Source organism: Zosterops lateralis (assembly GCF_965231275.1).
Source record: "Zosterops lateralis genome assembly, chromosome: 29".
Lineage (NCBI taxonomy): Eukaryota > Metazoa > Chordata > Aves > Passeriformes > Zosteropidae > Zosterops > Zosterops lateralis.
The window spans coordinates 4,959,755-5,095,239 of record NC_139789.1 but is presented as its reverse complement, the minus strand read 5'-3'; the positions used below and the strand labels follow the sequence as shown (position 1 = coordinate 5,095,239).

General features: G+C 54.3%; 11 protein-coding genes and 1 long non-coding RNA gene across 17 annotated transcripts; 5 read left to right on the top strand and 7 right to left on the bottom strand.

Annotated features, from left to right (window-relative positions):
* Positions 1 to 15,323: 15,323 nt before the first annotated feature.
* On the top strand, positions 15,324 to 22,452 carry DUS3L (dihydrouridine synthase 3 like; the record flags this gene model as incomplete). 3 transcript variants are annotated; one of them, XR_014591921.1, is made up of 14 exons in its annotated part: positions 15,324 to 15,367; positions 15,923 to 16,229; positions 16,873 to 17,733; positions 18,061 to 18,102; positions 18,940 to 19,092; positions 19,178 to 19,294; positions 19,607 to 19,672; positions 19,744 to 19,854; positions 20,562 to 20,658; positions 21,092 to 21,167; positions 21,463 to 21,651; positions 21,742 to 21,870; positions 22,124 to 22,288; positions 22,364 to 22,452. XR_014591921.1 is itself a non-coding variant. In XM_083880065.1 (14 exons), the coding sequence occupies 14 exons, from the start codon at positions 15,324 to 15,326 to the stop codon at positions 22,194 to 22,196; spliced, it is 2,229 nt and encodes a 742-aa protein (XP_083736191.1). In that variant the 3' UTR covers positions 22,197 to 22,446. The 3 variants fall into 3 exon arrangements, 2 of the variants coding, with proteins under 2 accessions (XP_083736191.1, XP_083736190.1); XM_083880065.1 differs by having other exon boundaries at positions 16,873 to 17,485; positions 17,522 to 17,733; positions 22,124 to 22,446; XM_083880064.1 differs by having other exon boundaries at positions 22,124 to 22,446.
* Positions 22,453 to 23,115: 663 nt separating this feature from the next.
* On the top strand, positions 23,116 to 30,384 carry MPV17L2 (MPV17 mitochondrial inner membrane protein like 2). 2 transcript variants are annotated; one of them, XM_083879750.1, is made up of 7 exons: positions 23,116 to 23,185; positions 24,193 to 24,373; positions 25,312 to 25,482; positions 26,242 to 26,318; positions 27,695 to 27,823; positions 28,372 to 28,883; positions 29,144 to 30,384. In XM_083879750.1, exons 2-6 carry the CDS (start codon positions 24,217 to 24,219, stop codon positions 28,423 to 28,425), a joined length of 588 nt encoding a protein of 195 aa, XP_083735876.1. In that variant the 5' UTR covers positions 23,116 to 23,185; positions 24,193 to 24,216; the 3' UTR covers positions 28,426 to 28,883; positions 29,144 to 30,384. The 2 variants fall into 2 exon arrangements, with proteins under 2 accessions (XP_083735876.1, XP_083735877.1); XM_083879751.1 differs by having other exon boundaries at positions 23,137 to 23,185; positions 24,216 to 24,373.
* RAB3A (RAB3A, member RAS oncogene family) lies at positions 30,077 to 34,886 on the bottom strand. The gene is made up of 5 exons (XM_083879749.1): positions 34,816 to 34,886; positions 33,054 to 33,281; positions 32,258 to 32,376; positions 32,057 to 32,181; positions 30,077 to 31,690 (listed from the first exon to the last, which is right to left on the bottom strand). Exons 2-5 carry the CDS (start codon positions 33,279 to 33,281, stop codon positions 31,500 to 31,502), a joined length of 663 nt encoding a protein of 220 aa, XP_083735875.1. The 5' UTR covers positions 34,816 to 34,886; the 3' UTR covers positions 30,077 to 31,499.
* Positions 34,887 to 36,585: 1,699 nt separating this feature from the next.
* Positions 36,586 to 44,161, bottom strand: PDE4C (phosphodiesterase 4C). The gene is given in 17 exon segments (XM_083879726.1): positions 36,586 to 37,821; positions 37,901 to 38,083; positions 38,232 to 38,354; positions 38,439 to 38,593; positions 38,670 to 38,769; positions 38,854 to 39,018; positions 39,094 to 39,207; positions 39,209 to 39,238; positions 39,241 to 39,276; positions 39,278 to 39,465; positions 39,912 to 40,005; positions 40,113 to 40,225; positions 40,778 to 40,827; positions 40,936 to 41,000; positions 41,104 to 41,140; positions 41,223 to 41,411; positions 43,684 to 44,161. Coding segments are annotated over 17 exon segments (2,280 nt in total). The 5' UTR covers positions 43,821 to 44,161; the 3' UTR covers positions 36,586 to 37,320.
* Positions 44,162 to 53,611: 9,450 nt separating this feature from the next.
* On the bottom strand, positions 53,612 to 54,751 carry JUND (JunD proto-oncogene, AP-1 transcription factor subunit). The gene has a single exon (XM_083879991.1). It carries the CDS (start codon positions 54,664 to 54,666, stop codon positions 53,689 to 53,691), a length of 978 nt encoding a protein of 325 aa, XP_083736117.1. The 5' UTR covers positions 54,667 to 54,751; the 3' UTR covers positions 53,612 to 53,688.
* A 5,793-nt stretch (positions 54,752 to 60,544) lies between these two features.
* Positions 60,545 to 69,740, bottom strand: LSM4 (LSM4 homolog, U6 small nuclear RNA and mRNA degradation associated). The gene is made up of 5 exons (XM_083880267.1): positions 69,676 to 69,740; positions 69,428 to 69,469; positions 69,213 to 69,311; positions 64,018 to 64,201; positions 60,545 to 62,084 (listed from the first exon to the last, which is right to left on the bottom strand). The coding sequence occupies exons 1-5, from the start codon at positions 69,676 to 69,678 to the stop codon at positions 61,996 to 61,998; spliced, it is 417 nt and encodes a 138-aa protein (XP_083736393.1). The 5' UTR covers positions 69,679 to 69,740; the 3' UTR covers positions 60,545 to 61,995.
* A 503-nt stretch (positions 69,741 to 70,243) lies between these two features.
* PGPEP1 (pyroglutamyl-peptidase I) lies at positions 70,244 to 87,467 on the top strand. 2 transcript variants are annotated; one of them, XR_014591966.1, is made up of 6 exons: positions 70,244 to 70,313; positions 73,955 to 74,007; positions 80,708 to 80,824; positions 81,905 to 82,137; positions 83,306 to 87,152; positions 87,244 to 87,467. XR_014591966.1 is itself a non-coding variant. In XM_083880165.1 (5 exons), exons 1-5 carry the CDS (start codon positions 70,280 to 70,282, stop codon positions 83,496 to 83,498), a joined length of 630 nt encoding a protein of 209 aa, XP_083736291.1. In that variant the 5' UTR covers positions 70,244 to 70,279; the 3' UTR covers positions 83,499 to 87,467. The 2 variants fall into 2 exon arrangements, 1 of the variants encoding a protein (XP_083736291.1); XM_083880165.1 differs by having other exon boundaries at positions 83,306 to 87,467.
* On the bottom strand, positions 85,870 to 90,530 carry LOC310920290. The gene is made up of 2 exons (XR_014591967.1): positions 88,180 to 90,530; positions 85,870 to 88,018 (listed from the first exon to the last, which is right to left on the bottom strand). It is a non-coding gene; the product is annotated as an uncharacterized lncRNA (long non-coding RNA).
* A 12,304-nt stretch (positions 90,531 to 102,834) lies between these two features.
* GDF15 (growth differentiation factor 15) lies at positions 102,835 to 105,163 on the top strand (the record flags this gene model as incomplete). Its single annotated transcript, XM_083880201.1, has 2 exons — positions 102,835 to 103,375; positions 104,240 to 105,163. 2 exons carry the CDS (start codon positions 102,835 to 102,837, stop codon positions 105,055 to 105,057), a joined length of 1,359 nt encoding a protein of 452 aa, XP_083736327.1. The 3' UTR covers positions 105,058 to 105,163.
* A 2,073-nt stretch (positions 105,164 to 107,236) lies between these two features.
* On the bottom strand, positions 107,237 to 109,407 carry LRRC25 (leucine rich repeat containing 25). Its single transcript, XM_083880072.1, has 2 exons — positions 108,543 to 109,407; positions 107,237 to 107,951 (listed from the first exon to the last, which is right to left on the bottom strand). The coding sequence occupies exons 1-2, from the start codon at positions 109,385 to 109,387 to the stop codon at positions 107,828 to 107,830; spliced, it is 969 nt and encodes a 322-aa protein (XP_083736198.1). The 5' UTR covers positions 109,388 to 109,407; the 3' UTR covers positions 107,237 to 107,827.
* A 1,887-nt stretch (positions 109,408 to 111,294) lies between these two features.
* Positions 111,295 to 123,711, top strand: SSBP4 (single stranded DNA binding protein 4). The gene is made up of 17 exons (XM_083879976.1): positions 111,295 to 111,363; positions 112,821 to 112,893; positions 113,250 to 113,311; positions 114,084 to 114,168; positions 117,333 to 117,422; positions 118,147 to 118,206; positions 118,311 to 118,380; positions 118,495 to 118,565; positions 119,366 to 119,433; positions 119,531 to 119,576; positions 119,681 to 119,716; positions 119,821 to 119,875; positions 120,277 to 120,347; positions 120,429 to 120,507; positions 121,045 to 121,073; positions 122,454 to 122,555; positions 123,020 to 123,711. The coding sequence occupies exons 1-17, from the start codon at positions 111,308 to 111,310 to the stop codon at positions 123,047 to 123,049; spliced, it is 1,083 nt and encodes a 360-aa protein (XP_083736102.1). The 5' UTR covers positions 111,295 to 111,307; the 3' UTR covers positions 123,050 to 123,711.
* Positions 123,712 to 125,818: 2,107 nt separating this feature from the next.
* On the bottom strand, positions 125,819 to 131,615 carry ISYNA1 (inositol-3-phosphate synthase 1). 2 transcript variants are annotated; one of them, XM_083880206.1, is made up of 11 exons: positions 131,583 to 131,615; positions 130,648 to 130,772; positions 130,389 to 130,550; positions 129,179 to 129,308; positions 128,908 to 129,101; positions 128,634 to 128,783; positions 128,006 to 128,221; positions 127,763 to 127,927; positions 127,569 to 127,682; positions 127,269 to 127,486; positions 125,819 to 126,185 (listed from the first exon to the last, which is right to left on the bottom strand). In XM_083880206.1, exons 2-11 carry the CDS (start codon positions 130,759 to 130,761, stop codon positions 125,972 to 125,974), a joined length of 1,677 nt encoding a protein of 558 aa, XP_083736332.1. In that variant the 5' UTR covers positions 130,762 to 130,772; positions 131,583 to 131,615; the 3' UTR covers positions 125,819 to 125,971. The 2 variants fall into 2 exon arrangements, with proteins under 2 accessions (XP_083736332.1, XP_083736331.1); XM_083880205.1 differs by lacking the exon at positions 131,583 to 131,615 and adding an exon at positions 130,986 to 131,111.
* Positions 131,616 to 135,485: the final 3,870 nt, after the last annotated feature.

The window sequence follows — 135,485 nt, the reverse complement described above, 5'->3', positions numbered from 1 at the left end:
CTGTGGGAATTCCAGGCCCAGGAAATGTTTTAAATTTTGTGTATGCAGGCTTAAATATGTTTAAAAAAAATAAAAAATAAAATAAAATAAAATAAAATAAAATAAAATAAAATAAAAATTAAAAAAAAATTGAAAAAAGTTCAACCTGAGACCTTGGAAAAAGCTTACAAGTTTAGAGGCCGTAAATAAAAATATGAGTTTGTAGTTGAGGTAGAAACATCTTAAGTTAAAATAATGGAAAGTTTTAGAGTTTAAGGTATAGAAATAGTTATAAAGGTAATAAGAAGTTTTAAGGTGCAGCAATGGAAGTTTTGTGTCATTAAATGGTCAAGAGAATCTCCACTGCAGCAGAGAAATAAAAGACAAATTAATTAGGGGATTGGTGTGAAAGTAAAAACACTCTTTGTGGCAGTAATTTAGTGGCTAATTAACCTTTTAGAGACCTTTAACCTGCGATCTGGAAACCACTGACCACAGGCTTTGGGTGTGCAGTGAGGATGTTCTCACCCTTCAACGAGACTGCAGCAATAAATAATGTTTTAAAACGTCTTGTAAAATGTCTTAAAGTCCCAACACTGGATTTGGTGGCTCTGGAGGACAGGAGAAGGGACAGGAGAAGGGACAGGAGAAGGGACAGAGCTGTTCCCTTGCAGGGGAGGGCACTGGGGGCAGAGAATGGGCTGTGATGTCTTTGGGAATATTTCCAACTGGTGAACACCACAGGCAAATGTGGAGCTCCAGGATCCCATTGGAATGACTTTGAGTGGTGCAGAGTCCTGTGCTCCATCTGCAGAATTATTTCAGTTCAGATTGCTTTGCCTGGGGAAGGGGAACAAGAGGAGGAGGAGGAGGAGGACTGAGCCACGGGCAGGAAAAGTGCCCATGAGAAAATTCCAGAGTGCGGTGAGAAAATTCCAGCTCAGGAAAATGAAACTCTGGGTGTTGTTCCTCTCCAGAGGGTCTGAGCTCACCCTGCCCACACTCGGCTCAGGGGCAGAGCTGTTCTCATCCAGAGCTCTGGGTCTGTCCCCACAGCACCTCTCCTGGGCTCTGAGCAAAGCCTGGCTGTAAATGATCCCAGAAATTCTCTTTTCCTTTGCTGTGACATCAAAAAACCCACATTTCTCCTGCTGGGTCATCAAGGCAGATCCTCGTACAGAAAACTTGGAAAAATTGTTGTATTTCAGCTCAAACTCAGACTGGGAATGGAGAGACCTGGAGTTTTTTTCTGCTTTATGTGTTTCTCTCTGTTGATTTCTTTCATTATTTTGCAGCCCATGTGCAAAGACTGAAATGCTCAAGGAAAGGCTTGGATGTTCCAATATCCTCCTGTGTGGAATATTCCTACAAAATTTTCTCAGCCCAAAACTTCCCACATCCTCATCCCCCTTGTTTTCTGCTCACTCTTTCTGTCCCAACTTTTTCAGTCCCTGCTGACACACAAACATCGTCATCGCTTCTCTTGCTGGGGCTTAAAACGCGACTCGAAAAATTCAGCTCAGTTAAAAAAAAAAACCAACCAAAAGAAAATTCTATCCCAAGCCCCACCCTGGTCCAGGAGCTCCTGGAGGGGAACAGAGCTGGGATGCAGCCAGCACTTGTTGCTCCTCACCACGCCCCTGGCGAGATGGGAATCGGGGCATTTGTGCTTTAAACCTATTTTAGGAAGAACCAAAGGGAAACCGTGACCGAGGCTGATATGGGAGAAGTGGACCTGAATCAAGCTGATGGCATTTGCTCAGTGCCAGGGAGATAAAAACCCAGGAAGTGCCGGCCAGAGCTCCCAGAGCAGGTGGGGACACTCTGGAATTGCCCACAGCAGGAATATCCTGGGAATTTTGCAGGTGACAAGGACAACATCAAGCTTGGGAGGCTCATGAGAGGAGCTGACTCCAGGGAAAAGAATTTGGAAGGGATGAGAAAAAAGGAGAAAGATTTGAGACTGAGGCACTGCAGTGTCTGGGAACAGGATTCCTGGGATATGGGAACTGTGCAGGCAGCCAGCTGGGGACAGGGACTGTGATTCATCCTGGATACTCTGGAAGCAGGGAAAGGGCACAGGGAGCCAAGGCAGCTAAGCAGGGATATGAGAAGGAGAATAAGCAATGGGCCCAAGGCTTTATGAACTGTAAACACTGCGATGGAGGAGCTTTGTATTCAAAATAAGCAAAGGCAAATTAAAGGAGGGAATTAGGGGGAGGGAAAGACAGAAGTGAAGAGAGAGAGAATGAGCAGGGAGATCTGTGCCCGGTGCCAGGTGAAGAGAAAATTCTTCCAGGGTTTTTACTGGGAAGGAGAAGCCTGAGAAAATGAGTGAAGGATGGCAGAGGGGGTGTCAGGAAAGAGGGATCCCCAGGAGAGTCCTGGGTGCTCTGCAGAGCTGCCAGGCAGAAGGGGAAGAACTGGATTAAAGGAAAACCGGGACCAAGGAGCCAACTTGGAGAAGCTGCATCTTCACTGTTGGCTGGAAGAGAGAGCAGCCACATGAAATTACTCAGTGTCCACACACAGCAGGGCCCTCACCAGGGTCAATTCCCAAAATCAACAGGGACACTTTCTCCTCATCCCCAGCAAGACAAGGAGATCACCTCTGAGCAGTTGTCTCATGAAATTACTCAGTGTCCACACGCAGCAGAGCCCTCACCAGGCTCATCCCAGCAGGCTGGAAGGAAATTCCCTCGCCCCAGGAGTCCAGGCAAAGCAAGACAAGGAGCAGCCCTGCAAGGGAAAGACCCTCCTGCTCTGGAGGATGAACCAATTTTGTGTCAATGCCTGTGCCATGCCCAATCTGCTGCAAGGAAATCCCCAAAACCACAGTGTCCTGGGTTGTGGTGTAGGATGTGCACAAAGTATTTATTTTATCACCATCTCCAGGAGTTTTGAAAGTGTCCTGGGTTGTGGTGTGGGATGTGCACAAAGAATTTATTACATCACCATCTCCATGAGTTTTGGGGATTTGAAAGCGTCCTGGGTTTAGTGTAGGATGTGCACACAGTATTTATCCCATCCCCATCCCCATGAGCTGTTGGAACCAGGTGGGGCAGTGTTTTCCCAGGCCCCTCCTTTGGGCTCTTCTGCTCATGGCCCATCAATGCCTTGCCCAGGACTCACAGGGAACTCCCTCCAGGAGCTCTCTCTGTTTAATGGGCCATCAAGGAGCCACTGCACGACTCCTCATCCCATTGGGAGATGCTCCCAATGCCCAGGGGGAGGAGCCAAGCATTCCCACCTGGAGAGAATCTGGGATTTGGGACAGGACAAGCAGCCCTGAGCCACTGGATTCCCAGAGGAGCAGAGCTCCCAGACCTTTCTGTGGGATCACTGCTTCAGGAAGAGCCCCTCACCTGGACTGCTCCCACCACCCTGCTCAGGGTGTGTTCTGACTCTGTCACTGCTCCTTTGTGTTATTGCATTGATTTTATTTTATTTTACCTTTTTCCCTTTCTTCTTATAAATTGTATTTCTGACTTGGAGCCTCTCACTTGTTTTTCTTTCAAACCACGACACACAGCAAGTGTCAGTGGATGGTTCTGTGCCCAACAGGGACATTTTCTCCTCACCCCCAGGATGACAAGGAGGTCACCCCTGAGCACATCCTCCCCTTCTGCCCACGAGGATCAATAAAATAAAATAAAAGGAGGATGCAGCAGGGGTTGGCAGCATCCAGGGAAAAGGTCACTGCCCTGGGATTGCTCCAGGTGCAGACAAACCTGCTCCCACAAACCTGTTCTCCACTCCCTTGGGAACCTCGGGCGTTACAGGGCTTGGAGAACTTTCCAGACTTTGCATCGTGATTCCCAAACCAAACACCAGCAGCTCATTCCCCTCTTTCCTGCAGCTCCATCCTGAGCTCTCAGACAGTGACCAGCACATCCCACACATCCCAGCTCCCCTCAGGGAAAGGGAGAGCATCTTTTGGATGCAGAGACACTTTGGGAAGCCTGGGAAAGTTTCATCCAGACGAGATATTCATCGGCATCAGGGTAAAGAAGCTGAGTCAGAACAAGTGTTTGGAGTGTCAGATGGCTCCGTGTGTGCTCCACTTCAGCCCAACAGGTTCCAGGACACATTCCTGTGTCCCTGAGCTCCATTCCAGGGCAGCCTCCTTCCCCCCAGGCCGGGCTCCATCCCATCACTCATCCCTGATGGATCTGTATTGATCCACCCCAGCTCTTGCCTTTCCAGCTCCCTTTTTATCAGCCCTGCACGTCCCTTAATCCCCCATCTCAGCCCTCCCCGAAGTAATGAGATAAGAGGCAGGCTGGAAAGGCTGATAAAATGGAACTGAACAAATCCATTAATGCTGTTTTCTGTGCCAGGAATTACAAATCCCAGCCCTTGGTAATTAGGGCTCTGCCAGCCAGAGTTCCAGCACAGCAAAGCCAAGGAGGGAGGTCAGGCTCACTAAAATTAAAATAAAATAAAAATAAAATAAAATAAAATAAAATAAAAAATAAAAATAAAAATAAAAAAAAATTAAAATAAAAAATAAAAATAAAATAAAATAAAAATAAAAATAAAATAAAATAAAATAAAATAAAATAAAATAAAATAAAATAAAGTAAAAGCAATACCTGGAGCACCAGGACATTTTGGATCATTTGCCACCATTGAGGGGCTGTTTGAGGACAGGGGTGGGACAAAGTGCTCAAATCAATCCAAGCACAGAATAAACCAGTGTGACCAGTGGCTGTCCCTGTTCTCTGTCAGTGAGAACCATTCCCTGTGTCCTGTCCCTCCATCCCTCATCCCAAATCCCTCTCCAGCTCTCCTGGAGCCCCTTTAGGTGCTCTGAGCTCTCCCTGGAGCCCCTTTAGGTGCTCTGAGCTCACCCTGGAGCCCCTTTAGGTGCTCTGAGCTCTCCCTGGAGCCCCTTTAGGTGCTCTGAGCTCTCCTGGAGCCCCTTTAGGTGCTCTGAGCTCACCCTGGAGCTCCTTTAGGTGCTCTGAGCTCACCCTGGAGCCCCTTTAGGTGCTCTGAGCTCTCCCTGGAGCTTCTCCTCTCCAGGTGAGCACCCCTGGGTGTCTCCAGAGGGGCTCCAGGGGCTCCTCTGGGCTCTCTCCAGCAGCTCCAGGTGCTGCTGGTGTTGGGGCAGAGCTGGAGGCAGCTCTGCAGGTGGGATCTCACCTGAAAAAGGCAGAATTTCCCCCTTTTCCTGCTGTGGGATCAGCCCAGGTCATCACTGGCTTCCCCAGATCTCTCAAATAAAACCCCAAACCAACCCAGGAAACCTCAAATCACAGGAAAAAGTAAAATCCAGGATATTTTGTCAGAGAGTGAGGAACAACTGACCAGGATAACTGGGACACATTTTGATTGTGACCTCTGGAAAAAACTTCCCTCGTCTAAATGGAGATTAATGGACATTTCAAAAGACAGTTGCTTTAGCTTAACCCCCTCCCCTCCATGTTTTCCTTGGGATGGGACCTAAGGGATGCACCCACAACGTAAAAACTAACAAATACCAATAAAACAAATAAATCTAGACACTCATCCAACCAACACCCTCCCTGGAGCGGATTCAGATTCTATTTCAATGGACATCTCCTAAAAAACAAAGCCTTTTCTTCAGGAAAAAATAAACCACGGCCACTTCAGAGGAAAAAAAAACACGGGAAGAACTGCCCAGGATCTCCCAGAGGCAGGAAAACAGAGCAGGGAGCAAATTATCAGTGGGTACCTGGTTTCCTCATAAATCTAGAGGATTTTCTGCTTTTTGAGCAGATTTTTTTTTTTTTTTTTTTGATTCCTGATGTTTGTCAGGGTTTTCCAGCCCACCCTGGAGCCCTGGCAGGAGGTTTGTTGGTGATTCTCCCTCCTGGAAGTGATGACAAGGTGCCCAAAGGCTCGTTAGGAAATGGCCCTAATTAATTTTGATGGATGGGGACTGGGGATTATTCCTAATCTCCCTGCAGCAGCCAGACCAGAGAGGAGATTTCACACAAGAATTCGAGTGAAAAAAAAAAAAATAAAATAAAATAAAAAAATGCTGCAACAGCACAGCATGTGAGTGGTCTGACTCCACAGAGGCAAAACCTGTTCCCAAGGTTTCAAATCCAGAGGAAAAAGACACAAAATGAAGGAGAACTGGATTTGGAGCCCATGGATAGTCCCTTCCTTGGAGTCAGCCTTGCTGTAAATTGGATAAAAAATAATTTGGTTTACACATAACAGGTTTCAATCACAAAACTAAATTCAAAATTTTAAAGTCCAGTGAATGTTAAAGATTTTTTCCCCTGTAAAAAAATAATAAGATGAAGTTTTGCTTTTCTGTATTTCCTTCTCTGATGTGGGAGGGAATATTCCACATCAGGGAATATTGGAACATCCAAACCTTTCCTTGAGCATTTCAGTCTTTGCACATGGGCTGCAAAATAATGGAAGAAATCAACTGAGAAAACACATAAAGCAGAAAAAAACCCCTGATCTCTCCATTCCCAGCCTGAATTCAAGCTGAAATCAAATAATTTCTCCAAATTTTCTGTACAAGGCTCTGCCTTGATCACCCAGCAGGAGAAAAGTGGGTTTTTTGATGTCACAGCAAAGGAAAAGAGAATTTCTGGGATCATTTACAAGACAGGCTTTGCTCAGACCCCGGGACACAACAAGCTCAAGCAACACCTGGGAAAGAAATGTTCCTGACCTGGAAAAAGGGGGGGTGAAAAAAAAAAAATAAAATTAAGATGAGCCAGATCAGCTCCTCAAACCGGTTTTCTGCAATCACAAACTGTTGCATCAATGCAAAGGGGAGAATAATCCAGGGCAGAAAAAACACAGAGACACGCAGAAAACACAGAGAGATCAAAGAAAATTATGTTTTTTAACTGCAGAGGAGTGTGGAGGGAAGTGTGTGCTCAACATTCCCTGCCCAGATTGCAGCCAGGACTGCAATAAATCTGTTTTAAATAAATAAATAAAGCTGTTTTAGTTTATCCAGGAGCAAATTCTCTGTGGGTTGAGCTCCTCCCTTGCCCAGGTGAGCTCCTGAGGCATCCCTGGGAAATGGGGATGGATTTTTGGCACCCTGAGCCACCCCAGCAGGCAGTGCCTGCCCTCTGCGGGCTCATACCCCCCTCTCGTGGCAAAGCACTGGCCTCCCTGACCCCACAGGAAAGGATTTTTCTGGATTCTCAGAGCTCTTTCCAGAGGCTCTGCTGATGATGATGGAGTACAATGAATATTGATGATCTGCAGAAGATGCTGCAGCTGGAGGGAGAAACTCTCTGAGTTGTGTCTTGGTGCAGAAAACTCTGGGGAAGGGAAAAGGAGAAAAAACAGGGAGATTTTTGTGGGGTGGAAAACAGGGTCAGGCTGTTCAATCATGGTTAGAGCAGGATTTGAGCAGGAAAAGGCATCAAGACCAGAATTTAATCAGGAAAAAGTATCGAGACCAGAATTTAAGCAGGAAAAGGCACCAAGACCAGAATTTAAGCAGGAAAAAGTATCGAGACCAGGATTTAAGCAGGAAAAGGCATCAAGACCAGGATTTAGGCAGGAAAAGGCATCGGGACCAGGATTTGAGCAGGAAAAGGTGTCAAGACCAGAATTTAAGCAGGAAAAGGCATCAAGACCAGAATTTAAGCAGGAAAAGGCATCAAGACCAAGATTTAAGCAGGAAAAAGCATCAAGACCAGGATTTGAGCAGGAAAAGGCATCGAGACCAGGATTTAAGCAGGAAAAGGCATCCCAGTCCTGAAATAAAAGCTTTTGGGAAAGCTGTCACCTTTTTTTATTTAGGTTCCGTGGAGCAGCAGTTTTGCAGCCCTGCATGGATCCATCAGGGAATATCCTGAGTGGGAAAGGATCCACAGGGATCAGAGTCCAGCACAGACCCCAATAATCCCCCCCTGTGCCTGGAGTGTTGTCCAAAGGCTCCTGGAGCTCTGGCAGGGCTCTGTTGCCATCCCTGCAGATGAAAAGGAGCACAGACGGCTCTGGCTGCCCTTCCCTGACCCAGTTTAGGGTGTTTTTTGGGGACAGGGACGTGTTGGAGCGAGTCCAGAAGAGGATTTAGAGGGATGGAGCACCTCTGGGACAAGGGAAAGGTGGGAGAGTTGGGATTGCTCAGCCTGGAGAAATTCTAGGATGAGTGACCTCATTGTGGCCTTCCAGCACCTGAAGGGAACGACAAAAAAAACCATGAAAATAGACATTGGACAAAGGCCTGGAGTGGCAGGAAAATTTGGGATGTGGAATCTGTCCTCTAGTCTTAAATAAATTTAAAAAAACCACTACAGGATGATGACCTACAGCTCCCACATCCTAATTCCTTCCAAGAACCCCCTCAGAGGGGACAAAACTCTGAGCCCTCAATCAAATCAGCATCCCCATGAATTCTGGAGGAATTCAGGGGGATTGAGACATTTCCTCTTCTGTCAGAGGCTGCCGGGCTGAGCTGGGATTCAGCAGGGGGAGGGAGCTCGTGTACCCACACACACACAGAGATGTAATCTCATGTCAGAGTTAAGCCAGCCTGGAGAGCAAGTGCATTAATTAGACCCTGCTGAGAAGGGATCTGGGGACAGAGGGGGAGAAATGACTGGGGGAAGGAGTTTTCCAGCTGAGGAAAGGGAGTGACAGCATCACTGCAGCCTCCTCACTCCCCTCCAGGACACAGAGTCCTCACATCCAGGCTCTGGAGGCTCAGCCAAAGCCTCTTTGCTTCCCCTGCACTTCCCACAGCCAAGGTCTGCTTGGAAAAAGCTGCTCCTTCACCCTCCGAGAGCCCCAGCAGAGCTGCCAGAGCTGTGTGAGGGGACAGCTTGTCCTGCCTAAAGATCCTCAATTAACACCCTGGTTCCTTGATTAACACCCTAAAGATCCCACAGGATCTTTATCAGGGCTGACAAACCTGAGCTGGGTCAATCCCTCCCTTGTGCCAAGCGACACCTTCCCATCCCCTCCAAACATGATTTTCCAGGGTGGATTTTCCACCTCCCATTTCCTTGCCTCCTGTAGGGATTTTTTTTTTTTTTGTGGATGGCAGGGACAAGGAACTCTGCAGAGCTGAGATGTTCTAGAAACACGGGGGTTTATTATTCCAAGGGTGGTGGGTAAAGAGGGCTTTGCCTTCAGCCACCAGCCTGGGCTGGAGCAAAGCCCTAAAGAGAGAATGGGGAGAGAGAGAGAGAAGAGAGCTCAGGGGGAAAAACGGGGCAGGAGCAGGGGAAAAACGTGGGGAGAAAACAGGAGCAAGTGAGGTGAGAGAGAGGAGAGGGGATGGGCCAAGAGAGGTGAGGGAAGAGGAGAGGACAAGAGCAGGGAGGAGAGGACAAGAGAGGATAAGAGGACAAGAGAGGAGAAGAGGGCGATCCTCTTGTGACAATCCAATATATCCTTTTTTCTGTTGAATATTCTAATTCACATTGACCAGCCGGCGTGAGATACAAAACCTACAGACTTTGCCTGCAGCCTGTGAGAACTGCTACATCACCATGTCATTTTATATTCTAAACTCTATAGACTCCTTTCTTATGCCCTTGTTCCTGGATGTCTTTGCCACGGTGGAAAGGCAACATTCTTGTCTTTTTGTTTTCCTGTCTTCAGCTCATCCTCGTCTTCCTGCCTGCCACAATCACATCTCCAAACTGGCTTTCATTCCTATTTCACTCAGGTTTTACATCTGCAGTATTTCTTGCCATGCAGTCGTATTCATAAGTCCTTCCTGTCTCGTCTTTCCCAACAGCCTCCCTTCCCACTGATGTGCACGGAATCATGTCCACAGGACAGGGACAGCTGCCTTTTTTGCCAGGAGAGGGTTGATTGAGGCTCCAAGTGAACAGATCCTGGCCGAGCTGATGCTCTGCAGAGCTGCTGAATGCAGGTCAGTGCACAGCACAGTCCCCTGAGGCAGCCTGCAGTGGCACAGCCACACTGGACACAAATTAAACCACCTGGATATGAATCCCTAAGGAAAAGGAGGCACCTCCCCTCCACCAGCAAGGTCACAGCTCCAGGAGTGTCTCTCTCACTCAAGGCAAATCTTCAAGATCCATTTTTAAGGCAAGGGTGAGTCTTCCAGAACAAAGACAGGATGGAAAACTGGCCCGGCTTCATCCAGGAAAAAAAAAAAAATACTGGGGATGGTTCTGGTTTTGCAAAACCTCCTCAGCTGCTGCAGCACGGGCTGCTCCAAGTTTGGATGACATTGCATCAGTCCCCTTCACCTCTTAGTCAGGAGGAGGAAGAAAAAAAGACATCTACCCTTAGTCTGCAAAAATCCAGCGGTAGGGAGAGCTCTGGATAAAAATAACCCAGTGGTTTTTTGTTGTTGTTGTTGTTTTGGTTTTTTTTTTATTCCAGAGCTAAATTAAAATGTGGGGAGGTTTATTTCTTGTGATTCTGCTCAGGTGAGGCCTCACCTGCAGAGCTGCCTCAGCACAGGAAGGACGTGGAGAGAGTGGAGAGGAGGCACCAGGATGAGCAGAGGGATGGGAGGAAAGGCTGGGAAAATTGTGATTGTCCAGCCTGGAAAAGCTCCAGAATCACCTAATTGTGACTTTCCAGCGCCTGAAGGAGCCACAAGAGTCACAGAGAGAGACTTTGGACATGGGATGGAGGACACAGGGAATGGTTTCCCACTGCAGAGGGCAGGGTTGGGATATTGGGGAGGAATTCCTCCCTCTGAGGGTGGGGACAGGCTGGGATGGAATTCCCAGAGCAGCTTTGGCTGCCCCTGGATCCCTGGAAGTGCCCAAAGCCAGGCTGGAGCCACCTGGGATGGTGGAAGGTGGCACCAAAAGGGTGACACTGAGGCTCCATCCACCTGTAAGTCACCCCAGAAAACACCTGGAATGAACAGGAACACAGGGATCAAACTTATCCATCAATAACAGGGAAAAAAAAAATGCCCCAAATAGCAGTTTTGGAAGGTTCCAAAGCTACTTGGGAAGCCAGGCCAGATTTGACAAACAGCTCCAGCCAAAAATGGAGAAAATAATTAGAAAAACATTGAAACGTGTCATTTTTAGTTGTTGTTCTTATTTTACTTTTTTTTTTTTTTTTTTTTTTTTTTTAAACACTGAAACGTTTTACTTCGGAAATGATGAAACATTTTTTTTAGTCCCAGCAGGATCTTGGAGCCTTTGTCCCAGCGAAACAGGAATGTTTATTCGGTTTGTCACTGACTGACTGAGTTAAATGTCAGGAGGAAACTTCAGCACCGCTTTCTAGCCTAAAAAATAAAAATTAAAAAACGCACACCAAGATTTTTATCTTGGTGGCACAGCAAGGCATTAGAAGAGGCCAGAGAAAGGGTTGAAGGAAAGCACCTTTCCTGCCCAGATCCTCAACTCTCCTAATTCCCAGCAGGTTGAGCCATGAGGGATTAGGGAACAGGGTGACCTCAGGTGACAGCAAAGGCCACAAGAGAATGTTCTTTTTGGGAGTCTCCCATGGAACCGCCCCAAAACAACCCTGGGAACAGCAAAGTTGAGGGTGATGAAGGCTGAGAAGGACAAAAGCTGGTGAGAGATGCCCCCCAGAGCCACCAGAATGGAGAATTGGGACCTTCCCTCCCGCTCCCATGCCCAGGGAAAAAGCCACATCCTGCCTCTTCCATCAGCACTGCAGCCTCTGCCAAGGAATCCGCCTCTCCCAGGACTGGGGCCTTGGGTTGCCTCTAATTTTAGGGTCTGATGAAAAGGTTTGGGGTCTCCTCCAAGCTTTCCCAACAAAGGGCTGAGTGCCACGAGCCAAGAGCCCCCGGGATCCCACAGCGCTCCCGGCACTCCCACGTGAGCCCAGATGTCCTGTGCCTTTCCTTGCTCCATTTCTTTCCCTGCTCTGTGCCTTTCCCTGTTCTGTGCCTTTCCCTGTTCTGTGCCTTTCCCTGTTCTGTGCTTTTCCCTGCCCACACACCAATCCAAGGCCTCATCACCACGGATAATTATCCCAACCTCATCACCAAGGATAATTATCCCAGCTCCGGGTGCCGGTGATCCGATACCCACAACAGGCCCCGAGCTCCAGCCTGCTGAGAGCTCATCCCAAATCCACCAGCCTTGCCCAGATAATGACCTTTAACTCCTCCAAGTGCTAAGTCAGCTCTTAAAGCAGCCAGGAGGGACCTGCAGCAGGAGGAGCTTTTCCAAAATTCCGTGACACAAAGCCTGGAGTGGCCGTTCCCATCCCAGCAAATCCCAAATTGTCCCAGCACAGGTTTTTTTGGAGCAGACAGAGCTTGGTGTGAGGCACAGAGAGACCCCGGTGTGTCCAGATGGAGGGGATGGAGCTGGTGATTACAGCAGGGAGGGAATTGGGAGCTGGGACGTGAAACCAGAGAGGGGAAACGTTTAAAGCTTTAATCTTGGAAACAGCTTCCTGATAGGAGATTTATGAGCACTGGGAATAGCCTTCCTTTGCAGAAGGCTGGAAGCTGTGCTGCTGAAACCAGAGAGGATAAAAGGGGGGGACTGAGGCATGAGGAATGGATTTGGTTTGAGCACAAGACAGGACCCGGAGGTTCCCTCCCAGCTCCAGCCACCTTCCCACACACCCGACCCCACAGCTGGGACGTTCACCCCCCCTGGAACCAGCAGAGCTTGTCACAACATCCAGCACAGCTCCAGATGAGTGTGAGCAGCCCAAATCTCTCTCTCCCCATGGCAGCTGCTCTTGGGGCTGCTGCAGAGCCTCATTTTTTGGCTAATTCCTGGCGTGGCAGCCAGACCCCGGGGCTCGACACATCCGACTTTTGTGTGGGAGCCTGTGGAAGGGGCAGGTTCATTAATACGTGTTTAACTTGGACCTTTTGAAGGAGCTGAACTTTTCCTGACTTTAGCTCTCCCTGTATCTATATCCCACTTTCCTGTAATCAACCTTTCCTTTTTTTCCTGCCTTGGCCTTTCCCAGTGAGTTCGTGGGTATTGGTTTTCTCTGGAGCTGCTTTAGTGCTGCTGGAGGATGTGGGAGTGACGGCTCTTGGCCTTCCAAGATCCGTATTCACCCCACATTTATCCAGCTCCTCTTTCCCTGGCTCCTCTTCCAACCCCAGCATGACCTTGAAGGGGTGAAAAGATGAAGGAGACAAGAGCCAGCACCTCTCTAAACTGAGCGGAGTGTCATGGAATGATTTGGGTTGGAAGAGACTTCAAAGCTCATCCAGTCCCAGCCCTGAATGGACAAGGACATCATCCACTAGACCAGGTTTGCTCCAAGCAAACCACATTTATCCAGCTCCTCGTTCCCCTGGCTCCTCTTCCAACCCCAGCATGACCTTGAAGGGGTGAAAAGATGAAGGAGACAAGAGCTAGAACCTCTCCAAACTCAGCAGAGAGTCGTGGAATGGTTTGGGTTGGAAAAGACTTCAAAGCTCATCCAGTCCCAGCCCTGAATGGACAAGGACATCATCCACTAGACCAGGTTTGCTCCAAGCCCTGTCCAGCTTGGGAAAGGCTTTGTTGGGAAGCTCATCCAAGGCTCAGCCTCGTAAAGCTGCCGAGCCAGAGCCCCGAGCAGGGATTAGATGCGGAATTCTGACCTCAGCCGGGTGCAGCCAGCCCAAAGCGCTCTGACTTCAGGCTTATTGCCCCACAAAAAACAGCAGTGAAATCATTTCATTAATCCCCAGAGCCTCGTTTCCTTCCTTTCTTCCTTCCTTCCCCCTTCCCAGCCAAGCTGAAGCTTAAAATAGTATTTTGCATTCCTCATATATCACTCCAGAACTAATTAACACCCAATCAGCCCAAAGCTCTTCCCCTTGTAGTGCAACCTGCCCATCCTTGGCAGCAGCAGGAGCACCCACGGGGCTCCCAGCTCTGCCCAAAAGCCATTTCTGATGGAATTCTGGAAAAAAACGAGCTGAAAGAGGAAAAACACCAGATTTTGTGTGTTTTTACCTCCACACACACAACTCTGCAGTGCCCATAAACAATCTCAACGCCGTGGTAATCCCACAACGCCACCAGAACCTTCCAGAGGTTCCAGCAGCTCCTAAATTTGGAAAAAAAAACATGAATTAAGCTGTCTCCTCACTGGTACCCCCAAGGAGTAGGGCTGGACCTCATTGACAATTTTAACCCAGATAAAAAAAAAAACTCTTTGGATTCACTGCAGGGCGTGGGATGGGAAAGATGGAACCCAGATCTTGCTTTACTTGGATTTTGAAGCCTTTTCTCACCCCAGGCCAAGTGTGAGTCAAAAAGGGGCTGTGGAGATGACGGAGCTGGAAAGGAAACGTCATCCAGGAGGGCTCCAAAACACGTCACCCATGAGACATCAGCCCCCTCACTGCAGCATCTCTCTGCTCACACACGTCAGGCTCGGAGGCTCACGGAGGGGTTGAGGACCAGGAGAAGGTGTAAAAAGTGGCACAAAACCAGGGAAGCTACAGGGGAGGGGAAGAAAGGTCAAATGTGCCGTGTTTGATGTGTTTATTTGGTTTTCAGCCCGAATTCCCACCCACGGAGCAAAGGCAAGGGGAGATTGAACACTCCAGGCAGCTCATGAACAAGAGTTGGTTCATCCCTTCAGTATTGTGCAGACAGTCCTTGCATTTATTGATTAAAAATACAAAAAAAACCCCATATTAAGTATCCCACATCTCTGTAGAGCTCCATCTTCTCCCCTGAGAGCTGTGAGGAGAGTCAGAAACTCCCCAAAACAGGGAAATTATGAAGGAAAGACATAGTGGCACTGTGTGTGTCTGTTTGATATGTTTTTCAGTTATTAAATTGAATTCAGTGATCTCAGGGATCCTTCCAGCCATGTCCACCCTCAGGACCCCCCTCACACTCAGGTGTCTGCATTGTGTAGATTTTAAGCACATTTACTGCTTAAAATTATATTTAAAAAAAAACCATATAAGTATCCCACATCTCTGTAGAGCTCCATCCTCTCTCATCTCCTCTCCTCATCCTCTCTGAGAGCTGTGAGGAGAGCCAGAAACCCCCAAAACCAGGGAAATTATGACGAAGTGGCACTGTGTGTGTCTGTTTCAGTCATTAAATTAAACTCGGTGATCTCAGGGGTCCTTCCAGCCTTGCCCACCCTCATGGGCCAGGCCTGTGACCCCCTCACACTGCGGTGTCCCCTCAGAGAAGCCTTAAGGAGCTACCACAAGGGGATGACACCTCTCTCTGGTAAAAGGGCTGCACAACGGCCTTCTTTCCTTGTTTGGGCAACCCTGACACCCATGAGAGGCTGTGTTTAACCGGCCACGGAGAGTGTAAAACCTCATAAAACAACAAAAAACGCTCGGCCGCCGCTCCGGCCGTTCTGAGGGAGCCGCGCTCCCGCCCCGCCCCTTTTATAGCGCCCGCCGCGCGCGCGCATGGTGACGTAGCCTCCGCCCCGCCGCTGACGTCATCGCGGCGCGCGGCAGCATGGCGGCGGCGGTGGCGCCCGGCGTGGCGCCGGTTCGAGCCCGGTGAGTGCGGGATCGGGGCCTCGGTGCTGCCCGGCCCCTGCTGAACCCTCCCGGGATGTGTCTGACCCCTCTATAGCCCCCTCAGAACGGGCTCGAGTCCTTCATAACTTTATTCGGTGTATGCACAATCCTTTCGTACCTCCCCCAGTATATTAGCGACCCCTCCGTGACCCCCCCCCCCCCCAGTACCTGCTCGATCTCGTCATAAACCTCCCGGTACATTCCTGATCTCTCGTTATTAATTTCCCAGTACATTCCCAACTCCTCTATAATCTCCCAGTACGTGCCTGGTCCCTCCATAATCCTCCCATGATATTCCTGACCCCTCCATATCCCCTTCCACTACATTCCCAGTCTCTCCATATCCCTTTCCCAGTACATTCCCAACTCCTCCATAATCCCCCAGTACATGCCTGGTCCCTCCATAATCCTCCCAGGACATTCCCAACCTCTCCTTAACCCCCCCAGTCCATGCCCAGCCCCTCCTGCCCCCGGTACCCCACCAGAAAACCCCCTCCTGACCCCCTTTTCCACCAACACCCCCTTTCCCTGCAGATTCATCACCTCCAAGGAGCAGTTCCACGCCTACCTGCGGGCAGGGGGTGAGGAGGAGGAGAAGGAGGAGAAGGAAAAGGAAAAGGAGGAGAAGGAGGAAGAGGAGCAGCTCAGCAGTGAACCCCCAGCCAAGAGGGTGAAGGCAGAGGAGCTCAGCCAGGATGGGGAAAGCCAAGGAAATGCTGGAGAGGAGGAGGAGGAGGAGAAGCAGCAGGAGAAGAAGAGAGCCCGGGGGCAGAACAAGAGCCGGCCCTGCATGAAACCCAACTCCTATGAGCAGAGCAGGCTGTGCCCCTCGGTGACACAGGTGGGACACAGGGCCCTGCTCTGCCTGGCTCAGCTGGGATTTTGGGAAGGAATTCCTGCCTGGGAGGGCGGGGAGGGGCTGGGATGGATTTCCCAGAGCAGCTGGGGCTGCCCCTGGATCCCTGGCAGTGCCCAAGGCCAGGCTGGACGGGGCTTGGAGCACCCTGGGACAGTGGAAGGTGTCCCTGCAGGTGGGGCTGGATGGGATTTATGATCCTTTCCACCCTAAACCAGCCTGGAACTCCATAAAAACCAGCTGGGAGAGGTTGACATGGGTTGACAAGTGTCAACTTCACTGAAGTGTGTCCAGTCCATCCCTGGGGCCATTCACACCCTCACCTGGGAAATCTCAGGTGCTCAGAGCACTCCTGGGTTTGTGTTGTCCCCAGGGCTGTGGGGGACAGTGGAAGGTGTCCCTGTAGGTGGGACTGGATAGGATTTATCTGGCACTAAACCAGTTTGGAACTCATAAAAACCACCTGGGAGAGGATGGGATGGGATGAGCTGAGTCTCACAAGCCTCACCTTCCCTGAAGTGTGTCCAGTCCATCCCTGGGACCATTCCCACCCTCACCTGGGGGATCTGGGGTGCTCAGATCACTCCTGTCTCCATCCCCACCTCTCTCTTCTCCCTGTCACCCCCAGGGCCGTGCCGGGCTGTGCCATTTCGGGCCGCGCTGTCGCTTCCTCCACGACGTGTCCGAGTACCTGGCGGCCAAACCTGCCGACCTTGGCCGGAGCTGTGTCCTCTTTGACACCTTCGGCCGCTGTCCCTACGGTGTCACCTGTCGTTTTGGCCAGGCCCACCTCGGGGACGGCCACCAGAACCTGGTCAACGCCCCCCTGGCCCGGCAGTGGGAAGGGAAGGTGCTGGTGAGGAATGGCCTCTCCAAGGAGCTCCAGCAGCAGCTGCGCAAGAGGAAGTTCAGCTTCCAGAAGGCCGAGGAGTTTCTCCGTGGGTTACGTGGTGGGAAGGGTGGGAAAGCCTCTGGGGGGTCCATGGAGGTGTCCAACTGCTCTGCAGCTCAGGGAGAAGATCCCAAACCTGAGGCCTTGCAGAATTCCCATGGGGCTGAGGATGCTCCTAAACCTGAAGCTCTGCAGAACTCCCAAGGGACTGAGGGTACTCCTAAACCTGAGGCTCTGCAGAACTCTGAAGGAGCTGATGGTGCTCCTAAACCTGAAGCCCTGCAGAACTCCCAAGAGGCTGAGAGTGTTCCCAAAACTGAGGCCCTGCAGAATTCCCAAGTGGCTGAGGGTGGTCCCAAACCTGAGGCCCTGCAGAACTCTGAAGGTGCTCCTAAACCTGAGGCCTTGCAGAACTCCCAACTGGCTGAGGATGCCCCCAAATCTGAGACCCTACAGAATTCCCATGGGACTGATGTTGGTCCCAAACCAGAGGCCCTGCAGAACTCCCGAGGGGCTGAGGATGCTCCCTCCATCCCAACCCTGGGCCCACTGACAGATGAAGATGTCACGAAGCTGCGGCCGTGTGAGAAGAAGAAGGTGAGAGTCCCTTGTGTCCTGATCCCATGGTGGAGACTGTGCATGGAAAGGTGGAGGAGAAACCCCTTGGAGAGCATTTCTTATATGTGGAAGGAATTCTTTCCCTGTGAGGGCAGAGAGGGGCTGGGATAGAATTCCCAGAGCAGCTGTGGCTGCCTGGAAGTGTCCAAGGCCAGGCTGGACAGGGCTTGAAGCACCCTGGGATAATGGGAGGTGTCACTGCCCGTGACCAGGGCATGGAATTGGATGATCCTTAAGGTCCTTTCCAAGCCAAATCATTCTGTGATTACAGCTCTGCTAACCTGCTCCTCCATCCCTGTTTTCCAGCTGGAGATCCAAGGCAAGCTCTACCTGGCTCCACTGACCACGGTAGGTTGATAATTCCTTCCTTGTGCCAAAGTTTGCTGTGGGCATGGCTGGTCTCGGGTTTTATGGTTTCTCTCACCCAAGATTCCAGGGCTGGTGGTTTCTGTGGGTCTGAGGGAGTGTTTTTCCCTCCTGACCCTCTGAAGGATTTGAGTCTGATTCTGTGTCTCTGTGTGAGAAGGATGAGGAGTCTCAAGGTCTTGATTTTCTTGGTTTCTTGGGTTGTTTGTTAATTTTTATCTTACAATTCTCTGTGTCCCCCAAGGTGTTCACAGCAGCTCGGACACGATGTGACTGTCCTGTGATGGGAGGTCACTCTGCCTTTATACAGATAATTCTGTGTCTATTATTTACCATTCCATACCAATTTCATACCCAGAGAAGAGTCATTTCCATTCTGCCCCAATCCCCTCAAACCACCTTGTGCCCACGTCACTGCAGAAAATGCCAAGGGAGAACAAGAAGAACTCAGGGTTCCACCCTAAATCCTCAGTCTTGTCCCTTTGCACCTCCATTCTAAAAACCCAAAACTACAAAACTTTCTACACAGTGATAAACCACACCACTGTCTGTCACACATTTGTGACTTGTAATTCTTCCCTGCTTGGAAGTTTTTCTCATGGACCAAAATCAAAGCCTGTGTCTTCCTGTGCTCTGTGCCAGGGTCTCAAACCCCCTTGGACAGACCCCAGACCCCCCTGCACAGACCCCAGACCCTCTTTTTAGGGTCCCAGGCCTCTCTACCGAGGTCTGTGACTTTCCAGGGCGCCCAGAGGGATGCCCTGGACTCCCAACAGGCTGGAACAGAGCAGATCTCCTGACAATCCCTGTCCCTGGCAGTGTGGAAACCTCCCTTTCCGACGGATCTGCAAACGTTTTGGGGCAGATGTCACCTGTGGGGAGATGGCTGTGTGCACCAACCTGCTCCAGGGCCAGTCCTCCGAGTGGGCTCTGCTCAAACGCCACCACACCGAGGACATCTTCGGGGTGCAGGTCAGTGTTTTACCACCCCACAACCCACCAATAACTCACTTCCCAGGGGAAAAGCTGCCTCTGGAGCTCAGTTTCCCTTTGGCAGCTTGAGGGAGCCTTTCCAGACACCATGACCAGGTGTGCAGAGCTCCTGAACAGGACAATCGATGTGGATTTTGTCGACATCAACGTCGGGTGTCCCATTGACCTGGTCTACAAGAAGGTGAGGAGTTCTGTGTTGTCTTGTCTTGTCTTCTCCCTCATCCTCTGCTGCCTGATTGCTCTTTCCATTCTGATCCAGAGCTCCCAGTCCATTTATGGGCAGTAGATCTCAGTGAGAAGGGGAATAAGCTGCTCAAGGAGCAGGGAATGACCATCTCTACCTACCAGGATTTGGGAGGGAAAATAGGGAATTTTTTTAGGTTGAAAGATCCACTTCCTCCAAACTTTGAGATGCTCCAAGCCTTACCTGGGCAGCTCCAAGGACTCTCCACTCTGTGAGGAAAGTCCTGACTGTCCCTGTTCTGTCCCTCAGGGAGGAGGCTGTGCTCTGATGACTCGCTCCAATAAATTCGAGCAGATCGTCCGCGGGATGAACTCGGTGAGTGGCAGCACCTGGAGCTGAGCTGGGGGAGCCCAGCCCGGCCTGGCCTCATCTTCCCACCTCTGCAGGTGCTGGATGTCCCACTGACAGTGAAGATCAGGACTGGGGTGCAGGAGAAGGTGAACGTGGCTCACAAAATCATCCCCAGGATCCGGGAGTGGGGAGCGTCCATGGTCACGGTACGGGGACGGGTGTGTGGGGTTGGTGTCTGGGGAATTATCAGATGAAAATGACCTTCCCCTGCCTTTTAGTGTCCTCTGCTAATAAAAGAGGAAGATTCAGGTGCAGAGGGTGTTTTTCGTGATTGTGGAATGCCAAAATGGTTGGGGAAGGCACCTTAAAGCTGATCCCATCCCACCCCATGCCATGGGCAGGGACATTTTCCACTATCCCAGGGTGCTCCCAACCTATCCTTGGATACTTCCAGGGATGGGAGAACCACAGATGGTTCCTGCAACGCTCTGGGAGCAGAATTTTCTCCCAGTCATGGGCAGGGAATGTGAGATCAGCACTTTGTGTGGGGATTAATTCCATCCCACGGCGCGTTCCGTGGGGAGAGCCGCTCACAAAAAACCCAGACACCACCCCAAAAGCCTTTCAGCACAGCCCTTCCTGCTGTGCTCAGCCCACTGTCAGCACACAGAGGTAAATCCAGAGGTAAATCCTGAGGGATCCCTCACCCAGCTCTGCTCACCCTGCTCTGTCACCACCCATAAATCCCAAAGACGATTCTGATGCCGATCCCGATGTTGATCCCGATATTGATCCCGATGTTGATCCCGATGCCAATCCCGAGCCTCCCTTCCCCATCCCGCTGTCCCCCTGTCCTCTATCCCCCCTGTCCCTCCCTGCCTGGTCACTGAGGTGTCCCTGGATGTCTCCACAGCTGCACGGGAGGTCCCGGGAGCAGAGGTACACCCGGAGTGCAGACTGGGATTACATCGCCGAGTGCGCCCGCGTCGCCAGCCCCATGCCTCTCTTTGGTACGTGAAGGGCTTCCTTGACCACTCCTGTCACTTCAAATCCCTTCAAAAATGGGAAAGAAAACATGTTCTCAAGGATGGTTAGCATAGGGAAAAAGTTGGAGCATTCCTGATGTTGTTGGTGTGGTGCTAGAAAGAAGGGACACGAATAATTTGAGTTTTAAAGGTGTTTTCTTGCCCCCTGTGGTACAAAATCTTTAAGGGAAATGAGCTGAGAGGGAAAGAAAAAAGAGGAGAAAGCTCCTTTTTTTTTCCTTGTAAGGGAACATCCATCAGAAACATCCCTGGGAATCCAAACCAGGAGCCTCTTTGGACCATCTGGCTCTTGGACATTGTGTCCATTTTGAATTTTTATCCCATGCCTGGATTAGCTCACTTTGACTTGTCCTCACGGATCACTTTGACCTCTGGCTTCTCCCTCCTTTCCGGGCAGGAAACGGGGATATTTTGTCCTATGAAGATGCAAATCGAGCCATGCAGATGGGAGTTTCTGGAATCATGATTGCAAGGCAAGTGCTTGTGTTTCCTTTCACTCCTGAGCTCTGGCGGTTCAAGAGGAAAATAATAATAATAAAAAAAATAAAAAATAACCCCTAAACAAATGCAAAACATGGAATTTCCTCTCAGTGAAGCCACTCTGAAAATTGGTAAAATTTGTATCAATTGTAATTTCTTGTTGGAATAGAAAAGGAGATTTAAAGCAGAATTGGCTGGAAAATCAATGCTGGAAAATGTCTCAAATCTTCAGGAGCATCAATGATGGGAATAACAATCCATTTTTTTTTTTTTTTTGTTTGGCTGCAGAGGGGCACTGATCAAACCCTGGCTTTTCACGGAAATCAAGGAGCAGAGGCACTGGGACATCTCCTCCAGGGAGAGGTTTGACATCCTCAAGGATTTCACCAACTACGGCCTCGAGCACTGGGGGTCAGACACTCAGGGAGTGGAGAAAACCAGGAAATTCCTGCTGGAATGGCTCTCCTTCTTGTGCAGGTAATGCTGCCCAGCCAGGAGCATCTTTAAACAATAATTAATTAATGAATCCCCACTCCCTCACTGCTGTTTTATTTTGTTTTATTCCAGGTACATTCCAGTTGGATTATTGGAACATCTACCTCAGAAAATCAACGAGCGGCCTCCTTATTACCTGGGGAGGGATTACCTGGAGACCCTCATGGCCAGCCAAAACGTGGATGATTGGATCAAAATAAGGTAATGGAGCATCAAAATTTGTTTAAATTGCTAAAAAAGGGACGTGGCAAAGCCACAGGGCCTTGTGACAGCTGGGGACTGAACACTGACCCCTCCTTGGGTTTGGTTTTGTTGTTTTTTATTCTGTGGAAATGTCCAAAGCCAGGCTGGACGAAGCTTGGAACAACCTGGAGTAGTGGGAGGTGGAGCAGAGATGGAACAGGATGAGCTTTGAGATCTCTGGATTAATTCTATAATTGATTTTTTCTCCCAGTGAGCTGCTCCTGGGCCCTGTCCCGCCCAGCTTCACCTTCCTGCCAAAACACAAGGCCAATTCCTACAGGTAGGGCTGGGCCAGCCCTGCCCCGCGGCCTCAGAGGAGTCTGGATGGGCTCTGAGGAGGAGGAGCAGGGAATAAAGCTGATGTTTTTAGAGGCTGGTGAGTTTTTTTTTTTGCCTTCCTGCCTCGCATGAATCCTGGCAGACAAACAGTGAGGGGGATTTTTGCCTCCAGTTCACAGCCAGAGTGAGAAAAAAGCCTAATTTTCCACTGGGATGTTCTTGGGAGTGACAAACTCCCAGGACAAGGAGCAACAACGTCCCCCCAGCCCTTCTGCTGTCCCCCACAACCAAAGTGACACAGAGTTGATGTTCAAGCTCCAAAGAGAAGCTTCTCAAAGAATTCTGAAGGCTCTGGAGGGTCTCAGAGTGTCCCCACACCTGAGGGACCCCAGGGGCACCAGCAGAGTGGGGAGAACGCTGCTGACATCCATCACGGCCACTTCCACAGGGATGTCCCAGGGCAAGGACAGCTCCCCAGCGACTCTGCTGCCACAAAAGCGAGGTGTCAGCGCCGGGACAGGGCTGGGGCATCGCGGGGACCCCCGAAATCACCCCGATCTCTCCCCGGCACGAAGCCCTGTGGACGTGGTGCTACCTCGGTAGGTGTCATGGCGGCCTCCTATGCCTCCTTAGCTGTCATGGCGGCGCCCTATGCCTCGGTAGGTGTCATGGCGGCGCCCTATGCCTTGATAGGTGTCATGGCGGCCTCCTATGCCTCCTTAGCTGTCATGGCGGCGCCCTATGCCTCGGTAGGTGTCATGGCGGCGCCCTATGCCTTGATAGGTGTCATGGCGGCCTCCCGTGCCTCCTTAGCTGTCATGGCGGAGGCCGGAAGCGGAAGTCGCTGTCATGTGACACGCCCCGGTCCCCGTGAGGGTGGCGGTAACGCCCGGTAGTGGCGGGGGGTGGGGGGGGAACTGGGGTGAACTGGGCGGAACCGGAGGCACCGGGAGCCGGGGTGGTGTCCAGGAAAGGGCGCTGGAGACCCAGCGGGGTGAGTGGAGGGGTGCAGAGAGAGCGGGGGGCACTGGGGTCACTAGGGGAGGCACTGGGGGCACTGGGGGGGCACAGCAGGAGCACTGGGGGAACTGGGAGCACTGGGAGGGTGTGGCAGGAGTAACCAGGACACGCAGAGGGGATAAGTGGGAGAACTGGGGGCACAGGGGAACTGGAAAGATACCCAGGCACTAACTGGGATCACTGGGGGGGGCACTGGGAGCACTGAGGCGATGGCAGATGGGTTGGTGAGGTGCTGCAGAGGGCACAGCACTGGGAGGGTGCAGCAGGGGGAACTGGGACACACAGAGGGTAGAACTGGAGGGAGAACTGGGGGACACAGGGGAACTGGGAGGGTACCCAGGCACTAACTGGGATCACTGGGGGGGCACTGGGATGATGGCAGAGGGGTCGATGAGGGGCTGGGGGAGGCACAGCACGAGCACTGGGATCACTGGGGGGAGCACTGGGATCACTGGGGGGGCACTGGGAGAACTGGGGGGGCACTGGGAGCACTGGGAGGGTGCAGCAGGGGGAACTGGGACACACAAAGGGGATAACTGGGGGAACTGGAACTGAGAGGGCACTGAGGCCCTAACTGGGCTCACTGGGGCAATGGCAGAGGTGTCAGTGAGGGGCTGTGGGAGGCACAGCAGGAGAACTGGGGGCACTGGGACACACAGAGGGGATAACTGGGGGAACTGGGAGGGCACCCAAGCCCTAACTGGGATCACTGGGGCGATGGCAGAGGGGTCTGTGGGGAGCACAGCAGCACTGGGAGGAACAGGGGGGCACTGGGACACACAGAGGGAATAACTGGGGGAACTGGGAGGGCACCTAGGCCCTAACTGGGATCACTGGGGCAATAGCAGAGGGGTCGTTGAGGGGCTGCAGGGGGCACAGCAGGAGAACTGGGGGCACTGGGACACACAGAGGGGATAACTGGGGGAACTGGGAGGGCACCCAGGCCCTGACTGGGCTCACTGACCCTGATGTCCCGGGCAGCCCCGGGCTGTGTGTGCCCTCAGGATGCTCCTGCGCTCCTGGAAGTCTCTGTTCAGGGGGCGCCTGCTGCTCCTCACCAACACCCTGAGCTGTGGGGGGCTCCTGGCAGCCGGGGACCTCCTGCAGCAGGAATGGCACCGCCGCAAACACCCCCAGAGCCAGCTCCAACTGGGACGGACTGGTGAGCACTGGGACGGGCACTGGGAGTGGGGTGGGCTCTTCAGATCCTGGTGACACGGGGCAGGGATGGCTGGAAACCTTCCAGAGTGGTTTAGGGTGGAAAGATCATAAATCCCATCCAGTCCCACCTGCAGGGACACCTCCCACTGTCCCCCACAGCCCTGGGGACAACAGGGAGCAGAGAGAGGTGGGGATGGAGCCAGAAGTGCTCTGAGCACCCCAGATCCCCCAGGTGAGGGTGGGAATGGTCCCAGGGATGGACTGGACACACTTCAGGGAAGGTGACGCTTGTGAGACTCAGCTCATCCCATGTCAACCTCTCCCAGCTGGTTTTTATGGAGTCTCAGACTGATTTAGGGTGGAATGGATTATAAATCCCATCCAGTCCCACATGCAGGGACACCTTCCACTGTCCCCCACAGCCCTGGGGACAACACAGACCCAGGAGTGCTCTGTGCACCTGAGATCACCCAGGTGAGGGTGGGAATGGCCCCAGGGATGGACTGGACACACTTCAGGGAAAGTAACACTTGTCAACCCATGTCAACGTCTCTTGGCTGGTTTTTATGGAGTTCCAGAGTGGTTTAGGGTGGAAAGGATCATAAATCCCATCCAGCCTCGCCTGTGAGGGCACCTTTCACTGTCCCCCACAGCCCTGGGGACAACAGGGAGCAGAGGGAGATGAGGATGGAGACAGAAGTGCTCTGAGCACCCCAGATCCCCCAGGTGAGGGTGGGAATGTTCCCAGGGATGGACTGGACACACTTCATCCTCCTCCTCTTCCTCACCCCCTTCTCCTTGGAGGTGAAGAAGCTGCAGGAAAAGGAGGTGTTGATGGAAAAGGGGGTCAGGAGAGGGTTTTCTGGGGGGATACCAGGGGCTGGAGATGGACTGAGGGAATAAACCCAATTCTGACAGAGGTTTTTGTGTTGTTTTCAGCCAGGATGTTCGTGGTGGGCTGCAGCCTGGGGCCCGTGATGCATTACTGGTACCTGTGGCTGGACTCTGCCTTCCCTGCCCGGGGCGTGAGGAGCCTCAGGACGGTCCTGAAGAAAGTCCTGATTGATCAGGTGGTGGCATCGCCCAGCATGGGAGTCTGGTACTTCATGGGTACGTGGGGCCCTGGGGGATTGCTGGTCTGAGCTCCTGTTCCTGCACAGACACCCCAAAATACCACCCCAAAATCTGGGAGGGGCTGGAGCTCTGGAAGATTTGGGGCTGTGCCTGTTCCCTGGGGGAGTTCAGTGCCCCAGAACCCTCTGGGGGAAGAACCTTTACCTGATATCCATCCCAAATCTCCTAAACCTTTCCCTGATTTCTGTCCCAAATCTCCTGAATTTTTTCCCTGATCTCCATCCCAAATCCCCTGAAGTTTTCCCTGATTTCTATCCCAAATCTTCTGAACCTTTCTTTGATTTCTATCCCAAATCCCTGAACTTTTCCCTGATTTCTATCCCAAATCCCCCGAATGTTTCCCTGATCTCTCTCCCAAATCCCCTGAACCTTTCCCTGAGCTCCATTCTAGATCCCTGAAGTTTTCCCTGATCTCCATCCCAACACCCTTGAACCTTTCCCTGATCCCCATCCCCAATTCCTGAACCTTTTCCCTGATCTCCATCCCAAATCCCCTGTTTTCTATCCCAAATCTCCTGAACCTTTCCCTGATGTCCATCCCAAATCCCCTGAACCTTTCCCTGATTCCCATCCCAAATCCCTTTAACAGCTCCAGACAAACCACTGCCCTTCCCTTTCACTTTTCCTTTCCATTTCCCTGCTCTGCCTCCCCGCCCATCCTGGGAGGGGTTTGGGGCATTTCCCGGCCATTCCCAGCCCTATTCTGTCCCCTCTGACCCCTCCTTGTCCCCACAGCCATCGGGACCCTGGAGGGCCAGTCCCTGCAGGAGAGCTGGGACGAGCTGAAGGAGAAATTCTGGGAATTGTACAAGGTAAAAAAAAAAAAAAAAAAAAAATCTCAGGTTTGGTTTTCTCTCTCTGACCCGAGATTGGTTCTGGTGGGTCATTTTTTGCCCTCTGAAGGTTTTGAGTCTGTGCTTGGCACAAGAATGAATTGGAGGCTCAAGGTTTTGTTTTTTCTCTGGTTTCTCACGTTGTTTATTATTTATTTTACATTTTTTTGTGCCCAGCCAAGGTGTTCACAGCAGCTCGGACAGGATGTGACTCCCCCTGTGATGGGAGGTCACTCTGCCTTTATACAGATAATTACAAATCTATTATTTACCATTTCATACCAATGTCTATCACCTTTACTAGGAGGGTCATTTTTACTTTGCCCCAATCCCCTCAAACCACCTTGTGCCCACGTCACTGCAGAAAACAGATGCCAAAGGAGAGCAAGAACAACTCAGGATTCCACCCTAATTCCTCCACCTTGTCCCCTTTGCACCTTCATTCTAAAAACCCCAAAAACTACAAAACTTTCCACCCCCTGATTAACCACACTGTTATCTTTCACACATTTGTGACTTGTAACTCTTCCCTGTGTTGGAAGTTCTTTTTTCTCATGGACTGAAATCAAAGCCTGTGTCCTCCTGGGCTCTGGGGCAGGGTCTGCAACCCCCTGGAGAGACCCCAGACCCCCCTGGGCAGACCCCAGACCCCCCTGGGCAGGATCCAAACCCCCTGGGCAGACCCCAGACCCCCCCTGGGCAGGATTCAAACCCCCTGCACAGACCCCAGACCCTCCTGGGGAGGATCCAAACCCCTTTGGACAGACCCCAGACCCCCTGGACAGACCCCAGACCCCCCTGGGCAGACCCCAGACCCTCCTGGGCAGGATTCAAACCCCCCTGGACCAACCCCAGACCCTCCTGGGCAGGACTAAAACCCCCTGGACAGACCCCAGACCCCCTGGACAGACCCCAGACCCTCCTGGGCAGGATTCAAACCCCTGGACAGACCCCAGACCCTCCTGGACAGACCCCAGACCCTCCTGGGCAGGATTCAAACCCCTGGACAGACCCCAGACCCTCCTGGACAGACCCCAGACCCTCCTGGGCAGGATTCAAACCCCTGGACAGACCCCAGACCCTCCTGGACAGACCCCAGACCCTCCTGAGCAGGATTCAAACCCCTGGGCAGACCCCAGACCCTCCTGGGCAGGATTCAAACCCCCTGGACAGACCCCAAACCCTCTTTCTCGGGTCCCAGACCTCTCTACCGAGATCTGTGACTTTCCAGGGAAACCAAAGCAATACCCAGGACTCGGACAGTAAAATCCCCCTCCCCAGACTCTCCCTTTTCCCCCTCCCTGTGCTCCTGGGATCCCTGGGGAAGCTCCCAGCTGCTCCTGGCTCTTTTCCAGGCTGACTGGTGCGTGTGGCCGGCGGCGCAGATCCTCAACTTCCTCTTCGTGCCGCCCGCGTTCCGCGTGGTTTATGTCAACGTGGTGACCCTGGGCTGGGACACCTACCTGTCCTACCTCAAGCACAGGGTGAGCCTCATTCCTCAGCCCCTTCCCAGCCCTGGGAATGCTCAGATCATTCCTGTTTTATCCCTGATTTCTCCCTGTTTGTTTTCTCCCTGATATCTCAAATTTCTCCCTTATTTCTCCATTTTTTTCCCTGTTTGTTTTCTCCCTGATTTCTCCTTGTTTTCTCCCTGATTTCTCCCCATTTTCTCCCCGTTTTCTCCCTCTGATTTCTCCTCATTTTCTCTCTGAATTCTCCCTGTTTTCTCTGTTTGTTTTCTCCCTGATTTCTCCCTGATTTCCCCCTGTTTGTTTTCTCCATTTGTTTTTCTCCCTGATTTCTCCCTGTTTGTTTTCTCCCTGACTTCTCCCTGTTCTCTCCTTGATTTCTCCCTGATTTCTCCGTTTGTTTTCTCCATTTGTTTTCTCCCTGTTTGTTTTCTGTTTCCTCCCTGTTTCCTCCCCGTTTTCTCCCTGTTTTCTCCCCATTTCCTCCCTGATTTCTCCCCAATTTCTCCCCATTTCCTCCCTAATTTCTCCCCATTTCTCCCTGATTTCTCCCCATTTTCCAGCCCCGCAGCTCCCCACAGGACCATCAGCAGAGCCAGCACAGCACCAAACCATAAGACAAGAGGGACACGAGACCATTCCAGAGGCTCCTGCCTGCACCAAATGGAATTTCTGGCCACTGTGGATTTCTGGCCACTGTGGATTTCTGGCCATTCTGGATTTCTGGCCCCAGCTGAAGGAGTTGGATGTGCCAGAACCAGCCCTCCCCCACCTGCCTTGCTGCTGATTAATTAATCTACTAATTACAGCCATGGGTTGGGGGTTTGTAACAATCTCTTGTTGCAGGATAAACCTGTAAAAGTGATTTTCTTCTGGGATTTTTGCCCCTGGAGGAGCTGCTGGGAAAGATCCTGGCTGGTTTTTTTTTTTCCCTCTGCAGACCAAACCAGCTCCTTGCTGCTCCTCCAGCACCTTCCAACCACCTGGATCCTCACTAAGTAGAAAAATGGGAAGGAATTCTTCCCTCTGAGAGTGGAATAGAATTCCCTGGATCCCTGGAAGTGTCCAAAGCCAGGCTTGGAGCACCTTGAGATGGTGGAATGTTCCCCTGCCCGTGGCAGGGATGAGATTTAAGATCATTCCAACCCAAACCCAACTCTGCAATTCATTCCTGCAGCTCCTCACTCCTTCCCCTCCTGCTTTTTTGGTTTTTTTTCTCTTCCAGCTCAAGGATAAAATCCCCACTAAGTAGAAAATGGGAAGGAATTCTTCCCTCTGAGAGTGGATAGACCATGAAATAGAATTCCCTGGATCCCTGGAAGTGTCCAAAGCCAGGCTTGTCCCCACTAAATAGAAAATGGGAAGGAATTCTTCCCTCTGAGAGTGGGAAGGCCATGGAATTGAATTCCCTGGATCCCTGGAAGTGTCCAAAGCCAGGCTTGGAGCACCTTGAGATGGTGGAATGTTCCCCTGCCCGTGGCAGGGATGAGATTTAAGGTCATTCCAATCCAAACCAAACTCTGCAATTCATTCCTGCAGCTCCTCACTCCTTCCCCTCCTGCTTTTTTTGTTTTTTTTTTTTTTTCTCTTCCAGCTCAAGGATAAAATCCCTCAGCTGCCTCAGCTCCCATTTTTTCCCCCCCTCCCTGAAGCTCCGGGGGCTGCAGCCACCTGGATCCTCTATAAATAGGGATGTGATTGCAGCGCTGGGGAGGTGGAGGGGGGGAGCCTTGGAGCCAAATTTTTTTGGCATTTTTTGGCAGAGTTTGGGCCATCACATCCCTCAGCTCCCAGCCCTGGGCAAGCTGGATGCTCCCTGCATAAGCCAAAAGCTGATTTTTAATTTTTTTTTTTCAATGAAAAGTGCCTGAATGTGATTTTTTTTTCTTTTTTTTTCTTTTTTTTTCTTTTTTTTTCCCTTTTCTTTCTTTTTTTTTCCCTTTTTTCTTTTTTTTTCCCCTTTTTTCTTTCGTTTTTCCCTTATTTTCTTTTTTTTTCTTTCTTTTTTTCCTCTTTCTTTTTTTTTTTCTTTTTTTTTCCCTTTTTTTCTTTTTTTTTTTCTTTTTTTTTTTTTTTCCTTTTTTTTCTTTTTTTTTTTTTTCCCTGATTTTTAAAGCTGTGCCTTAATATTCTGCCCTGGTTGGTCCCTGCTGTCCAACTCCTCCCTCAGCAGCAGCAGGAGCCATTTGGGGGAAATGATAATTTAAAAAAAAAAAAAAAATAATCAAATTATGCTCCTCTGTGGCAACTCAGGGATCCCCGAGGAACTTCTGATCAGCATCGTTTTTATTTCTTCACAACATTTCTTTTAATACAGTGATTTTTAGGAAATTGTACTCTTTTTGACACTTTTGACATTTGTACAGTACAGTGTAACTCTTCCATAAGTAAACTTCACAAAAAAGAGGGAAAGGGAAGAGGGGGGAAAAGAGGGAAAGAGATGGAATCATGATGAGAGGAGAGAGGGGGAAAATAGAGGGGGAAATCTGTAAAATAAAGACACAGCGCTCCAGGAAAAAAAAAAATAAAATAAAATAAATAAAGGGCAGCTCTGTCATGGCTACGGGAATATTCACTTATTCACAGTCTCCACAGAAAGCACAGAACTACAGGAACACAAGATCCCAAATCCCTGGAGCAAACCAGCCACAGTCCCAACCCTTCCTGGGGCCAATTCACTCCAGTCGATTGGAATTGAAATTCATTTTTTTCCTTTTTTTTTAAACCTGATTTAAATAATAATAAGAATTTTGCTGTCGATCGGTTTGGGGGTTTTGTTTGATTTTTTTTTTACTGATGGGATTTTTTTTTGTGTTGTTTTAAAAGTGATATTCACAAGCAAGGTTACCACACTGAGAGAAAGAAAAAAAAAAAAAGAAAAATAAATGAGAATATATATATATATATATATATAAATGCACCACCACGGCCACAGCACAGCAGGTCACGCGCACAGCGTCACTTCCTACGCCTATTTACAAGGAATTTCTGTATGTACAAGGAGGAAGACGGCGGGAGCATAAATTAGCATCTATTTATACAAATAAACAAGAGTCAGGAAATATCCATCCAGCTGGAGGGGCAGGAAAAAGCCGGGGCAGGGCACAAAGAGCCCCCTCCACCAGGAGCTCTTGGGGTTAAAAGGGGAGGGGGAACAAGGGGAGGAATTTTGAGGGGGGGTCCTGTCACAGCACCCACACGCTGGGAAATGGGGGGTCCCAGGGTAGGGGGATCCCCAGGACAGGGGGGTCTAGAGCAGGGAGGACCCTCCAGAGCAGAGAAATACCCAGAACAGGGGGGTCCCAGAGCAGGAAAAAAGGGCAGGGGGTCCCAGGACAGCAAAAGGAGGGGGGTCTCCAGAGCAAGGGGGTGCCAGGACAGGGTTGGGGTCCACCAGGGGAGATGGATCTAGGGGGGAGTGATGGTTTCTTGACAGTGATTAAAAGCAGAATGAGGGGTGGAGGTTTTTCTACCAGCCCAGGCTTAAAAATAAATTAAGGGGTTGGGGTTTGGGGGGCATAGCCTAAGGAATTGGGGTGGGGGGCTCCTAGAGGGGCCGCAGCCCTTTCGGAGGAATCAGCAGCAAAAACCCCCCCGCAGGACCCCCAAGAGGAGGAGCTGGGGAGGGGGGGATTGGGGTGCACTGACCGTTTTTTTGGGGGGGATTTTGGGGGGAACGTGGGGCTGGCCCCTAGCAGGCACAGTCCTGGTGAGGGGGAGCCTGCTGGTCCGTGAGCTGGGGGCCCTGCTTGGCGCCGGTGACCGCGGGGTCGGCCGTGTCCAGCGACTCCGACATCTTCTCGCAGATGATGTCCACCAGCCTCTCGAAGGTTTGCTTCACGTTGATGTTGTCCTTGGCGCTGGCCTCGAAAAATTCAAAGCCTGAAATGTAGGGGACAATATGGAGAGAGGAGGGAGGGGACAAAAGGACAAGAGGCATCAAAGCTCCAGCTTCACGTCCAGCCTCGCGCAGCTGCTCCTCCTCTCGTTCAATATTTAATATCAATCTGCCCCCACCACCCATAAAATCCTGGTTTTTCCCCCCCACACACAAAGGTCATCCCCTAAATCCTCGCCCCAGAATCTCTCCGAGAGTTTAAGGTGTACAATGACTCTGTGGTTTTTCGCTGGGTGCCAAGTCACCGCCGACGTCGGAGCGGAGCGATTACACGGAGGCAATTAAGCCCTTAATTAAATTAATTGTGGGCTGGCAGCCTTGGCAAGGGGGGTCCCCTCTGCACAACTCACCCAGGTGCTCGGCGAGCTGGCGACCCTTCTCCGAGGAGACCACACGTTCATCCTCCATGTCACACTTGTTCCCCACCAGCAGCACCTGGGCGTTGTCCCAGGAGTAGGTCTTGATCTGGGTGGACCTTGGGGAAAGCAGAGAGGGATCAGAGGTGTGGCTGAGGAAATTTGGGATGCTCAGAGCCCTTTGCTGGCGCTCACCAGTCCTGCACGGCGTTGAAGGATTCCTCGTTGGTGATGTCGTACATGAGGATGAAGCCCATGGCCCCGCGGTAGTAGGCGGTGGTGATGGTGCGGTACCGCTCCTGCCCGGCCGTGTCCTGGAGGGCACAGGGGACAGCAAGATGTCACCCCCAGGGGTGCAGGGACAGCGCTCCAGGGCCACCAAGTTAATGGGGGTAGATGCATCCCCATCCTGGTATGGCTCTGGTGGGGCAGCTCCATGCTGATCATCGCCCAGCTGGGCATTTTCACACAGTGACCATCACCCCAGAGTGATCATTACCCAATTGACCATCACCCCAGAGTGGCCATCACTCCCCACACCACCAATCCATCACCCAACAGTGACTATCACCCCTCATACCACCAATCCATCACCCCCACACCACCATCCCTCACTGACCATCACCCCACACTCACCATCATCCTCTCGCCACCACCCCACACTGACCATCACCCCATACTGACCATCACCCCCCACACCACCAATCCATCACCCCCACACCATCACCCCACACTGACCATCACCCCACACTCACCATCGCCCCCTCACCACCAACCCACACTGACCATCACCCCCTCACCAACCACCACCTTCACCGTCCATCTCCCCACACCAACCACCACCCCCTCCCCACCACCCCACACTGACCACCGCCCCTCACTGACCATCACCCCACACCAACCACCACCCTCTCCCCACCACCCCACCCCACCCCAAGGATCTGGGGACACCCCAAGGACCTGGGGACACCCCGATGCTCTCTCCCCTCACCCAGATCTGCAGCTTGATGCGTTTGTCGTTCCTGTAGATGGTTTTGACCTTGAAGTCGATGCCGACGGTGCTGACGAAGGCGGGCGTGAAGGAGTCGTCGGCGTACCGGAACAGGAAGGAGGTTTTCCCCACGCTGCTGTTGCCGATGATCAGGATCTTGAACATGTAATCGAAGTTCTGGTCCGAGGATTCCTTCTGCCCATAGCGGGAGTCGGTAGCCGACGCCATCTGCAAGGTGGGGCAGAGGCCGTGACGGGGCTGCTTTGGAGCTTTTTTCCCAGCAAGGATTGGGAATATTTTGGTTCAGAATGAGCCATCAATGGGTCACTCAGCCCCAAAAGGGCTTGGAGAGGTCACCTCTTGTCACCCCCCCAGAGCAGGGACACCCCAAGACATGTCCATAATAAATGTGGGGCACGTGGCCCTCGGGGTTTGCCAAGGCTCCAGAGATTTGTTGTGGCTTCCAGGGGTTGTTGTGGCTCTCGGGATTTGCCAGAGCTGTGAGGAATTATCACAGCTCCCAGGATTTGCCAGATTTGCCAGGAATTGCCACAGCTCCCAGGGTTTGCCAGATTTGCCAGGAATTGCCATGATTCCCAGGGTTTACCATGGTTCCTGGGATTTGCCAGATCTGCCAGGAATTACCACCAGCCCCCAGGATCTGCCGTGGCTCCCTGGATCTGTGGCTCCCTGGATCTGCCGTGGCGCTGGGGGTGCGGCCGAGGCGCCGCAGCCTCTTCCCCGCATCCTTTCCCGGTGACAAAATGGCACCGGGCGGCGGTGCCCCCGCACACCGTGACCTGGGCTGTCACACGGAGCCCTGGGGTGTCACACGGAGCCCTGGGCTGTCACACGAAGGTGACACCAAGCAGGGGGGGCACAGAGGTGGGTGCTGGCCGAGGGTGGAGCAGGGGGATGCGGGATGGAGCACAGGGATGCTCGGGGAGGGGGGTGCAAGGTGCTGATGGGGCATTTTGGGGTGCTGATGGATGGGGGGGGGTTTAATAGGGGGGCTCATGGGAGGGGTGCAGGGTGATGCAGGGAGGGGGTGCAAGGTGCTGATGGGGGGGTCCAGGGTGCTGGTGGGGGGGTTCAGGGTGCTGATGTTTTTTTTTTTGGGGGGTGCAGTTGCAAGGAAGGGGGTCGGGATGTTGATGGGGGTTCCAGGGTGCTGATGGGGGGGTCCAAGGTGCTGATGGGGAGGTTTAGGGAGGTGATGGGGGGGTGCACAGGGTGCTGATTGCGGGGTAGGAGGGGTCCAGGGTGCTGATATGGGGGTCCAGGGTGCTGATGGGGGGGTCAAGGTGCTGATGGGGGGATTTAGGGGGGTGATAGGGGGGTGCGCAGGATGCTGATTGCGGGGTGGGAGGTCCAGGGTGCTGATATGGGGGATCAAGGTGCTGATGGGGGGGTTTAGGGGGGGTTTAGGGGGGGTTTACGGGGGATGCGCACAGGTTAATAGGGAGGGGGTCACCCCCTGCTCCCCCCATCAGGCCCAACCCCTCTGCACCCACTCGATCGCCACCGCACCCAGACCCCCCCAGGCCCTGCGCAGCCCCCCCTGCACTGCATCCACCATCATCATCATCATCATCATCCCCCCCCCTCCCCCGCCTCCTCCGCCGCAGCCGCCCCTCCCCTCCCGGTACCGGGGGGGGGTCACAGGGGGGTCTCGGAGGGGGTCCCTATGGGGGTGTCGCTGTGGGGGGGTCCCTATGGGGGGGAGAATGGGGGGGGGGGAATGGGGGGGGGGGGGTCTCACCTCTGCCGCGCTCGCGCCGCCGCCTCCTCCCCGCAGCGACTGCAGCAGATGCGGAGCCCGGGTGACGTCGGCTAAAGGGGCGGGGTTCTCTATGCAAATGAGCCCCTACGTCACGGGCGCGCCCCTGAGGACGGCGCTGATTGGCTGCGCGGCGCGCTCTGATGGACAGCGGGCGGATTGCGGGGGGAGGAGACTCCCCCTGACGGCGCGGTGGTGGGCGCCGCCCCCTCCTCCGGCCCAGGGCAGTGGTGCGGTCCAGCCTATCTGTGCACGGCGCGGGATGAACCACCTTTACACCTGCGGGGGGTGCAGAGCGAACCATTCCCGCTCTAAAGGGGGAGAGCGAGGTTTGACAGCCACCCTATCGCGACATGGCGCGTTATATCGCGACGCCTTCCCCAGGCCTGCAGTGGCGGGCGGTGTGATCCTTCCTGTGGCGGGGCGGCTGGCGCTGAGGCGGGGCTGCTGCGCAGGTGGGCGGCCATGTCCTCCCTCGCCCTGAGGCTCCAGCGGGGATTAGGGCCGGGAGCATATGGCGGCCTGAGGGAACGGCACCGCCCTGCCCGGGCCTGCCCTGCCCTGCCCTGCCCTGCCCGGGGGGCTCTGTGGCCTCTCTCCCCACAAAGCAGCTCTTTGATCCTGATCCAGGCTCATCCCAGCCCCACAGACCCGGGAGGACCCAGCCAGGCACTGTGTGGGCAGTGGGGATACTGACCACAGCCCTCAGGGACCCTCAGGGACCCTCAGTGGGGGGGCACGGACAGGCCAGAGGGGGATGGATGACCAGGAGGTGGGGATGGACACGGCCGTGGGGATGGACAAGGCCATGGGGATGGATCCACACGTAGGGAGGGATCAAAATTAGGGAGTGATCCAGGTTCAGGCAGGGATCCAGTTGTAGGTTGGATCCAGGCTCAGGGATGGATCCAGAATTAGGGATGGATCAAGAATTAGGGGTGGACCAGGCCTAGGGATGGATCCACACTTAGGGATGGATCCAGGCTGAGAAATGGAACCAGTTGTAGGATGGATCCAGAATTAGGAATGGATCCAAGCTCAGGGATGGGTCCACACTTAGGGATGGAACCAGTTGTAGGATGGATCCAGGCTCAGGGATGGACCCAGGCTCAGGGATGGATCCAGAATTAGGGATGGACCCAGGCTCAGGGATGGACCTGGCTGCCTTGGGCATTTTCCATCACCTTCCCCAGGCAACAGCTCCACCACCCTCCTCATACTACAGCCCCTCAGCCAAAAACGGAGGGGAAAAAAGGACTTTTTCCACCTGCTCCACCCTGGAAAAATCTGGTCTGGATCTGTATTCAGGGAGTTTCAGAGCACAGAGTCTCACCCTGTAGAGACAAGGGGACATGCAGCACCCACCAGGGATGGCACAAACCCACCACTCCCGGCCAAACCTTGGAAAATATTTAGGCTGGTAAAAAAAAAAAAAAACATCAACCCCCGAGGCCTCTCTGCTTTAGGGCGGGCAAAGGGGGTGAGAACAGGGCAGTGCCCACGGGTGGGGACGTGTTTGTGGAGATAAATCACCGTGGGGAGCAATGCGGAAGAGCCGGGAGCGAGTCTCTGCCACCGCGCCAAGCCGGCGATTAAATATTTACCTTAGCAGGTCGTGTTTGCCAGTGATGGATCGGCGTTTCCAAGGGAGGAGCTGGTTTTTGTTCCAGCACACGGCCAGGCCTTGCCCGGTGCCCGGCAGGAGACAGGGCCACCAACCTCGCCAGTCCCTGGGGACATTGGCTGCGGCTCCGGTGACACAAAAGTACCAGGCTCATGTTTAGGGTGGAACAAACCTGGGTTTAATCTCTGGAAGGTGAAGGAAGAATCCCAAAGGAGCCTACCCCAGGAGATGGAGGGGGAGGGAAGGGTGACAGTGCCCGCCTGAGTCAAAAATGTGAAATATAAATGGTATTTTGAGTGATGGCAGAGCTGAAATGTATTTTTTCCCTCCCTCAAAAACGCGTCTTTCCACCCCCCCCTCAAAAAATGTGTGTGAGCCTCGGAGAGAGGCTCGTAGTAAAAAGTGAGCTACAAAAGGCTTTTAAAAAGTGAACCTATCCCCAAATAAATAAACAAACAAACCACTGAGTCGTGCCCGTGCCGTGCACTGGTGCCTGGGGGTGCTTTGTGCTGGGGGTGACACCAAGCACCCTTTGCCCACCTCATCCCACCCTGGGGCTGCTGTCCTGCAAGGGGACACTTGGAAAAGTGCTGGAAATGCTCCTTCCTGCAGCCCTGTGGGGTGTGATGTCCCCAGGGCTGGGCTGTGATGTCCCCACGCCCTGTCTGAAGAGGACAAAGACCTTTCCCATCAGCTGGGAGTAAGGAGAAGGCCACAACCTCCTCATACCTGTCAGGACCTGCCCAGCTCCCAAACTGGGACACAACCTGGGTGTCTCTGAGTCCTGCCAGTGCCAGCTCCCCACTGTCCCCGGCACTGCCCAGTGCCATGTCCCCCCCAGCATTGAGGGGACCCACGGGCCGCTACGTGCCCAGGGACAGGAATGTGACATTGCCCTCTGTGTCCAGGCACAGCCCCTGGCTGTCCCCAGGCCCCAGCACGGAGCACCCGCTGCCACCGTCCTGCAGCACCCGCCGGTTGTCCACGTCCCTGGGGCGAGGCACGGGCGAGTCCCGGTCCCCGGGGACAGGGGACAGGCCCTTGGTGTCAGCACACTCTGAATCATCCGTCCCCGGCGTTTTGGAGCCGCTGTTGTCCTCATCCAAGGGGCTTTCAGCTCCTTCCAGCTCCGTGTCCGATTCGCCCTCCTCTTCCTCCTCCAGCGTCAGCTCGAACTGGAATTTGTCGGTGGTGGCGGGGGACACGGCGGGTGCCTCTGGTGGAGGGGAGGGACTGCGGGGGATCATGCTCTGGTACCATTCCCGGTTGTCTTCCAGCGTGTCCAGCAGCTCCTGGGCATCAGGGTGCACCAGGTCGGCCCACGTCTCCCACAGAGGGTGGGCAATGAAGTCGATGAATCCCACCTGGGAGGAGGAAGAGTTGAGCTGCCTCGCCCAGCCCTACGTCCCTCCTGCCCTGTCCCCAAGCTGCCCTGTCCCCAACCTGGGATTTCTCCACGGAGGCGGTGTGTTTGTCACACATGGGGCTGATCTCCATGCCCTTCTCCCTCTCCCGGTCTCCTTGGTGGAAGAACTCCACCATGATGCGGTCGGTCCACTGCCGGTACAGCTCCAGGGGCTTGGTGGGGTTGCTGAGGTCGGCGCAGTGCACCATGTTCTGCAGGACCTGAGGGCGTGGACACCGTGTCGTCTGTCCCCCAGGGCCACCCACACTGTGCCCTCACCAGTTGGTGGCACCGAATGGGACACCCCGGCAGGTCAAAGGCAGGATGGACACCTGCAGGATTTCCCCCTCCCCAGGTGTGTGTCCCCACCTGGATCCTGTCAGAGTAGTTGTCCAGCAGCAGCACCCCCAGGCTGGTCACCTTCTTGGTCTCCACCATGGTCTTCAGATCCGCCAGCAGGTTCATGTGCTTGGACATGTCTGTGGCCAACACCTGGGCAGGGGAGAGGTGGGAATGGGTTTCAGGCTGATCCCCCAGCCCAGACCCCACCCCAGGGTGGCCCAGCCCATCCCATACCATGTCGATGACCATTTTACGGAGCGTCTGCCTCTGCTTCCTGCTCAGGTTCTGGAAGATGTCGCAGTTCTCCTCCTGGAGGAGCTTGAAGCCCACAGCCAGGTGGTGATTCTCCAGCACCGAGGCGTCGTTGTACATCAGGGCCAGCTCTGAGTCTGAGAGATGGCACTGGTCACCCCGGGGTGACTCCTGGGGTGTCCCAATATCCCCCAGCTCCATCCCTGAGCTCACTGGTGTTGATGAGGAACTGGTTGGAGACCCCGGGGTGGTCAACGTCGTGGATGGCGCTGGCAAAGATGGCAGCCATGATCTCCAGGTCCGTGAAGACAGCCTGGAAACGGTGGGAAAAATCATTGGGGACAGGTTACAACCCCACCAGGGCACACCTGGATGGCCTTAGATAACCAGGAATCACCTCCAGAGCTGGCGTGGAGAGGAGGACGTGCGTGGACTGCGCCACGTCGGCGGCGTGCAGGTTGTTGTGGTAGGCCACATCAGCATGGTAGTGATCCTCCAGCGTCAGCATGTAGGTGATGAAGGTGTTGACGGGGATGCGGAAGGTCTTCATCAGGTCCCGCTCCTGAGGGGAGGCAGGAGGTGGCTCGTCCCCATCCGGGCACAGGGACAGGGACATCCCTGCCTCAGGGACACTCACCTGGAAGATGCTGTACATGATGACGGTCAGCGGGCGGTTCCCCGAGTATTCAGCGACTTTAAACACATCCAGCCCCCACTTGTTGGTGTCCTCCAGCTCCTGTGGGGGGGGGGGGACCAGAGGGACAGAGATTTATGAGGGGCTGGTGGTGGGGTCACCACAATCAGGGGGGTCACCCCTCGCCAGGGCCCACCTTGGCCAGCAGCGCCTCGCGGTCCGTGCGCACCCCGAAGCGCGGGATGCCGGCGGCGGCCAGGCTGGAGCTGTGCTTGAGCTTCCTGACGCCGCTGATCTGGGACATGGGGCGCTTCCTCCTCTCCTTCTCCTTGTCCTTTGTCAGCGCTGAGGGGATCTCCACCTCGTGCTGCTTGTCTGGGGTGACACGGGAGGGTGTGAGCGGGGTAGGAGCACAGATTTCACTGCCAGCTCCCACCCTTGGGTCACCCTGAGGACAGGCACAGGTCACACTGTGATGATTTGGGGGGCTGCAGTGCTTTACCTCACCCCCAGATCCACAAATCTGCCTGGACACTCCTTCAGGCACACAAGGATGGGCCTCAACTGCCCCAGTATACACCAGTATACACCAGTATGAGCCACCACTCCCAACCAGGACAAACACTGTGACACCTCCAAGGCAGAAAATCCCACTAGAACACCTGGAAACCCCCCTGGTCCCCCCATTCCATTCCCCCACAAGCAGCAAACGGGGACCCTCCCACTGCCATCATCCCTGTGGGCACCCCGAGCTCTCTGGGGACACCAAGGCCACTCTGCTGCCAGCAGGGAGGTCACCCTGGGGCCAGGGGGTTCCTCACCCAGGAAGGTGCTGGAGATGTACTCAGAGACCTGGTTCCCGGAGCGACTGGTCTCCGACAGGTGCGACAGCTCCCGGTTCAGCATCCGCTTGAACTGTGGGTGTTTGGTGGGTCAGAGGCGTGGGGGGCTGCCAGAACAATCCTGGGGGTGTCTCTGGAGTCCCCCACACCCACCAGGGCGACCGTGACAAAATCCCTTACCTTGTTGGAGGCCATCTCGCTGACCGAGTGCCTGGTCTGCAGCGTCTCCAGCTGGTCCAAGCACCAATCCAGCTCCTCCAGCGTCTCCCGCGAGAGCTTCTGGTGGGCATCTTCTGCTGGGGGCACCGGCCGGCTTGGCAAGGGACCTGCCACCCGCCACAGGGGCGCTGGGGCCGCCCCAAACCCGGGGGGTCACCGCAATCAGGGGTCACAGCATCCCCCGAGCGGGGCAGGGAGGGATAAAGGGGGATGCAGGGGTCGAGGTCAAGCATCCCTGGGCAGTGTTGACGCTGTCCCCATGGTGTGGCAGCCCCGGCACGCGGCGTGTCACGCTGTCCCCGTGGGGTGACAGCCAGCCCTGGGGGCAGCCGGGCTCCCGCGGGGCCCCGCTCACCGCCGGGGTTTTGTTGGTTGGTTTTTTTTTTTTTTTTTTTTATTAATGGAAGGTTTGACGTCAACGGGAGCTTTTCCACCGCCGCGCCAAAGGGCGGCCAGGCGGGAGGAGCTGCCGAAAAACCAGACATGGATCCCGAAGGGCAAAAACGCAGCTTTGACTTGCCTTGGGGGGGAAAGGAATTGCTGCACCCCCAGGGCACGGCGAGACACAGCCTGGGGACACAGCGACAGCCAGCTCGCCCCAAAATCTCCCCACTAGCATCACTCACCCGAGAGGCTGGCCTTGCTCCCCGAGGGCAGGCTGCTGCTGGATCCTCGCCTGGGAAAAACAGGGGGGTGAGAAGCTGGGACCACCACAGGGGTGCCCCCTCCTTGCTGTGGGTTGGGGTCCTCACTCAAGTGACATCTTCACCCTCTGAGGACTCACTTGATGCCAGCGCGGTCCTGGAGGTGGGTCAGGTTGCTGCGGACGGTGCGGAGACTGGCCAGGACCTGGTGGGGGAAAAGGGGTTTGGGGTCATCCCCTGGGACCCCCACCCTGGTGCTGGACACAGCCCGTGTCCCCTCCCGGGCAGGACACAGCGGTGGCACCTACCTGGGCAAAGGGCGTGACGATCATGTCTTCTCCATGCCTGCGGGAGCACAGGGGGAGAGAGTGAGTGAGGGGAGGCTCGGGGGGTCCCAGGGATGTGCCTGGGCTGGGGGGACACTCACAGGTCGCTGGCGATGGAGGAGTTGCGGGACATGGCCTTTGGGGACAGGTCGTAGTCGCTGTCGGAGCGGTAGAGGAAGGACTCGCGGCGCTGGCCGTGGGAGAAGGTGCCCTGCAGGACCAGCCCCGCGCCCGGGCTGGCCTGGGGGTCCAGTGCCCCCCGCCCGGGGGGGCCATTCTCCAGGTCAAAGCTGTGAGGAGAGAGAGGACAGGGCTGGCAATGGGTGTGTGACAACCCAGGTGATGCTGTGGGGTTCTCTGTGCCACCATCGCTCTGCCCAGCACGCTCTGGCCTGGTGACACTGTGGTGACACCGTGGTGACACTGGTGGCCGGTCTGGCCTTCCTGGCTCCTCCACCTGTGGCTGAGAAAAGGCACAGCTCGGGGCACAGGGATCTTCTCTGCTGGGACAGCGGGGTCTGGGATTTGGGACACTGACAGGCCAAGCCAGGCTGTCCCATGTCACCCACAGCGGGGTCTGGGATTTGGGACACTGACGAGCAGGGCCAGGCTGTCCCATGTCACCCACAGCGGGGTCTGGGATTTGGGACACTGATGAGCCAAACCAGGCTGTCCCATGTCACCCACAGTGGGGTCTGGGATTTGGGACACTGACGAGCAGGGCCAGGCTGTCCCATGTCACCCACAGCGGGGTCTGGGATTTGGGACACTGACGAGCAGGGCCAGGCTGTCCCATGTCACCCACAGTGGGGTCTGGGATTTGGGACACTGACGAGCAGGGCCAGGCTGTCCCATGTCACCCACAGCGGGGTCTGGGATTTGGGACACTGACGAGCAGGGCCAGGCTGTCCCATGTCACCCACAGCGGGGTCTGGGATTTGGGACACTGACAGGCCAAGCCAGGCTGTCCCATGTCACCCACAGCGGGGTCTGGGATTTGGGACACTGATGAGCCAAACCAGGCTGTCCCATGTCACCCACAGCGGGGTCTGGGATTTGGGACACTGACGAGCCGAGCCAGGCTGTCCCATGTCACCCACAGTGGGGTCTGGGATTTGGGACACTGACGAGCAGGGCCAGGCTGTCCCATGTCACCCACAGCGGGGTCTGGGATTTGGGACACTGACGAGCAGGGCCAGGCTGTCCCATGTCACCCACAGCGGGGTCTGGGATTTGGGACACTGACAGGCCAAGCCAGGCTGTCCCATGTCACCCAGGTGGGACAGCACCTGCTGCTCTGAAGCTCCCAACTCCAGAGACCCCAGGAAGGGCTGGCTCCTGCCTGTCCCTCCCCTATTTCTGTCACCAGCACCACAGTCCCAAATCCTCCAAAACCCCAAACCTCCACCAGCTCTGTCTCGAGGTGCCGTGTCCCATGGAGGGGAATTATCCCAGGCACGGCACAGAGCCAGGGGACATCGAAGGACAGAAACAGAGGCAGAAGCCAAGCCCTGGCCCTTGGGGACACGCTGGCAGCAGCCCAGGACACCCCAACCACAGTCACCGGGCAGCCTTGTGCATCCAGGGGGGGACACAGGGGACAGAAATGGTCACCCTGCTGTGTCCCCAAACTGACCACGGCCTCCTCACCCACCCTGCTGGCCCAGGGGTCATGGGGCACTGCTGGCCCTGGGGTCATGGGAAAAGCTGCATGAAACAGGGACACAAAACGAGCTCCTGTCCCCTGGGGACAAGCGACGAGCCACCCTTAGAGCACTGAGAAAACTCAGATGCCACCGTGTCCCCAACACTTACCCGATACAGGAGTGTCTCCGGGACGGGCACCGGCTGCCCGGCAGCATTGTCCCTCTCCGGTGGCCCCGGTGGCTGTGGCAGGGCTGTCCCCCTGGGGCAATGGCAGTGCCAGCCGGCACCGCGTCATGTCATCCCCATCCCGCAGCCCCCTTGTTTTCCTGCCTCGCCTTCCCATCCCCGATGGTACCGGCGGCACAAAGCGGCATTGTCCCCTCCCCTCCCGCGGGGTGATGCCACCAAGCCCTGACCCCGCAGGGGACAACAACAGCCCCTGCCATGGCCTTGGTGCTTCATTAACCCCCCTGGTTTGGGCGTTAATGACCTTCCGAGCGGTGTGTCCGTGGCGGGGAGGGAGGGGAGGGAGGGGAGGGGGGATAGAGCCGCTATAAATAGATGTTGTCGCTGCTGGGGAGGGAAGGGATGTGCTGAGCCCGCACCCCCCAAAAAACCAACCCCGCCGAGGTGGGGAGGGCAGGGAGGGTGGGTTGGTGCCGTGATTTGGAGGACAAACCCCCCATCTCTGTCCCCACCGGGCCATCACTGCCATGAGTGTGTCCATGCTCAGCCCCGCTCCTCCAGCAGCTCCCCCTGCCCCAGCTCAGCCCCCTGACCATGTGGGGACAACCCGCTGTCCCCTCCTTGTCCCAGGACGTGCCACAGCTCTGGGGGGAGGCTCTGCCCCCATCCCGGGCACCACAACCTGGTGCCAGCCCCCCCTTTGGGGACCCTCCAGCGTCCCCCCCTTACCAGAGGGGATGCGCCACGGTGAAGCGCCGCTGCAGGCGGATGCTCTGGCTCATCAGGATCTTCCTGAAGAAAACGGGGGAACCGCGGGGGGATGTAGGCGGAGAAGCCCCCGGCGAGCAGTGAGTGGTGGGCAGCATCGCCCCCCTCCCCTCCCCAGAGCTCAGGGACCCCCGGAGCGGCGGCGAGGCCGCTTTGCCCCCGGTGCGGAGCAGGAAACGTGCGGCCGCCCCGGGAAAGTTTCCATCCCCCTCCCGCCCTGCGCCTGGGAAATTAAACAAGTGTCTGGCTCCGGCGGCGGCGCAGGGAGCGGGTCCCCCCCCGGTGTGCCCGGAGGGCCGCGCACGTGGCCCCTCGCTGGCCCGGAGCCACCGGCCACCCTCCGGGACCCGCCGGCAGCTGCCGCTCAAAGGGCAGCCAAAGGGGGCTGTGCATGGACAGCTCGGGAAAGGGAGCCGTGAGGAGCTCAGGGATGTAGGTGGATGGAGGGGATGTGTCGTGGTGGCACTGGGGGATGGAGCGGAGCGTGGAGGAGCCTGGACAGAGTGTGGCTGTGACAGGGTGACACCAAAGGTCACAGCTGAGTGTGGGAGCAGCCTGGACAGGCAGGACCAAAGGACACCAAAGTGCCACCAAAGGTCACAGCTGAGTGTGGAGCAGCCACTGAGGGACAGAGCTGAGTGTGGAAGAGCCTGGACAGAGTGTGGCTGTGCCATGGTGCCACCAAAGGACACAGCTGAGTGTGGAGCAGCCTGAACTTGCAGTGTGGCTGTGCCATGGTGCCACCAAAGGACACAGCTGAGTGTGGAGCAGCCTGGACAGAGTGTGGCTGTGACATGGTGCCACTGAGAGACAGAGCTGAGTGTGGAGCCACCCCAGACACACAGTGTGGCTGTGCCATGGTGACACCAAAGGACACAGCTGAGCTTGGAGCAGTCTGGACACACAATGTGGCTGTGCCATGGTGCCACCAAAGGCCACAGCTGAGCACAGAGCACCCCAGACACGTGGTGGGGACATCCCATGGCACCACCGAGGGACCTGTGAGAGCCAAACTCACCCCACACCGCGCCCCAGCCCCTCCCTGGTGCTGGTGCTGTCCCCTCCTGGAGCCAGTCCCCAGCACAACAGGGAGCAGCTGGTGACAGTGACCACTGGCCTGGTCATAGGAGCCTGGGCATAGGGACGTGGCTACCTGCCATTCCTGATGGCCACAAAAATATCCAGCAGCTGGCAGGGAGCCAGAAAGGACAACAGAACCCCCCCTGCCACGACAACACCAATGGAGACCCCAAAACCCACCGGGGGGGGTCCTGGAGGGGTCACCTTTGCTTTCAAGGGACTGCAAGCACGACCACGGGGACATCAGGACAGAGGGACATCAGGACAGAGGGAAGAGCCCCCTGAGCTGGCTGGCAGCCCTGGGCAGGCCTCAGGAGAGCTATTCCCAGCCCCCAGGACAGCCAGTCCTTATCGGAGTGTCACTGTCCCCACGTGTCTGTGCAGGGCTGGAGGACAAGTGACACCAGAGCCACGTCCCTGGGCCGTGCCAGCTCCTCGCTGTCCCCACCAGCCTGGCCTGGGAGAGGCACGGGACAGGGGGAACGGCCCAAAAATAGCCCTGCAGGAGCACGGCTGGGCCAGAGCCACCGCGGGGGGGACTGAGGTCACCCTGGGCAGGGCAGGACAGCCCTGGGGTGGGGACAAGGAGGGGGGGGGGACAGAGAATGGGGACAGGGATGAGTGGTGGGGACAGTGAATGGGGACAGGGATCGGGGTGGGGAAAAAGGGGGATGGGGGTGACAGAGACAGTGAGGTGGGGACACTGGGGGACAGGAGTGTTTGATGGGGGTGACAGGGATGGGGGTGACAGGGACACTGGGGGACAGGAGTGTTTGAGGGGGGTGACAGGGACAATGAGATGGGGACAGGAGGGGACACGAGTGTTGAAGGGGGTGACAAGGACAGACAGTGACCAGAACCGACATTCCCAGGGCTGGAACAGCAAGGGCAGTGACAGAGGGGTTTGTCCCCAGCCCCCGGGTGCTCTCCCCGCTGCCGCTGTCCGGCCGCCGGTGCTGAACCCGCATTGTCCCCCCCAGCCGAGCCCTGCCCGGTGCCCCATTCCCGGTGCCACCCCCGGGGCATCATCCCCTCCCCACCCCGCCCTTACCGGGGGGGCTCGGACTCATCCCCGCTGCTCGGGCCGCTCTCCTCGATGGTGAAAACCACCCGGGCGGGCTCGGCCTCGGGGGCTCGGGCCGCCTCGGCCAAGCGGCAACCGAGGGGCGGCAACAACGGGGTCCCGGAGAAGCGGCGGCGCACGGCGCCCGAGGGGGCGGCCTCGACGGGATCGCGGCAGCGCTGCCGGGAAATGGAGCGGCGGTGAGGGGACCTGCCCCAGGGGAGGGAGGGGAGAGAGGGGAGGGGGGTCCCTGTTTATCCCATCCCATCCCGGGGCTCCCCCTGGGCAGCGCCCCCCGCCGGTAGCGCGCTGGCGCCCCCTGCTGGACACGGGCGGTACTGCAGGCCGGGGTTACCTGGGGGTTACCTGGGGGTTACCTGGGCCACGGGGGGCACCGGGAAAGGCACCGGGGAAACGGGGAACGCTCCGCCACCAGGAATCCCCCCCCTCATTCTCCTCCTCCTCCTCCCGCCGTTACCGGACAGGACCCCCCTGATTTCCCTCCCCCCCCCCCCCCGCAGGACCCCACCGGAAAAACCCCCGCAATTACGCAGAGGTGAATAATAATTAACCGCCCATTAAGGGGATAATTAACTCCATCTCAGCGCCGCCAGTCCGGGTTATTGCTGCCCTGGGGGGGCTCGGGCTGGGACGTTCATACCGGGGACACCCCTGGGCCCCTCCCCGGGGACACCCCTGGCCCCCCCGGGGACACCCCTGGCCTCCATCCCCCCCTCCCCCCCGGTAGCCCCCGGTGCCGGTCTCACCTCCGCCCCCAGGAAAGGCAGCGCTGTCCGGCTCCTTCTCATCGCCGGCCCTGCGGGGGGAGCTGCGGGAGGGGTTTGCCGGTGGGGACCCCCCTCCTGAGGTTGGGGACCCCCCACGGGGCCGGGACACCCGGGGTTTCCCCACCGGGATTTATGGCACAGATGGGCTCAGCCTTTACCTGGGGTTTTGGGGCTCCCCCCCCGCCCCATTCCCGGTGCTCCGGGGGGCTGGATGGGGACAGGGAGGTGGATTTGAGCAGCCCCCAGCCCGCAGCGCCCACCGAGCTTCAAACCCACTTTAATGATCCACCGAGCCCCGAACCCACCGGTGGCACCTCAATGACCCCCCCACCGCCCCCAATAACCGGGGCACAGCGGGGCTGCAGGGCAGAGCCCCCTCCCCAGCATTTCCCAGCCTCATCCCCACCCCAGCGATGCTCAGAGCGGGGGGTCCCCACCTCGGCAGCCCCTCCCCCGGTGCTCTCAGCGGTGCCCGGTGCTGGCGGCGGCCTCGGCCGAGTGCAGCGGAGCAGAAGGAAGGCGATGTGCGTGCCTGGCCGCTCGCTCCCTCCCTCCCCATCCCTCCCCAGCCCACCTCACCTCGCCCGGGGGGGCTGCTCGGGCTCTCCCCCCATCCCCAGCACCACCCACCCATCCAGGAACACCCCAGGACAGCCAGCCCCACCCAGGGGACCCCCAGTGTGGTTGGGGCCTCCCCCATGGGAACAGGGGTTTTCCCCGGGCAGGCTGCAGAGAGCACATGGGAAAGCAGATTTGGGGCACAGCAGATTGTTTATTCAGCAGCAATGGGGAGCCTGGGGGGGCTGTTGTAACTGGGGAGGGTCAGCTGGGGGTGGGAGGGGCAGAAGACCCCTCCATCACTTTGCTCTGGGGAAAGATGAGAAAGAGAACAGGGTGAGAGCTCACACCACAAACCTGCTGCCCTCCCCAAATTCCCCCCAGTGCCCCCCACTCACCATGGGCACCTCGTCCAGGTGCTGGAACCGGGGGGTCGCACGTCTGGACCACCGGACCAGCAGCACGGCCCCCCCGGCCAGCAGCAGGCACACGGCCAGGGAGATGATGGCCACCCCAGCAGGGCTCAGCTCAGAGGGGGGCTGCGCTGTGGGGGGGAGATGGGCACCCTGTTATTCCCTCTGGGACCCCATTATTCCCATTGGGACCCTGTTATTCCCCCTGGGACCCCATTATTCCCATTGGCACCCTGTTATTCCCCCTGGGACCCCATTATTCCCATTGGCACCCTGTTATTCCCCCTGGGACCCCATTATTCCCATTGGGACCCCATAATTCCCACTGGAAACCCATTATTCCCACTGGCAACCCATTATTCCCCCCCGGCACCCTGTTATTCCACTGGGACCTCGTTATTCCTCCTGACACCCCATTATTCCCATTGGGACCCCATAATTCCCCCAGGCACCCTGTTATTCCCACTGGGACCCCGTTATTCCCCCTGGGACCCCATTATTCCCTCGGCACCCCGTTATTCCCCCCACTGGGACCCCATTATTCCTCCTGGTACCCCGTTATTCCCATTAGGACCCCATTATTCCCACTGGGACCCTGTTATTCCCATTGGGACCCTGTTATTCCCCCCCCATTATTCCCATTGGGACCCCATTATTCCCCCCACTGAGATTCATGTCCAGCCTTCAAGCATCATGGAAAAAGAGGCGGCTCAAGCCTGGCTCCAGTCACCCTGACTGCCACCACCCCACCCGTCACAGACCCAGCTCAGTGTCACCTCCACCCGTGGGGAGGCCTCCAACCCCTCGACAGAGACTGGGGGAGAAAAGGGAGCCCTCAACAACCCCCCAAATAAAGGGGAGCAGCCAGGGGGGCTCTGAGCTCACCTTGGGGCTGCACCCCTGAGCCCTGCTGTGAGTGCAGCCCCAAGTGGGGGATCTAGGGGGGGAGCCATGGCCACATCCAGGTCCCCCACCTGCCCAGAGCCCCCCAGCCTGGCTCTCACCAGAGTTACCAGCTGTGCTGCCAGTGCCTGCTGTCGTTCTGGAGCTGGTGGTGACACTGTTGTGACCTGTGGGTGACACGGTGGGCGTGGAGGAGCTGGGAGAAGCAGACCCCGAGGGCCTGGCTGAGGACGGGGCTGGCGTTGCTGTCGAGCTGGATGGATGCTCTGTGGATCTGGACACGCCCGTGTGGGATGTTGTTGATGCTGTGATGGTGTTGGAGGAGAACGTTGAAGGTGTTGTTGATCCCGGTGTGTTGGTTGAGGATGGTGGTGGGGCGGTGTTGGATGGAGTTGGTGATGGTGCTGTGATGGTGTTGGATGAAGATGATGGAGTTGTTGTGGTGTTGGATGGAGATGATGAAGATGTTATCGATGCCGTGGTACTGGATGCAGTTGATGGAGTTGATGTTGTGGTGGTGGTGGATGGAGATGCTGAAGATCCTCTGGTTCTGGATAGAGTTGGCATTGTGGTGGATGCAGGTGATGGAGTTGATGTTGCTTCTGAGGTTCTGGATGGAGTTGATGTCGTGGTTGAGACGGATGAAAATGCTGAAGATGCTGTTGATGCTGTGGGAGTTGATGGAGTTGGTGTTGTGCTGGTGCTGGATGGAGATGATGGAGTTGTGGTGGTGCTGGATGGAGATGCTGAAGATGCAGATGGAGTTGATGTCATGTTTGAGTTGGATGGAGCTGCTCTGACTCTTTCAGGCACGGATGGAGTCCCCTGGCTGGTGGTCGTGGCCCCACGGGATGGAGATGGTGACAGAGCTGTCCCTGAGCCATTCACAGACCCTGTGGGGACAGGATCAATGCCAAGCCCTGGCCCTTAGAGGAGAGATCTGATCAGCAACAACACAGCAAAACCCTGGCACGGTCCTGTCAGGACAACACCTGCCCCACCTCCCGTCCTCACAGGTGCTTTTTATCACACAGAAAACTGGGATTTAGCCAGTATCAACTCCCAGAAATCCACAATCTGAAGCTGTGACAGCACGGGCACAGCAGAGCAGCAGTGCCACCTCCCAGGGACACGGGGACACGTGCCACTCACCGGACACCCTCAGGGCCAGGCGTGGTGGGGACTGTCCCCTGGCCACGTGGGATGGAGCAGCTTTGCCGGGCAGTGCCCCTTATCTGCTCAAATCGTGTTTGCACAAGAGGAGGAGCAAAATCCGGACTGGCCCCAGGGCAGGGGGGGGGACAAGGCACAGAAATGTCCCCGTGGCAGAGGCAGCGCCCAGCGCGGCTCAGGGGACCCTCCAATGCCGGGAGGGGCTGTCCCCACCCGGCTGCCACCCTTTTTGTGCCAGGATGGGTGAGCCGGGACGCCTTGGGGTGCAGGGAGGGTGCGGGGGGCCCTTTGCCCCGGGAGTGCCGAGGTGGTGCCAGGATAACCGTGCCAGGACCGGTTTGGCAGCACCGGCACCGCATGGCCTGGGAGGGGCAGGTGAAGCCCCCCCGGTGACCCCCCAACTCCAGGAGGGACACAAGACCCCCCCCCCCCCCCCCAGTCCCCCACTAAACCCCCTTGGGAGGAATTTTAGGGGGCGATGCAACATGTGGTCACCTCCCCAAACTTTCCTGGTAGCCCAGAGCACCTGGACGCTCCTCCCGATTCCCGTAACCGGGCAGGGGGAGGCCACAAACGCGCCCACCGGTGGCACCGGGAATCCCCCATCCCCCGGTGGGGCAGAGCCCGGGACCCCCGGGACCCCCGGAGCCCTCCCGGGGCCGGTACCTGCGGTGAGGAGCAGGGCAGCGGTGCAGCAGAGCAGGCGGAGCGCGGGCCGGGCCATCCCGCCCGGTGCCGGTCCCGGTGCCACCACCTTTACCCGCCCCGGGGGAGGCGGCGGCGCCCCCTGGCGGTACCGGGGGGAACTGCAGCGGTGGGATCCTGCAGACCCCCCCAAAAAAAACTCCCACCAAAATTCCCTCCCAAAAGGGTCCTATTTTCCCCCTGAACCCGTGAAAGGCCCTCCCCAGCCCCGGTACCGGGAGCCAGCCCCGCCTGCGGCATCCCGGGATCACCGGGGACCTTTACCCGCCCCGGGGAGGCGGGGGCGCCCCCTGCTTGTTGCGCCCCCTGGCGGTACCGGGGGGAACTGCAGTGCCGGGACCCTGCGGACCCCCCTAAAAAAACTCCCCCCAACCCTATAGGGGGAAATAGAGGACCCTATTCCGCCCCCTGCAATCCTGAGAGACCCTCCCCAGCGCCGGTACCGGGAGCCAGCCCTGCCTGGAGCATCCCGGGATCACCGGGGACGAGTGGGGACACCGGGAAGTGAACACAAAGGGATGGGGGAATGTGGGGACATGGAGATTTGGGGACTTGAGGACAAATGGAGCTGGGAAAGTGGGAAACACTGGGATCCAGGGACAGGGGGAGTTTGGGGACAGAGGGAGCTGGGAGACACTGGGATACAGGGACAAGGAAAGTTTGGGAATAAAGGGAAAGTGGGAAACACTGGGATATAAGGACAGTGGAAATTTGGGAACAAAGGGAGCTGGGAAAGTGGGGACATTGAGATTTGGGGATTTGGGGACAGAGGGAGCTGGGAAAATAGAGACACCGGGATACAGGGACAGAGTAAGTTTGGGGGAAAAGGGAACTGGGAAAGTGAGAAACACTGGGATACAAGGACAGTGGGAATTTGGGAATAAAGGGAGCTGGGAAAGTGCAGACACCGGGATCCAGGGACAATGGGAGTTTGGGAATAAAGGGGGCTATGCTCATGGGGATGTGGGGATTCGGTGACACAGGGCCACAGGTGGTGACACAGGGGGTGACACTGCCTGCCCCATCCCTCTCTCAGAGCCGGCTCTGCACATCCGGGCCCGCAGCACAAACCCCGCCGGGCCGGCGCCGCTTCCCCCGGCACAAACCGCAGCCGGCTGGTCCCCAACCCCCGGGGGAGCCACCCACGGCCCGGCCCCGCCTGGGGAACCCCCAAAATCCCCCCCAGGCCTCCCTACAGCCGCCTCTCCTCGGGAAAAGGGGCTGGAGGCGGCTCCAGGGCTGTCCCCACACGCCCCCGGGGATTTGGGGTGGGGTCTCCTCCCCCGGGGATTTGGGGTGGGGTCTCCTCCCCCCGGGATTTGGGGTGGGGTCTCCTCCCCGGGGATTTGGGGTGGGGTCTCCTCCCCCGGGGATTTGGGGTGAGGTCTCCTCCCCCGGGATTTGGGGTGGGGTCTCCTCCCCCGGGGATTTGGGGTGGGGTCTCCTCCCCCGGGGATTTGGGGTGGGGGCTCCTCCCCCCGGGGATTTGGGGTGGGGTCTCCTCTCCCGGGATTTGGGGTGGGGGCTCCTCCCCCGGGGATTTGGGGTGGGGGCTCCTCCCCGGGCTGGGGAACAGGAGGAGGAGCTCTGGAGGTGCCGGGAAAGGCCGAGGATGTTGTTGAAATGTGGGAGGAGCGATGGAGGGCTGGGTGTCCCCGGGTGAGCCCCGGGGGCCAGGACAGGGGGGTTTCTCGGTGAAAATCCCCCTCCCCAAATACAGAGAGAGGGTTTGGGAGGGCAGAGCCACAGCAGGAGCAGCAGTGGGGTCTGCTCTGACAGGGGGGGCCAAATATACCCAAATATTCCCCCCAAATAACCGCGCAGCATCCCAGCCTTTCACCACCCCCTCCCCAAAACATCCTCCAACTTTTCCCGGCTACCCCAAAACAACCCCCCCCCAAAAAAATAAAAAAAAAAATTTTAAAAAATTTAAAAAAAAAAAAAAAAATAAATAAAAATAATTTAAAAAAAATTAAAAATAAATAAAAAATATGTTAAAATAAATAAATAATTTTTAAAAATTAAAAAAATAAATAAAAAATAATTTTAAAAAATTTAAAAAAAAATAAAAAATAATTAAAAAAAAAAAATTTTAAAAAATAAATTTAAAAAATCCCACGGATTCCCTTCTCCCTCCAGCCATACCCAAAGCCTCTTTGCCACTCCTGGAGGGGCTTTATTCGCCTCCATCCCCCCAAAAAACCCCCCAAATCCCCGGCAGGCCAAGATGGCTCCGGCCGCGCCACTTCCTGCCCGCGCCGCCCCTTCCCTTCCCTTCTTCTTCTTCTTTTTCTTCTTCTTCTTCCCTTCCCGTCCCATCCCGGCCCCTGGCGGCGCAGCAAACAGCCACAGCACAATTCTCCGTGTCCTGGGCTTTTACTGGGACCTCACTGGAATGTGTGGGGGCGAGAAAACCCCCCCTGAGCCCCTTTTTTCAGTCCAAACCCTTTTTTTCTCCTTTTCCCCCGCGGGGAGCGGGGCCGGGGCTGCTCCGAGCCCTGGGGGGATGGAGGAGGGGGCGAGCAGCGCTTTTTTCCTCCTCTCAGGACCCCTTTAAGTCCGTGCCTGGGGCAAGGCGGGGAAGAGAAGCTCCAAATCCCAATCCGTGCCCGGGATCTCTCTGTCCGGTCCATTCCTGGGACAAGGCGGGTGTTTCTCAATCCGTGCCCAAGACCCCTCGGTTCGGTCCGGTCCGGTCCATTCCTGGGGCTGGGCGGGCTCTCCCCTGGCTCTTTCCTGGCTCCTTGCCCGGGGGACCCCCTGGTTCGGTCCTTGCCCGGGAAACCCCCTCGGTTTTTTCCCCGGGGGACCCCCCCGGTTCGGTCCGTTCCCGGGACGGGACAGGACAGGCGTTTCCTCCCCTCGCTGTCCTCAATCCGTGCCCGGGACCCCCCGGTCCTTTCCCCGGGGACCCCCTGGGTCCTTGCCCCGGGGCAGGGCAGGCGATCCCCCCAGTCCTTATCCCGGGGACCCCTCGGGCCTTTCCGGGAGACCCCCCTCGGTTCGGTCCTTGGCCCGGGATCCCCCCGGTCCGTGCCCGGGACCCCCCGGGACCCCCTCGGGCCTTTCCGGGGACCCCCCTCGGTTCGGTCCTTGCCCGGGGGCAGGGCAGGCGCTCCCCTCGGTCCTTGGCCCGGGACCCCCCCGGGAACCCCCTCGGTCTTTGCCCGGGGAATCCCCCGGTCCTTTCCCCGGGAATCCCCGGCCCGGTCCGTTCCCGGGAGCCCCCTGGGTCCTTTCCGGGACTCCCCGGCCCGGTGGGTTCCCGGGCTGCCCCCCGGGCTCAGTAGGCCGGCACCTGGTGCTGGTGCTGTGGCAGGAGTTGGCAGCCGCTGTTGACGTGGCTCAGCACCTTCTGCTTGAGCTGCGCCACCTGCTCCCGGAGCAGGCTGGCGGTGGAGGCCAGCTCCGTGTTCTGGCTCTTGAGGCTCTTCACCTTCTCCTCCAGCCGGGAGATGCGCTCCAGTTTCCTCTTGCGGCACTTGGAGGCGGCGATGCGATTCCTCAGCCGTTTCCTCTCGGCCTTGATGCGCTCCTGGGTGTCCATATCGATGGGGGACAGCGGGGGGCTCTCCCCGAAGCTGGGCACCTCCGGGACGATCTGCGGCTCGTCCTTTAACGGGGGAGGGGGCGGCGGCGGGGGGAGCCGGGGCGGGGGCGCCGCGAAGGGACCGGGATCCGCGGCGTAGCTGACGGCGGGGTAAGTGCTGAGATTGGCGTAAACCGGAGCCTCCGGGGCCATCCCGGCCGTGGGTAACTCTCCGGCAGGGCCGTTTCCTCCTCCTCCTCCTCCTCCTCCGCCGTTTCCCCCGCCGTTTCCTCCCCCGCCGCCGTTTCCTCCCAGCTGGTTCTGCTTGTGCAAATCCTCCAGCGCCTTGACGAACCCTTCGGCGAACTCCTGCTCCTCGGAGGCGGCCGATTTGGAGTAGAGGAACTGGCCGCTGGTGGGGGTGGTGGTGACCAGCCCGTTGGATTGGATGATGAGCCGCTCCAGCTCTGGCGAGGCCAGTTTGAGCAGCCCCAAATCCGGGGAGCCCATCAGCCCCGCCGCCTCCCCGCTGCCCGAGCCGGGCCCTTTCAGAGCCGCCGCCACCTGTTCCGGTAAGGCCATGCCGAGAGCGTCCTTCTTCATCATGTTCCCGCCGGGGAAAGGCAGGAGGAGCCCGCTGCTGGTGCTGTTACCGCTGCCGGTACCGGAGGACGGTGCGAAGCCGCTGCCGAGGCCGCTCAACACATCATCATGGTAGAAGGGTGTTTCCATCCTCCTCCCCCGCCCGGCTGCGGGGGAAAACGGCGCCGGGGCGGGGGGGAAGGACCGGGAATAGGAGGGGAGGGGTTGGGGTGAGGGGAGGGGGTTTGGGGGGTGCCCGGTGAGCACCGGCCGCGGCCCCGCTTCCTGCGCGCGCGCACACGCGTCTGCCGCGCCCGCGCCTCCCGCGCCCCCTTAAATAGCCGGGCGACGCCGGGGTGACCTCACCGCGCCGCGCTCCCATTGGCTGCAGATGACGTCCTCCTCCGCCGTCGTTTGCATAGAAGGGGGCGTGGCGACGCCTCCGCGGGCGGCGGGGGACACGCCCCCTCGTTTTACCAGGCCACGCCCCCTCCCCGTTGCCGCGGAGACCGGCGGGTAAACGGGACAACAGCGCGCGGGGCCCTGGGATGACGTCAGCGCGCGGGGGGGGGAGGGGAGGGGAGGGGTCACGTGGCCCCCGCGGCGCGCGCCCCCGCCGGATGGGGCACAAAGGGAGGGGGAGCGGGAACCGGGAACGGGACCGGGACCGGGGCATTGGGACCGGGCACACGGCATTGGGAACCGGCTATGGGGCACCGGGAACTGGGCATGGGAACCGGGCACGGGAGCGGTGCCGGGAGCTGGGCGCAGGACACCGGGCATAGGGCACCGGGGACCGGGCATAGGGTACCGGGCACAGGACAGCGGGTACCGGGCACGGGGCAGCGGGAACCGGACACGGGAATGGAGCCGGGAACCGGCTATAGGGCACCAGGAACTGAGCACAGGGCACCGGGAACCGGGCATAGGGCACCGGGAATTGGGCATGGGAACCGGGCACAGGGCAGCGGGAACAGGACATTGGGACCGGGCACAGGGAATCGGGAGCCGGGCACGGGAGCGGCACCGGGTACAGGGCACGGGGAACCGGCATAGAGTACCGGGAACCGGGCACAAGGCACCGGGACTGTGCATGGGAACCAGGCACCGGGAATGGGAACCGGGTATGGGAATTCGCTACTGGGAACCGGGACCGGGCACAGGAACCGGTTCCTGGCACTGGACTCCAGGTACCGGCACCGGGCACCGGCCACCAGCGCTGGGCACCGGTTCTCCTATGGCCACTGGGCACCGGTACCGGCCCCCGGCTGTAGAATGAGCACAACAAACAAATAAATAAACAATCACACCTTGCCAGGCCCCGCCACACGTGGGGATTACAGGGGAACCTCTGGGGACAGCCAGGCCACCACCCGTGTGACACAGACCACCGACTGTGCCCCCATAGCAGGGTCTGTGTGCCTTGTCCCCTTGTCACAGCCTGTCCTGTGTCACCAGGATGGGGATGGGGTGGGGTGGGGATGGGGATGGGATGGGGATGGGATGGGATGGGGATGGGGTGGGATGGGGATGGGGATGGGATGGGATGGGATGGGGATGGGATGGGATGGGATGGGGATGGGATGGGGATGGGATGGGATGGGGATGGGGTGGGATGGGATGGGATGGGGATGGGATGGGATGGGATGGGGATGGGATGGGGATGGGATGGGATGGGGATGGGATGGGGATGGGATGGGATGGGGATGGGATGGGATGGGATGGGATGGGATGGGGATGGGATGGATGGGGTGGGATGGGGATGGGGATGGGATGGGGATGGGATGGGATGGGATGGGATGGGATGGGGATGGGATGGGATGGGATGGGGATGGGGATGATGGGATGGGGATGGGATGGGATGGGGGTGTCACACGGTGACTCCAGGCGGTCCCAACACACCGCGGGCACAACGCGCCCGGTGCAGGCGGTACCGGGTAAGGAGTTAACGGCGGTGGCGGTGACAGACGTCACGACCGGCCAAACCCGCGGGCGGATTGAGGGGGCGGATCGGCGTCAGCGCTTGACGTCACCGGGAGTGGAGAGGGGGGAAAAAACACCGGTGGCCACCGGTATCCCCCCCCCAAAACCCCATCACCGGGCAGGATGCGGCCCCCGCTCCGCCAAACCCCCCCCGACCGGGGACACCGGGGACACCGGGTGACGCTCATTAAACCGCCCCTAATTGCGGCCAGATGTTTCCCAGGGGTCTGAGATAAGGAGAGAGATAAATCAGCGGTGTCAGCGCCCCCGGGGAGGGGTAGGGGGGATACTCAGGGGCGGCACACCCGGTGCTGCCGGTGGTTTGGAGCTCCTGGTTTGGTGTGGTGGTTTTGTTTGATGCTCACGGTCGGTGGGGACAGTGTGGGGACAGCAGGGGGCTTGGGGACAGCATGGCACAGGGGACACCCAGGATGACACCCAGGACAGGGCTAGGACAGCACCGGGGAAACTGAGGCACGAGGGAACAACCAGGATTTACCCCCCCCCCCAAAAACAAACAAACAAAACAAAACACAACAAAACAAACAAACAAAACAAAACAAAAAAAACCAAAACCCCCCCCAAAAAAACCTAAAAACAAAAAAACAACAACAAAAAAAAACCAATCCAAAACAACAAACCAAAACAAAAAAAACCAAAACAAAACAAAACAAAACAAAAAAAAACACAAAAAAAAAAACCACCAAAAAAAACCACAACAAAACAAAACAAAACAAAACAAAAAAAAAAAACCCAAACCAGCTGCTGTTAATTAAATCCCAAATAAACGCAGTTTATTAAATCTCAGCTAAAGCAGAGCGGATTCATCTCTGTGTCCCCGTTGTCACCGGTGTCCTGAGCCAGGGCCGGTGTCCCGGGGCTCACCAGGGCCGGTATCGGTGTCCTGGGCCTGTCCCGGTGTCCCGGGGGCTCAGCAGGGCCGGTCCCGGTGTCCGGGGTGAGCAGCAGCTCCCAGGTAAATCCCCGTCCCCGTTTCCTCTCCAAACCCCTCATTACGGGCACAGCCGGCCCGGCAGGTTCAGACTTTCCATCCTGACCAAACCCGGCCAGGGAGGGACAAGAGACCAGGGCAGGAGGTTAAAAAAAACCAAACCTCCCCTTTCCTTCTGCCCCAACCCCTCTTGGGGACCCCAAACCTGGGGACACACACCTTGGCCACATCAAAACCAGGGGGAGCAGACCCAGCTTTGGCCTGCGGTGCTTTCAGCAGCTCCATGGAGGAACCAGCCTGTCCTGGGGCCTCCCAGGGGTCAGGGATGTGAACCATGAGCAGCCCCACAAGCACAAAAGTCTCAGCATCCCCAGGGGGTTTGTCCTGCTGTGTCCCCTCCCAGCCTGTCACCGTGCTGTGTGTCCCCAAAGAAGAGAGAACCCAACGCCTGCAGCGAGCTGGAGGCTTCATTTTCTTAATGAGCGTTTAATGAGGGACGTGAATCAGTGTCCCCTTCCGCAGAGCCGTGGGGAGGTCCCTGTGCAGGCAGCTCTGGTGGCAGTGCCGCTGTCCCCACGGCGGGGTGGCTGAAGATGCTGTTCCTGGAGGTGTCAGCAATCACTGAGTCACACACAGGGTGTCCTGCCACCTGCCAGCCGGGCTGTGTTTAGCCTGGGTAAGGATTTGGGGTGAGCCCAGTGCCACTACTGGGCCTTGAAGTGAGGCTTGAGCAAGGCCATGGTCACCAGAGTATCCTCATGGCTTCTGTTGTCCTCCAACAGTGCCACCAGGGCCATTGTGTGCCACCAGGGTCATTGTGTGCCACCAGGGCCATTGTGTGCCACCAGGGTCATTGTGTGCCACCAGGGCCATTGTGTGCCACCAGGGCCATTCCCTGAGTGCCACCAGGGCCATTGTGTGCCACCAGGGCCATTGTGTGCCACCAGGGCCATTCCCTGAGTGCCACCAGGGTCACTCCCTGAGTGTCACCAGGGCCATTGTGTGCCACCAGGGCCATTCCCTGGGTGCCACCAGGGCCTTTCCCTGAGTGCCACAAGCTCCATTCACTTTGTGCCACCAGGGTCATTCCCCGTGTGCCACCAGCTCCATTCCCTGTGTGCCACCAGGACCTTTCCCTTTGTGCCACCAGGGCCATTGTGTGCCCCTAGGGCCATTCCCTGAGTGCCACCAGGACTGTTCCCTGTGTGCCACCAGCTCCCTTCCCTTTGTGCCACCAGCTCCCTTCCCTGTGTGCCACCAGCTCCATTCCCTGTCTGTCACCAGCTCCATTCCCTGAGTGCCACCAGTGCCTTTCCCTGAGTGCCACAAGCTCCATTCCCTGGTGCCACCAGGGCCATTCCCTGAGTGTCACCAGGACCATTAGCTTTGAGCCACCAGCTCCATTCCCTGTGTCCCACCAGGACCTTTTCCCATGTGCCACCAGCTCCACGACACCAGAAGTGCCTGATCCTCCTCCAGACAAAGCACTTGGACAATGAGAACACGGGCTGGACACGAGGTGCCCGTGGGTTACCAGGGGGTGCAATCCAGATTTCCTGGAAAAGGGAAGGAGCAGGGTTTGCAGCCCAGGATTTGCACGGCAGGCACTGCTGGGCACGCAGGGGAGAAGCTGCCTCTTAGTCATTGCCACAGGCAGGGAGAGAGGAACCGAGCCGGGAAAACAAGAAGTCACAGCTGTCAGTGCCTGTCCCCAAACCTGCCCTGTCCCCAAGGAACCCCCGGGGGCCTCTGAGAATCAAAACCAAAAATTAAAAAAAAAAAAAAAAAAAAAAAAAAAAAAAAAAAAGAGAGAGAGAGAAAAAAAATTTAAAAAAAAAAGAAAGAGAGAAACAGATTTAAAAAGGAAAAAGGAGGAGGAGGAGGAGGGTTTGACGTGTATTTTTAGTTGCTTAGCACAGCCCTGAAATATTTCGGCGGCCACTCCCTCCGCGTCGCTGGTGTGTAACTATTCCTGTGCTGCCTCCTCTGTGAGGCTCAGAAGTTCTGAGTCACCGTGGGCCGGTCAGAGAGAGACACAGACACAAAAAACCTGCGTCTGTCGGGGCTGCCACCAGCTCCAGAGCCACCAAAATAATCCTGGGAAGAGTTTCCAGGGTGGCCTTTGCTGGGTATTTTCCATGCCAGGCTCTGCACCCACACACACCAAGCTCAAATATTTTATTTTTTTTTCCCTCTCTCTTCTCTGGTTGTTGCTTTTATCTCGCTCCTCCCTGTTTTAAATAATATTTTTTGTTTGTTTTTTTAATCTCCCTGCGCTGCCAAAGGGAAGGGACGGCCCCCAGACATTTGTTTTTTGGGGCAGAAATTTGTTTTTTGGCCCAAAAAGTGACGGGCTGAGAGTGTCACATCAGTGTCCTTCCAACAGAACCATCTGCCACCCAGCTGCCCCTTTGGGGACAAAAAAAAATATTCCTGCAGAGGTGGAAAATGGAAAAAAAGGGGGAAGCAGGCAGGGAATGCTGTTAAATGGTGTAATAAAACCAAACCTGACTTGCAGAGCTCAGCCCAGGAGATAAGGAACACTTGGAGGACTCTACCCCTGAGCTGGAGCCAAAGGTCCCATTGTTGCAGTCAGGAATTTCTCCTGCCAGAAAAAAAAAAAATAAAAATAAATAAAATAAAAAGAGCTTAAATCCCAGCAGGGCTGGAGCTGTTTTCCCTTCCCAGCACACGGAGCCTCTGTGGCTGCAGGGATGATCCAAAGGGAGGGAACAGGTCGGGAAAGGGAAAGTCTGACACAGCCTGGCCTTTGTTAAAATGCCACAAGGAGTTTTCCAGGAGAAGGGAGGAGGACACATCACCCCATCCCAATTCCCCTGGAATTGGCTCCCTGGGATGAGCACGGAGTAAGGAACAGCTCCACGGGGAATACGTGGCTGGGGTGTTGGAAATAGAATATTTTGGGGATTTATCCCCCAGTTCCAGGGCTCAGGGAAGGGTTTTGAGCTCCACGGGGAATATGTGGCTGGGGTGTTGGAAATAGAATATTTTGGGGGTTTATCCTCCAATTCCAGGGCTCAGGGAAGGGTTTTGAGCTCAGCAGCATCACAGAAACACAAAGGGAAGCAGCTGGAAGAGGCTGGAGGTTTATTCTCACTCACCACTGCGCTCAATTTTACAAACATTTAAAAAAATAAGTCTATAAAAGCAAGTTCTTCACTCCTTTTCCAGCACAGCAGCGACGGCAGAGGCTCCAAGGTGAGAACCAATTGTACAAACCCCCAAAACCTGCTCAAAAACAGTTTTTTCCCCCCAAAATTCATCCATCCATCCATCCAGGGAGGTCGAGGCGCACCCAGAGCTGTTTCTTCCCCCCTTTTCCTCGGTGCAGGAGCTCAAATTGGGATCAACCAGGATATTTTTGTATTTTGGGGTGGAAGACTTTTGGAACAACCTGACCTGGGAATTCCCAGGAGTTTCCTGGACCTGCAGGTTCACACTCTGTGTCCCCAAGGGAAAATAATTGGTGGTTGGGAAGGAAGTGACAGGTGAGGTCAATCACCAAGGACTGGAAAAAAATTAAGTTGAAAAAATATCAAAATATCATCAAGAGTTCAGGATTTGTTGTCACAGCAGAAGGGAGTTTTCAGAGCAAGGATGGAGGGGGGAAAATAAATCAGTGGAAATATCAACTCAAGTTGATTTTCAAAAAAATAATAATAATAATTAAAAAAAGAAAATTAAAATCTCCCCCATGAGGAATAAGGGGAGCACCAGCCTCGTGCAAAAAAAAAAAAAAAAATACACAATAACTAAACCCACAGAAAAAAAAAAGAAAAAAATGTTAATTTGAAGGAAACTTCTAATCTGAAGTCAAATTAGCAATGAATTAATTGGGAAACACTCATTTGTCACAAAACTCTCTTGGGAACAAGCCTTGAAGGCCAATGTTCATTCCCTCCTTTAAATCAATGGAGAAAACAGAATTCACTGGCCAGGAGAAGAAAAAAAAAAAAACAGCTTAAAAGTTTGTTGGTTTAAAAAAAAAAATAAACCCCAAACTTTTAGGATTATTCACGTACAGACACAACATCCTCAACAAGTTCAGTGTTTTTAAACCAAAACAAAACTGTTACAAACAAAACGAGTTTCCCCAGTTTCAAGTATTAAAAAAAAAAAAAAAAAAAAAAAAAAAAGAGAAAAAAAAAATTCCAAACAATCCAGAAAGTGTTTGCCTTCCTTCTGGTACCTCTGAACAGGAAAAAAATATTTTAAATTAAAAAAAAGAAAAAAAAAAAAAATCACTCTCAGGAGAAAGCAGAACCTCGATCCTTAACCACAAATAAAATTAAAAATAAAATAAAAAAAAAACACATTTCCAATGATTTATCAAATACAAGGAGTGGAAACTCCACCAAATCAAACCATGAGGAGCTTCCAAAAAAAAAAAAAAAATTTGGGCTCTGATTCTGATGGAAAAACAGAAGGAGAGAGGGAAATTTTTTTTTTTTTTTTTTTTTTTTTTGGACACCCTGAGAGGTGACAAAACCCAAAATTTGTCCCCTGGTTCAGGTACAGACATTTCACTGCTTGGCTGATTGTCTGCCCGGCTTTTTCTCCTGCTGGCCTCTTCCACTGCCTGGGATTCCTCTGCCACGGCCACCAAACACACCTGGGGAGCAGAAAAGACGAGGTGAAAAATGTTCCCTGTAAGACAGAAATTAATTAGAGTTCAGTTGTTTGTGTTTTATCCAAAAAAAATCGCTTGTTTTACCCATAAAACTTGGGGGTTTTACCCAAAAACTTGCCTTTTTTTACCCAAAAATTTGTGCTTTTTTAACACAAAAAACTCGCTAGTTTTACCCCAAAAAACTTGCCTGTTTTACCCCAAAAACCTTGCTTATTTTACCACAAAAACTTATCTATTTTACCCCAAAAACTTGCTTATTTTACCCCCAAAAACTTGCCTATTTTATCCCAAAAAACTCGCTTGTTTTACCCAAAAAATTTGCTTGTTTTACCCCCAAAAACTTGCCTGTTTTACTCAAAAAACTTGCCTGTTTTACCCCAAAAATTTGCGCTTTTTTACCCAAAAACCTTGCCTGTTTTACCCCAAAAAACTTGCTTGTTTTACCCCAAAACCTTGCTTGTTTTACCCCAAAAAACTTGCTTGTTTTACCCCAAAAAACTTGCTTGTTTTACCAATAAAAACTTGCTTGTTTTACCCCAAAAACTTGCTTGTTTTACCAATAAAAACTTATTTCACCCCCAAAAAAACTTGGTTGTTTTACCCCTCCCTGTCCCCATCTCCAAAGCTCCTTTTACAATTTAATTCAGGATTTTTAAGCTCCCACTGCCGAGAGCAGCCCCAGGGTTTTGGGGTGACCACAAACCCCAAAAATGAAAAGAAACATTTCCCAGGTTTCCTGCAGGATAATTAAGGGGGGAAAAAGGAGCAGAATTTCCCCATCTGAAATGCCCTGGGATCATTTAACCCCATAAAATGGGAAGGGTTGTTGTTGTCCTGACCTATTTTTTCCAAAGTGGAAACCTCCTCTTTTATCAGAAATATGAATTATTCATCTTTCAGGAGGAACTCAAAACTCTCAGATAGTTTTGCCTTTTTTTTTTTTTAATTTTTTTTTTTTTTTTACTATAAATACATCAACAAATCAGGAAATCCAAAGCTCCATTTTAAGGGGAGGAGGAGATGATTTTTTTTCTCTCACTTCCATTGGCAGAACTTGGTTTATTTTCCCTTTTTTCACCCAGAACAGCTTTTTTTTTTTTTTCTGGTTTTGTTTAAACTACAATTCTGCAGGGCCAGGTTCCCAAAGGAGGCAGGAGGAGCTGAAATAGTCAAGTTTAGACTCTCTCAAGCTCCTGCCCAAGGCCAGGAAGGAGAGAGGCCCATCCCTGGCAGGAATCCTCCTGGGCCTTGGCTGGGGCTGCTTTAGGCACTGGCTCGACTGGATCCGGCTCAGGAGCAGCTCCAGCTCCTCCCAGACACAGCCCGTGGGGTTTTAAATACAGGAGTTGTTGGTTTGTACAAAAAAATGGGAAGTTTAAAAGGTAGGGATGTTATTCTCCTTCCTCTCTATGAGCTGGGGAAAATAATAAAATAAAAATAATAAAAAAAAATTTAAAACATTTAAAAAATTTTAAAAATATTAAAATATAATAAAATAATATAATAAAATAATAAAATAATAAAAAATTAGAAATAATTTTAAAAAATAATAATAAAATTAAATTAAAAAATAAAATAATACTAATCAAATAATAAACTAAAAATAATTTTAAAAAATTAAAAATAAAATAAAAAATAAAATAAAATAATAATAAAATAAAAATAATAAATTAATTAAAATAATTAAAATAATTTTTAAAAAATTATGAAATTTTAAAATAAAAAAATAAAAATAAAATAATAATTGAAATTAAAAATAATTTAAAAATTTAAAATAAAATAAAAGTAAAATAAAATAAAATAATAATAAAATAATAATAAAAATTAAAAATAAAATAAAAATAAAGATAAAATAAAAATAAAAATAAAATAAAAATTAAAAATAAAAATAAAATAAAATAAAATGGATTTTTACCTCTGCCAGCTCCTCCAACCCCACGGCCTTTCTGCTGCTTCTGCTGCTGCATCCCACCACGGCCTCTGCCCTTGGACACCACCTCCTCCTTCACCATGTCGATGATTTCATCGGGGATCCGCAGGTATTTGATGGTGCTGCCCCGGATGTAACACTCCGGCATCCTCCAGAACTTGTCCCCATCCTGTCAGGGAGCAAAACGTGAGGCCACCAGCAAAAAATTGGTGGGTTTGGGGTCATTTTTAGGGTATTTTTGAGCCATTTATGGAGAGAAGAGCTCTGGGAGGATTATCTGTAAGCAGGTGTGAAAAGGGAGGGGTTTAACTCCCCAAAATACAGAAAAAGGGGGTTTAATTCCCCAAAATACAGAAAAAGGGGGGGTTTAACTCCCCAAAATACAGAAAAAGGGGGGGTTTAACTCCCCAAAATACAGAAAAAGGGGGTTTAATTCCCCAAAATACAGAAAAAGGGGGGGTTTAACTCCCCAAAATACAGAAAAAGGGGGGGGTTAACTCCCCAAAATACAGAAAAAGGGGGGGTTTAACTCCCCAAAATACAAACCAACTCTAGTTTCAATTTGTTCCCCAGCTCCCTCAAACTGTGGCAGAAAAATGTCAGAAAAAGAGGGTGAGGAAACAAGGGATCCTCCAGAACTTGTCCCCATCCTGCCAGGGAGCAACATGTGAGGCCACCAGCAAAAAATTGGTGGGTTTGGGTCATTTTTAGGGTATTTTTGAGACATTTATGGAGGGGGGAGAGCTCCAGTAGCTTTTGCTGGGAGGATTATCTGTAAGCAGGTGTGAAAAAGGGGGTTTAACTCCCCAAAATACAGAAAAAAGGGGGTTTAACTCTCCAAAATACAGAAAAAGGGGGGGTTTAACTCTCCAAAATACAGAAAAAAGGGGGTTTAACTCCCCAAAATACAGAAAAAGGGGGGGTTTAACTCCCCAAAATACAGAAAAAGGGGGGGTTTAACTCTCCAAAATACAGAAAAAAGGGGGTTTAACTCTCCAAAATACAGAAAAAAGGGGGTTTAACTCCCCAAAATACAGAAAAAGGGGGGGTTTAACTCCCCAAAATACAGAAAAAGGGGGGGTTTAACTCCCCAAAATACAAACAATTGTAGTTTCAATTTGTTCCCCAGCTCCCTCAAACTGTGGCAGAAAAATGTCAGAAAAAGAGGGTGAGGAAACAAGGGATCCTCCAGAATTTGTCCCCATCCTGTCAGGGAGCAAAACATGAGGCCACCAGCAAAAAATTGGTGGGTTTGGGGTCATTTTTAGGGTATTTTTGAGCCATTTATGGAGAGAAGAGCTCTGGGAGGATTATCTGTAAGCAGGTGTGAAAAAGGGGGGGTTTAACTCCCCAAAATACAGAAAAAGGGGGGGGTTTAACTCTCCAAAATACAGAAAAAGGGGGTTTATCTCCCAAAATACAGAAAAAGGGGAGGTTTAACTCCCCAAAATACAGAAAAAGGGGGGGTTTAACTCCCCAAAATACAGAAAAAGGGGAGTTTAACTCCTCAAAATACAGAAAAAGGGGGGGTTTAACTCCCCAAAATACAGAAAAAGGGGGGGGTTTAACTCTCCAAAATACAGAAAAAGGGGGTTTATCTCCCAAAATACAGAAAAAGGGGAGGTTTAACTCCCCAAAATACAGAAAAAGGGGGGGTTTAACTCCCCAAAATACAGAAAAAGGGGAGTTTAACTCCTCAAAATACAGAAAAAGGGGGGGTTTAACTCCCCAAAATACAGACAATTGTAGTTTCAATTTGTTCCCCAGCTCCCTCAAACTGTGGCAGAAAAATGTCAGAAGAAGAGGATAAGGAAACAAAGCCCTTCTTCCCTTCTTTTCGCACGAGAGGGGAATTGAAAGTGAGCACAAGAGACATGAGTTAAAAATGGTGAAGAACCCAAATCTGCAAAGAAAAAAAAAAGGCAGCTGTGGATTCAAGAGACATGAGTTAAAAATGGTGAAGAACCCAAATCTGTAAAGGAAAAAAAAGGCAGCTGTGGCTGGGATTTTTCTGCAGCTGGGAGTCACCTCAGTCCTTCACTCCTCTGGGGTGTGGAGGGAGCAGTGAGAGCTCTGGAGCCAGCTGGCTGTGGGATCTGATCCTCCAGAGCAGCTGAGGGAAAGAAGGAGCTCACATATTATATATATTTATATTTAAAAAAATAAATTAAAATAAATTTTCAGGTGATTATTTTTGTAGCAACATCCCCTGCGTCGCTTTCAGTTTTTTTTTTCCTGGGCTTCTCTAGGATTTAAGCCAGCAGATTTTCAGGAGGAATAAAAAAACCCCAAAGCCTCAAACAACAACTCCCTGACCATGATGTAACCATGGGAGGAGGAGATTGAGACCCGCCTGGTCCTGGCTCCAGCAGGGCCTGTCTGCAGCTGGGATGGCTCCAACCCAACCATCCTGATGTGGATAAAACTCCTGTGAGCGTCCCAGGAGAGGAGGTGAAACCAGTTCCTGCTCTCCTGGGACGGCACAGCAGCTTCATCCTCCACCCCACACTGAAAACACACCCCGAGAGTTATTTGGGGCAGCTCTGCCTGCACGGGCAAGCCCAGGACGAGGCAGAGGAGCAACAATTCCCTTTCCAAAAGAGAGAGAGAGAGAAAAAGACACCCCGCCCTGCCTTGGATGTGCCTGGCTGCTCCTTTGGCTCGGGATGCAGGAAGGGATGGAGCTCCAGGGTTTGTGGTTTCCTCGTTCCGGGCTCTCTGCTCTTGGTATAAACAGTTCCAGGCTCGTTGTCCCCGTGCCATCTAGTGGCCAGTGTCACCAGTCCCACCAGATTCCACCTTCACCAGGGATTTGGGGGGGTTTGAGGTGGTTCTGCTGTTTGCGGCAGGTTGTAAAATCAAGGAATGGTGGAATGGTTTGGGTTGGAAGGGGTTAAAAATACTAATCTAATTCTACACTTTTTACTGTGTCAGGTTGTTCCAAGCTCTGTCCAATCTGGTCTTGGACACTCCCAGGGATGGGATTTTCATCCCAAACCCTCACCACCTTCAGAGGGAGGAATTCTTTCCCAAAAAATCCCATCTAACCCAGCCCTCTCTGTCAGTCTGAAGCCACTCCCCGTGTCCTGTCACTCCACCCCCTTTGTCCAAAGTTTCTCTCCATGTTTTTGTCGGCCCCTTCAGGCACTGGGAAGTCACAATTAGGTGACCCCAAAGCTTTTCTTTTCCAGGATGAGCAATCCCAATTCTCCCAGCCTTTTCCCACAGGAGAGTTGCTCCATCCCTCTCTGATCATCTTGGACTCGCTCCAACGTCTCCGTGTCCTTCTGGGTGATCCTTCCAGATCATAAATAATAATAAAATAAATAATAAAACCCGAGCTGCTGCTCAGGCATTGCACTGAGCCTTTGGAAACAAATTTCCAAGGAAAAAGGAATTATCATTTGTGTCCTGGGCATGGGTAAGGCTTTGCTGTCACATCCTCTGAGTCCTCCCCCTAAATTCAACAGCAATTCCTTGTCCCACCACGACCTCGAGATTCAGCCACAAATTCCAAAATTCCACCCCAAAATTCCCTCCCAAGCCTCGCTGGGGGCGTCTCCTCTGTCACAACGATGTGCCCCAGCACTCCAAACTCCTTTTGTGGAGACAACAGGGACCTGGAGGGGACTGCAGGGGGATTTTTGGGAGAACAAGGATCCCTGCCAGCCTCTCCCGTGGAGCTCTGGCATTCCAGGGCTGGGAAAACACAACAACAGCTGGATTTTCATCCATCTGTGCTTCCCACAGGGGACAAGACCAGACATTTCTGATGGAGGTCAAAGCTCAAAACACAGATCCCAATCTCCTGGAGCAACTTTGGCCAAGGGCAAAGGTCCCAGACAGGCTCAGTGGGTGAACTCAGAGGAGAGAGACAGGGAATAAATGAGATTGTGGTGTTTGAGGCTGCCTGGGAGAGGTAAAGGCTCTGGATTTTGGGAAACCTGGATCAGCATCACAGCACGAGGCCTCCAGCTCCTCACCCAGGGGGATGAGGGACTCCCTGTGATGTGCAGAAAGTCACTGCACACACACACACAAGGCTGCTCCTTCCTTATGGCATCATCAATAATTAATTACATGGACATTGTTAACAGTTATATTAAATCTGCATTTCAGACAGAGGCTTCCAACAGGAGCCACAGCAGAGCCAGCCTGGCTACAGGGACAGAGGAACCTTTGGGGACAGTAACTGGGGTGACCCCTGTCTGGTCCTGGGTGTTCCCTGTGGACGCAACGCGTGGTGACCACTGCCCTGGGTGACCACTGCCCGGTGGCTGTGGACAATGCCATGAGTGACCCCTGCCCAGTGCTGGGTGTTTCCTGTAAGTGACCACTGCCCAGTGCCCATTGTCCCCATGGGTGACCCCTGCCCAGTGCTGTTGACACTGCCCTGGGTGACCCCTGGCCAGGGCTGTGGACATTGCCGTGGGTGACCACTGCCCAGTGCTGGGTGTTCCCTGTAAGTGACCACTGCCCAGTGCTGGGTGTCCCCATGGATGACCACTGCCTAGTGCCCAGTGTTCCCCCTGAGTAACCCCTGCCCGGTGCCCGTTGTCCCCATGAGTGACCCTTGCCCGGTGCTGGGTGTCCCCATGGGCGACCACTGCCCAGGGCTGGGTGTTCTCTGTGAGTGACCATTGCCCAGAGCTGGGTGTCCCCTGTAAGTGACCACTGCCCGGTGCCAGGGGCTCCTCATGAGTGACCACTGCCCAGTGCCTGTTGTCCCCGTGGGTGACCACTGCCCAGTGCTGTGGACACTGCCCTGGGTGACCAATACCCAGGGCTGGGTGTTCCCTGTAAATGACCACTGCCTGGTGCTGGGTGTCCCCTGTAAGTGACCACTGCCCGGTGCCAGGGGCTCCCCATAGGTGACCACTGCCTAGTGCCCAGTGTTCCCCATGAGTGACCACTGCCCAGGGCTGGATGTCCCCTGTGAGTGACCACTGCCCGGTGCCAGGGGCTCCCCATGGGTGACCACTGCCCGGTGGCCATGGACACCGCCCTGGGTGACCAATGGCCAGTGCTGTGGACATTGCTGTAAGTGACCCCTGCCTGGTGCCCCGTTGTCCCCATGTGTGACCCCTGCCCGGTGCCCGGTGTCCCCATGAGTGACCCCTGCCCGGTGCCCGGTGTTCCCATGGGTGACCCCTGCCCGGTACCCGGTGCTCCGCCCTTACCCGCGATGTACAGATGACCTCCCGCAGGTTGATGTTCATCCAGTTGTCGCAGCTCACCAGGTGCCCGTTGTACGTCTCCCCGTTCTTCAGCTCCACCAGCTACGAGAGAGAACCGGTCAAGAGGCGCCGGCCCAGCGCCGGCACCGGGACCTGCCCGGTGTCACCGCACGGCACCGGGGAGGGCAGCGGGGCTGGGCCGCGAGGCCTGTACTCACCATGGGATGGTTTTGCGCCGTCTTCAGCAAAGACAGGGGCAACTATGGGGGGAAAGAAAGGAGAAAGGCCTCAGGCACCGGCCGACAACGGGACACCGGCCTCGGTACACCGAGCCGAGCATGGAGCGCGGCACAGGAAAAGCCATCCCTAGTGGGGGGGGTGGTTAGAGCTGATCCAGGCCCTCCCCTCCGCTCTATCCACCTCCCCAGCCCCGTTCCCGGTTCCCCGTTCCCGGTTCCCCGCTCACCATCGTGCCGGACCCGGGAGCCGCCGCCGCGCCGGGCGCTGCCGCTCAAACCGCCCCCGGCTCCGCGCGGGGCCAATCAGAACGCGGCGTCGTCGCGCCGCAGCCAATCGGAGCGCGGCGCGGTCCCGCCGCAGCCAATCAGAGCGCGGATGGCGGCCCGGCCGCACCGCGCCGCTCGGTCCGCGCCTTTACGGCGGCACCGCCCGGGACGGGACGCGCCGGGAATGGACGAGACGCTCTCCGGACCTCCCGGTACCGCGGCCTCACTTCTCACTCCCTCACAGACAACCAGGAAACCCCCGGGAATCTCAAGGTGAGCGTTTTATTTAACCAACCCCCCCCCAACTCCCACGCTGAGGCGGACCAGCGGAACCCCTTTATGCTGCGCGGCGCACGGAACCTCCCGGTGCTCGGTAAAACGGGTGAAAAGCTCCAGGCCGTCTCGCTACGGGGAACTTCCGCCGCGGCGGCGGAAGCGGCGGGTCCGGGCGGCGCGGGGCGGGGCGGAAGCGGCGCGGGGCGGGGCCGCGCTCAGTGCGGGGCGGCGGCGGCGGCGGCGGCGGGACGGGACGGGACGGGACGGGACGGAGGGGACGGAGCCGCGATGGAGAAGCCGCGGCGAGCGGTGGTGGTGACGGGTATGGAGCGGCTTTGAGGGGGGCGGTGGTGAGAGGGGGGATGAGGTGAGGGAGCCCCTTCTTCCCTGAGGGAGGATCGGAGGGGACAGTCTGAGGGAGGCTGAGGTGAGAGGAGGGAAGGGAAGGGTGTCTGAGGTGAGGGAGGGGTGTCTGAGGGAGTCTGAGGTGAGGGAAGGGTGTCTGAGGGAGCCCGAAGTGAGGGAAGGGTATCTGAGGGAGTCTGAGGTGAAGGAAGGGTGTCTGAGGGAGCCCGAAGTGAGGGAAGGGTATCTGAGGGAGTCTGAGGTGAAGGAAGGGTGTCTGAGGGAGCCCGAAGTGAGGGAAGGGTATCTGAGGGAGTCTGAGGTGAAGGAAGGGTGTCTGAGGGAGCCCGAAGTGAGGGGAGGGTGTCTGAGGGAGGCTGAGGTGAGGGAAGGGTGTCTGAGGGAGTCTGAGGTGAGGGAAGGGTGTCTGAGGGGTCCTGAAGTGAGGGAAGGGTGTCTGAGGGGTCCTGAAGTGAGGGAAGGGTGTCTGAGGGAGGCTGAGGTGAGGGAAGAGTGGATCTGGGGTTGAAGGGGTCTGGGGGTGTTGGTGAGAGACCCCCCTGCTCTGCCGTGAGGAGTTTAGTGGGGAAAACAGATCTAGGGAGCTGAAAGGAGCCGGGGGTAGGTGTAACACCCCTCCCTGAGGTGATGAAGGGTTTGGAGGGTGCTTTTTCTCTATGAGGAGGAATCTGAGGGAGACAAGGAGTAATTTTGGGGACCCTTTCCTTGAGGTGAGAGAAGGGGGTCTGCTGTCCCATCCGAGCGTGCCTGAGGGAATTGGGGAGCAGGGATTGTCCCCTCAGGGGGCTGTTTTGGGGGACTGTCCCCTCGGGGGGCTGTTTTGGGGGATTGTCCCCTCAGGGGGCTGTTTTGGGGGGCTGTTTTGGGGGACTGTCCCCTCGGGGACTGTTTTGGGGGACTGTCCCCTCGGGGGGCTGTTTTGGGGGATTGTCCCCTCGGGGGGCTGTTTTGGGGGGCTGTTTTTGGGGGATTATCCCCTCAGGGGGCTGTTTTGGGGGATTGTCCCCTCGGGGGGCTGTTTTGGGGGGCTGTTTTTGGGGGACTGTCCCCTCGGGGGGCTGTTTTGGGGGGCTGTTTTGGGGGACTGTCCCCTCGGGGGGCTGTTTTGGGGGATTGTCCCCTCAGGGGGCTGTTTTGGGGGATTGTCCCCTCGGGGGGCTGTTTTGGGGGGCTGTTTTGGGGGACTGTCCCCTCGGGGGGCTGTTTTGGGGGGCTGTTTTGGGGGATTGTCCCCTCAGGGGGCTGTTTTGGGGGGCTGTTTTGGGGACTGTCCCCTGTGTGAGGTGACAAATAGGGTGAAGAACAGACTCTGAGGGGGCTTTGAGGCCAGACCTCCCTCAGGGGTATCAGCCCTTGGAGAGGCTTTACAGCCCTAAGGGGCTCATCCAGCCAGTGAACACTTGACTCCTCTTTTCCCAAAAGATCACCAAAAGAAGATCAAACCTAAACAAGCAGAAAAAACCAAACTGAAGCTCAAGAAAAGGAGGAATTACCCAGTGAGCACCCCACACCCTGAGGTGCTCCCACTCCCCAGAGCAGCCCCCAGAAGCTCTGAAGAGGAAGAAAAAGCAGAGGCAGGAGGCCCCCGGCGTTGTCAGGGCTCATCCCGGGGGTACAAAGGCTGCTCGGGGTGATTTGTGGGTGAGGCCATCCTGTGACAAATGGGGAACTCGCCCAAACTATTCAGATTCTTTCTCTCTCTCCCCCTCCCTCCCTTCCCCAACCCCGAGCAGCTGAAGTTGAGGCCGTTTCTGAATGGCTGGGTATACGGCCGAAAAAAAAAAAAAAAAAAAAAAAAAGAAAAAAAAGTGTTGTTGTTTTTTTTTTTTTCCAGGGAACAGTTGTGGGGAGCCAAGGAGCAGGTGGCAAAATCTTGCCTTTCCCAACCCCAAATCCGGCACCGAGCGGCGGTGACTAAACAGAAAACTTGCGTCAGGAAATGTTCTGCTGCTCGGGAGGCTCCTCCACACTCTTTTTTTTTTTTTTTTTTTTTCTTCCCCCTTTTTTTTTTTTATTTTATTTTTTTTTTTCGAGGGAAGTCTGCTTGCAAAATTCAGTGGTTTGCCTCGTCAGCTCTGCCTCTGTTTGATAAAAATATTACCGATGTCACTCTTGAATTCACCCGGTGGGTTCTCCCAGCCCGTGCTGGCCGAGGATAAAGCGTTTATTTATTTGTGCACGATTTCTTTTTTAGAAACTCCTTAAGGAGATAATCCCATCACCATCCCTGCAGCTGGTTTAGTGCTAATGAGCCTTGCAGGACCCCGGGGTGGATGAGATGTGGCTCCTGTGGGGTCGGATGCTGCTCACAAAATTCCTGATGTCCCCAGGAAGGAAATAAGTGAAGGATCTGGACAGGGGATGAGTCACAACAACGTGTTTGTGCCACTTTGCCTTGGGATTTAGAGCAAGGGAATCCTGCCCCGTGCCTGGAGCACCTGTAGAATTCCAGCCTTTCCCCGGCTGAGCTGTTAAAAAACGCGGATTTTGTTTCTTTTGTGGGATTATCACGCTTTATTTAGGATTTAAACTTAGCAAGGCTCAATGTTTGCTTGCGGAGAGCCGTGTGGGACTTGCAGAAACAGCTGGGAAGGCATTAATTTGCCTCGTTCCCCCCCTCTTGTCACAGTCTGTCTCACACCCCTGCAGTTCTGCTGGCAGGAAAAAAACACCCCCAGCATTTTTATTTTTTTTATTATTTTTGTGGGAATATTTATTTTGGCGAGCCGGGGGTTGAAATCCACGAGCGTGGATGAGGGAAATTCCTCAATTCCTCATCACCTCAAGCCTGGCTGGAGAGGGCAAATCCAACATTTCCATTAAGGTGTCATCTGATATTTGTGGTCCTTTTTTTTTCAAAGGGGGGCTGGGCAGAATTTATACCTCCTAATTGCACCAGGCTGGGAGGGCAACGCTGACATTTTAAATTAAAGCATATCGACGTTACGCCCAGATAAATTGCCCAACCTTTGTGTGCTTTGCTCAGGAGAAAGAAAAAAAAAAAAAATGTTATGGATTACCAGTTAACTCCAAAGTTATTCATTAGGAATTTAGAGGTGCTGAAGGAGGTTTTTTTTTTATTTTTTTTTTTTTTTTTATAGCCTTTGCTGTGGTGTAGGTGGGTTGTCAACAGCTCTGTTTATTTCCTTGGGAGGTGTAATTAATGCTGCTTGGAGAAGACCCTGAGTGGAGAAGGAACATTTGAAGCTTGTGGAAGAAGCATCTGCTGTGGGCTGGAGCAATCAGGAATAGAAAATCCAATCGTGATTCTAATTCCGTGGCGTTGGGGAAGTTAGCTGGGAATGACAAGTTTTTCTAACCTGGGCAAGGAAGGAAAATTCTTCTCCCACAAGAAAAAAAAAGAAGAAGTTTCTTTTTAAGTTATTCTTTCCCTTCACTGTACAAGGCTGCAGTTGAAATAATGTCTTGTTTGATACTCAGATGTAAAAAAATAAGGATTGAATGGTAGAAGTGGAGTTTTTTTTGGTTTGGGTTTTTTTTTTTTTTTTCAGGAGAATTAAACGAGGAAAGCCCAAACTTCTTTGCAACTTCAATTGAGTCAAATCTGTGATTTATTTTTTTTTTCTTCTCTTGCAGGGTTTGGGCCATTTGGAGAACACGCTGTGAACGCCAGCTGGATTGCAGTTCAGGTAAAAAAAAAAAATCTAAATTTTCCTCTTAGGAAACCAAAAATAGAGGACAGATCCCAACAAATTTGGGGTTTGAGCTCTTTTTTTATCACTTAGAGCTTCTTCCCAGTTTGTTAAGGGAGCTCAGTGCAGATCTCCAGATGGTCAGCCTGGATAATGTTTGATTCCCTGCTCAGGAAACAATCCCTGAGCTGGTGGAGTTTAATGAGATTGAGTTAATGGAGCTGAGGCAAGGAAGGAATTCCCAGCTTTGGGTGGTTTTAAATGGGGCAGGGAGCTCGGAATCTTCCCCTGCCCTGGAGAATTCAAAACAAACAAACCAACCCAGAGGAATCTGGGATGTTTTTTCTCTCTCAGTTTTGATTTGAAGCTGGGCCGGTTTTTGGTTCACCTTTAAATCTCATCCCTGAGATTTTGTGATTTTGTGGAGTTATCAGAGTGTCAGGAAATCTGATTCTGAGGCAGAGCTGCTTCTTTTCTCTCCCCTGGATCATCCCTTGGCTGTTGGGACAAGAAAGTTTCTGGGGAAATGTTTTTCCTGCTCAAACAAATCAAGTTTGTGTCACTTGTAGCTCTGTATCTGCCTGGGCACGTTCCTAAAATCCTGGAATATCCTGGAAGGGAATCATCCACAAAAGGACACCCCAAAAACCCCACCCTGTGCCCAGGAGTTCATCTCTGTCGGGCTGACATCCCACTAATGAGGCAAAAAAAAGGAATTAAGCCTTTTTTCAACAGAATTAAGGTTTTTTTTTCTGTAAAACCACTTTTGACAGGGATGCTGCTGCCACATTTTCCCACTTCTCCCTTCTTTGTCACTTCTGGGTTTGTGGCAAAGCCCCTGGGAATTCCATGGTACCTTTTAGTAGAGTTGCCCAGGGAATTAAATCTATTTTTCTCCCCCACCACATCTCTCTCTCTCTCCCCTTCAGACCTCTGAGATTAATATCTTCTTCCAAATGCTTTTAAATTAAATCACAAACTCTAATCAATTCCAGCCAACTAATGTCCAGCTGCCTAATGTGTTGGCTGGTAGGAGAAGACACAAAACCTTTGCCTCCAAAGAGCTTTTTTGGGAATGGAAATATTTAAATTTGGGTCAGTTTAGAAAGGAATATGCAGGTTTTGGATGGAGGAAAAAATACAGGATATTCCTAAAAAATCAGACTCACTGGTTTGGTTTGCTCTTGCTGGTGTCGTGTCAGCTATTCTAAAGAGCTGATTTTATTTTATTTTATTTTATTTTTATTTTATTTTATTTTATTTTATTTTTATTTTAGAGGAGACAGACAAAAGGGTGTTTTTTTGGAGCAGGAGGAGTGGTGGGTGTTGTGATGTTGCTTAAAAAAAAAACCAAAACCCAAACAAACCTAAAGAGAAGCAGCTCAAGGAATTGGATGAAGTCATCCCCCTCCATTTAAAATCTGTTTTTTTGAGGGGCTTAGGGAGTGTTTTGAGTGGGTAAATCTCAGAGTTGGGATGTTTTGAGTGGGTTAAACTCAGGATTGGGGTGTTTTGAATGGATAAAACAGATTTCGGATGTCTCAAGTGGATAAAACTCAGAGTTGGGGATGTTTTGAGAGGATAAATCTCAGGATTGGGGTGTTTTGAATGGATAAAACAGAGGTGGGATGTTTTGAGAGGATAAATCTCAGAGTAGGAGATGTTTTGAGTGGGCAAATACCAGAGTTGGGGATATTTTGAGTGGGTAAAACAGAGTTGGGGGTGTTCTGGGTGGATAAAACTCAGAGTTGGGGGATCTTTGGGTGTTTCGAGGGGTAAATCTCAGAGTTGAGGGTGTTTTGGGTGAGTAAAACTCAAAGTTGGAGTGTTTGGGGTGGATAAAACAGATTTGGAATGTCTCGAGTGGATAAAACTCAGAGTTGGGGATGTTTTGAGTGGGTGAAACAGAGTTGGGGGTGTTTTGAGTGGCCAAATCTCAGAATTGGGACAGTTTGAGTGGACAAATCTCAGAACTGGGACGTTTTGAGTGGATAAACTCAGAGTAGGGGGTGTTTTGAGTGGATAAACTCAGAACTGGGATGTTTTGAGTGGATGAAACAGATTTGGGATGTCTCGAGGGGCTAAAACTCAGAGTAGGGGATGTTTTGAGTGGGTAAAACAGAGCTGGGGGTGTTTTGAGTGGGTTAAACTCAGGATTTGGATATTTTGAGTGGACAAACTCAGAACTGGGACGTTTTGAGTGGATAAACTCAGAGTTGGGGATGTTTTGAGTGGATAAACTCAGAGTAGGGGGTGTTTTGTGTGGGTTAAACTCAGGATTTGGATGTTTTGAGTGGCCAAATCTCAGAACTGGGATGTTTTGAGTGGACAAAACTCAGAACTGGGATGTTTTGAGTGGACAAAACTCAGAACTGGGATGTTTTGAGTGGCCAAATCTCAGAACTGGGATGTTTTGAGTGGATAAACTCAGAACTGGGACATTTTGAGTGGCCAAATCTCAGAACTGGGATGTTTTGAGTGGACAAATCTCAGAACTGGGATATTTTGAGTGGCCAAATCTCAGAACTGGGATGTTTTGGGTGGATAAACTCAGAACTGGGACATTTTGGGTGGATAAACTCAGAACTGGGATGTTTTCAGTGGATAAACTCAGAGTTGGGGATGTTTTGAGTGGCCAAATCTCAGAACTGGGATATTTTGAGTGGCCAAATCTCAGAACTGGGACATTTTGAGTGGACAAATCTCAGAGTTGGGGATGTTTTGAGTGGACAAATCTCAGAACTGGGATATTTTGAGCAGATAAACTCAGAACTGGGACGTTTTGAGTGGACAAATCTCAGAACTGAGATGTTTTCAGTGGATAAACTCAGAGTTGGGGATGTTTTGAGTGGATAAACTCAGAGTTGGGGACGTTTTCAGTGGATAAACTCAGAGTTGGGGATGTTTTGAGTGGATAATCTCAGAACTGGGATGTTTTGAGTACAAACCGAAGCCGCGCCGGAGGCTCCAGGTCCCGTTTCCATCGCCGGCGGATTATTGTGACTGAAAACATCAGCTCGGAGGCAGCAGCGGGGAGGATTTGCCTTTTCCTTCCCCTGTCTCAGCCCCCAGAGGCCCAGACAAAAAAGGAACAGCATGTCTTTGAGCCCAGGCGAGGTGGGCATTGTGCAACTTTCAGACGGGGACTTCATGGAGCGGAGTGGACACAAAGGCGTGTCTGAGTTTCCCGAATCCCAGACGGTGTGATCTGCATTTTAATAGAAGAAAAAATCAATTAAACAATCTTTGGAAATCCTTCCTTAGCTCTAGGGCTGAGCTAGTTCTGGTTTATTACGTTCTTTTCTTGTGCTGCATCCCGAGGATAAAATTTGCTTCCTTTTTTTTATTTTTTTATTTATTTTTTTATTTATTTTTTTTCTTTCCCCTGCCTGGTTTGATTTGGTTCCTGGGCACGGTGTGAGTTTTCCCTGGAAGTGCAGTGAGTTTCTGTCTGGTTTTGCAAGCTGACTGATTTTTACACATGGGCACCTTAAATAGCAGCAACAACATCAATCTAACAATGCTGCTGAAATGAAAAGTTTTGAAATTTCACCCCCCCAAAAAAAAAAAAAAATCTGATTAAATGTTTGGGTTCTCACTCACTGGGGGAAAGAGCTTTCCTATAAAACCAGCAGGAAGAAAAACTCCTTTCTGTTTTATTTTAAGCAAAAACACTCAGTCTTAATTTGGATTTGCTGTTTCGAGTTGTCATCATTTTAATGTTTCAGTTGTCATCATTTTAATGTTTCAGTTCAGGATTTTTTTTTTTCTTTTTACTTAATAGACGCAACTTCTGCTGGGGAGGGATTTCCAAGAAGAAATAATTAAAATTATCTTTTCTCAGGGTGTTTCCTGCCCTCCCTGCCCTGACTTAGGTGTGGACACAGGTGTGACCTGTGGACTGTGAAGCTTCTGGGCTTTTTTTATCCCCCCTCCCTCCCCAAAAATGCTTCAGCCCGAGGAGGAGGAGGAGAGGTCAGAGTGCATTTTGACATTAGGAAGGACAATTGCTGTCAGGGTGTCTAGACAGACCTGATAAGGATATTAGAGGCTCACAAAGAGCAGCATTGTGGAGGGGTCAGGGAATCGGTCACACATGTTCAGCCTGCTCTGGTTGTCAGGTGGACAGGGCTGGGGAAGGGGGGACAGCTTGTTTGGGGAGGGGAGGGGAGAGGAAGGTTACAAACATCTTCATTATGGAGCCCCGGGGTTGGTTAAAAGGAAAGTGGTGGCTTGGTAAAGTTAAGGTTTAAGTGGCTGGAGGACCATGGGGAGGATTCTCTTCTCTTTTCACCATCAAATCCATCCTTAGGAGCTGTTTCCTTCCTAATTCTGCATTTTCAGGAGCATCACTTCTCATTAGTATTAACACTCCTAAAAAGAGTTGTTTATTCTCCTTCTAAAGAACTGTTTGGTGTTTGGATCCTCTTCATTTGTAAACTCCTTTACTCTCTTTATTCTCCTCCTAAAGGGGCTGGTTGGTGTTTATACTCTCATTTTTAAACTCCTTTACTCTCTATTCTCCTCCTAAAAAGCCTGGTTAGTATTTGGATATTCTCATTTTTAAACTCCTTTACTCTCTCTATTCTCCTTCTAAAGATCTGGTTGGTGTTTTGATACTCTAATTTTTAAACTCCTTTACTCTCTCTTTTCTCCTAAATAGCTGCTTGGTGTTTGGATATCTTATTTTTAAACTCCTTTACTCTCTATTCTCCTCCTAAAAAGCCTGGTTGGTGTTTGGATACTCTTATTTGTAAACTCCTTTACTCTCTATTCTCCTCCTAAAGAGCTGGTTGGTGTTTGGATATCTTATTTTTAAACTCCTTTACTCTCTATTCTCCTCCTAAAAAGGCTGGTTGGTATTTGGACACTCTTATTTGTAAACTCCTTTACTCTCTCTATTCTCCTCCTAAAGAGCTGGTTGATGTTTGGATATTTTTATTTGTAAACTCCTTTACTCTCTCGAGGCTCCAGGTAAAGCAGGAGAAGTTTTTTTTTGAAGGCAAATTTGTACAAAAAAAAAGGATCTGTGATGAGCCACCCCTCACCATCCATCTGTGGTAACGAATGTCTGAATGTGCCAGACACTAATCAATACAGCAAGGCTTTAATATCAGCCTTGCCCTGGGAGCCAGAGCTGCTCATTTATCATCCTTGCTCTCTGAAAAGTGCCACTTTGGCCTTTCTGGGGCTGTTTTAGTTGTCTTAAATCTTGTTACATCGCAGTGGTTTGGTCTTACAAGTGTAAAAAAGGTGTTTTTTTAAAAAAATCCTCAGTGGAAAACCATTCAGGCTGATAAAAACACAGAAAAACGATGTCACCTTTAAATAGGGGAGGCCTCAAACCTCAACTTGTCTCCTCCTTTCAAGTGTCTTTAATTTTTAATTTTTAACCTGAGGGGAATACGAGGCTGGAGAGTGAAAACAGCTGATCTCTGCACTCCTTGGCCTGAAGCTTTTCCAAGGAGGGAAAAAAAATCAAACCTGAGAAATGCTTCAAACAGCAGCTCTGGTCACTGAATTCAAACCTGGAATAGAAATAAATTCAGGAGTATTTTGAAATGTCCTTTGATGGCTTTTATCTGTTTTTACTCAGATCAGTAAAAATTTTGGATGTTTGGTGACAAGAGGAGAGCTTGATCCAGGTTAGATGCTGCAAAAAAATTCCTTAAATTCTCATTCCAAACATCTCTTCTCCCACTGAAAAAAAAAAAAAAAAATCCTGGTGTTACCTGGCTCCAAAATTTAAGATCAGGTGATGGTTTTGTTTAAAAAACTTTTTTTATTATTATTTTTTTTTATTATTTTATTTTATTTTATTTTTTCAAGAGGCTTCAGGCCATGTGGGTGTTTCCTTGAGTTCTGGCAAGTTTGGGGTTGATGGCTGTGAGAGATACCAGAGGAACAAAACTCCAACTGGTGAGACTGGAGAGAAACATCCAGAACTTGTGTGTAGGGAAAATTCCAAATTTTACGATCAGCCAGTGCTTTCCAGTCAGAAATACTGGGGAGAAAAAAAAAAAAATACAACACTCTTTCCTCTGATTTAAAAGCCTTTTCAAGGTGTTTAACTGACACTTTGTGTTTTAAAAGGTTTAAAGGAAATTGGCTCTGTTTATTGCCAGGATATTTGGGATGTTTTCACCTTAGAGAGGGAGAAATAATTCACTGGGTTAGTTGAATCACCAGCCCTGAGAGCTCTTTACCTGGAAATAAATGTGAATTTACTCTCCAGACCAGCAACCCCTGGATGATAAATAAAACCCTCCCAGTCCCACCTTCTCTGCCTTGTCACTCCTTGAAAAAAATTCAGAGATTGTGACTCTCTTCCCTCTATAAATAACAGAGCCCAAGATTTCCCTGGGAAATTTCCGTGGGTGTTGCTGATAACTATTGTCAGTTAAATGTTGATTTCTTTGTCACACACACATCAGAGCCAGACAAACGGTTCTGTGGGTGAAACTCTTCACACAGGTGTTGAGATATCTTTGTTGTTCCCATTTTTTGGGGTTTTTTGGTGGGTTTTTTTGCACAGTAGTTGCTATAAACCCACTCCAGGTGCTGTTTATGAGGTTATACAACCTGGTGTAAACTGATATTAGCCCCTCACTCTGCCAATTAAACCTCCCAGGAGTAAAATCCTCTGCTCATCTCGTGTCTGATCATTTGTTGGTGTTTTGTTTTTTTTCTTTTTTAGGAGCTGGAGAAGCTGGGGCTGAGGGATGATGTGGATCTGCACGTCTACGAGGTCCCTGTTGAATATCAGACAGTGCAGAGACTCATCCCTGCCTTGTGGAAGAAACACAGTCCCCAAGTGAGTGAGTAAAAGGAAGAGAAAAATTAAAAAAAAAAAAAAAAAATTCCATCCAGCAAAATGGTTGGAATCTGCAGTGTGAAATCACCTTTTTTTTTTTTTTTTTAATGTATTCCTTCAGCCTGGTAGTCCCTGGCTGGATCTTTTTTTCCTCCTTTTTTTTTTGTGGTGAGAACATGTGAATTTGTGGGATTTTTACAGTTCCCAGGAGCAGTGGGTGTGAAGGGGCCACTGCACAGGGCTGTCTAGACAGCTCGTGGTGAGTCTGTGCCACCTGGGCTCCTCCTGCAGCTGTGGAGGTGCCAAGGCTCCTTTTTTTACCCTGATTAAATCACAATTTAGGTTAGGGAGGGGAGTGAAATGAAAATAATTGTGCCATGCTGATCCCGTGATAAAAATGTGAGTTTATCCCTCTGGTACTCAGGGAATAATCCCTGGAACTGGGATTCTCTTCACTGGGAACAGAACCATGGAACCCCAGAGGGGTTTGAGGTGGGAAGGACCTAAAAATCAAACCCACAGAATCCATTTAGGCTGGAAAATGATCAAAAATCATCGAGTGCCACATCCAGAACCCAAACGACTCAGTGGAATCAAGGCAGTGTTAAGATGTCACCAGGCTCTCAATCCCTAAAGTGGCTCCAAGCTGGATTGGGAATTTGGACAAGTATTTCAGAGTTTAGCAGTGCAAATTTGCCAGTCACTCAACCAAAACAGACATCTGGGTGGCTTTAGCCAATGCATCAGATTTAAATATTTCCTATAAAATCTTAGAAAAGTCATTTTCCACTTGTCCAGTTGGTGTGCCAGGGAGGAATTCCAGAAGGAGTGGACAGAACCATTCAAGGCACACTCACAGGGTCATCCACATGGGATCTTTGATGGGGCTGGTGAGTTCCTCACCTTCCCAAGGCATCTTTTGAACCTTTTGAACAATCAGACATCCTTAATCCTCATCCCTTAGCTGGATGAGGGAATGGAGTGGCAAGGCACAGATATCAGAGCTGGAAAAACCCCACAAAAATCAAGATTTTCCACAATCCAACCCTTTCCCCTATTTTTTTTTCCCCTTTTTGACAGCTGGTGGTCCACGTGGGAGTGTCAGGCATGGCCACCACTGTCACATTGGAGAAATGTGGCCACAACGTGGGCTACAAAGGGCTGGACAACTGTCGTTTCTGCCCGGGCTCCCAGTGCTGTGTGGAGGGAGGCCCCGAGTGCATCGACTCCATCATCGACATGGACGCCGTCTGCAGGAGGGTCTCGGCCCTGGGGCTGGATGTCACCGTCACCATCTCCAAGGATGCTGGCAGGTGACCCCCGTGGGGCTGTGGGAATGGTTTAGAGGGGTCCTGGAATGGATCTTGGAGGATGGGAGGAACCTGAAGGTGGTTTTTTTTGTGGTTGTGTGTCAGGGTGGTGCAAGACTCAATGTCTGACTTTCAGGGATGGAGCAGCCCAGCCTCTCCTCACCCTCACAGCCCAATGTCCCACCCAGATTCCCCTTTTCACAGTTTAAATCCATTCCCTTTGTCCTGTCCCTTCATCCCAAGTCCCTCTCCAGCTCTCCTGGAGCAGCTCCAGGGTTTCTCTGGAGCTTCACTTTTCCAGCCTTGGGCACTTCCGGGGCAGCCACAGCTGCTCTGGGAATTCCAGCCCAGCTCCTGTTCACCCCCACAGCCCAATATCCCACCCAGATCCCCCTTTTCACAGTTTAAATCAATTCCCTGTGTCATATCCCTCCATCTCTCATACCAAATCCCTCTCCAGCTCTCCTGGAGCCCCTCTAGGGACTGGAAGCAGCTCCAAGGTTTCTCTGGAGCTTCATTTTTCCAGCCTTGGGCATTTCCAGGGGCAGCCACAGCTTCTCTGGGAATTCCATCCCAGCTCCTCCTCACCCTCACAGCCCAATATCCCACCCAGATTCCCCTTTTCACAGTTTAAATCCATTCCCTATGTCCTGTCCCTCCATCCCTCATCCCAAGTCCCTCTCCAGCTCTCCTGGAGCAGCTCCAGGGTTTCTCTGGAACTTTGCTTTTCCAGCCTTGGGCACTTCCAGGGGCAGCCACAGCTGCTCTGGGAATTCCAGACCAGCCCCTCCCCATCCTCACAGCCAGGAATTCCTTCCCAATATCCCACCCAGATCCCCTTTTCCCAGTTTGGAGCCATTCCCTGTGTCCTGGAATTCCAGTTTTTGTCCCCAAATCCCTCTCCAGCTCTCCTGGAGCCCCTCAGGGACTGGAGGTCTGGTTGACACCTAGTTCTCAATGGTCAGGGGGAAAAAAAATAAAAAATAGAGATCTTCCCTTTTTTTTTTGTCCTAAATTTAATCAGAACAATCCTTGACTCACAATTCCTGCCTTAAATTCCACATCCCACCCCTAAATCCCATGATGCTGAACATACAGCTCATTTTATCTGGTTTTATCTCTTTTATTTTGTTTTTTTTTTGCTGAATGATCTTTGTTTTTTATGTCCCAGGTACTTGTGTGACTTCACCTACTACACCTCCTTGTACCAGAGCCGTGGGAGGTCAGCATTTGTCCATGTGCCACCTCTGGGAAAACCTTATTCTGCAGAACAGCTGGGCAGGGCCCTGCAGGCCATCATCGAGGAGATGCTGGAGCTTTTGGAGCACTCTGAAGACAAAATCAATTGTCAGCATGAACATTGAGCCTGCCCAGGAGCTCTCCTAGTATTGCACTTCCAGATTTTTTATTTTTTTTTTTTTCCCTGCTGCAGAAATATTGAGGGGAAAAAAAAATCACACACACACAAAAAAAAAAAAAAAAAAAGGTTCTGGACTCAGAATTGAAGACTTCAAAAAAGAGAAAAACAAAAAAGGAAAATTCAGTGAATTCAGCTTCTAGAAATTGACTTTTTTGTTTTGTTTTGTTTTGTTTGGTCAGATCTGTGACTTTCAACCTGAAGCAACAAAAAGGATTCAAAAATCTCTTCTCTAAAAACCACCTGCAGCTCCTGATTTCCTGAAGCTGGAGCTTCCAGGGAATGAATCCTCACCTGGACTGAGCCTTCAGGTGCAGGGAACTGCTCTCCCCATCTCATTCTTGAGTTGAAACTTTTACTTTCAGTCACTTTTGGGTTTAATTTCCCCCCTCTCTCTTCACCCAAATTCAAGGTGATAACACGGAAGGACAACTGGAGTTGGGATTGTCTTGGAAAGCAGAATTTGGTGGCCACGAGGAGCCCAAAATTGCTTTTCTGGAAGAATGAAAAATGATTTTAGGCACTGATTCCTCACTCCACACCCTCCAAACACCCACAGGCTCTGTAGCTGCAGTAGAAGGGATTTGCTTTGGGGTTCCTTTTGGAACTGGATTTTTTGTTGGGTTTTTTTTGACTCCTAAATCTTTCCAAATATATTTTTCCTGCCTCTCTCTTTACCACTTCCCTCCCTCCTTCCAGGACTTTGTGTCCCAAACCCCTCAGTTCTAAATGTGTCTAAAACCAGTCAGAGGTGGGTGAAAAACTTTGCTGAGAGCCATTTTTCCCACAAAAATTTTTATAACTTTTATCCTGGGCTCTCAGTCCTGGATGCTGTTTTTAAGGTGAAGGTTTGATTAATTTATAACTCTTTTACCTGCAAATTTTCCCTTTTTGTTCCAGATTATGAGAGTAATTTTTTAACTGAGATCCCAATTTCACCTCGATGGGAGTGGAGGCATCAAAATTCCAGGTGGAAAAAAAATCAAATGTCAGATCTTCAAACCAATCCCAGCACCTGGAAACCAGGAATTAAGGAATTTTGAAATTAAGGAATTTTGAAATTAAGGAATTTTGAAATTAAGGAATTTTTGCCTGGATTGAAGATTCCAGGCTCTTTTTTTTTTTTTTTTTTGGATTTTTTTTTTGATGTCTCCCCTCCCAATGGGAGGGTGCAAAAAGTGGTGCTGCTTGTGGCAACTTTCCCCAGGAATTCTTTTTTTTTTGGGGGGAAGGATCTCAGCAGGTGTGGGTGATGCTGGGATCCTCTGGGGGGGAAGATTTGCTGCCAAATTTTGAGCAAAAAAAAAAAAAAAAAATCCCATCTGAATTTGGAGCAGGAACAGACACAAAATTGAGAATTCGTGGCGAGGCCGTTTGGATGAAGAAATGATTTTGAACAGACACAAATATATATATAAAAAAACACATTTTAGAGGTTTTAAACTCCCCACCCCACACCATAATTTGAATTTCTCTGGTGCTGACTGCTGTAGTAACTCTCAGTGAGAGCTGCCCTGAGCTCGCCAGGAGAAATCTGGTGATTTCAGGTGAAATCTGGACAAAAACCACTCCTTGTAACCCTTGAGACGGGACAAAGACTTTGACTCTGCTGAGGGCACCTGAGCAGGAAGATTTTAATTTTTATTTTTATTTTTATTTTTGGATAGACCCTTCTCTGTTCACTATCCAGCCCTTCCTGCTCAGAGGAATTTGCCTTGGAGTGAAAAATAATTTGTCATTCCCATCAAACCCGAGGTAGCACTTGTCAGATTTCCTGATTAGTAATTTATTCTATTTAATATTTTGTTGGATTCTTAATGCTTTGAGACAGTTTTGTTTTGATTTTTTTTTTATTTTAATTAGTTGAGTTCTTTATCCCTATAGGAAATATTATTCTCTTTGTTGGTGATTTTTTTTTTTCTGTCCTGGGTGTTTTTGTAGCTGCTAAATTTGGGGGAGAGGAATATCCCAGGGAGGGTTTGGTGATGGAATAATCCCCAGAAAGCTTTGGCTGTGTCAGCATTAAAAAATCTCATTTTTTTGGGATTTTTTTACCTTTGAGCTGTGCTTTTCCTCCCCATCTGTTTTGTTGGGAAGCTCCAAGTGATCAATTCCTTAGGAAAACATAATTTATTTTATATATTTTTAAAATTTTTTTTTTTGGTGGGGTGGGTTTTTCCTCCCCATCTCTTTTTTTTTGGGAAGCTCCACATATTCAATTCCTTAGGAAAACATAATTTATTTTATATATTTTTAAATTTTTTTTTTTTGGTGGGGTGGGTTTTTCCTCCCCATCTGTTTTTTTTTTTTTTTTGGGGGGGGGAAGCTCCAAGTGATCAATTCCTTAGGAAAACATAATTTATTTTGTACTTTTTAATTTTTTTTTTATGGGGTGGGTTTTTTTGGGGAAATTAGCCTGAGGTTGTGTTTATAAAAGCTGTTTTAATGGTAGAGAAATTTTCTTGTAGGGGAAAAATGGCATTAAACTAATTTTATTTAATATGAGCTAAATTAAATACTTTGGGGTTGGGTTTTTTTTTTAATCTTTTTTTTTTAATTGTTAAATTCACAAAACTTTTTCTACAGATCCCTATTTTCTTTGAGAATAGAACAACAATGCAGACATAAAACATTTGATTCAGAGCTTCAAAAATCTGATTATTTTGCTAAATCTCTTTTTAATTTGCTTTCCACACATCACCAATTAACACAATTTGCTAATTTGCACTGACTGGGAGACCTGTTACCAACCCCAAAAAAACCACTTTTATTTTTAGTGAGTTAAAAACAAAGGAAATTCAAGTGGAGTGTTCATTCCCCTGCCTGTAATGCGGAGAAAAAATGTAAAAAAAGTGAATTTTTTTGGGTGCTGTGACTGCAAAATCATCTCTGGGGATAAAGGTTTGGGATGGGGAAAAAGGGACTGAGGATTTTTTTGTGGAAAAAGAAGATTTTTTTGTGGAAAAAGAGGATTTAAGGAGGTTCTGATATAATTTATCTGCCTGGAACAGGATCTGACCCACCTGTTTGGGATTGCAATGGGATTATTCCAACCCCAAAAAAAAAAAATCTACAAAAGGTTTTGAGGAGCTCCAGAGGCTCAAAAAAATATCTCAATTTGGTGATTTTGCTGTCAAGAGGTGAATTAAATTCAGGAATTTGCTTTATAAGGTCAAGAAAAATGAGGTTGGAAAAAATTCCTGTGGGGGGTTTTGTGATGTGGTTGAAAAATATTTGGAATTTTATTTTTTTTTTTTTTTTGGGAGGAGAAAATTGGAGATTTCAACCTTCCTCTGGAGCGTTCCCCAAACGGTGGGAGAAGGTGAGGAAAAAAAAAGGAAAATGGAAAAAAAAAAAAAAATTAAAAAAAAAGGTCAGGAAAGAAGGTTTGAGGTGTGGAGTTGTGGGTTGAGGAATTGCTGAGCTCCCAGAGTTATTTATTCCAGGAGGGGCTGGAAACATCATTAAAAAAAATAAACAAAGCAAAATAACAAATAATTAAAATAATAATAATAAAAAAAGTTGCTCTGCTTTTGAGATGAATTTGGGATTGGTTGGAAACATCATTAAAAAAAAAAAAAGAAAAAAAAAAGAAAAAAAAGCAAAATAACAAACCCTTAAAATAAAAAAAGTTGTTCTGCTTTTGGGATAAATTTGGGATTGGTTGAAAATATCATTTAAAAAAAAAAAAGGCAAAATAACAAACCTTAAAATAATAATAAAAAAGTTGCTCTGCTTTTGGGATAAATTTGGGATTGGTTGAAAACATCATTTAAAAAAAAAAAGAAAAAAAAAAGAAAAAAAAGCAAAATAACAAACCCTTAAAATAAAAAAAGTTGTTCTGCTTTTGGGATAAATTTGGGATTGGTTGGAAACATCATTAAAAAAAAAAAAACCCTTAAAATAAAAAAAAGTTGCTCTGCTTTTGGGATAAATTTGGGATTGGTTGAAAACATCATTAAAAAAAAAAAAAAAGACAAAAAAAAAGACAAAAAAAATCCCTTAAAATAAAAAAAGTTGTTTTGCTTTTGGAATAAATTTGGGATCGATGGAACCATGAGGATGATAACGATGCCCAAACATTCCTTGGAGCCAGAGATTTGTGTGAATTATTTGAATTATTTGAATTTTCACCTCCATGATGTGGAAAAATCCCTCAGGAAAAGGTATTTTGTGTCTGAGCTCCACCTGGGGCTGGGTGTAAATGCAGCATCCAACCCCAAACAGGAAAAATTGAACCTTCCAGTGCTTCAACAGCTGGAAAAATGGGAATTATTCCACTGGAATAAAAACCTGGGAAATTCCAGGCTTGATCAGACAGCACAGGCTCCCAGGGCTGTTGGGTTTGGTAAGGAAAGGTCTAAAAAAACAAAAATAAATTAAAAATCCACTGAAGTTTCTTGTGATGCTCAAATAATCTTTGAGTTGAGTTGGGACTGGAAGGGTCTTTAAGGTCCTTTCAGATTCCTTGCCCTGGTGGATGGATTTTTTAATAGGAATTTTTTTTAGGAATTTTAAGAGGAAGAGCTTCCTCAAACAAAAAAAAAAAAAAAGGAAAAACCTTGGGAAAAAAAAGGAGAATTTGGTGAATCGTTGGAACTGGGGGATCTTTAAAGTCCAACCCAAACCATCCTGAGATTCTCTGACTCCTTGCCCTGCTGGGAGGATTTTTAAAATAGGAATTTTTTTAGGAATTGTAAGAGGAGGAGTTTCCTCAAACCCCAAAAAAATGGGAATACCTGGAAAAAAAGGAGGGAATTTGGTGAATTGTTGGAACTGGGGGATCTTTTAAAGTCCCTTCCAACCCAAACCATCCTTGAGATTCAATTTTTTTTAGGAATTAGAGGAGGAGCTTCCTCAAACCAAAAAAAAAAAAAGGAAAAACCTTGGGAAAAAAAGGAGGGAATTTGGTGAATTGTTGGAACTGGGGGGTCTTTAAGGTCCAACCCAAACCATCCTGGGATTTTCTGACTCCTTGCCCTGCTGGGAGGATTTTTTTAATAGGAATTTTTTTAGGAATTGGAGGAGGAGCTTCCTCAAACCCCAAAAAAATGGGAAAACCCTGGAAAAAAAGGAGGGAATTTGGTGAATTGTTGGAACTGGGGGATCTTTTAAAGTCCCTTCCAACCCAAACCATCCTTGGGATTCTCTGACTCCTTGCCCTGCTGGGAGGATTTTTTTAATTGGAATTTTTTAATGAATTTTAAGAGGAGGAGCTTCCTCAAAGCCCAAAAAAATGGGAATACCTGGAAAAAAAGGAGGGAATTTGGTGAATTGTTGGAACTGGGGGATCTTTTAAAGTCCAACCCAAACCATCCCTGGGATTCTCTGACTCCTTGCCTTGGTGGATGGATTTTTTTAATAGGAATTTTTTTATGAATTGGAAGAGGAGGAGCTTCCTTAAACCAAAAAAAAAAAAAAAAATGGAAAAACCTTGGAAAAAAGGAGGGAATTTGGTGAATCTCTGCTCCCACAGAACTGCAGCAGCAATGACAGTCTGGCCATGGAGGGGTTTGTGATTTAATTCCTTGTGAATCCTGAATTTATTTTTTTAATTTCTCTTGGATTTTCACTCCAGCCAAGGCTCAGACACGGAGCTGCTGCAGGAAGGGAGTGATGGTGACCAAAATCTGACTAAAAATCAGGATTTTTAGGCATAAAAAAATATTTTCTCTGTTTTTTTTTTTTAATTCTCATTTCCAGATTTCACCCCCCGGGACAGATAAAATTGCCAGCAATGAATTTTGTACAGATCCTTTTCCTAAAGTAACTCCCTCCCTCTTTTATCCCCCTCTTGCTTTAATACTTTATCCAATAATATTTTAACGATTTAATTTTATTTTAACCATAGGAATTTCAGAGTTGCAAAAAACTCTTTCTAAAATTATTGACTTGGAGAAAAAAAACCAAAAAAACAACAAAACAAAACCCTTGTTGATACCATAAATACTCATCTTGATCTAGATGGATTTGTTATTTTTGCACCAGAATTCTTGATTTTTTTGCAGTATAAAGTGCACTTTTTTCATAAAAAAAAAAAACAAAGTTTGTATTTCTGTCTGATGAGTGTCTTATGGGCTGAAAGGGAAATTCTGCCAAAACTCCAGAGCTGAGGGAGTTGTTAATTCTTAATTCTTCGAGGTATTCATTGAAACCTGGGACCTGCTTCTTGCTTTTTTTAAGTTTTATTTTAAGACAAAGCAGGGAAGGAAATGCCTCCCCCACCAATAGGAATTGAAGATGGGAAATGAAACTTTATGGGGAAACTCCCTAAAGGTACTTAAAAAAAAAAAAAAATCCAATTGCAGTGGTTTTGGTTTTTTTTTTTTTTTTTTTTTTTTTTTTTTTTTTTTTGGTGGTTTTTTTGTGGTTTATTTTTTCTTTTTTTCTTTTTCTTTTTTTTTTTTTTTTTTTGGTGGGTTTTTTGTGTTTTTTTTTCTTTTTTCTTTTTTCTTTTTTTCTTTTTTTTTTTTTTTTCTTTTTTTTTTTGTGTGTTTTTTTGGTTTTTTTTTTCCAATTGCACCAGCCTCTTAAATCACAAAATGTTTACTTTTTTTTTGCTGATCAGGGAGTGCCTTGTCCTGTGCTGGGCTCACATTTGGAAAACCAGGATTGGTGATGAAGGGGATGGATTTTTTTTTTCCCCTCCCTGTATGTGGGTGGAGAAAAAAATTTGTGCTGGAAACCCCTGAACTGGTGGGAAATCCCCTTTATTATCCTCAGAGCCTCCACTGACACACACACAGACCTGCCAGAGGGAATAAACAGAATTTTCTCATATTTTGATTGGGTTTACCCCAATCCCCTGAGGATTTTTGCTGTCTCCTCTTGGGGGGGCGAGGTGTTTATCCCCAAAAACAAACCCTTTTCCAGCCCTTGTGTGTCCCAATGTCTTTGTGGGACATCTCAGGTGTCACCTGGTGCTTGTCCAGCACCTCTTGGAGCATCAATCCCAACCCTTTATATTTTTTTGGTTTTCTGTTGTCTCCTTGTGTTCTTGCAGTGCCTTGTAAATCCCAACAATCCCCCCGGGGCTGTGGGGTCAGGGACCAGCTTGTACTGCCAGACTGGACTTTGTAAAACTGAGGATTTAAACCCCTGTTTTGAAGGAAATAAAAGAGTTTAACTCTGACTCCCACTTGTCGCCCTGGTTGGTTTTAAAGGTTGGTGGTTGATTCCTGTTTTTTCCCCCCTAAATCATGTCCCCAAATGTCACATCCACACCTTTACCCCCTTTCAGGGGTGGAAATTCAGTGCTGGCAAGTTTAAGGCTTCTCTCTCCTTTAAACTGGTCCTGACTGGGAGCAAACTGGGCTGGCTGGTGCCACCAGATGGTGCTCGGTGTCACCCCTGGGGACAGGCAGGATTGTCACCCCTGCACAGCCCCGGGACAGCTCCAACAGCTCCAGTTTGATCCGGGAAATCGGGAGGGTGTGAACCCTGCACAGAGCAGAGATCAGAGGCTGCGACAGCTGGACGGCTCCGGCTCCATCCAGGACACCTGGACAGGTCCACGTTGATCCAGGAGTGGGTCACTGGGTGATTCCAGATCGATCCAGGACACCTGGGCAGCTCCACATTGATCCCAGCTCCATCCAGGACACCTGGACAGCTCCAGGACACCTGGACAGCTCCACCTCCATCCAGGACACCTGGACAACTCCAGCTTGATCCAGGTGTCCTGGACAGCTCCAGATCGATCCAGGACACCTGGGCAGCTCCACATTGATCCCAGCTCCATCCAGGACACCTGGACAGCTCCAGCTCCATCAGGACACCTGGACAACTCCAGCTTGATCCAGGACACCTGGATAGTTCCACCTTGATCCCAGAGTGGATCACTGGGTGATCCCAGCTCCATCCAGGACATCTAGACAGCTCTAACCTGACCCCAGAGTGGATCACTGGGTGATCCCAGCCTGATCCAGGACACCTGGGCAGCTCCAGCTCCATCCAGGACAGCTCCGTGTCAATCCAAGAGTGGATCACTGCGTGATCCCCTTGATCCAGGACACCTGGACAGGTCCATGTTGATCCAGGAGTGGGTCACTGGGTAATTCCAGATCGATCCAGGACACCTGGGCAGCTCCAGGACACCTGGACAGTTCCATGGTGATCCCAGCTCAATCCAGGACACTTGGACAGGTCCATGTTGATCCAGGACACCTGGACAGCTCCACATTGACCCCAGAATGGATCACTGGGTGATTCCAACCTGATCCAGGACACCTGGACAGCTCCAGCTCAATCCAGGACACCTGGACAACTCCACGTTGATCCCAGAGTGGGTCACTGGGTGATTCCACCTCAATCCAGGACACTTGGACAGGTCCACCTTGATCCAGGACACCTGGACAGCTCCACGTTGATCCCAGGGTGGATCACTGGGTGATTCCAGCTTCATCCAGGACACCTGGACACCTCCAGCCTGATCCAGGACACCTGGATAGTTCCACCTTGATCCCAGAGTGGGTCACTGGGTGATCCCAGCTCCATCCAGGACACCTGGACAACTCCAGGACACCTGGACAGCTCCATATTGATCCAGGAGTGGGTCACTGGGTGATTCCAGATCGATCCAGGACACCTGGGCAACTCCAGGACACCTGGACAGCTCCAGTTCCATCCAGGACACCTGGACAGCTCCATGTCTATCCCAGAATGGATCACTGGGTAATTCCACCTCCATCCAGGACGCCTGGACAGCTCCACGTTGATCCAGGAGTGGGTCACTGGGTGATTCCAGATCGATCCAGGACACCTGGACAGCTCCAGCTCCATCCCGGACACCTGGACAGCTCCACATTGATCCCAGAGTGGATCACTGGGTGATTCCAGCTCCATCCAGGACACTTGGACAGGTCCATGTTGATCCAGGACACCTGGATAGTTCCACATTGATCCCAGAGTGGATCACTGGGTGATTCCAACCTGATCCAGGACACCTGGACAGCTCCACATTGACCCCAGAGTGGATCACTGGGTGATCCCAGTTCCATCCAGGACACCTGGACAGGTCCATGTTGATCCAGGAGTGGATCACTGGGTGATCCCAGCTCGAATCCAGCACATCTGGAGGCTCCAGACCCTCCTCAGCCCCAGGATGGTCCTGGGGGCTCCTCCTGGTCCCCCTCCCCTGGTGTGGCAGAGGTGGCAGCACAGGGGTGTCACCAGGAGAAGGGACAGCAGCACAGGGGTGTCACCAGGAGAGGGGACAGAGCACAGGGGGTGTCACCAGGGGAAGGGACAGAGCACAGGGGTGTCACCAGGAGAAGGGACAGAGCACAGGGGTGTCACCAGGGGAAGGGACAGCAGCACAGGGGTGTCACCAGGAGAAGGGACAGAGCACAGGGGGTGTCACCAGGGGAGGGGACAGAGCACAGGGGTGTCACCAGGGAAGGGACAGCAGCACAGGGGGTGTCACCAGGGGAAGGGACAGAGCACAGGGGTGTCACCAGGAGAAGGGACAGAGCACAGGGGTGTCACCAGGGGAAGGGACAGCAGCACAGGGGTGTCACCAGGAGAAGGGACAGAGCACAGGGGTGTCACCAGGAGAGGGGACAGCAGCACAGGGGTGTCACCAGGAGAAGGGACAGAGCACAGGGGGTGTCACCAGGAGAAGGGACAGCAGCACAGGGGTGTCACCAGGAGAAGGGACAGAGCACAGGGGGTGTCACCAGGAGAAGGGACAGCAGCACAGGGGTGTCACCAGGAGAAGGGACAGAGCACAGGGGTGTCACCAGGAGAGGGGACAGCAGCACAGGGGGTGTCACCAGGGGAGGGGACAGCAGCACAGGGGTGTCACCAGGAGAAGGGACAGAGCACAGGGGGTGTCACCAGGGGAAGGGACAGAGCACAGGGGGTGTCACCAGGAGAAGGGACAGAGCACAGGGGTGTCACCAGGGAAGGGACAGCAGCACAGGGGGTGTCACCAGGGAAGGGACAGAGCACAGGGGGTGTCACCAGGGGAAGGGACAGAGCACAGGGGGTGTCACCAGGAGAAGGGACAGCAGCACAGGGGGTGTCACAGGAGAAGGGACAGAGCACAGGGGTGTCACCAGGGGAAGGGACAGCAGCACAGGGGTGTCACCAGGAGAAGGGACAGAGCACAGGGTGTCACCAGGAGAAGGGACAGCAGCACAGGGGTGTCACCAGGGGAGGGGACAGAGCACAGGGGGTGTCACCAGGAGAAGGGACAGCAGCACAGGGGTGTCACCAGGGAAGGGACAGCAGCACAGGGGGTGTCACCAGGGGAGGGGACAGCAGCACAGGGGTGTCACCAGGAGAAGGGACAGAGCACAGGGGTGTCACCAGGGGAGGGGACAGAGCACAGGGGGTGTCACCAGGAGAAGGGACAGCAGCACAGGGGTGTCACCAGGGAAGGGACAGCAGCACAGGGGTGTCACCAGGGGAAGGGACAGCAGCACAGGCCCGTGTCAGGTGTTGGTGTCCACAGGATCCAGGCAGAGCACGATGGAGTTGGATTAATTAGCCGAGGTAATTAAAACCCAGATCAAACTCTGGCAGAATGGGGCTCAGGGAGGTCACAGCTTGGTCCATGCCCCTGCTCCAGGTGGGTTTTGTCTGGAGCAAAGATCAGAAAGGAAAAATCCTCATTGTTTTTCTGGAATCTCTGCTTTTTCTCTGTTTTTTTTTTTTATTTTTTTTTTTATTATTATTTTTTTTTTAATGCCCTAATTCTAGGAATTTTTTTTCCTTTTTTTTTTTTTTTTTTTTTTTTAATTTTTTTTTTAATTTAATACCCTAATTCTAGGATTTTTAATTTTTTTTAATTTTTTTTTTTTTTCTTCCTGAGCTGCCATGGTGATCCTGCCGAGCTCTCCAGCCTTTCCTTGGAGATGGAGCTTTTATTCCACCCACCAACACCAAACACCCTCCAGGCACCTGGAAAATTCGGGATCTCCCTCCCAGGTGAGATTTGAGCTCCTGGGAGCGGCCACCGAGCCAAGCCCTGAATGACTTCACTCCCCTTTGAATTCCCTTTCCAAGGTGAGAATTTTCCTGCCGGGCTGATGTCATTCCTCATGTGCTCGCTGAGCTCATTTTACAAACAGAACCTTCCTGGCGTGGCGGGGACAGATCCCGGGTTTGTGTTTTGTCCCCGCTGAGGATTTTCCTCATGGATCATTCCCGCTTGGGTTCCTCGGTGGGGACACAGAGAAGATCCTTTGGTGGGCTGGCCCTCCAAGGATTTTAATTCTTTCTTCTTGTTTCTTGTTCTTGTTTCTTCTTCTTTCTCTTTTCTTCTTTTCTTTCTTTCTTCCTTTCTTCTTCCTTTGTTCTTCCTTTCTTCTTCTTTCTTCTTTCTCCTTTTCTTCTTCTTCCTTTTCTCCTTTTCTTCTTCCTTTTCTCCTTTTCTCCTTTTCTCCTTTTCTCCTTTTCTTCTCATTTTCTCCTTTTCTTCTTCTTTTCTTCTTCTTTTCTTCTTCTTTTCTTCTTCTTTTCTTCTTTTCTTCTTTTCTTTTCTTATTTTCTTATTTTCTTATTTTCTTCTTTCTTTTCTCCTTTCTCCTCCTTTCTCCTTTCCTCTTTCTTCTTTCTCCTTTCTCCTTTCTTCTTTTCTTTTTTCTTCTTCTTTCTTTTCTCCTTTTCTCTTTTTCTCCCTCTTTCTCCCTCTTTCTCCCTCTTTCTCCCTCTTTCTCCTTTCTTCTCCTTTCTTCTTTTCTCCTTTCTCCTTTTCTTCTTTCTTCTTCTTTCTTCTTCTTTCTTTTCTTTCTCCTTTTCTCCTTTTCTCCTTTCCTCTTTCCTCTTTCCTCTTCTTTCTCCTTTCTTCCTTTCTTCCTTTCTTCCTTTCTTCCTTTCTTCTTTCTCCTTTCTCCTTTCTCCTTTTCTTCTTTTCTTCTTTTCTTCTTCTTTCTTCTTTCTTCTTCTTCTCCTCCACTGCCATTCTTTCCTCCTCCCCAGCTCCTCCCGCTTCCTAAACGAGGTGGGATTTTTGGGCAGGGTCCATCTGGCAGCCCGCTCCTCCTCGTCTCCCTGCTTTTCCCAGCTCACAAATCAAACCCGAAGGTGCTGCGGGAAAACTCCCCAGACCTTCCACCCCAAACCCCTCTCTGGAGCTGGAATTTCCTGCCCTGGCTGGTGAGGCGTGTGTGGGCCTGTCCCAGGGCAGGATCTGCCGCCTGTTCCCTCCTGGGATGGGATTCCTGGGGATGGACACACTCCCAGGGCAGGATCTGCTACCTGTTCCCTCCTGGGATGGGATTCCTGGGGATGGACACAATTCCAGGGCAGGATCTGCCGCCTGTTCCCTCCTGGGATGGGATTCCTGGGGATGGACACACTCCCAGGGCAGCGCAGGATTCCCGGGATCAGCTCCGGGGGTGATGCTCTGCTTAAATAATTCCCCAGTTAAATAATTCCCCGCTTAAATAATTCCCCAGTTAAATAATTCCCCTCCTTAAATAATTCCCAGTTAAATAATTCCCTGTTTAAATAATTCCCCAGTTAAATAATTCCCCTCCTTAAATAATTCCCAGTTAAATAATTCCCCGTTTAAATAATTCCCCGTTTAAATAATTCCCTGTTTAAATAATTCCCTCCTTAAATAATTCCCTCCTTAAATAATTCCCCATCCCAAAGCTCCTCACTTTCCCTCCCTTTTCCCATCTCCAGGAGATGCAGATGAATATTTTCTGCCACAGGATGGGATTTTCTTCCCAGCCAGCACCACCACGGCTCCTCCAGCCCTGAAAAGGGGAATAAAAAAATCTCTCCTGGTGCTGCTTTTTTCCCTCCGCCGAAGGACACAAACCCTTTTCCCTCCTGATGGGCACACGGAGCCTCAGCCGTGGCCGGGAATTTACAAATAAATATATTTATTTCTCCTGGAGGTCCAGCTGACAGCGACTTCCCCCCAGTTCTCCAGCAGATTTCCCAGCCTTGTTGTGTTTTGGGCTTCAAAAAATCATCCAGGTTCTTAAAATCCTACTTTTTTGGTGTTGTCTTTCTCTTGTGGCATCTTTCTTGGTCAAAGGAATGTGCCCAGGTTGGGTTTGGTTTTCTTAATCTACTTTTTCCATAATTTAAAGCATCCACACTTAAAATCCTGCAGTTTTAAGGAAGTTTCTAGTTTGTCCTTCCCTTTTATTGTGTCCTAAAGGGTTTATTTGGTAAAAAGATGCTGCTCTGGGATGTGCCCAGGTTGGATTTGGTTCCTTCTGTTTTTTTTTCCCCCTGCTCAGCTTTGGGAAGGTTTTTGGAGGAAAGATTTAGAGCTGATGTGGCTCCCTCAGAGCCTTGAGCTTCATTCCTGGGCTCAGCACCATCCCAAGGGATCCCAGTGCTCCCTAAAGCCTTGGCCTGGGATTTCCTCCTGGATCTGCACCAAAAATGGAGAAAAAGGGGGGTTTTTTTGGCACTTTGGAAAGGTGAGATTGAACAGGAAAATGCTCCCACCACGAAAAAACTGCTTTTTAAAGCTGCTTCTCAATAACCATCACACCAATCCTGCCCAGGCTGAGCTTTATCCTCATCCTGAGCTGGATGGGGACCCACAAGGATCACAAAATCCAACTCCACGATGCCCTCAAGGGATCCTATTTAATATCTGCAAACTGAAAACCATCCTCAGCAGAGCACAGCCCTTACCTGGCAATTTCCACAAGGAAAAAACACCCTTTGGGAAGCAGAAAGAACATCAGGAAGGTGAGCGGAGAGGTGGGGTGAGCAGAGGACTTCCCAAAGACAAATTTCCATTTTTGGTGGTGGGATCAGAGGCATTTCCTGCACTCCCCGAGCTCAGGGAGGGGGGGCTGGGAATCCCAGTTAATCATTGACTGCGGAGGCAGGAATGTCTTTGTCCAAGTGGAGCAGAAGTCTCATTTTTGGGAGATGCCGTAAACCCTCAGCCAGCAAAGGGAAGAAAAAAAAAAAAAAAAGTGATTCCTGCTGCGACGTGGGGGCAAAATCTGCTGGTTTGTTTTTTTGGCTCGCCTGACCCCCTTTCCTGGTTGTCTTTGATTTTAAAAACATCCAAAGGTCAGAGCGGCGTCCACTGTGCCGATTCATCGTGACAGGAGCTGGGAAAACGAGGGGTGCAGCTTCCCAAACATCCCACGCTGGCAGCAGAGGGAGAGTCCAGTCTCCCATCCCTCTGTGCCCCTTTCCACACCTGAAATGAGATGGGATGGAGCAAAAACCCCACCTTGGGGTTCTGCCTCACTGAGGGATTTCTCATCCCCAATAATTCCTGGAGCCTCCAGCTCTGACTTCTCTCAAGGCCCAAATCCCAAAAACTTATTGGAGCTTCATGTGCTGCTCTTCCCTCCTTATCATTTGGATGGAAAAACACCACAGGAAAGCATAAATTGCTTTATTTTTATTTTTTTTTCCTCCCTGCAGCATCCAGCTTGCTCAGCCTGAGTGGTTTTGGGGATCCTCCACTCTGTGATGCCACCAATTCCCAGGGGGGTCTCTGGGGACTTTTTTTGGGGTGGATCCTTTGCTCAACAGCTGCGAGGAACTGACAGCCCCTAAAATCTGGAAGGCAGAACTTCCCCTCTTTGCTGCTTGTGATAAGGAACTCTGCAGAAAAACCCCAAAGTTTCTGCCAGCTCGGGCAGCTATGGGGAAGTTCCTGCATTTTGAGGAATTTAAGTGTGTCCTCACTGTGCTCCCCAGCATCTGGAGAAGGGAAAAATATAATTTATTTAGAATTATGGAATGGTTTTGTTGGAAGAGACCTTAAAGTTCCATTCCTGCTGTGGGCAGGGACATTTTTTCCACTGTCCCAGGGTGCTCCAAACCCCATCCAGGCTGGTCTTGGACACTTCCAAACCTTTCCAGGCTCAGCAGTGACAAATCTGAGCTTTTCCTGGCCTTCCCAGAGCTCCATCCTCCTCACCCTCAGCCCACCCCAGCAATCCCCTGGGCATCCCTGCTCCAGATCTGTGCCACGGGATGGATTGAACTGGGAGGAGGCACCGGATGAACCTGACCTTCCACCACCGAACGTGTCCAGGAAGAGCCGAGGAAACGTGGGATGCGCGAGTTGCACAATCCCCCCTCTCGCAAGGCTGGTGAAGACACACTGGGACATTTCATCATCATCACTCACTCGGGATCAAACCAGAGCTCCCAAAATCCCTGTTTTATGGCCCTTCCTGGGCTGTAAATCTCCAGCTTCCAGCGCTGGCGCCTTTTTTGAGGGAGAGAGGGGGGGAAAAAAACATCCGGCTCCATCCGGCAAAATTGATGCTCTCGGAGTGCGTCACTCCTGGATAAGGGGCTCCCACCCACGGGCAGAAAACCCGTTGCAAAAGCAGAACTTTTGGGATTTTGGGGTTTCTTAAGGGCCTTGCTCAATGTCACCAGAGAGGTCGGGGGCCTCTTCCTACACCCGGACGTGCCAAAGCTGCATTTTTTGGCTCTGGATCAGCACATTTGGCATCCTGGGGGTGGTGGAGGGGGCTGGTGGTTGATGTGGACACGGAGATGTCCAGAGGGGAGGGAATGGTGTGGTGGTTTTTCCTTCTGGGGTGATGCTGCCTCTCCTGTCTTCCCTGGATTTTGGGGGGCTGGAGGGTTGAAATCTGGTAAAATCCCTTTTGGGAGAGGGATCACAGCTGGTTTGGGGGCTCTGGGAATTCCCAGTGGGAAGGGGCTGCACAGGAGGGGAGTTCAGCCCTGCCCAGCTGGGATCTCCTGGATCCCCATCCCCAGGAGGGGTGGGAAATATCCCACTCGTGGTGCCCAAACCCACAGGGGATAAAACCCTGGAGACAAACCTGAGTTTTCCCTGTGGAAAGTGGGATTTCATTCCCAAGGTGGATGCTCTGGGAAGGGAAAAATGGTGAAATGGGGATTTGGGGGGGATTCCTGCTCCTCCTCACCCATCCTGCTGCAAGAACAAAACAGAGGAACCAGAGCCGGGACAATCCCCTGTTCATCCCCAAAAACTCCACCTTTCCCGTGTTTTAGGGGTGAAAAAACTCCATTTCTGCTTCTCCTCAAGCAACCCCTTGAGAAAGCGGGTGAGAAAAAGCCCAAACCCACATGGGGTGAAACCCTGGAGATAAACCTGAGTTTTCCCTGCGATCCACACTGGGGGTTTCATTCCAAGGTGGATGCTTTGGGAAATGAAAAATGGTGAAATGGGGATTTGGGAAGGAATTCCTGCTCCTCCTCACCCATCCTGCTGCAAGGACAAATCCAGACCAGGACAGCAGGGCCAGGGTCAAGACAATCCCCTGTTCATCCCCAAAAACTCCTCCTTTCCCGTGTTTTAGGAGTAAAAAAACTCCATCTCCGTTTCTCCTCAGGCAACCCCTTGAGAAACCGAGTGAGAAAAATCCCAAATCCACATGGGATGAAACCCTGGAGACAAACCTGAGTTTTCCACACTTGGGATTTCATTCCAAGGTGGATGCTCTGGGAACGAAAAAATGGTGAAATGGGGATTTGGGGAGGAATTCCTGCTCCTCCTCACCCATCCTGCTGCAAGAACAAAACAGAGGAACCAGAGCCGGGACAATCCCCTGTTCATCCCCAAAATCTCCTCCTTTCCCGTGTTTTAGGGGTGAAAAAGCTCCATCTCCACTTTGCCTCAAGCAACCCCTTGAGAAACCGGGTGAGAAAAATCCCAAATCCACATGGGATGAAACCCTGGAGACAAACCTGAGTTTTCCACACTTAGGATTTCATTCCCAAGGTGGATGCTTTGGGAAGGAAAAAGCAGTGAAATGGGAATTTGGGAAGGAATTCCTGCTCCTCCTCACCCATCCTGCTGCAAGGACAAATCCAGACCAGGACAGAGGAACCAGACCCAGGACAATCCCCTGTTCATCCCCAAAAACTCCTCCTTTCTCGTGTTTTAGGGGTGAAAAAACTCCATCTCCGCTTCTCCTCAAGCAACCCCTTGAGAAAGCGGGTGAGAAAAACCCGGGGCAAGGCTGGAGCCGGTCCCGAGGAGGAGCAGGGGAGGGGAGGGGGATGAGGAGCTGTAAATCAAAGGATTAACGCACGTTCAGCCCTGGCGGCGGCACAGCTCAGATCCGGGCGCTTGGATCCACTTCAGGACGTTTTGGGAATGGCCTCGCCTGCCCCGGGGGGGTGGAGGGGGAGGATTTACCCTTTTCCTCAAGCGACAGAGCAAATCTCATCCCCTGCTCACTTTTTTTGGTTTTTTTGGTTTTTTTTTTTTGGGGGGGGTTATTTGGGGTTTTTTTTTGTTTGGTTGGGGTTTTTTTTGTTTGTTTGTTTGTTTGTGTTTGTTTTTGTTTTTGTTTTGGGGGGTGGGAGAGTTTTTTGGGGGGTTGGGGTTTTTGGGGGGGTTTTGGGGGTTTTTTTTTTGAGTTTTTGGGGGAGTTTGGGGGGGTTTGGGGCTTTGGGGGGGTTTGGGGCTTGGGGGGGGTTGGGGTTTTTTTTTTAGTTTTTTTTGGGGGGGTTGGGAGGGTTTGGGGCTTTTGGGGGGGGGGGTTGGATTTTTTTTTTTTTTTTTTTTTTTTTTTTTTTTTGAGTTTTTGGGAGGTTTAGGGCTTTCGGGGGGTTGGGGCTTTGGGGGGAATTTGGCGGGGTTTTTTGAGTTTTTGGGGGGGTTTGGGGGGAGTTTTGGGGGGGTTGAGTTGTTTTGGGGGGTGTTTTTGGGGGGGGTTGGGGCTTTGGGGGTGTTTTTGGGGTTTTGGGGGGTTTTGGAGGGGGGTTTTGAGGCTTTGGGGGTTTGGGGGGGGTTGGGGCTTTGGGGGGCTTTGGGGGGGTTTTTTTGAGTTTTTAGGGGGATTTGGGGGGGTTGGGGGCTTTGCGGGGGTTTGGGGCTTTGGGAGATTTTAGGGTTTTTTTTTTTTGTCCAAACATCCCCTTGAGAATAAACCAGGAATGTTATAATAACCCCCCGGGTCTCATTCCCACTTTGACTTTCCTCCTGACCCAGCTCTGCTCTGGTCCGGTCTGGTCCTGTCTGTCCCAGCACACGCGTCCCCCCTGGCCCTGTGCCACCCCTGGGTGCCACCCTCGGTGCCACCCCTGGGTGCCCCCGGCTCCATCCCGGCGCTGGGGATGACGTAACCCCGGCCGCGGTTGCCTCAGCAGGATCCGCACATGATGAGCGCTCACATCATCCCTCCCTCCCTCCCTCCCTCCCTCCCTGCCCCGGGCCGCACCTGCCCCTGGGACAAGGTCCAGGGCCCATCATCCCTCCGGACACGCTCCGGACACGCTCCCCTTTGGATGGACCCGCCTCCTCCTCCTCCTCATCCTCCTCCTCCTCATCATCATCATCATCCTCATCCCATCCCTGTCCTGCCGGGATTTGGGAAGGAGGATCAGCCAAATCCTTGGGGTGGAGGGCAGGGGGAGGTGGGTGAGGATGGGAAATTTGGGTTTTTGGGTTGTTGCATGCAGCGCTCTCGCCTTGCACATCACCATCATCATCATCACCATCATCATCATCACCATCATCACTCTCATCATCACCATCATCATTATTATTATCATCATTATTATTATTATTATCATTATCCCCTCTCCATCACCGCCGGCTGCTGGAGGGGAGGGGGATTCCCTCCATAGGAAAAAAAAAATCAGCTTAGAAATGGAAATATTCACATCTAAAAACAATATTCCCTATTTTTACCAGCTTATCCACATCCCCCTGTTCCAGCCCTGCCAGAATTCCTGGTGGAAACCCCATTTGGAGGGGAGGGGGATTCCCTCCATAGAGAAAACATCAGCTTAGAAATGGAAATATTCACATCTAAAAACAATATTCCCTATTTTTACCCGCTTATCCACATCCCCCTGCCCCAGCACTGCTCCAGCTGCCGGCTGGAGGGGAGGGGGATTCCCTGAGCAGCTCCATCCATAGAAATGGAAATATTTACATCTAAAAACAATATTCCCTATTTTTACTGGCTTATCCACATCCCCCTGCTCCAGCACCGCCAGAGCTCCCGGTGGAAACCCCATTTGGAGAGGAGGGGAGGGGAATTCCCTCCATAGAGAAAACATGAGCTTAGAAAGGGAAATATTCACATCTAAAACCAATATTCCCTATTTTTACCCGCTTATCCACATCCCCCTGTCCCAGCCCTGCCAGAATTCCCGGTGGAAACCCCATTTGGAGAGGAGGGATCCCTGCCGGGAGCTCTCCGGCGTCACTCTCCGGGGAGGGCGGGCAAAGTTCGCTCCTATAAAACCAGCTCTGGGTCCTCTTCATTCATTCCCCCTTTGGCAGCAGCAAGAGGAGCAGCAGCAGCAACAGCAACACATTTTTTCACATCCAGTTTTTTCTCTGCAGAAGGAATTCGGGAATAAATCCCCGCAGGATGCTGAGCGCCTTCACCTCCCTGCAGCTCCTGCTGCTCCTCTCGGCTGTGAATTCCCGGCCCCACGCCTGGGATGGGGACAGGCTCCAGCTGGAAAGAATCAAAAAGGAGATCCTGGAGCGGCTGGGGATGGCGGCTCCCCCCATCCCTGAGCGGCGCCTGGACCAGGGGAGCATCCTGAGAGCTCAGAGCCTCTACCAGCAAAAAGCGGCGGAGCTGGCGAGGAACAGGAGCCAGGAGGAGGAAAAGGAGGGAGCAGTGTCCAGGCTGCACCGTCTGACCCCCAGCTGTAAGTGGACCTGGGTTGGTGTTGGGATTTTTTTTTTCTCCTCATCCCACCCTGGGACAGGCGTTTGTGGTGTCCCCGCGCTGGGAAATGTCACCTCGCTGCCTTGGGGACATGACCGGGCATGCAGAGAGGTGGCCGCGCTCATCCTGTGCCCTGGAACAGGGGAGGAGTCAATGCTGGAGAGCTTTGGCTTAAAAAAAATTAATAAAAATAAAATTAGGGGGGTTGGGATGAAAGATTTGGTCAGAGGAAGTTTGGGGGGCTCGAGGGATTTGAGGTGAGGAGAAGGAAAAAATGAGGTGTCACCCCTCCATCCTCACCTGGAGCTCCAGTTTGGGGGTTTAGCTGCATTTAAATAATCAAATTAATTAATTAATATTAATATTTAAATTAAATATTCATGCTGCTTGGGCTGGAGCTCCAGTTTGAGGGGTTTAGCTGCATCTAGGGGGGGTGTTTAAATAATCAAATTAATTAATTAATATTAATATTTAAATTAAATAATTTAAATAATTTAAATAATTCCCTTCATGCTTGGAGGTCAAGTTTGAGGGGTTTAGCTGCATCTAGAGGGGTGTTTAAATAATCAAATTAATTAATTAATATTAATATTTAAATTAAATAATTTAAATAATTCCCTTCATGCTGCTTGAGCTGGAGCTCAAGTTTGAGGGGTTTAGCTGCATCTAGGGGGGGTGTTTAAATAATCAAATTAATTAATTAATATTAATATTTAAATTAAATAATTTAAATAATTTAAATAATTCCCTTCATGCTTGGAGGTCAAGTTTGAGGGGTTTAGCTGCATCTAGAGGGGTGTTTAAATAATCAAATTAATTAATTAATATTAATATTTAAATTAAATAATTTAAATAATTCCCCTCCTGCTGCTTGGGCTGTGGGTGGGGGTGCTCCAATGTGACACCCCATGAAAACTGAGACCCTCCAGCCTGGGGAAATCCCTGGAGCTGGTGACTCTGAACACGAGCACAGCAAAGAGTTTCCATCACCCCCGAGGACGTGGGCGATTCCTTGGCAGCAATTTGGCTGATCCCAAATCCGAGCTGACGGGGGAATTGCTGCCTCTTACATCAGCTGTGCTCTCTGTCCTCACAGTGTGGCACTGGCTGGACATCCCCGAGGGACATGGGGACTCTCAAGGACACCAGAACTCTCAGGGACACCAGAACTCTCAGGAACACCCGGAGGAACCCCGAGGTCTCCATCGTTACCACCTCCTGCTGTCCCGCACCGCCGATTTCCATCGCCAGCTCCAGGTGGTGCAAGCAAAGCTCAAACTCTTCCAGCAGCCTCTATCCCTGCCCAACACCTCAGTGCCACCTCGAGTCACCATCTACACCCTTCAAGGGGCTGAAGGGACCCCTCAACTCCTCCACAGCCAAGAGCTGGAGCAGAATTCCCCAAGCCTGGATGTGACAGGAGCCATCCAGCCTTGGGTGGCCGGGCCGGAGGAGACGCTGAGCCTGGAGTTGGATTTCACCACCAACATCTCGGCAGCTCTGGTCACCTCCTGGGGGGAAACGCCGGTGCTGGAGGTGGAAACCCAAGAGAATCCAGCTCGGGCAGCCAGGAAAGCCCGAGGGCTGGAGGAGGAATGCGGGAGGAGCGATGGGAGGTGCTGCCTGAAATCTCTGAAGGTTTCATTCCACGACATCGGCTGGTCCGACTGGGTCATCGCCCCCAACAGCTACTACATGAGGTTCTGCGAGGGCTCCTGCCCCCACAACTACAAACCTGCCAGCATGCACGCCCAGATCAAATCCAGAGTGCACTCCCTGTCCAAGGCTGCGCCCCCGCCCTGCTGTGTCCCCGCAGAGTACGACCCCATGGTGCTGATGCACCTGGACAGCGAGGGCAGGTTGGTGTCCAGCCTCTTCGAGGACATGCTGGTCACCAGGTGTCACTGTGCCTGATCCAGATGGGGTGTGGGTGAAGCCATCCTGACTGCTGGGAGCTCCAGCGTCCTAAAATCCACATCCTGTGGCAGCAGGGGACTCCATTCCAGACCTGGATCCACCATTGACCCCAAACATGAGTTCTCCATCATCTACATGCCAAAATCCACGTCCTGTGGCACCAAATGACTCCAGTCCTGGATCCACCATTGTGCTCAGCCCTGGGGTCTCCATCATTGACATCCCAAAAATCCACATCCTGTGATCATGGGATTCCATTCCAGACCTGGATTCACCATTGACCCAAACATGAGGTCTCCAGTGCCCACATCTCAAAATCCACATCCTGTGGCACCAAGGGACTCCACACCAGGCCTGGATCCACCACTGAGCTCAGCCATGGGGTCTCCATCATTGACATCCCAAAATCCACATCCTGTGGCACCAAGTGATCCCACACCATTGAGCTCAGCCATGAGGTCTTCAGCATCCACATCCCAAAATCCACATCCTGTGGCACCAAGTGACCCCACACCAGTCCTGGATCCACCACTGAGCTCAGCCATGAGGTCTTCAGCATTCACATGCCAAAATCTACGTCCTGTGGCACCAAGTGATCCCACACCAGACCTGGATACACCATTGAGCTCCATGGGGTCTCCATCATGGACATCCCAAAAATCCACATCACCAAGTGACTCCAGACCTGGCTCTGCTGCCCAGCTCAGTCCTGGGGTCTCCAGCTCTGCCACCCAGCTCAGCCCCAGCATCTCCAGTTGTGAATTCTTTCCCCACAATGACTTTTCCCCCCGTCTCTCCTCTTATTTAAATCCAGATTTTATTGAGCAGGTGGATCCTGAGACCCCTGATGGGCTGAGATGGGTCCGTGCCCAGGTGTCCATAACCCACTCCAAACCCTCTTTGCTCAGAGACTTATTTATGCAACCCAATTATTTATTTCTAACTTATTTTGTATTTTATATCAAAATATCCTTTTTTTTGGGGGGGGGAGAGGTAAAAGAGGGAAGGGGGCTTTTATGGTTTTTTTTATTTTCTATTTTATATATTTCCACAAAAAAAAAAAAAAAAAAAAAAAAAAAAAAAAAAAAAAATATGTAATAACAATGAATAAAGTGATTGTAACAGGGATTCTGGCTGCTCCTCCTGCACATCTCGGGGGGTCTCTTGAGCTCCTCAGACCCTCATCTCCCCTGGGATCTGGTTCCATGTGGATTTGCTGGTAAATCCTCACAGCTTTCCCTGTGGTTGTGTGTGTGAGTAATGCCTGGGCACTGCTCCCAGAGACCTTTGAGTTGTTTGTGTCCTTGGGAAGTGAGCTGGGCACAGCCCTGACCCCTGGGGGGGGGACACATCCAGCTGGGAGGTGACTTTGGCCCCATTTCCAGGTGACTCCAGCCCTGGGACACCAAAGGGATGGGGGAAACCCCCCCTGGGAGGTTGGTGGCACACAAGCGACTCCCCAGGGGTCACTGGGGTGGCTCTGCTGGTCACAGCTCCTGTCTGTCCCCTCTGCCAGGGGGTGGCCTGGGGGGTGTCCAGTCCCTCAGCAGCTCCTGGGGTGGGGATTTGGGTTTGGGGGAGATGGGATATGGGATCTCTGCTCTGGGGTGGGGGATTTGGGGATCAGGGACTGAGAGATGCAACTGTGGGGATGGAGAGGGACTTGAGGGACCTGCTCTTGGTCCTTTGGGACCCCCAGTCTGGGGACACGAGCTCTGGGGACCTGTCCCTGAGGGTCCTGGTCCCTTAGGACCCCCTGCTTTGGGAACTTGTCCCTGAGGGTCCTGGTCCCTTAGGACCCCCTGCTTTGGGAACTTGTCCCTGAGAGTCCTGGTCCCTTAGGACCCCCTGCTTTGGGGACCTGTCCCTGAGGGTCCTGGTCCTTTAAGACCCCCTCCTTTGGGACCTGTCCTTGAGGGTGTTGGACCCTTGAGACCCCTGCCCTGGGGACAAAGGCTTTGGGGACATATCCTTGAGTGTCCTGATCCCTTGGGACCTTTGGGGTCACAGGCTCTGGGAGCTCCAGGGAAAACCCCCAGGGAAAACCCCAATTCCTGCCCAGGATTCCCCACAGACCACGAGCTACACACGTAATTAGAGATAATTAAACCATTTAATGGGGCACAGTGAAGCCTCCCAGGGGGCTGAGGGGGACACCCAGACAAACCACGGGGTCCCTCCATGCCCATGGCACCCAACAGCACAGGAGGATTAAAAAAAAAAGGAACTTTGTTCCCCAGAGTGGCGGATTTAGCAGGAAAAGAGGGCGCAGGTGGCACCGGATGTCCCCAACCGCCAGCACGTCCCCAGGCAGGCACAACATCCCCTGCTCTCCATTGCCCCAAAAGGGGAAGAGGAAGCCAAGGCCCATGGTCAGCCCCAGCCCCAGCCCCAGCTCCTCCAGCCAGCCCCAGGGACCCCCCAGTGCTTGTCCCAACCCCAAAATTTCGGTCCCAGCTGCCGGCGGATGTGGCCCAAAGTGTCCCCACAGTCAGTGGCCTCAGCCCTGGCAGGAAATGTCAGCTCAGCCCTCACCTCAGTGTGAGAACTGGGGCGAAGGAGGGGACTCTGGGATTGTGAAAAAATTTTTAAAAAAATCCCCCTGCAGAAGGAGTTTCTCACAGGATGTGCGTGAGGGAAACACGAGTGACCCTGCACAGCTGTGGGGAATGTCCCTGTCCCCTCCAGGCTTGGGGACAGCCAGGGAAAGGCCATCAGTGGGGGACAGAGAGTGTCCCCCCAGCCCTCCCGGTGTCCCCCCAGCCCCTCACTGGTCAGGAATGATGTAAACGTCCTCGGTGAGGCCCACGGTGTTGGCGTAGATGGGCTGGTCCCCGGGGTCGGCCGAGCTCTCCAGGAAATAATCCTCATCCTCCTCCTGGACCTGCGGGCTGGGGACAGGGGGGACAGTGAGGGGGGAATGGCAGGGGTGGGATGGGCTGGGATGGGGAAGGGAAGGGAAGGGAAGGGAAGGGAAGGGAAGGGAAGGGAAGGGAAGGGAAGGGAAGGGAAGGGAAGGGAAGGGAAGGGAAGGGAAGGGAAGGGAAGGGAAGGGAAGGGAAGGGAAGGGAAGGGAAGGGAAGGGAAGGGAAGGGAAGGGAAGGATGGCCCATCATGGAATGGGATGAGATCGATAGGATGGGATCCATGGGATGGGATGGAAAGGATGGAAAGGATGAAGAGGATGGGGATGGGATGGGATGGGATCCATGGGATGGGATGGGATGAGGATGGGGTGGGGATGGGATGGGATGGGATGGGATGGGGATGGGATGGGATGGGATGGGATGGGATGAGATGAGATGGGATGGGATCCATGGGATGGGATGGGATGGGATGAGGATGGGGTGGGGATGGGATGGGATGTCAGGTTCAGCACAGGATGGAAGTGTGACGGGCCAGGACAACCCATCAGGGCCCAGCCCAGCAGGGAGGGGATGGACCACTCCCAGAACACCCCACTCCCTGTGCCGCAGCCTCACCTGTAGCGCTGCTCCTGCCACCCCTGTGCCCACCCCTGTGGGGCCGCCGGGGCCCTGCCGGGGCTCACAAAGACATTCTCATAGTCGGGGCTGTCGGTGACATCGGTGACATCGGCGGTGCCCATCCTGACATCCCGGCTGATGTACCGGGGCTGCCTCAGATTTCCAGTGAGATCCTTTTCCCCCCTTCCCACACCTCCCACCGCAGCTCCCGCTCTCCTCCGCCGGCACCGAACCACGGCCACCAGCCCGGCCACCAGCACGGCCACTCCGGCCACCGCTCCGGCCACCGCTCCGGCCACCAGCCCCGCGCCGGGCCCGCACTCCTGGCTGTGAAATCCCGTGACGTTGTGGCGATGCTGGTGGGATGTGAAACACTCACACCGGATCCCCGGGCGGGCACAGGGGGTCAGGACAGTGCCCAGCACATCACAGCGACAGGACACGGAGAGGAAGGTCAGTGATGGGTGGAAAGCAGCGGTGGGCACAGCAGGGAGAGGATTCCCCTCCAACCTCAGGATCCTCAGGCTGGTGGCGTTGGTGAAGAACCCATCGGGCAGTTCCTGCAGCCTGTTCTCTGCCAGGTCCAGCTCCTCCGTGCGTGGCCCCAGGTGGGATGAAGGGCTCAAGGCCTCGATGTTGTTGTGCCTCAGCTTCACCTGGCGGTGCCCATGCAACGGCCTCCAGTCCAGCTCGGCGCATCCACGGCTCCTGTTGCTCAGGTCCAGCTCGTCCGGCCCATGGGGAGTGGGCAGCAAGGCCCAGCAGGGGGACACGGTGGTCGCGGGGGTCGTGGAGGTGGAAGGAGGCAGCAGCAGCATCAGCAGGACTGCAGGGAGCCCCATGGTCCCTCCACTGCACCGGGAGCCTGGTGGGGAACAGCAATCAGGACCCCCCATTCCCATCACACCCCCCCTCCCAGTACAAACCAGTGCAGCCCAGTCTGGTCCCCACCCCAATCCCGCTGTTCCAGGACTGGGCAGCTCCTGGGGGGTCCCTGTGGGGTATTTCCTGCCCCCCCTTCCCCCTCCCAGCCACAGAGCCCGACTCGCCTGCGCTCCGGCCGCTGCTGCTGGTGTGGGGAAGAGGAACGGGCGGGTCTGGCTGGCCCGTGTTACCCTGTCAGGGCGTAGCCGGCCCCCAGGAGGGGGGGCAGGGGGGCTGCACCCCCAAATCAGCACCCCCTGAGCCCTGCCAGACCCCCCCGGTCATTTCCTGGGGGGCTGAGCATCTCTCCAGGCTCTGGCTGAGTGTCCTGGTGACCCCGGTGACCTCAGGGTGGGGGACACACGTGTGGGACACACAGGGACACGTGTGATCACAGACCCCCCCAGAGTGTGAGGGGACCCCTGGGCTGGGGGGGAGCCTGGGGGGCTCTGTCTGTGTCCCCTGGAAAGGTGTGTGTCCCCAGCCTGGTGTCACCATCCTGTGTCTGCAGCCTCGAGTGTCATGTCCAAGCCCCTGTGGTGTCCTTGTCCCTCCGTGTCCACCCCCCTGTGTCCCCCCGTGTCCCCCCTGTGTCCCCCCGTGTCCCCCCTGTGTCCCCCCATGTCCCTCCCATGTCCCCCCTGTGTCCCCCCGTGTCCTCCCCCGTGTCCCCCCATGTCCCCCCTGTGTCCCTCCTGTGTCCCCCCATGTCCCCCCTGTGTCCCCCCCGTGTCCCCCCATGTCCCCCTGTGTCCCCCCCATGTCCCCCCTGTGTCCCTCCCTGTGTCCCCCCTGTGACCCCCGTGTCCCCCCGTGTCCCCCCATGTCCCCCCCGTGTCCCCCCGGTCACACCGTGTCCGTGGCCGCCCCCTGGTGTCCGAGTCCCTTCATGACCACCCGCTCCCACTCCTGTCCGTGTGTCCCCCCCTCGTGTCCGTGTCCACCTGTCACCTCCGTGTCCCCTCCGTGTCCCCTGTCTGTGTCACCTCCCTGCGCCACCCCCCAAAGCCGTGTCCCCCCTGTCCCCATCCCCTCGTGTCGCTGCCCCTTTAAGTCCACCCTGTCACATCCGTGTCCCTCCGTGTCCCCCGTGTCCCCCCGTGTCCCCCCCCCTCCCATGGCCACCCCTTCATGTCCGTGTCCACCCTTTCGTGCCCGTGGCGCTCTGCACCCAATCTTTCGTGTCCGTGTCCATCCCCTCGTGTCCCTCCGTGTCCCCGCGTGTCACCGCCCTTTTAACTCACCCCCGAGTGTCCCCATCCCTTGATGCCACCCCCTGAGTGTCCCCATCACTTGATGCCACCCCCGAGTGCCCACGATCCCCTGAGTGTCCCTTGATGCCACCTCCGAGTGCCCACGATCCCCCGAGTGTCCCTTGATGCCACCCCCCTCATGTCCTTACCCCTCCATGCCCACCCTCTCTACTGCATCCCCCATTTGTGTGCCCACTCCTCTCTTCCTTGTCCCCTCGGTGTCCACCCTGCCACATCCTCATCCCTCCGTGCCTGTGACCCTCCTCACATCCCCCGTGCCCCCCCTCCCCACCACCACCCCTCTCCCCTCTTTCCCCAGTGCGGTCCCCACCACCCCCCATCCTTCTCTGCCATCGCCCCTTTAAGGCTCGGCGCGCTGCGCGGGGGGGGTGGTGGCGGCGCTGCCGGAACAGCCGCGCGGGGCGGTGGGGGGGGAGCGCGGCGGTTTCAAGCTCCCCCTCGGGCGCGCGGCCGCAGCCGGCGGGGCCGGGCCGGGCCGGGCCGGGATGGCGGCGGGGGCGGCGGGGGCGGCGGGGGCCGCGCGGGGCCGGGCCCGGGGCCGCTGACAGCCGCCGCCGCCGCGCCATGTACGCCAAGGGCAAGGGCTCCGGCGTGCCCTCGGACGGCCAGGCCCGCGAGAAGTGAGTGGTGGCGGCGGCAGCGCCGGGCGGCGGCGGCGGCGGGGGAAACGGACGGGGCGCGGAAGTTTTTTTTTTTTTCTCTCCGGGGAGAAGCGGGGATGGGAAAAGGGGGACGCGGGGTAAAGGGGTGTAAGAGGGTGGGGGGAGATGGGGGAAAGCAGAGAGGGGGGGAGATCTGGGGGGGCGGGCGGACCCCCCGGCCCCGCCCCGCCGGGGAGAACCGGGAGCCGCGGGGCAGCGGGAGCGGCGGGGCCGGGCGGGCTCCGGGGGCCGGGGTGAGACCCCCGGGCTGCGGCATCCCCCGGGGGCACCGGGAGCCGGGGTGAGCCCCCGGGGTACCGGGAACCGGGATGAGCCCCCGGGGCACCGGGAACCGGGATGAGCCCCCCGGTCCGTGTTATCCCCCGGGGGCACCGGGAGCCGGGATGAGCCCCGGGGTACCGGGAGCCGGGATGAGCCCCCGGGGCACCGGGACCCAGGATGTGCCCCCGGGGGCACCGGGAATCGGCTGAACCCCCCGGTTTGCAGCATCCCCCGGGGCACCGGGCTGATCCCCGTGGTCCGTGTTATCTCCCGGGGGCACCGGGAACCGAGATGATCCCTCCCTTTGGTGACTTCCCGGGGCACCGGGACCCGGAATGATCCCCCCGGGGCTAACGGGAGCCGGGACGTGCCCCGCGGGGATTGCCACATCCTGGGGAGCACCGGGACCCGGCATCCCCGGGGGCACCGGCAAACCGGGATGTCCCTTCCCCCGGGGGCACCGGGATGATGCCCCTGGTCGGTACCGGGAACCGGGAGCGCACCGTGAGCCGGTCCCTGCCATCCCCCGGGGCACCGTGACCCGCCGTGGCCCCGGGGCCACCGGGAGCCGCTTTGGAGCATCCCTGGGGCACCGGGGACCGGGATAACACCGGGATAACACCGGGGCTGGTGATGCTCCCCGGTCCCCAGGACTGTGACTGTCCCCATCCCTCCTGTTGTGTCCCCAAGGCCACCACGGTCCCCGGGGCAGCTGCTGGGGGCTTCACCCACCACGACCCCCGGTGGGAGCCCGCAGGTCCCGTTGGTGCTCCCAGGGGGGGGATGATGGATGGAGCAAACCGGGGGTTCTGTCACTGTCCCCTGCCTGGGGACACCCCTGGTGGCATCGCCCCCCCCGGGCCACATCCTGTGTGTGGGATGTGTCACCCTGTCCTGGGGCCACCCCGGGCGTGGGAAGTGGTTGTTGTCACTCGGTGTCACCCGTGGGAGTCACCCGGTGTCACCCATGGGAGTCACCCGGTGTCACCCATGGGGTCCCTCGCAGGGAGGTGACATCAAACCACCTTCATTAATTTTGCACATTAATTAAGTGAGGGGGGGGGATCCATCCTGACTGTTCCCCGTGTCCCTCGGGGTGTCACCGTGGGGGTGGCAGGTCCCTGACACTGTCCCCATCCTGTCCCCATCCCTAGGCTGGCACTCTACGTCTACGAGTACCTGCTGCATGTGGGGGCCCAGAAATCTGCCCAGACCTTCTTGTCCGAGGTAAGGAGGGGAGGGCAGCACCCCCAGACCCCCCAAAACCACCCTGGGGGGGGTCCTGGAGCTCCATCCCTGGGGGGGGGGTCCTGGAGCTCCATCCTGGGGGGGGGTTGGAGCCCCATCCCTGGGGGGGGGTCCTGGAGCCCCATCCCTGGGTGGGGGGTTTGGAGCTCCATCCCTGGGGGGGGTCCTGGAGCCCCATCCCTGGGGAGGGGTCCTGGAGCTCCATCCCTGGGGGGGGTCCTGGAGCTCCATCCCTGGGGGGGGTCCTGGAGCTCCATCCCTGGGGAGGGGTCCTGGAGCCCCATTCCTGGTGGGAGTTGCTGACCCCCCTCCCCTCCCCGTGTCCCCCTCTGCAGATCCGATGGGAGAAGAACATCACCCTGGGGGAGCCCCCCGGCTTCCTGCACTCCTGGTGGTGGTGAGTTGGGGGTCTGGGGGAGGTTTGGAAAGGGGAGAACCCCCCCTATTCTTTTGGGAGGGGGTCTGGGAGCTGTCCCCCCTCCCATTTCCCTGTTCTGCCACCACGTCACCTCGTACCCCATAAACCTGTCCCCTCTGCTTTTCCCATCAGCGATTTGGGGGCTCCCCTTCCCCTTTTCCCCTCCTGGCTCCTCCAGATGGATCCAATTTGGCACCGAGGCTGGAGCTGGGGGGGGTCTCTGAGCCCCAGGGCTGGACCCCCACACTGGGGGTGATGAGGATCATCACTTAGAGGGGGCTCTGGGTGGGATAAATGATAAATTGTTGATTTATTTGATGGGGGGACACACAAATTTGGGGAAAGGGAGAGGGGGGTGAAACTGGCACCCAGCCAGCACCCCCAAAATTTGGTGGGGGGCACCCAGAAAACAGAAACTCGGCCTTTTTGCTGTCCCACACTGAGGGTAGGGGGGTGTAGGCAGGGGGGAACCCCCTCAACTCCCCTCCCCGGGATGCAGCAGCAGCAGCAGAGCCTGATGTAAAGTCCCAGGAATTTGGGCTCCGGCCGTAGCGACCGTTTCCAGGGAAAACAGGCGGCAGCTCCTGAGCCGGGAGGCCCCCGCCGAGGGTGGGGAGGTGGGACACAACCTCATCCCCCCCTTTCCCCCACCCCATCAGTGACATTGAGCTTTGGGGCTCAATAGGGGGTGTAAATTATTGGGGGGGGTCCTCACTCTGCGTCCCCCCCTCCCTTTATTCTGTTTTCCCAGCGTTTTTTGGGATCTGTACTGCGCCGCTCCGGACCGCCGGGAGACCTGCGAGCATTCCAGCGAGGCCAAAGCCTTCCATGACTACGTGAGTGCCTGGGGATGGGATGGGATGGGGGGGTCTGTGTCCTGGTGACCCCTCCCCAGCCCTCTCCGTCCCCTCCCCCTCCCCACGGGGGTTCCTGCTGGCTGCCAGCCCCGGATCTGTGGGTGACCTATTTCCCGGGGTGGTGGTGAGCAAAGGGGGGGGTTAATCCTCTGGGGGGTCTGGATCAGTGTCCCCTCCCCAGGGGACCCCCCAGCGTGGCCTGGTGTGCCCATCCCCCACTGTCACCCCCCCACCAGGGGACAGAGACCCCCCCTATTCTCCCCAGTCCCACATTTTGGGCACAGGACCAGGCTCTTGCTGTCCAACAAAATATGTCCCCCTGTCCCCACTCAATGTCCTGTGGGGTCACTGCAGGAGTGGGGCTCAGTGAGACCCCTCCCCACATTGAGGGACCACCCCCCTTAGATCAGCTCTGCTGCTTCCCAGAGCCAGCTCTGGTGGTGGTTTAATCATTGGCAGGGAGTCAACAGCCCCCGGTGTTCCCGGTGTTCCCTGCTGCTCCTGCCAGGACTGCAGGCACAGGGGGGCACAGGGGGGGTTCTGGGGCCAGGGGGGGCTGTGGGGAGCACTTTGCCCTGGGATGGGGAGTGGTCCTTGGGATGGGGAGTGGTCCCTGGGGTGCTGCAGGGTCCACAGCACTGTGGGGTGTAGGATGATGCAGGGTCCAGAGGATGATGCAGGATCCAGAACCCATGGGGTGTGGGATGATGCAGGGTCCAGAGGATGATGCAGGGTCCCGTGTCCCACAGGACACTGTGGGGTGCTGTAGGATGCTGTAGGATGATGCAGGACCCAGAACCCACAGGACACTGTGGGGTGCTGTAGGATGATACAGCCCCACAGAGAGTGGAGGATTCTGTGGGATCCACCAGTGGTGTGGGATGTGGGATACTGTGGAGCCCACAGTGCTCTGGGATGTGGGATTCTCTGGGATGCAGGATACCATGGGATGCAGGAGGCCGTGGAGTGTTGGAGGAGGCCGTGGGGTGATACAGGAGGGTATGGGATGATGCAGGAGGCTGTGGGGTGATACAGGAGGGTATGGGATGATGCAGGAGGCCGTGGGGTGATACAGGAGGCTGTGGGGTGATGCAGGAGGCCGTGGGGTGATGCAGGAGGCTGTAGGGTGATGCAGGAGGCTGCGGGGTGATGCAGGAGGCCGTGGGGTGATGCAGGAGGCCGTGGGATGATGCAGGAGGCCGTGGGGTGATGCAGGAGGCCGTGGGATGATGCAGGAGGCCGTGGGGTGATGCAGGAGGCCGTGGGGTGATGCAGGAAGCTGTAGGATGATGCAGGAGGCCGTGGGATGATGCAGGAGGCCGTGGGGTGATGCAGGAGGCTGTGGGGTGATGCAGGAGGCTGTGGGGTGACGCAGGAAGCTGTAGGATGATGCAGGAGGCTGTGGGGTGATGCAGGAGGCCGTGAGATGATGCAGGAGGCTGTGGGGTGATGCAGGAGGCTGTGGGGTGATGCAGGAGGCTGTGGGGTGATGCAGGAAGCTGTAGGATGATGCAGGAGGCTGTGGGGTGACGCAGGAAGCTGTAGGATGATGCAGGAGGCCGCGGGATCCACGGTCCCACAGGATGTGGGATGCTGTGACATGTGGGTTGCAGAAAGCCACGGGCTGTGGGGACACACAGTGACATGGGGGGGACACCCTGGGGTGCCGGGGGGGAGGCAGGACAACCCACGTCCCTGTGGATTCAAGACCCTGCATAACCCACACTGAGCCACTGCCCCCCCAGCAACCCCCTCACCCTCCTGGGGTCCTGTGGGGTCCTGTGGGGTCCCGTGGGGTCCTGTGGGGTCCTGTGGGGTCCCGTGGGGTCCCTTAGGGCCACGCTGGCGCCGCGGGGGCTGCAGCAGGACCCCCCCCGGGCCGCCCCCGGCCCCCGGCGCTGCGCAGAGCTGATTTCCATGCTGGAATTAATGAGGCTGCTGCCGGTGCGGTGACGGTGACGCCGGGGACATGGCGCGGGTCAGGCCACGTTGCCATGGCACTGCTGCCTGGCAGAGCTGGGGAGGGCTGGAGGGGGAGCCCCCCTAAAACCTGCTGGGGTCTCCCCCACCAAAACAGCTGTGGGCTCATCCCAGTGCCCAACTGGGCTGAACTGGGAGGGGTCCCAGCGTGGGGCTGGGGTCTCTCATGTTCCCATGGGTGCTGCTCCACCAGCTCTCCCCTCCCAGGCACAGCAGGTCCCCCAAAAAAATGGGGAGGGGGGTCCAACCTATGCACAGCAATTGGTGGGGGGGTATTGGCAGCAGCTGCCCCACAGAGGGGTCTGGGGTCCCCCTTTTGGGGGGAGTAGACCCCAACTTGCCCCCCCACATGTCCCCCCCCCTCCAATTTTCTCCCTCCCGACCTTGAGCCCGCAGGAGGAGCCGCATCTCCCCAACCTGTTGCCATGGCAACTCTGCTTTGCATCACCGAGTGATGGGGGGGAATGGGGTGGGGGGTCCCCGTTTGGTCCCAGCTTGGAGGGGACAGCGCTGTCACCCCCGTGGGGCTGCAGAGCTGGCAGGGAGGGGTGGCCCTGATCTGTCGCTGTGTCTGGGGCGGGAGTGGGGTGTCCCCAAGAGGGGCTAAGCCTTGGGAAATCCCCCCCAGGACCCCCATGGGGTTGAGACCCCATCACTGGGCTCCCAGTGTCACCAACCCTGCGTGTCACCCCTGTCACCCAGCCGTGACCCCGTGTCCACACCGGGTGTCACCATCCCCATCCCTGTCCCCAAAGCAGCAGCAGCAGCAGCTCTCATATCCCCCTTCCCTCTAAGCACAGCAGGACCTGGCGGGGGATCTGGGGGGTCTCAGGGCCCCCCGGCTGGAGGGGGCAGCGCGGGGTGTCCCCCCCTTCTCCCTCCTCTGCTCCAAATTGAAACCAGTTGTGGAGCCGGAAAAGCGGCGCATTCCTTCCCTTAACAGCTCCCCTCGGACGGGGCCGGCCGGCCAGCCAAGGGCCGGGGCCCCCTGCCCACGCCCCCCACCCCGATTTCCCCCAAACTGAGCTGGGAGGGGGATATGGGGCGAGCCAGGCCCCCCCAGCTCGGTGCTGGAGTGGGGTGGTGACAATGGGGACACAAGATGGGACAGGATGGGGATCCCCAAGTTCCAGCCCTGACCTGAGCGATGTCTCTCCCCGCAGAGCGCGGCGGCAGCGCCCAGCCCGGTGATGGGGAACCTGCCCCCCGGGGATGGCATGTCCGGGGGTCCCGTGCCCCCCGCCTTCTTCCAGGTACGGAGTTCTGTGTGTCCCCAGAGCCCTGAGTGTCCCCAGAGTGTGTGCACACACTTGGGCCCGTGTTTGGGCATCCTTAGTGTGGTTTTTTTGGGGTTACATGCCTGTCATGTGTGTCCTTAGTGTGGTTTTTTTTGGGGGATTACACCTCCATCATGTTTTTTTAGGGGGGGCTTACACCCCCATCATGTGCATCCTTAGTGTGGGGTTTTTTTTGGGGGGCTATACCCCCATTATGTGTGTCCTTAACATGTTTTTTTGGGGTTTACACCCCCATCATGTGTGTCTTTAGTCTGGGTTTTTTTTTGGGGGGGGTTACACCCCTATCGTGTGTGTCCTTAGCATGTTTTTTTTTTGGGGGGGGGGATTACACCCTCATCATGTGTGTCCTTAGCATGTTTTTTTTTTTTTGGGGGGGGGGTTACACCCCTATCATGCGTGTCTTCAGCATTTTTTGGGGGGGGCTACACCCCACCATGTCACAGCCTCCCCCCATGTCCCCACCAGCCCCTCACCAAGGTCACAGCCCCCTCCCATGTATCAAAACCCACCCACCCCATAACTTGTATTTCCCTCCAAAGCTCCTTCGGGTGCTCCCTCCTCTGCCCCCCCACCCCCGGGGTGCCCCTTGCACAGCCCCCCCCAGCCCCACAGCCCCCCCAGAGTGACATTGACCGCCCCCCAGCCTTTGCTCACCCCCAAACCCCCTCCTCTCTTTCAGCCCTTCATGTCCCCCCGCTACCCTGGCGGCCCCCGGCCCCCTCTCCGGATGCCCAACCAGGTGAGGAGGTCGCTGCTGGGAGACCCCCTCCCCAAAAATAAAAAAAGGGGGTGCATCCCCCCACTCCAGAGCACCCTGACCTCTTGTTTCCCCCCTCTGTGCAGCCCCCCGTGGGTGTTCCTGGCTCCCAGCCACTGCTGCCCAACGCCATGGACCCGGCTGCGCGCTCACAGGGTGAGTTTGGGGTCCCTGTTCCCCCGTCCCCACAGCCCGGGGTGGGTTTTTGGGGTTTTTGGGGAGGGTCTGTGGGGGTCTCACAGCTCTCTCTCACCTCCCTGATGTGTGCAGGGCATCCTGGCATGGGGGGCCCGATGCAGCGCATGAATCCCCCCCGAGGCATGGCCGGGATGGGGCCACAGGTATGGGGTACTGGGATTATGGGGTAATGGGATACTGGGATACTGGGGTATTGGGGTATTGGGGTACTGGGATAATGGGGTGCTGGGATACAGGGATAATGGGGTACGGGATACAAGGGTACTGGGATAATAGGATATTGGGGTACTGGGATGATGGGATACTGGGATACTGGGATAATGGGGTAATGGGGTAATGGGATGTTGGGATACGGGATAATGGGAGATTGGGGTACTGGGGTAATGGGATAATGGGATACAGGGGCAATGGGATATTGGGGTACTAGGATAATGGAGTAATGGGATGCTGAGGTACTGGGTGCTGGAATAATGGGATAATGGGATGCTGGGATACAGGGGTACCGGGATACTGGGATGGAGGAGGGACAGGGATACAGGAGGTGGAAGCAGTTACAGGGATGGGGGACAGGGATACAGGGATAGGAACAGGGACGGGATGGGTACAAGGGGAAAGGAATGGGGATACAAGGATATGGGGATGAGGGATAAAGGGAAGGGGGATTCAGGAATGGGGGCAGGGAAACAAGAACAAGGAGGTGGGTAAGGACAGGGGTGGAGATAACAGGGAGTGGGATGGGGACAGAGATAGAGAGTTAGGAATGGAGACGGAATATTGGGATGGGGATGGCTTTTGGGGACGGGGATGGAAGTCACAGCAGGGATGAGGGCAGGGGTACAGGATGGGGACAGGGATACAGGGATGGGGACAGGGGTACAGGGTTGGGGACAGGGTGGGGACAATGCTGGTGTCCCAGCCCCGCTGACCCCCCCTCTCCCGGCAGAGCTACGGCAGCGGGATGCGCCCCCCCCCCAGCTCGCTGGCCGGCCCTGGAATGCCCACCATGAACATGTAAGACCCCCGTGCCCGCCCCCAGGGACCCCCCCAGGACTGGGGGGAGCCTCAAGACCAGCAGGACCCCCCCTCACTGTCCCCATTGCCTTCCCAGGGGTCCTGGTGGCCGCGGGCCCTGGCCCAACCCCAACGCCAACTCTGTAAGTTTTTTGGGATTTTGGGGGTGGTAATACCTTGAGGGGGGTCTATGGGGGTGCTGTCCCCATGATCCCCCCTGTGCTGACCCCCTCTTTGTCCCCCCTAGATCGCCTACTCCTCCTCATCCCCTGGGAATTACGTGGTGAGTATTGGGGTGCACTGTGGGGGATGAGGGGGCTGCATTGGCCCAGTGACCCCCCCTCTAACCCACCCCCCAATTTTTCCTTTTTCTTTTTCCCTTTCCAGGGTCCTCCTGGGGGTGGCGGCCCCCCTGGGACCCCCATCCTGCCCAGCCCCGGAGGTGAGAGAGGGATGGGATGGGATTTGGGGGAGTGTGAGTGGGATTTGGGGATGTGAGTGGGATTTGAGGAGGTGTGAGTGGGATCTGGGAGGTTGTGAGTGGGATTTGAGTGGGTGTGAGTGGGATTTTGGGGTGTGAGTGTGTTGTGGGGATGTGAGTGGGATTTGAGTGTTTGAGTGGGATTTGGGGGTGTGTGATCTGGGGGTTTGAGTGGATTCTGGGGGTGTGTGAGTGGGATTTGGGGGTGTGAATGGGGTCTGGGGAGGTGTGAGTGGGATTTGGGGTGTATGAGTGGGAATTAGGGGGTGTGAGTGGATTTTGGGATGTGAGTGTGATTTGAGGAGGTGTGAATGTGATCTGAGGGGTCACACTCACCCCACCACATGTGGTGTCCCCCCCAGACTCCACCAACTCCAGTGAGAACATGTACACCATGATGAACCCCATCGGACCCGCGGGGAACCGGCCCAACGTGAGCGACGGGATTTGGGGACAGGGACTGGGGTCAGGGAGGGGTCCCCCCAACATTCCTAAACCTCCTTTTCCCTTGCAGTTCCCGATGGGGCCTGGCCCCGAGGGGCCCATGGGCGGGATGAGCGCGATGGAGCCGCACCACATGAACGGATCCTTAGGTGGGTGACACCCCCTTGGGGACACGAGGGTCCCCCCCCAAAATCCCAAATCCTGTGGGATATGAGCTCCAAGTGCAGCTGGATGGGCTCGTGCAGGAGAGAGGGGCACGTGGATGGGAGGGGGGAATGGATTTGGGGACACACACAGAGGGATTTGGGCACACACTCAGGGATTTGGGGACACACAGCGATTTGGGGACACACACAGAGGGATTTGGGGACACAGGAATTTTGGGACACACACACACAGGGATCTGGGGACTCACACAGGGATTTAGGGACACACACAGGGATTTGGGGACACACACAGAGGGATTTGGGGACACACACAGGGATTTGGGGACACACACACAGGATTTGGGGACACACACACAGATTGAGGGGACACTGATGGATTGGGGACACACAATCCTATGGAGACACACACATGGATTGGGAGGACACGGTTTTGGGGACACACATGGATTAGGGACACGCAAAGTTTGGGGGCACACGTGGATTATGGGGGTCACTAATGCCCCACTGTCATCCTGGCAGGCTCCGGGGACATGGATGGGCTGCCAAAGGTGAGTTGGGGACTCTGGGACCCAATTATTGGGGTGCCCCCATGTCCTGGGACCTCCATTTATTGGGACTCTTCAATGTATTAGAACTGAACCCATCCCATATCCTGGGACCCCATTTATTGGGGTACCCCCATGCACTGGGAGCCCCCACATATATTGGGATCCCAATTTTGGGCTCCTCTCACCTGCTGGGACCACCCCATTTACTGGGACCCCATTTATTGTCCCCCACCATATACTGGATTCCCATTTTTTGGGGCTCCCCCACATTCTGGGACCACCCCATTTATTGGGATCCCATTTTACTGGCCCCCCACTGTGTACTGGGGCCCCATATATTGTCCCCCACCATATACTAGATCCCCATATTTTGGGGCTCACCTGTATTCTGGGACCACCCCATTTATTTGGATCCCATTTTTTTTGTGCTCCCCCATATGCTGGGACCACCCCATTTATTTGGATTCCATTTATTGCCCCCCACCATATACTGGGACCACCCTGTTTATTTGGACTCTATTTATTTCTCCCCCCACCATGTACTGCAACTCCCCCACCCCAATGCACTGGCAGCCCCCCACGTATATTGAGACCCCATTTATTTGAGCTCCCCCGTGTGCTGGGACCACCTCATATATTGGGGCCTCATTTATTGCCCCCCACCGTGTACTGGGACCCCATTTATTGAGATCCCATTTTTTGGGCTCCCCCATATTCTGGGACCACCCCATTTATTTGGATCCCATTTATTTGGATCCCATGTACTGGGGCTCCCCCATGTGCTGGGACCACCCCATTTATTGGGATCCCATTTATTACCCCTCACCATATATTGGGACCCCACTTATTTGGGCTCCCCCACATTCTGGGACCACCTCATTTATTTAGATTCCATTTATTGGGGTTTCCCCGTGTGCTGAGACCGCCCCATTTATTAGGACCCCATTTATCACCCCCCAACCCACCAGCACCCCCAAAACACCCCACCTCCCTCCTCCTCCACTTAACCCTTTCTCCTCCCTCCTCTTCTTCCAGAGCTGCCCCAGTAATTTGGGGGCCCATTTATTGAGATCCCATTTTTTGGGCTCCCCCATATTCTGGGACCACCCATTTATTGGGATCCCATTTATTATCCCCCACCATATATTGGGACCCCATTTATTTACGCTCCTCCATATTCTGGCACCACCCTATTTATTGAGACCCCATTTATTTGGGTTCCCTCATGAGCTGGGACCACCCCATTTATTAGGATCCCATTTATTTCCCTTCCCATGTACTCGGACCCCATTTATCACCCCCCAACCCACCAGCACCCCTAAAACACCCCACCTCCCTCCTCCTCCACTTAACCCTTTCTCCTCCCTCCTCTCTTTCCAGAGCTCCCCCAGTAATTTGGGGGCCCTGAGCAACCCCCCCGGGACCCCTCGGGACGACGCCGAGCTGAGCAGCAATTTCCTAAATCCCTTCCAAAGCGACAGCGTAAGGGACCCGGCGGGGACCCCCGCGGACCCCCGGGGGGGCAGGCGGCGAGGGCGGGGGGCCCGGGGGGGTCGCGGCGGCGTCGGCAGCCGGGGACGGGGGGGTTCATCCATCAAATCCCACTGGCGACCCCCCGAAATCTCATCACCGGCACCGACGGCGGCGACAGCGGCGACAGCGGCGGCGACAACGGCGACAACGGGGGGGTCGCCTTGGCCGAGCGGTCGCTCGGAGGCGTGAGAAAAAAAATCAAAAAAAAATAATAATAAGGAGGGGGCGGCTTTTTTTTATTTTATTTTTCTGGGGAAGGGGGGGGCAGAGGTGTTTTTTTTTTTTTTTTTTTTTTTTTGGTGTCGTGCGCCCACCTCGTTCACCCAAGTCGGTGTTCATCCTTCCTGTACCCCAAAATTTCCAACCCCGAGCCCGGCCCCGCTAACGCTGTGGTGTCTCCGCTCTCTCTATAGTACTCGCCCAGCATGACAATGAGCGTGTGAGCCCCGCGCCGAGGCCGCCGACAGCCAGACGCCCTCACCCAACCACCGAAAAAAAAAAAAATAATACAAAAATCAAAAAAAAAAAAAAATTCATTAATTTTAATGATCAGCCCCCCCCACCCCCCTCCCCGTCCCTTTTTTTCCAAAAAAAAAAAAAAAAAAAAAAAAAAAAAAAATAACCCAGCCCAGTCACACCCTGATCCCAAATTCCATCCTGGTTCCACCTCCCAACCCACCCTCTCTCTTTTTATTTTTCTTATTTTTTTCTTTTTTTTTTTTTTTTTTTTTTTTTTTTTTCTTTTCCCCCAAAACGAAACACTAAAAAAACAATCGAGCGGAGAAAAGCGCGGGAGGAAAAAAAAAAAAAAAAAAAAAAAAAAAAGAAAAGATAATATTGATGATTAGAAATCTTATTTGCTGCCCCCCCCCTACAACCCCCTCCTATACTGGGATAAACCCCCCCAGCACTGGGACCCCCCCCCCCCCCCAAAATTCTTTTCCAGTCCTTCCCACTGCCCCCCCTGAACTGGGAGTGTTGCCAGCACTGGGATTGACCCCCCCAAAAAAATGCTGGGACCCCCCACCCAGCACTGGGGACGCCCCTTTTGTAGTGGGACCCCATTTATTGCCCCCCAGAGCACTGGGGACCCTCCTCTGAACTGGGACCCCCATTTATTGCCCCCCCCCATACTGGGACCCCATTTATTGCCCCCCCCCCAGAGCACTGGGGGCCCCCCTTTGTATTGGGACCCCATTTATTGCTCCCCCCTCTTTACTGGGACCCCATTTATTGCCCCCCCTCACATTCCCACCCGCAGCCCCCCCCCCTCAGGGTGGGGTCGGTGCTGGGACAGGGGGGTCTGGCACTCTGGGGGTGTTTTTTGGGGTGTTTTGCCTCTCCAAGCCTGGGGAGGGGGATTTTTTTATTGGGGGGGGGTTCATAGCATTGCACCCCCTCCTCTCCCTTCTATGGCAGGTGGTGCAAATTCCCCCCCTCCCCAATTTGGGAGGTTTTGGGGGGGGCTTCACTGAGCTGTGCCCCCCTCTCCCAGTTCTCCCAGTTCTCCCAGTACCCCCCCTCCCCAACCACTCCTTAAGTCCTGGAAGGGAGTGGGGAGGCAAAACCAGCACAGCCCCCCCAATATGGGTGCAGACCCCTCCCCAAAATCCAGGCTGTGCTGGGGAAAGGGGAAGGAGTTTTGGGGGTCCCCCCCAATGGAGCATCCCCCCCCCGAGGTCCCAGTGCAGGGCAGCCCCCCCAGCCCCAGGGGGGGGGGTCCCCTTTTGGCCCCCCACCCCCCCAGCCCCAGGAGGGTCCCCTTTTGGCCCCCCACCCCCCCAGCCCCAGTCTGTGTGCTCAGCCAGCACTGTGACCCCCGGCCCCCCCCCCGAGCGCCAGACCGGGGCCCCCTCCCCACCCGACCCCCCCAACTCCTCCAAGGGACCACTTTAATATGAAGGATTTTTTTTTTTTTTAAGTGTGGTTTTGATTTTTTTTTTAATTTTTTTTGTGGTGGGATTTTGTTTTTTTTTCTGATTTTTTTCTGATTTTTTTTCCTCTTTTATAACAGAAAGGACCTCAAAAAAACCCCTCCTTTCCCCCCCCCCACCCCAAAATGCCGCCGCACACCCAGAGCCCCCCTCCCCTGTACAGCCCCAAAAAGGGGGGGCCCCCTCTTGTTCCCCCCACCCCAAAATTGGGGGCAGCCCCCAGCCCCCATAGGGGTGACCCCCCCCCATCAATAGGCGTAGTCGTTCTGTGTAGGGACCCCCCCCTCATTTCTAGACCCCCCCCACCCCACCCCATTGCTTATCAAAATAAAATGGGGGAACACACCCCAACCCCCCACCAAAAAAAAGAATAAAAAAAAAAAAAAAAAAAAAGAAAAAATACGAAAAGAGAAAAAAAAAAACTTAATAAAAAAACCACAAAACTAAAATGATAAAAAAGAAAAAAAAAAAAAAAAAAAAACCACATTCCACGACCCCCTCAACACCCCCCCACCCCCCGCATCAATAAATGTAATTTGATTTTTTTTTCAGAAGGCGGCGATGTTTGAGTCTCACTGGGGGTGGGGGGCCGACCCCAAAACCAGGTGAGGGGACCCCAAAACCAGGTGAAGGAACTTACAGAACTGAGTGAAGGGACCCCAAAACCAGGTGAAGAGGAACGAGGTGAGGGGAACCCCAAGAACCAAGTGAAAGGACCCCAAAACCAGGTGAAAGAACACAAAGAACCAAGTGAAGGGATCCCAAAACCAGGTGAGGATCCCAGGAACCACCTGGAGGACCCCAAAAACCACATGAGACCCCAAAAACCACATGAGACCCCAAGAACCAAGTGAAAGGACCCCAAAACCAGGTGAAGTTCCCAGAAACTACTTGAGAGGCCCCAAAACCCACATGAGACCCCAAGAATCAAATGAGGGATCCCAAAACCCAAGTGAAGGGACCCCAAACCAGGTGAAGAAACTCGCAGAACTGAGTGAAGGGACCCCAAAACCAGGTGAAGTTCCCAGGAACCACCTGGGAGACCCCAAAAACCACAAGAGACCCCAAGAACCAAATGAGGGATCCCAAAACCAGGTGAGGTTTCCATTTGAGGGGCCCCAAAAGCCACATGAGACCCCAAAAAAACCAAATGAAGGACCCCAACACCAGGTGACGTTCCCAGGAACCACCTGGGAGACCCCAAAAAACCACATGAGACTCCAAGAACCAAACGAGGGACCCCAAAAACCAATAGAGAAGGGGCAGGGGGGTCACGCTGTGCTCCGGGTTTATTGGTGGGTACAAAGCTTCACAGTTCAGAGTCGCCATCAATAATGGGGGGTGGGGAAAGGGGGTCACAAACCCTCCCCAAACCCCCCAAAACCCGCCCTCCCACCCCTTTAAAAAGCCGTTTTTGGGGTTGACACGGGGTTAGTCGGCGCCGTCGATGTGCAGGGGGGCTCGGGGGGGTCCCGGCCGGGGGGCACAGGGGTGCCCGTTGAGCTGGGCTGGAGCTGCCGGGCTCTTCTTGGGGACAAGGGGACAGGCGGCCCCGCCAGGACAGGCACGTTTGGGGCTGGGCTCCGGTCGCTGCATCTTGTGCTCCAGCAGCATGTGGTTCTGGGGGGGCAGCCCCAGGCAGGCCCTTTTTGGGGGGAACACACAGAGAGGGTCATGGGGGGGCACCCACAGGGATGGGGTGGGGGATAATGGAGGTTTGGGGACCTGGGGGAATGGGGTGGGTATTGGGAATGGGGATATTGGAGTGTGGTACCCTCAAGTGTTGGGGACAGGGAGCAGCTGGGATGGGGAACCCCAGGTGTTGGGAATTTGGGGACACTGGGGGTCATAGCCATGAGATTTGGGCACTGGGACCAGCTGGAATGGGGAATCCCAGGTATTGGGAATTTGGACCCACTGATGCTCAGATCCATGAGTTTTGGGCACTGGGAGTAGTTGAAATGGGGAACCCCAGGCATTGGGAATTTGGACCCATTGATGCTCAGATCCATGAGTTTCGAGCACTGGGACCAGCTGGGATGGGGCACCCCAGGCACTGGGAATTTGGGGACACTGGTGCTCAGATCCATGAATTTTAGGTACTGAGACCCACTGGAGTTGGACACTCCAGGCACTGGAAATTTGGACCCATTGGGGTTGAGATCTGTGAGTTTTGGACACTGGGACCAGCTGGAATGGGGCACTGGGAATTTGGACACCATGGTGCTCAGATCCATGAGCTTTGGGCACTGGGATCCACTGGAGCTGGGAACCCCAAGCTTTGAGACCCACTGGCACTGGGAACCCCAAGAACTGGTCACTGGGAGCCACTGGTGCTGAGCACTGGGATCCATCTGTTTTGGGCACCCCCTCGGGCATCAGGTACTGGGAGCCCCCTGGGCAGGGGGTCTGTGTGTTGGGGACACCCCAGGAAATGTCACCTTATTCCCCTTGGGCACCCCATGACTGGGAAATGGGGACCCATCCATGCTGGGCACCTCCAGGGACATCAATCACCCACCAGCACATACTGGAACCCACTGGTGACACCACTGGGACCCACCCACCACCACTGAGCGCCCCAGGCCTCATCCTCCAGCACCCCCTGGATTTCCACACCCCACGGTGGGCACTGGGACCCCCTGGCACCCCCACACTGGGACCCCCTGCAAGCCTTTGGGTGCCACCGGGGTGGTGGCACTTGGTGGCCACGAGGACAGGGCCGTACCTCAGGATGTTCTCGATGCAGCTGCGCTGGCGGAAGAGGGCGTTGACCACGGGGGTGCCCTCGGGCACCAGCGGGGCCTTGCAGAGGAAAGCCAGGATGGACAGGACGCTGTGGAATCCCTGGAACTCGGGGTCGGCCTCGGTGCAGAAGGTGATGCGCTGGCACAGCTCCGTCAGGATGGCCAGGTCCAGGATGATGGGGCTGGCCAGCAGCGAGTCCTGCGGGCAGACAGGGGGGTCAGGAGCCACCCCAGCACTGAGGGGACACCCAGAGGACACCCTGGGGACACTCTACACCCACCTCACATGTGTTGTGGATGACGATGGTGTTGGTGCCACCCATCATGATCTCAGACGTGTACTCATCCAGCGCCCGCTTGCTGTCCCCAACGTAGGGCACGTACTTGATCACCACCTGCCAAAGCCACCTCCTTGTCACCCTCACTGTCACCTCCATGTGTGTGTGTGTGACCCTCCCCAAGCCCCCCAACTCACGCAGTGGTCAGGCTTGTCCTGGGGGCCGTAGAGGACGGGGTTGGCCTGCACCGTGTCGTCCACCACGTTGCTCTTGGAGATCTCCTTGGAGCGGAACTGCTGCGGCGCCGAGAGATTCTTCCCGTCGTTGTTCCCCAGGTGGTTGTAGCTCACGATGGATTTAGTCTGGGTAGAGGGGGTGTGGATGGGTCACTCTGTGTCCCCTGAAAAGTGGGGACACTCCACTTTTGAGCCCTCACGTACCTTGAGCCCGGCGCCCACCAGGAAATCCACCAGCACCGACTTGAGCTTGGTCTGCCCCGACTTGAAGTCGTCGCCGCCGATGAAGACGCGGCGCTGGGCGGCCAATTCCACCGCCCCCGGCACGAAGGTGTTCTGGGGGGAGCCGTTGATGTAGGCACAGCCCTCCAGGATGCTGGCCACGGCGAACAGGGTGGACGGGGACACCTCCAGGCCTCGCTGAGGGGGACAAGGGACAGCTCAGAGTCACCCGCGGTGCCGGGGTCACTCTCCTCTGGTGTCCCTTGGTGTCACCCTCCCCTGGTGTCACCCTTCCCCGGTGTCACCCACCCCTGGTGTCACTCCTCCTGTGGAGTCACCCTCTCCCGGTGTCCCCCGGGGTCATCCTCTCCTGGTGTCACCTTCCACAGGTGTCACCTTCCCCCAGTGTCCCTCGGTGTCACCCTCCCTCGGTGTCACCCTGCCCCAGTGTCACCCACCCCTGATGTCACCCTCCCCCGGTGTCCCCTGGTGTCACCCTCCCCCGGTGTCACCCTCTCCCAGTGTCACCCTCCCCTGGTGTCACCCTCCCCCTGGTGTCACCCTCCTCCAGTGTCACCCTCTCCCGGTGTCACCCTCCTGTCCCCCAGACCTCGATGGCCCTCAGCAGGTTGTCGGCGGTGTCGTTGAGCCCGGGCACGATGTCGCAGAACCTCTCGGTGTTGGCCGTCCACAGCACGATGACTTTGTCCACCCCGCTGCTCTCCTTGAAGTCTCGGATGTCCCGGCGGATCTGCTCCACCTGGGTGGGACAAGGGAGGGAGAGGACGAGTCAACTTCGGTGTCACCACCTTCTGTGTCCCTTTGTCCCCTCCAATGTCACTTTGTCCCCTCCCGTGTCCCTTTGTCCCCTCTCCTGTCCCGACCTGCTCGGCCATGGAGCCTCTCAGCACGTTGTCCGCCCTCTCCTCCTGGTTGGCGGCGATGAACTCGGGGATGTAGATGGAAGGTCGTGGCTTCATCTTCTCCATGTGCGGCCAGAGCTGCTCCTGCAGCGGCCACTCCAACACCTCCGCCCTCTTCATGGCCTCGGCCAGGTTCAGCGAGGAGATGTCCCAGCCTGGGGGGGACACGGGGTGACCCACGAGCTCAGGGGGGTTTCACACCGCTTTGGGGTCCCCCCTGTGCCCCACCTACCATCGAAGACGATGTCGTTGGGGTGCACCATGGGCAGCAGGTCCCGGAAGGGCACGTAGACATCGCCCGAGGGGCCGGTGCCCAGGCACACGGTGGAGGCTTGGAGCAGGGAGCCGTAGTAGTTGGCTGTCTGGGGTGGGACAGGCGAGGGTGAGGGGCTGGCAGGGGGAGGAGAGGGGTCCCAGTGCCCCCCAAAATGAGGGGTTGGGGCTGCAGAGCTCCTCCAGAAGGGCAGGGAGGAGACTGGGGGTGCAGGACACCGGTGCAGCTGGGCTGGGTGTCCCCATCCCTGTGGGATGACCCCAGGACCTCACTTTTGGCGACACTTACCCTGCTGGGATCTCCCTTGGGGTGTTTTTGGGGACACTCACCCTGCTGGGATCTCCCTTGGGGTGTTTTTGGGGACACTCACCCTGCTGGGACCTCCCTGGGGACACCCACCCCACTGAGGTCCTTTGGGGACACCCCAGGGACACTCACCCTTGCAGGGGTCACTCTGGGGACACCCACCCCGCTGGGGTCACACTGAGGACACCCAGGCCACTGAGGTCACTGTGGGGACACCCTCTTCATTGGGGTCACACTGGGGACACACCTTTTGCAGGGACCCTGCTGGGGACACCCACCCTGCTGGAGCGACACTGGGGACACTGGGGACACCCCTCTCACTGAGGTCACCCTGGGGACACCCAACTCACTGGGGTAGGGGTCACACTGGGGACAACACCCACCTTGCACTGAAGGGAACCCCCCCACTGAGGTCACCCTGAGGACACCACCCTCACTCAGGTCACCCTGGGGACACCCAACTCACTGGGGTAGGGGTCACCCTGGGGGACACCCACCCTGCTGGAGCAACACTGAGGACACTGGGGACATCCCTCTCAGGTCACCCTGGGGACACCCACCCTGCTGGAGCAACATTAGGGACACTGGGGACATCCCTCTCAGGTCACAGGTCACCCTGGGGACACCACCCTGCTGGAGCGACACTGGGGACACTGGGGACACCCCTCTCACTGAGGTCACCCTGGGGACACCCACCCTGCTGGAGTGACACTGGGGACACCCCTCTCACCGAGGTCACCCTGGGGACACCCCTCTCACCGAGGTCACCCTGGGGACACCCACCCTGCTGGAGTGACACTGGGGACACCCCTCTCACCGAGGTCACCCTGTGGCCACCCCCGCCCCGGCTGGGCACACCCACCTTAGGGCCGGTTTTGGTCATCCAGGAGAGGCGCAGCCTGTTGGCCAGCACGGCCGCGGTCACCGTGGTGCCGTTGTTGCCCCCCCAGCCCACCAGCATCACCCCCAGGCGCGGCACCTGCCGGCCCGTGCGGAAAGTGAAGCGGGTGGAGCACGGCCGCACCTGGGGACAGACACACAGACAGACACACAGACAGAGAGGGGACAGCTGGGGACAAACACTCCCCAACCCCCCCCCCCCCCCGGAGCCCCCTGCCCACCTTGGTGACGCCGTTCTCCTTGCAGACGTGCACGGTGCTGTAGCTGTACTTGGCCTCGATGAAATCCTTGCTGTAGGTGACGTTGGGGCTCTCCACGAGGAACGGCTCTGCCATTGTTCCTGGAGCTGCAATTGGAGGAAATGGGTGTCAGCTCCAGCTCTGCCGGCCCCCCCCGGCCCCCCCCGGGCCCTCCGCCCTGCTGGGACGTGGCTGTGCCGCCCCTTGGGGACATTGGCTCCCTGCCCCTCCCTGCAGGGCTGGTGGCACTGGGACCGTCATTGCAGCCGCTTCCCACCCGTGTGGAGGGACAGGGGGGGGTTTTGGGGGGGAAAAATCACCCCAGGATTTCACAGAGGGTCCGGAGAGCTCAAGGCAGGCAGGGACTGTCCCCAGAGTCCCCTCCCCGGGGGTGGCACAGGAAGGGGTGGGGGACCAGAGATGCTCCCGGGGGGGACATGGGGTGTCCCCGTGGGAATTGTGTCTGCCCTCCATCCCTGGCGGTGACAGAGGTGACAACTCTGCACCCTGGGGTGTCGCTGCTCCTGAGGGTGTCAGAGCCTGCAGGGGACACGGGGACAAGGGGCTGTCCCGGCTCCCAGGCACGCAGGGAATTCAGTGACAAGGGCGGTCCCTGCAGCCCGGGGTGACAGATGGCGCAGGGGACGTGGGGGGTCGGGGCTGTTCCCACCCCCAGAGCTGTCCCAGGGGACTGTGCGGCCCCAGGGGTGGCAGGGGGGACACGGGGACAGGGGCTGTCCCAGGGGACTGTGCGGCCCCAGGGGCGGCCGAGGGGACACGGGGACAGGGGCTGGGAAAGGGGATTTGGGGACAGGGGCTGTCCCAGCACCCCGGGCTGGCACAGGGGACACCGGGAGCAGATCTGACCCCACCGGGGGGACCCGGAGCCGCAAACCCGAAGCTCTCCGGGCACTCACCGCGCCGGGCGCGCAGGAGCCGGAGCCGGGGGCTGTGTCCTGTGCCCGGTGCCCGGTGCCCGGTGGCTGTGTCCTGTGTCCTGTGCCCGGTGCCCGGTGCCGGTGGCGGCGGTACCGTGTGCCCGGTGCCCGGTGTTCAGTGCCCGGTGTCCCGGTGTCCGGTGTGTCGGTGTGTGATGCTCGGTGCCCGGTGTGTCGGTGCCCGGTGTCCCGGTGTCGGGTGTGTCCGGTGTCCCGTGTCCGGTGCCCGGTGTCGCCCCGCGGGGACGATGCTCTCGCGCTGTGGCCGCCCCGGCTCCCGCCGCTTAATCGGCTCCGCGGCCCCGCCCCGGCCCCGCCCCCGCCCGGCCCCGCCCCCCGCACGTGCCCACCGGCCCCGGCAGCCCCGGGACCCCCCCGGGCCCCCCCGGGACCCCCGTGACCCCCGGGCCGGGGCACGTGCGGGGTCGTTCCCGGGGGGCGCGGCCGCTGACCCGGGAAGGGGAAGTGTCGCCGGGGCCGGTCCCGGGCCGGGGCTGGGGGGTCCCGCCGCCGCCTTCCGGCCATTGAGAGCCCCGGGCCGGCGGTTTCCTGAGCCCGGGACCCGCGGGCGCCTTCCCACGGCGCCGCTCCCTCCCACGGGGCTGCGGGACCGGGACCCCTGAGACCCCCGGGGTGGGCACCCAAAATCACAGCACCCTGAGACCCCCGGGATGGGCACCCCAAGGTCACAGCACCCTGAAACCCCCACCATGGGAACCCCAGAGCCCCCTGAGGTGGGCACCCCAAAGGTCACAGCCCCCGGCATGGGAACCCCAGAGCCCCCCGGGGTGGGCACCCCAAAGGTCACAGCCCCCGGCATGGGAACCCCAGAGCCCCCCGGGGTGGGCACCCCAAAGGTCACAGCCCCCGGCATGGACACCCCAGAGCCCCCCAGGGTGGGCACCCCAAAATTCAGGGCTCCCTGAGCCCCCCCCGGCACCCCCCCGGTGCCACTCCGCCCCCCCCGGGGCTCTGCCGGGGGTCACCGTGCCCCGTGTGAGGCCGAACCCCCCGAGTGAGCCCGGGGCCCCCCGAGGAGCCGCCGCAGAGAAAAGGGGTCGTGGCCGCCCCCCCCCCCCCCCCCGGGGTCCCGCTGCCTCCCCATCAATGGGCCCGCCCCGCTTCAAAGCGCCCCCCGGAGCCGCAGCGACGCCCCGGCCCCTTTTCCCTTTCCCCACCCTCGCTCCCCGCAGACACGGCGAGGACAGAGAGCCGTGCCCTCCTCCGCCACCCACCCCGCTCCTCGGGGCTCGCTGCCATCGCCACCCACCCTGGGGACCCTCGGGGAGCTCCGGGAGCCTCGGGGAGGCGGCGGGGCCGGGCCCCGGGGGCAGCGGGGCGGCCGCGGGGAGAGGCGGCGGTGCAGGGCAGGGGGCCCTGGAGGAACAATGATCCCTTGGTGCCGGGCTGGAGGACAAAAAACGAGCCCCGCGTTGGAATGCCAGTGCCTCAGCAAATTATTGAAACAAAAATAACATTTCTTTGTACAATAATCCTGGGGCGGGGAGGGTCCGGGCGGGCGGCAGCGCTGCCAGGGGCCCAGAACTGGTATTTTTCCACTGCTTTTTTCCCCCTCTTTTTCTTTTTTTTTTTTTTTTTTTTTTTTGTTCGCCCCCCTCCTCCCATAAACTCCCACCATTGTTCCTTTCCCTTCCCACTCCTCCCACGCTCCTCGGGCACCGCATCAAGCGGGGGCTCCCTTGGTTTTGTTCCCGCTCGCCCAACGCGGCCAGGGATGGGATGGATGGGCCGGGAGCCCGGGCCGCCCGCCCGGCCCAGCGCCTCCTGCTGCTCCCCGGGGCTGGCGGGGGCACAGCGGAGCCATAGCGACCGGCCCGCTCCCCCAGCAATGGTGCCCACCCCCCTGCTCCCCCAGCAATGGTGCCCACCCCCCTGCTCCCCCAGCAATGGTGCCCACCCCCCCCTGCTCCCCCAGCAATGGTGCCCACCCCCCCCTGCTCCCCCAGCAATGGTGCCCACCCCCCTCTCCCCCAGCAATGGTGCCCACCCCCTCTCCCCCAGCAATGGTGCCCACCCCCCCCTCTCCCCCAGCAATGGTGCCCACCCCCCCCTCTCCCCCAGCAATGGTGCCCACCCCCCCCTGCTCCCCCAGCAATGGTGCCCACCCCCCCCTCTCCCCCAGCAATGGTGCCCACCCCCCTGCTCCCCCAGCAATGGTGCCCACCCCCCCTGCTCCCCCAGCAATGGTGCCCACCCCCCCTGCTCCCCCAGCAATGGTGCCCACCCCCCCTGCTCCCCCAGCAATGGTGCCCACCCCTCTGCTCCCCCAGCAATGGTGCCCACCCCCCCTGCTCCCCCAGCAATGGTGCCCACCCCCCTCTCTCCCCCAGCAATGGTGCCCACCCCCCTCTGCTCCCCCAGCAATGGTGCCCACCCCCCTCTCTCCCCACAGACCCCCCGGGATGGGTTTCCAGCCCTCCCATCCCCACCCTGGGGGCTCCTGAAGTCGGTATTTCATTCTAAGCAGGTTCAGGGGTTGTTGTTGCTGCAGCAGAGGGAATGATGAGATTTTTGGGAAGGGTTGGGTTGGGGGAGATCCTGTCCTGACCCTCATTTTTGTGCCTTGCGACAGCAGCATCAACATTCCCCTTGCCACGTTTTGCTTCCTCCGCAGTTGGGTTTTTTCCCCTGGTGTAACACAATCCCAGGCCCTGGCCCTTCATTATCCCCGCTGGCAGCTCCTCATCCTCCTCCCTCTGGCTGTGCCATCGCTCTGGGTGCCCCAAGGTGGGGCCCAGGGCTGCTCGGGAGGGGATTTTTATTTTTTTTTGGGGGAGCTGAAGGTGCAGCAGCTGCTCTGGCAAAAGGACCAGCGCCATCGGAGCGTGGCGAGGACAAATTATTCTAATGAGTTTCCTCCTGTAAAAGAGCCACGAGCAGCGAAAGGTGCCCAGGGGAAAAAAAAAAACAAACAAAACTCCACGAGGGAAAAATCCACAAGGGGAAAAAACCCATAAAGGGGAAAAATACCCACAAAGGAAAAAAAAACCCACAGTGGCATCACCGTGTTTCCAACATCCCTAAAACCTGTGTGAGCCCAAATTAGGGGCAGTTTGTGCAAGATGTGATTTTTCCCGAGTTATCAGTGAATTCCCAGAGCTCGGGGCTCCTCGGGGCTCGGTTTTCCATGCCGGGGATGCTCCGGGGCCGATAAGGAGGAGGTGGATGGGGAAGGAGAGCCCGGCTGGGCTCTGGCAGAGCAAACGCAGCCAGTAAATTTCCACTGGGGCAGCTCCGAGTTAATGAGCTCAATGCGTGACCCCGGGCAGAGCTGGAGCTGCCAGCGGTTGGGAGGAATTCCCCAGGAAAAGCTGGGAGGGGATGGGGTGGGATGGGGACCCTTCCTGTGTGAGCAGGAGCTGCTCAGCGCCCCAGGGGAAGCTCACAGAGGGTAAAAAGGGGGTCTGGGGTGCAAAGCTTGGCTCAGGAGCCACATCTGAAACTAAAACTGGATGATTTGGGGATTAGAAAGAGGCTGGGCTCAGCTCTTGCCCCATGGCCGAGGCCCACCGGTGTTTCCTCCCATCCACATCAGCTGCAAGGACAAAGGATATCTATTAAAAAATGCACCAAAACTCTGTAAAAGCGTTATTTGATCTCATAATTATTATCACCTTCTCCACAGCTGGCTGCTTTGGAGGGACAATCCTCCAAAATCCAGCACTTCCAAGGGAACAGGTTATAAACACAAGGAATGCAGGGCCAGCATCACCTGTGGCTCCAGCCCTGAGTTTGTCCCGTCCCCTCCTGCTCCAGGAGGGAGGCAGCAGCACCACAGCAGCAATTCCAACTCCATTACACACCCCTGAATAGTTTTATCCTCGGTTTTATTTGGCCTGCTCCATTATCCAGCCCCAGGGA

What these genes read in the sequence shown, in the direction of transcription:
- SSBP4 (XM_083879976.1), top strand. Translation starts at nt 111,308, where the DNA reads ATGTACGCCAAGGGCAAGGGCTCCGGCGTGCCCTCGGACGGCCAGGCC. An exon ending in GACGGCCAGGCCCGCGAGAA is followed by an intron (nt 111,364 to 112,820) that starts GTGAGTGGTGGC and finishes CCCCATCCCTAG; the next exon opens with GCTGGCACTCTACGTCTACG. An exon ending in TTCCTGCACTCCTGGTGGTG is followed by an intron (nt 113,312 to 114,083) that starts GTGAGTTGGGGG and finishes CTGTTTTCCCAG; the next exon opens with CGTTTTTTGGGATCTGTACT.
- PGPEP1 (XM_083880165.1), top strand. Translation starts at nt 70,280, where the DNA reads ATGGAGAAGCCGCGGCGAGCGGTGGTGGTGACGG. An exon ending in CCAGCTGGATTGCAGTTCAG is followed by an intron (nt 74,008 to 80,707) that starts GTAAAAAAAAAA and finishes TTTCTTTTTTAG; the next exon opens with GAGCTGGAGAAGCTGGGGCT. An exon ending in ATCTCCAAGGATGCTGGCAG is followed by an intron (nt 82,138 to 83,305) that starts GTGACCCCCGTG and finishes TTTATGTCCCAG; the next exon opens with GTACTTGTGTGACTTCACCT.
- ISYNA1 (XM_083880206.1), bottom strand. Translation starts at nt 130,761, where the DNA reads ATGGCAGAGCCGTTCCTCGTGGAGAGCCCCAACGTCACCTACAGCAAG. An exon ending in ACCTGCTGAGGGCCATCGAG is followed by an intron (nt 128,222 to 128,633) that starts GTCTGGGGGACA and finishes TGTCCCCCTCAG; the next exon opens with CGAGGCCTGGAGGTGTCCCC. An exon ending in AGGACAAGCCTGACCACTGC is followed by an intron (nt 127,683 to 127,762) that starts GTGAGTTGGGGG and finishes TGGCTTTGGCAG; the next exon opens with GTGGTGATCAAGTACGTGCC.
- RAB3A (XM_083879749.1), bottom strand. Translation starts at nt 33,281, where the DNA reads ATGGCGTCGGCTACCGACTCCCGCTATGGGCAGAAGGAATCCTCGGAC. An exon ending in TTCAACGCCGTGCAGGACTG is followed by an intron (nt 32,182 to 32,257) that starts GTGAGCGCCAGC and finishes GCTTTCCCCAAG; the next exon opens with GTCCACCCAGATCAAGACCT. An exon ending in CCAGCTCGCCGAGCACCTGG is followed by an intron (nt 31,691 to 32,056) that starts GTGAGTTGTGCA and finishes CCTACATTTCAG; the next exon opens with GCTTTGAATTTTTCGAGGCC.
- LSM4 (XM_083880267.1), bottom strand. An exon ending in CGGCGCAAAACCATCCCATG is followed by an intron (nt 69,312 to 69,427) that starts GTGAGTACAGGC and finishes TCTCTCTCGTAG; the next exon opens with CTGGTGGAGCTGAAGAACGG. An exon ending in GGTTGGAGGAGCTGGCAGAG is followed by an intron (nt 62,085 to 64,017) that starts GTAAAAATCCAT and finishes TCTGCTCCCCAG; the next exon opens with GTGTGTTTGGTGGCCGTGGC.
- LRRC25 (XM_083880072.1), bottom strand. Translation starts at nt 109,387, where the DNA reads ATGGGGCTCCCTGCAGTCCTGCTGATGCTGCTGCTGCCTCCTTCCACC. An exon ending in TGGCAGGAGCAGCGCTACAG is followed by an intron (nt 107,952 to 108,542) that starts GTGAGGCTGCGG and finishes CCCTGTCCCCAG; the next exon opens with CCCGCAGGTCCAGGAGGAGG.
- MPV17L2 (XM_083879750.1), top strand. Translation starts at nt 24,217, where the DNA reads ATGCTCCTGCGCTCCTGGAAGTCTCTGTTCAGGGGGCGCCTGCTGCTC. An exon ending in GCTCCAACTGGGACGGACTG is followed by an intron (nt 24,374 to 25,311) that starts GTGAGCACTGGG and finishes TGTTGTTTTCAG; the next exon opens with CCAGGATGTTCGTGGTGGGC. An exon ending in TGTCCTACCTCAAGCACAGG is followed by an intron (nt 27,824 to 28,371) that starts GTGAGCCTCATT and finishes CCCATTTTCCAG; the next exon opens with CCCCGCAGCTCCCCACAGGA.
- JUND (XM_083879991.1), bottom strand. Translation starts at nt 54,666, where the DNA reads ATGGAAACACCCTTCTACCATGATGATGTGTTGAGCGGCCTCGGCAGC.